This window comes from Cervus canadensis, chromosome 11, assembly GCF_019320065.1.
Source record: "Cervus canadensis isolate Bull #8, Minnesota chromosome 11, ASM1932006v1, whole genome shotgun sequence".
In the NCBI taxonomy this organism is placed as follows: Eukaryota; Metazoa; Chordata; class Mammalia; order Artiodactyla; family Cervidae; genus Cervus; species Cervus canadensis.
Genome location: NC_057396.1, coordinates 72102503 through 72246681, shown reverse-complemented (window position 1 = coordinate 72246681; position 144179 = coordinate 72102503). Strand labels below are relative to the sequence as shown.

The 144179-nt window shown below is 38.8% G+C and overlaps 6 protein-coding genes and 7 pseudogenes across 8 annotated transcripts in view; 7 read left to right on the top strand and 6 right to left on the bottom strand.

Annotated features, from left to right (window-relative positions):
- The window catches only part of LOC122449821, a 5865-nt pseudogene extending 2912 nt beyond the window's left edge, over window positions 1-2953 (bottom strand).
- Window positions 2954-6872: 3919 nt separating this feature from the next.
- On the bottom strand, window positions 6873-7802 carry LOC122449820 (olfactory receptor 4A47-like). The gene has a single exon (XM_043481862.1). It carries the CDS (start codon window positions 7800-7802, stop codon window positions 6873-6875), a length of 930 nt encoding a protein of 309 aa, XP_043337797.1.
- Window positions 7803-16971: 9169 nt separating this feature from the next.
- Window positions 16972-17934, bottom strand: LOC122449343 (olfactory receptor 4A47). Its single transcript, XM_043480859.1, has one exon. The coding sequence runs from the start codon at window positions 17932-17934 to the stop codon at window positions 16972-16974; it is 963 nt and encodes a 320-aa protein (XP_043336794.1).
- Window positions 17935-35464: 17530 nt separating this feature from the next.
- Window positions 35465-36403, top strand: LOC122450008 (olfactory receptor 4C46-like). The gene has a single exon (XM_043482145.1). It carries the CDS (start codon window positions 35465-35467, stop codon window positions 36401-36403), a length of 939 nt encoding a protein of 312 aa, XP_043338080.1.
- An 11165-nt stretch (window positions 36404-47568) lies between these two features.
- LOC122449448 lies at window positions 47569-48505 on the bottom strand (annotated as a pseudogene).
- A 10099-nt stretch (window positions 48506-58604) lies between these two features.
- LOC122449342 lies at window positions 58605-61948 on the top strand (annotated as a pseudogene).
- Window positions 61949-73043: 11095 nt separating this feature from the next.
- LOC122450012 (olfactory receptor 4C46-like) lies at window positions 73044-73974 on the top strand. Its single transcript, XM_043482148.1, has one exon. The coding sequence runs from the start codon at window positions 73045-73047 to the stop codon at window positions 73972-73974; it is 930 nt and encodes a 309-aa protein (XP_043338083.1). The 5' UTR covers window position 73044.
- A 4767-nt stretch (window positions 73975-78741) lies between these two features.
- On the bottom strand, window positions 78742-79667 carry LOC122449437 (annotated as a pseudogene).
- Window positions 79668-89135: 9468 nt separating this feature from the next.
- Window positions 89136-98328, top strand: LOC122449936 (olfactory receptor 4C46-like). Of its 3 annotated transcripts, none has more exons than XM_043482061.1 (2): window positions 89136-89149; window positions 97413-98328. In XM_043482061.1, exons 1-2 carry the CDS (start codon window positions 89136-89138, stop codon window positions 98326-98328), a joined length of 930 nt encoding a protein of 309 aa, XP_043337996.1. The 3 variants fall into 3 exon arrangements, with proteins under 3 accessions (XP_043337996.1, XP_043337994.1, XP_043337993.1); XM_043482059.1 differs by lacking the exon at window positions 89136-89149 and adding an exon at window positions 92076-92089; XM_043482058.1 differs by lacking the exon at window positions 89136-89149 and having other exon boundaries at window positions 97393-98328.
- A 6028-nt stretch (window positions 98329-104356) lies between these two features.
- LOC122450337 lies at window positions 104357-105281 on the bottom strand (annotated as a pseudogene).
- A 24293-nt stretch (window positions 105282-129574) lies between these two features.
- LOC122449341 lies at window positions 129575-130580 on the top strand (annotated as a pseudogene).
- Window positions 130581-136994: 6414 nt separating this feature from the next.
- Window positions 136995-140212, top strand: LOC122450079 (annotated as a pseudogene).
- Window positions 137002-144179, top strand: part of LOC122450080 (olfactory receptor 4C3-like) — a 10134-nt gene continuing 2956 nt past the window's right edge. The window contains exon 1 of the mRNA XM_043482223.1: window positions 137002-137078. The gene's annotated coding sequence lies outside the window, so the exon portion shown is untranslated. The remainder of the gene's footprint in view (window positions 137079-144179) is intronic.

Sequence of the window (144179 nt, the reverse complement as noted above, 5' to 3'; positions counted from 1 at the left end):
ATCTTATTCTGATGACATCATTCCAATGCTCAAAACTCCTACCGTTTATTCCAATCACGAACTCATGGTTTAATGTAACACAGTCAATACTTACAATAACAAGAACTGTAATCCTCATTTCATATTGAAGAAACTGAAGTTCAGAACATCTAATTTACTGTTCCATTCACATGTTTTTAAGTGCTATACCTATAATTGAATCTAAGTTTGATTGATTTCAAGGTAATTAAATGTCTTACCCAATAAACACAGTCCCACGACTGTAAGTCTGGTTCCCACTATTTACAGTTAGTCTTACCTTGTGGAGTCTTGTTCAGAATCTGAAGGATGACTTTAAGTTACTCATAAACACTTGGAATCATTTTTCATCCAGTTTGACAACTGAGGGTAGAAAGCTGCCTTATTACCTGAGGATATTCATGTAATTTGGCTATCTGTCCACTTTTTCCATGAAGTCTTCTGATTACTCAGGTCATTTTTATGTGCGCTGCTGGTTATTTGAAAGGAATTCCAGGGTTCACACAGGAAAACAAAAGCTTATCACTTTAGGAAATGTATCAAAATGACCAGCACATCTTATAAGTACATAGAAGATAGCAACTAGCCATTTGCCAGGGAGGTTTTCCAAGTAACTACTTTCTTACTGACATCAAATAGAAAAGTCCCATTTGATGGTTTAGTTCTTCTCACTCTGTCATGTTAACATAGCCAGACTAGTTGACTTGCAGTTTTGAAAGACATCCCCCTAATTTTTTAAGCCATGCATTAAGTCTAAGAAAGGACCTCCTGAAAAATTTACATCACTCACTAAATGGATAGCATCTTCTCCCTGTTAATGGTGAAGATCAGGGGATATTTCATTCCTTCTAGCTGCATTTATCATTGAGCCTTGAAACTGGAATGTGTCCAAGACTGATTCTTGCTTAATTAATTCACTGACATTTTCCACAAAGTTTTTAAAGAACATCTATATGTAAAGATATTACTATAGCAAATCACATAATTAATGTCAGAAAGGTGCAACATACAAAGAAAGTAGCTTTAGAATCATATAAGATGATTGTCCATCAAATATAAAATATTGACCCAGTTGTGTTGTTTCAGAGAACTTGTTATGCATTTCCCCCCCGTCATGGGAAGAGTTTCTTTTCTTTTATTTAATATTCAATTTAATCACATTATATTTTGGTTAATAAATAAAATTTATATCAAAAATATAATTAAATGTATCAAAATTTTGGATATAATAACTAATGAATTGTCCAATTATATATATATTTTTTAAGTTAGGTAACTTCTGTTATACCAGCAACTGTGCTATGAGTAAGGACACAGATTAATAAAACCAGGGGGAAAATCACGTAAAAGGTTTTTTCATGCCTGGATCTTATTTTCTTCTAATAGAGTCAAACAATAAAAGAGACATCTAATAAAGTAGCTATTAAATGTCTTTTAATATTAAAGTAGTTATTAAATAAAGGAAACAATAAAGTAGCCATGGCTTGCGATATAAGTAAATAAAGTTTAGCTACCAACTGGGCAATACATAAATCTAAATACAGTTTTTATAATGGTAAAAATTCCCTACCTGGGCCGCTCCTCTGAGTACCTATAGGTAAAACTCAACATATTTTTGATAAGTAGTGTTCAGTGGACCCTGAACCATAAAACTGTATTTTCTCTTCTCCGTTTAGGAGACAAACTCATTGCTATGATTATTTCCCAAAGTCACTATTTCATCCCACAACTTCCTCATAGCATTTTCTCCTCTAAATTTGAGGCTGTGTTCCCAGGTGGTGCTTGTGGTAAAGACCCTGCTTGGCAGTACAGGAGACATAAGATATGGGAGTTTGATCCCTGGGTTGGGAAGATCCCCTGGAGGAGGGAATGGCAGCCAACTCCAGTATTCCTGCCTGGAAAGTTCCATGGACAGAGGAGCCTGGCAGGCTACAGTCCACAGGGTCCCAAAGAATGAGACACGACCGAAGCAGCTTAGCACGCACAGAAAGCATGTTTAAGAAGTTTAGCCAGGAGTTAACGATGATATAAAATGTAGCCTTGGGTTGGCTGCAAATATACGGGGCACAAAAACAAATGAGTAGGGCACAACTAAGATGACAATCGTGATGTGAGATACACAGGTGGAGAGGACTAGGCACCTCCGCTCCAAATCATAAGTCTTTAGGGAGCACAAGATGTCCACGTAGGACACCATCAAGGGAAAATATTTGGGGTTTTTTTTTTTTTTTTTGCATTTAAACCATCACTTTTTATTTTTAGTTTTTGCTTAACAACTATGTGAGAAAGACTTTGACAATTTCTGACCCTCATTAGGGTGTTCTTTAAACTGTAAATTCAAAAACTGTACTTCTTTATAAAAGTTGAAAACAATATCACTTTGAACTAAAGAAAGATATTGTAGTTATTAATCATAGCTTTTGTCGTACACACGGCAATTCTGAGGCTTGACACATTCTATAATCTGTTTTCATTTTAATATTTTTTTTTTACATTTTTTTAATTGGAGGCTAATTACTTTACAATATTCTCATGGTTTTTGCCATACATTCACATGAATCAGCCATGGGTGTACATGTGTTCTGCATCCTGACCCTCTCTACCCCCTCCCTCCCCATCCCATCCCTCTGGGTCATCCCAGTGCACCAGCCCTGAGCACCCTGTCTCATTCATTGAGCCTGGACTGGCGATCTATTTCACATATGATAATATGCATATTTCAATGCTATTCTCTCAGATCATCCCACCCTCACCTTCTCCCACAGAGTCCAACAGTCTGTTCTTTACACCAGTGTCTCTTTTGCTGTCTCACATATAGGGTCATCGTTACCATCTTTCTAAATTCCATATATATGCATTAATATACTGTATTGGTGTTTTTCTTTATGACTTACTTTGCTCTGTATAATAGGCTCCAGTTTCATCCACCTCATTAGAACTGATTCAAATGCATTCTTTTTAATAGCTGAGTAATATTCCATTGTGTATATGTACCACAGCTTTCTTATCCATTCGTCTGCTGATGGACATCTAGGTTGCTTCCATGTCCTGGCTATTATAAACAGTGCTGCGATGAACACTGGGGTGCACGTGTCTCTCAGATCTGGTTTCCTCAGTGTATATGCCCAGCAGTGGGATTGCTGGGTCATATGGCAGCTCTATTTACAGTTTTTAAGGAATCCCACACTGTTCTGTGGCTGTACTAGTCTGCATTCCCACCAACAGTGTAAGAGGGTTCCTTTTTCTCCTCACCCTCTCCAGCATTTATTGTTTGCAGACTTTTTGATAGCAGCCATTCTGACCGGCGTGAGATGGTACCTCATTGTGGTTTTGGTTTGCATTTCTCTGATAAAGAAGATGTTGACCATCTTTTCATGTGTTTGTTAGCCATCTGTATGTCTTCTTTGGAGAAATGTCTGTTTAGTTCTTTGGTCCATTTTTTGATTGAGTCGCTTATTTTTCTGGAATTGAGCTGCAGGAGTTGCTTGTATATTTTTGAGATTAATTCTTTGTCAGTTGCTTCATTTCTATTATTTTCTCCCATTCTGAAGGAAATGTTTTAATGGGTAAATGAAGCCACAGTTGGAAGCAACAGAGTCCAGTGGTGTGAGTGTCCATGCAGACAGGTTTCAACAAAGGGTGTTAGGCACACAGGAATGGTCTATGACATTGGAGTTAGACAGGCAGTCACGCTGTGAAGAGAATCCAGTGTTGCAAGGACAAACCCTCTAGCCTGTGATGCTTGAAAGAAACCACATCCCTGTCACTCACGATGGTTTCACAGGGCAGGGTTTTGCAGATGGCCACATAGAGCTCTGGCAACTGCTATGGGCAGGAAGATCTCAGCAGCAAAAGATACTCAGGAAAGAGTTGAGTTCTGGACTTCCTGAAAGAGATGATTTTTTTTCTTACAGCAAGTGTCAGCTGGCATTTTAGGTGTCATAGATAAAAACCTGCAGCTATCTACAAGGGATAAGAAACACAGACAGGAACCGTAAGCTCTACCCAACTTACAATAGGTGATTTATTAACTGAAGACACCTATTCTTACCTGGATAACAGTTCTTTTTATACTCTAAATATATAAACTAACTTAAACTAACCTCTTAAACTAACCTTCTTGAAGTGAATTTTGTTAAAAATAATAACAACATTGTTTTGTGACTAAACCATTTTAAACTTATTTTAACTTAATTTTAAACTACATTATTTATCTTATTTATATTCAATTTATTATTTAGTTGTAATAATTTTGAATTATAAATATACCACCCTAGGCATACTTCTGAAAGATAATGGTAATAAGGGACAGTTAGTCTCTCACATATTGAAATATGTTATATATCATAGCAGTTATGTGTCAACTTGCACATAAATGAAGAGATTAGTGAAAAACAATAGTCTCAAATTGGTTCCAAATTGGGACTTCAGGATATAATAGTCATAGTCAGAATTTCAAATCAATGGCAATAAGATAATTTTGTGAATATTTTTCTAAAAATTCTAAAATTTAGAGAAACAATTAAGACTTCATCACTATTTAATTCCTATAACAAAGTTAATTCAAGATGAATCAGGAGTTTTAATATAATAAACAAAATATCACAACACTTTAAAAATTAAATCCTAAAAATGAATTGAAGAACGTTTGGTACAACTGAACTGGGAAAGTTCTTCCTAAAGAAGATACAAAAAAATCTAAAAATTGAATGTAAAGCATAAAATAAATTACAAGGAAAAAGCATTCTACATAGGATAAAATGTTAAAAGCATATAACCAGAAAATATTAAATATATATATATATAATGTAAAAGATACCAATTTTTAGTATGTCATTATCTCATAAAAATAAAAACAAAAAATAGGTTATACATATATATATAATCCAGAGGAAATTAAATACAGATAAATTAAGTATGTGGAAAGATGCCCAAATTCAATTATATGAAAAGGGTGGTGGTTAAAATATAAAAATAATGTTAACCAGATGTCATAAATACCTTTCAGGAATTGGTCACTGACAATGTGGTCAAAAGAATTCTCACAGAATGTGGACAGGACTATAGCTGTTACACTGACCTCAAGAATGGTAGTTTAGCAATAACTATCAGTATCAACATTTTAAATGAATATACTTGAATGTTGGTTCAAATATCATATCAAAAATTCTATGCCTAGGAACTCATAACTGCACAATTCAAAAGCATATTTATTGGAAAATTACTTCTCATAGAGAAGTTTAGGTACCAAATGAAGAGGAATGGACATGTCAATTTTAGTATAAATTTATACAGAGTGTTGTGTAGCTTAAGAATAGTTAAGAGATATTATGGATTGATAATAGAAATATTTCTCATATGTCAGATACCAAAAGCAAGTGTTATATATATAGAAAGAAGCAAATATACATTTGGCTAATATATTGTGTTTCAAAGATTGTTGGTGGTAGTGGTTTAGTCGCTAAGTCTTACCTGACTCTGTGCAACCCCATGAACTATAACCCACCAGGTTCCTCTGTCCATGTGATTTCCCAAGCAAGAATACTGGGGTGGGTTGCCATTTGCTTCTCCAGGAGATCTTCTTGAATCAGGGATCGAAACCGGGTCTCCTACATTGCAGGCAGGTTCTTTATTGACTGAACCACCAATTAAGCCATCAATTAAGAAACAAATTTAGGGCTAAATTCTGAGCATGAGGACTAGAAAATTCTGAGATAAAAATAGGAAATTTATTTGACATTGCATCCCAATTTATTTGGTTTTTCTTTATACTATTTATTAATATCTTTTTTGATTTCAATGTTTCTTATAAAGTTAAAGCATTAAGTTAAACATTTTGTGAATAATGCAAATTAAATATAGTGAAGAAAGCAACTTATATATAATTAAATATGTAAAATTGTATACATAAAAATGTTCCAATTAAATGACATGAATCTAAACAAAAAGTATCCTGTCTCTGAAAGAGAGTAAAAAAGATAAATAAATGAATTGATTAAATTTCAGGGTAACTATATAATAGTTAAAATTCTATATAAAAAGTTTAAAAGTTAACTATATATAAAGCTAAAAATCAGTGAAACTCATAATAATTTCTTGATTATTTTAAATTACTGTTCTTGATATTTAGTCATATCCAACTCTTTGTGAACCCATGGACTGCAGTGCACCAAGCTTCCTTGTCCTTCACTGTCTCCCAGACTTCGCTCAAATTCATGGCCATTGAGTTGGTGATGCCATCCAACCATTTCACCCTCTGTCACCCCCTTCTCCACCTGTGCTCAATCTTTCCCAGCACCAGAGATTTTTCCAATGAGTCAATTCTTCCCATCAGGTGGCCAAAATATTGGAGCTTCAGCTTTAGCATCAGTCTTTCCAATGAGTAGTCAGGGTTGACTTCTCTTAGGATTGACTAGTATGAACTCCTGGCATTTCAAAGGACTCTCAAGAGTCTTCTGCAGCACCACAGTTTAAAAGCATCAATTCTTCGGTGTTCAGCCTTCTGTATGGTCCACATCTCACGTCCATATATGACTATTGGAAAAACTATGCATTGACCTATGGACTTTTATTGGCAAATTGAATCTCTATTTTTTAATATATATTACTAATTCCTAGATATATAGGCATTACCTCTTTCTAGGTACAGTAATAAACCAGTAATTATAGACCTTATATTCTAGTAGGTAGGTAAACTGTTATTAATAACATAGCTGTATTAATTGCAAACATTCATGTAATTATCATAAAGTTTCTGAAGAAAGAGAAGTCAGAATCAAATTTTAAAATGACTTTTGCATTCTAAGCAAATGAACCCTGATGTCAAATGACTCCCTTCATGTTGGGTGATGCACTTAATTACTATGAGATACAATGTTCCTTTTCCAGAGCTTCTTCATAGCATTAGTCAACTCAGAATTTCTTAGACTGTAGATTAATGGGTTCAGCATGGGGGTTATGATTGTATAGAACACACTCACAGATTTGTCAATGGGGAAGGTCTTAGCAGGTCTTGCATTTATGAAAATACAGGGAACAAAGAAGCAGACAACCACAGTGATGTGGGAACCACAGGTCTGGAGGGCTTTCCACCTCCCTTCCTGACTCAGGTTCTTCAGAGAGTGCAGGATGACTACATAGGAGACGAGTAAGAGCAGAAACACAATAGTGCAGATCAGCCCCCCATTGGATGCAACTAAGAGGTCAGTGACATAGGTGTCGGTACAGACAAGCTTCAATAAAGGGTACATGTCACACATGTAGTGATCAGTGACATTCGGGCCACAGAATGGGAGCCCGTAAACAGTGCTGAGTTGAATAATTGAGTGGAGAAAACCTCCAACCCAGGACACCACCAGCAGCACAATGCAAATCCTCTGCCTCATGATCACCAGATAATGCAAGGGCTTACAGATGGCCACATAGCGGTCATAGGCCATCACCAGCAGAAGGAAGACCCCGGATCCAGCAAAAAGGTGCTCTGCAAACAGCTGAGTCATGCAAGATTCAAAGGATATGTTTTTTTCCCCAAAGAACAAGTCTGAAATCAATCTGGGGGTAATAGAAGAAGAAGAAGTGACATCCATAAATGATAAGCTAGCAAGAAAAAAGTACATTGGTGAGTTCAAAGTCTTACTAATAGTTACAGTAATGATAATGAGAAAGTTGCCCAGTACAGTCAAAATGTAAAAGACCAAGAACATAACAAAAAGGACTTTTTGCTCCTTTGGATTCTTTGTGAGGCCCAAGAGGACAAAGTAAGATATATTGTTCCTTGGTTCCATCCAGTTCTTACAAGAGCTGAGTTTGTGTATTAGAAGCAGTTTACCTATAAAACAAGGGGAGAAAGAATTAAATGTTTAATTTTTTATTTATCCATTCATTAGAAGAATGTGAACGGCATACATTTTGGGTCCAATGTGTTAAGGACATTCTAATTATCAGCTTGAAAAAGCCATAGAACCCTACCCTCAGTGATGTGACACATGATAAGGAATCAGGCAACTGCAGCCATCACATGAATATTCATACAGCATAGGTGTACATCAAACCAGAATCAGAGAAGACCTCCCAAAGGAGTCTGTGCTTCAGCTGAGTTTTGTTTTGCTTTGTTTTAATGAGAGAATAAAAAAGATGGGAAGAGAATTCCATGAAAGGAGCACCATTTATGAAGTCACAAATGTGTAACACCTGTGACTCTCTTAAGGTAATTTACATAATCAATGTGAATAGACTAACTATGAATAGAAGATCCCTGTCTTGAATTGTCTTAGACCTCATTGATACATCTTAGGTCTTCAGGGGAATATTTACCTTTTCCTGACCAATAAATGCTGCAGCAGTCTAATTTTGTGTCTCCAGCCCCACTCTCTCCCTTAATTTTCAAATTTATATATGCAACATCTCTGATTTTTGACATCCAGTTGATTGGCAATTTAGTATTTATAAAACTAGCTTTTAAATTTTCCATGAAAAACATAAGCAGTTCCTATACAAAATTTAAAGAAGTGTTCCCTATTTATCTCATTAAATACTATCATTTTCCATGCTATTGTCCTGACAAAAAATTTTTTCATTCCCTTCTTAATTTCTTCCTGATCTGCTGCGGTACCCTCCTACCAAGTTTTTTTGTGTTTATTATCCAAAAATTGGTTCTCCTAAAGCAGCTCAAATTGTCTTTTTCAGTTTTACTCTGATGATATCACTCTATTGCTCAGAACTGCTACAGTATATTCCAATCATGCACTCATAGTCTAGTGTATCATATTTAATATTTACAATAACAAGAAATGCAATTGCCATTTTATAATTGAAGAATCTAATACTCAAGATATATCATTTATTTTCCCAAAATCACACACTTCTAAGTGATATATCTAGAATTGAATCTACATTTATTTGACTTCAAAGTAATTTAGTTTCTTACATAGAGAAAATCATACAACTGTGAGCCTGGTTCTCATTATTTTCTGTTAGTCTTACCTTGTGGAGGTTTGTTCAGAATCTAAGGATGATTTGAAGTTATTCATAAACACTTGAAATTGTTTTTCATCCAGTTTGATGACAGAGGCCAAATGCTGCCTTATTAATTGAGTTTATTTCATTTGGCAGTCTGTCCTTTTTCTCCACTGAGTCTTCTGATTATTCAGAAGTTCATTTTTATATAAAATACAGATTATTTGAAAGGAGTTCCATGGCACACAGAAAAAAATAGTTTATCACATCAGGAAATGTATCAAAATGACCAGCAAATCCTCCATATTCATAGAAAACATAGATATCAACCAGCCATTTCCTAGGGAATTTTTTCACAACTTATTTCCTACTAACATTAAAATGAAAAATAGCATTTTAATGTTTAACTCTTCTCACACTCACGTTAACATGGGCAGACTAGTTGACTTCAGATTTCGAAAGACTTTGCTGTGATTTTTTTGTCATGCTTTAAGTGTAAGAAATGACCTTCTGAAAAATATATTACAGTCACTGAGTGGATAGCATCTTCTCCCTGTTAAGGGTGAGATTATGGAATATTTCATCCCTTCCAGCTGAATTTATCATGGAGTCTTGGAACTGGAATGTGTCCAAGACTGATTCTTGCTTTAATTAATACACTGGAATTTTCCACAAAGTTGTTAAAGAACATCTATAGGTAAAGATATCATTAGACCAAAGTTCATATTAAATATCATAATGGTGCAACATGGAAAAATAACTTTAGAATCATTATGAGACTACTGCCAATCCAGAATAAAATCAACCCAATCATTTTGTCCCAATGAACTTGTTATATATTTCCCACACCTGGCATAGGAAGATTTTCCATTCTTTTATTTACTATTCAATATCCACAGTTTGGCAATAAGTAGTTCATGATCTGAGCCACAGTAAGCTCCCAGTCTTGCTTTCGCTGACTGTATAGAGAAAAAAAAAAAAAAATCTTAAATTTTAAATTTAAATTAAATTTTTATTTTTATCTTAAAAATTTCTTAAATAGAAGAAGGTAGGGAAAACCACAGGATCATTCAGTTATGACCTAAATCAAATCCCTTATGATTATACAGTGGAAGTTACAAATAGATTCAAAGGGTTAGATCTGATAGACTGCATGAAGAATTATGGACAGAGGTTCATGACATTGTACAGGAGGCAGTTATCAAGACCATCCCCAAGAAAAAGAAATGCAAAAAGAAGGCAAAATGGTTGTCTAAGGAAGCCTTACAAATAACTGAGTAAAGAAGAGAAGCTAAAGGAAAAGGAGAAAGGGAAATATATACCCGTTTGAATGCAGAGTTCCAAATGATAGCAAGGAGAGATAAGAAAGCCTTCATCAGCGATCAATGCAAATAAATAGAGGAAAACAATAGAATGGGAAAGACTAGAGATCTCTTCAAGAAAATTAGAGATACCAAGGGAGTATTTCATGCAAAGATGGGCACAATAAAGGACAGAAATGGTATGGACCTAACAGAGTCAGAAGATATAAAGAATAGATAGCAAGAATACACAGAAGAACTATACAAAGACAATCTTCATGACCCAGATAACCACAATGGTGCGATCATTCACCTAGAGCCAGACATCCTGGAATGCGAAGTCAAGAGGGCCTTAGGAAGCATCACTACGAACAAAGCTAGTGGAGGTGATGGAATTCCAGCTGAGCTATTTCAAATCCAAAAAGATGACTCTGTTAAAGTGCTGCACTCATATGCCAGCTATTTGGACAACTCAGCAGTTGCCACAGGACTGGAAAAATGTCAGTTTTCATTCAAATCCCAAGGAAAGGCAATGCCAAAGAATATTCAAACTACTGCCCAATCTCACTCATCTCACATGCTAGCAAAGTCATGCCCAAAATTCTCCAGGCCAGGCTTCAACAGTATGTGAAATGAGAACTTCCAGATGTTCAAACTGGATTTAGGAAAGGCAGAGGAGCAAGAGATCAAATTGCCAACATGGGTTGAATCATCGAAAAAGCAAGAGAATCCCAGAAAAACATCTACTTCTGCTTTATTGACCACGCCAAAGCCTTTGACTGTGTGGATCACAACAAACTGTGGAAAATTCTTAACAGATGGGAATACCAGACCACCTTACGTGTCTCCTGAGAAATCTGTATGCAGGTCAAGAAGTAACAGTTGGAACCAGACATGGAACAATGGACTAGGTCAAATTGCAAAAGGAGTGAGTCAAGGTTGTATATTGTCACTGTTTATTTAACTTAAATGCAGAGTACATCATGTGAAATGCTGGGCTGGATGAAGCACAAGCTGGAATCAAGATTGTCGGAAGAAATATCAATAACCTCAGATATGCAGATGACACCACCCTTATGGCAGAGAGTGAAGAGGAACTAAAAAGCCTCTTGATGATAGGGAAAGAGAAAAGGGAAAAAGCTGGCTATAGCTCAACATTCAAAAAACAAAGTTCATGGCATTCGGTCCCATCACTTCATGGCAAATATATTGGGAAACAATGGAAACAGTGACAGACTTTATTTTCTTAGGCTCCAAAATCACTGCACATGGTGACTGCAGCCATGACATCAAAAGACACTTGTTCCTTGGAAGAAAAACTATGACAAACCTAGACAGCATATTAAAAAACAAAGACATTACTTTGCAGACAAAGGCCCATCTAGTCAAAGCTATGGTTTTTCCAGTAGTCATGTATGGATGTGAGAGTCGGACTATAAAGAAAGCTGAGCGCTGAAGAATTGATGCCTTTGAACTGTGGTGTTGGAGAAGACTCTTGAGAGTCCCTTGGACTGCAAGGAGATCCAACCAGTCCATCCTAAAGGAAGTGAGTCCTGAATATTCATTGGAAGGACTGATGCTGAAGCTCCAATACTTTGGCCACCTAATGTGAAGAACTGACTCATTTGAAATGACCCTGATGCTGGGAAATATTGAAGGCGGGAGGAGAAGGGGACAACAGAGGATGAGATGGTTGGATGGCATCACCGACTTGATGGACATGAATTTGAGTGAGCTATGGGATATGTTGATGGACAAGGAAGGCTGGATTGCTACAGTCATGGGGTGGCAATGAGTTGGACTTGACTAAATGACTGAACTGAACTTATTCTCAGCTTAAAATTTTGTTAGAGATATAAAATTATATCGGAAAACACAACTAAATATGTTAGCATTTTAGAGATAACAGCTAATTATTTATCCAATTAATTTTTAAAAGGTCAGGACACCTGTGTTATGCAGTTATGCCAGCAATTGTACATTGGGTGAGGGCCCAGCAATTTCTAAAATCGGTTGGAAAATCATGCAATATTTTTCTCCTGCATGGATGTTACTTATGATTCAGGCAATAAAGAAAAAAAAAAAACAGCTTAATAAAGTAGTTTTATTCTTTTCACTACTTATAAGTTAAGAAATAAGGTAGTGTGACAGAAAATAAGAAGGAAAATTCTACTATGGATAATGTAAGGAGAGATGATTTTTCTTAAAAGGATATGTTTAAGATGAGATTGAAAGGATAGAAAATGAATACCATCAGAAGCACTGTTACAGAAATGATACCAATGAACAAAGCAGAACAGATTCGGAGACTCAGAGAACACACTTATGGTTGTCAGTGGAGAAGAATGTGGGAGAGAGTTAGGAAGACTGAGATCTACACGTTCAAACCATCATTTAAAGTGGATTGTCAGGAAGCATTTAACAAGAGGCTTCCTGTGTGCTGTTTTGGATCTGTCAGGAACCCTCTGGCCCTTATTGATTTCCTGAATATTCAGGAAATAAGAGGAGAGGCACGCCTTTCCCGGGGCTGAGGAATCCAGCCATTCCTCATTACAGTGATAAGTACCCTCTTCCTTTTTATGAGCCACACGGTAAAAGGTGATTGTTTGCAACTCTCTCTCTCTTTGATAGGGATCGTATTACGTTTTGTAAGTCTGGAATTTTAATCTTTGTCTTTGCTGAGAATAACCACCTTGTAAGACAGTATATATGCCCACGCCATGTTGATTAAAACACCTTTGCTCCATCAGAGCTTTGGTCCCCGTGTCTTTCTCTCTCTCTCTCTCTCTATTTCTGGCTAATTCCTTGGAGCGCGGAGGCCCGCTGAGCTCACTTTCTTGCCTGGGCTTCTAAGCCCCTCTAGAGAAGGCGCACTGTGCCTTCACCCACTCGAGAGGGCGCCTGGTGCCCACGTGCAGCAGCGCGTGCCCTAAGAACAGGACTATTGGCTTTCCTCGTAAACCAGGGGATACCAGCCTCTTTCTCTCTCTTACTCTCCGGACCACCAGGTTCCAGTCCATTAAAGGACCAACAAGCGCTATCAGCCTCTTTCTCCCTCTTACTTTCTTATCGTCGACTCCGGACCACCAGGTTCCGGTCCACTAAAGGACCAACAGTGGATAACCAACAAGGCCCCACTGTACAGAACAGGAATCTCTGTTCAGTGTTATGTGGCAGCCGGAATGGGAAGGGAGTTTGGGGAGAATGGATACGTGTGTCCTTTGCTCTCCACCTGAAACTATCACTACATTGTTAATGACCGTGCCTTCATTTTCAGTCACTCAGTCATGTCTAGCTCCTTGAGAACCATGGACTATAGCCCACCAGGCTCCTCTGTCCACAGCATTATCCAGGGAAGAATACTAGAGTGGGTTGCCATATCCTCAGGGAACCATCCTAACCCAGGAATTGAACCCTTGTCTTCTGAGTCTCCTGCATTGCAGGTGGATTCTTTACCACTGAGCCACTGGTGACACTCATTAGTTGGCTATACTCTGATATAAAATAAAAAGTTTTTAAGTAAAGAAACTCTATTACAGAAAGTAAAACTAAATTTTAAAAATGAGATAATTAATAAAATTATCTCACTTTCAGAGTTGACAGGAGCTATACTTAGAAAATTCTAAAATTTTCATAAGAATTTTTATGGCAATACTATGTTAAAAAGGGTTTGTGAGAGTGTGCCCTCTTCATCCATATTTTAATGGGGAAGTTTTCAATATTTCAAAGTTGAGGATGATGTTAGCTGTGATCTGTAAATATATGAACTTTATTATGTCAAGGTACACTATTTCTACTTCCAATTTGTTGAGATTTTATGTGAAATGGTGTTGAATTTCTATACCATTGTGAATAACCCAGGAGAAACAAAGAAAATAATTCCACCTACAAGCACATCATAAAGAATAAAATAGTTAACAAAAAACATAACTAAAGAGACAAAAATCTTGTAAACTGAAAACTGCAAAATGTTACTCAGAGAATACACACCCATATATGGAAAGAAATTTATGAATTGGGTTATTTAATAGCACTAAGATGTTAATATGACTGTAAGTGACCTACAGATTCAGTGCAATCCTTATCAAAACCCCAAAAACATTTTTGGCAGAAATAGAAAAATTCATGCCAAGACTCATATGGAATCTCAAGGACTCCAATTTTTTCCAAGACAATCTTGAAAAGGAAAGAGAAAGTGGTCGGTCTAATATTTCCTGATTCTACAACATTACACAAAACAATGGTAGTCACAGCGCCAGTTTTGGAATAAAGACAGACAACAAACTAATGGAATAAAGAGAGTCTAGAAATAAACCTTTTGTAAGTGCTTAGATAATTTTCAACAAGGGTGCCAACAGCATTTAATCGGGAAAGGATATTACACTGAGTGAAAAAAGGCAATCAAAAGAATTAATAAATGATCCCACTTTACACGAGGCACTTAACGTAGTCAGGTTCACAGAAAGAATGGTGATTGCCTGGGGCTCACTGAGTGGAAGTGGGAAACTTTATTTAATAGCTGTGGAATTTCAGTTTGGGAAGCTGGAAATGTTCTGCCAATAATAGACAGTGGTATTGTTTGCATAACAGGGTGAATTAATGCCACTTTAATATGGTTAAAATTTAAAATTTTGTTATGCATATTTGACCACGATTTTTAAAACAAGTGTAAGAACTAAGGTAATAGGAGCTTTCCTGGTGGCTCAGTGATAAAGAATCTGCCTGAAATGCAGGAGACTCAGGAGACATGGGTTCAGTTTCTGGGTTGGGAAGATCCCCTGGCGGAGGGCATGGCAACCCACTTCAGTATTCTTGCCTGGAGAATCCCATGGGCAGAAGAGTCTGGTGGGCAACTGTCCACAGGGCCACAAAGAGTTGGACTAGACTGAAGAGACTTGGCATGAACACACACCACTTTTGAAGAGCCTGGAGCAAAAAGCAGAGAGTCTGGAGAAAAGCAGGGCACTGTGCCTGTCCCTGCACACGATACCACCTAAGGGGTCGTTTGTCCTTCTACCCCCTGCTGCAGCAGGGGCCCCAATAAAGCCTTGCCTGAATTTCTTGTATGGTCTCTAATCAATTTCTATTGATTAAGGAGATCAAGAACCATGGGTAGTAACAAGGACAGCAGCCCAGAACCCTCTGGGACCTGCAACCACTCAGACAACCCAAGTTCTGGGGCCCCTGACCCCGCAGCCAGGGACCCTGGGACTCGGCTCCACCACCAATGGGCTAGCCCTAGCCCCAGGTCCTGGTCTCACCCACCAGTGGGCAAGCACCAGCCCCAGGGCCCACTGGGCCAAAGCCCCACCCACCAGACTGTGGCCCTGATGCCAGCCCAGTCTATCCCAGCCCACTCACCAGCAGGCCAGCACCACCCAGGACAGCCTGGCCTGACCATTCTGCCAACCAGCAAAACAACACCAGCTCCAGGACATCTTGTTTGGTGACTAGCCAGAAAGATATCAATTTGTGTACAATAGCAAAAAGTGTCATTTCTTTATTAGACAATTATTTCATAAAAATCAGCATGGAAAGGATCAACAATTAAATGAATAGATAAAAGAGATTAACAGACTATTCTAGGGAAAAAATACAAATTATATCAAACAAGTGAAAAGATGTCCAAACCCGTATCAAAAGGATTTGTGGTAAATTATAAAACAAAGTTTAAAACAAATTTAATCTGATTATCATATGCCATCAGTATTTATCAGGGTTGATTTTGAGAATGTGGACAAAAATATTCTCACAAACTGTGAACAGGAGTGTAGCTGTTTGTACAACTTCAAAGATGGCAATAGCTATGACCATTAATATTTTAAATGCACATATTACCTGAGCATTGATTCAAACACAACACATATATCAACAACTTCACTTCCAGAAGCTCATACTTGCACACATTCAAAAATATATTTTCATTGCAAACATAGAAAACATTTAGGAACAACATGAAAAAGAATGGAAACATTAATTTCAGTATGTCTCTATAAAGGAGTATGATGTAGTATGAGAAAAATTAAGGTTTAGCTCTAAATGGACTGCTAGGAAAATACTTCACAGATGTTCCTACAAAAGCAAAGTTTACCTACACAGAAAAAAAATACATGTATTTAAATACAATTGCTTTTATATAGATTATTACCAGATGGATCTTAAGAAATAGAGTGCCCCTGCAGAAGTGGACTAGAAAATATATTGAAAGATAAATAGGAAATGTATTCTACACTTTCTCCCATTTTGTATGATTTGAATTTTTACTATTTATTATTATCTATTTCACTTCAGCTACTCAAAAAAAATTAGGATTACATGAAAAGTTTTGTGTATAATGCAACTGAAATTTTATAAAGAACACTGAGTATATAGCATTAAGAATAACTTGGAAAAAATTAAAACAGAAAAAAATGCATAAATTGATTAAAAATCAGTGTAACTATATAAAATTTCCTTCACTAATCTGTTACATGATATTGGCTCCTTCAACCTTTCTTTCATCTTTCTAGATACAGTGAGAAGGAAAATATTACAGACCTTGCATTCTACCATGGAGAGGGACTATCCATGTTATTAACAGCACAGTTGCATAGTTATAGTACAACTTTTTATATTATAATTATAAATTCCTAGAAGAAAAAGAAACCAGCATCAGATTTGAGAAAGCTACTGAATTCCAAGGAAGTGGTCTCTGATGTCAAATGACCCCCTTCATGGTGGATGATGCACTTTTTTTACCATAAAATACCATGTTCCTTCTCCAAAGCTTACTCATGGCATTTGTCATCTCTGAGTTTCTCAGAGTGTAGATTAATGGGTTCAGCATGGGGGTTATGACTGTATAAAACACACTTAAAGATTTGTCAATAGGGAAGGTCTTAGCAGGTCTCACATACATGAAAATGCAGGGGACAAAGAAGCAGACAACCACAGTGATGTGGGAACCACAGGTCTGGAGGGCTTTCCGCCTCCCTTCCTGACTCAGGTTCTTCAGAGAGTGCAGGATGACTCCGTAGGAGACGAGCAAGAGCAGAAACACAACAGTGCAGATCAGTCCTCCATTTGCTGCTACTAAGAGGCCAATGATATAGGTGTCAGTACACACCAGTTTCAACAGAGGGTACATGTCACAGAAAAAATGATCAATGATATTGGGGCCACAGAACGGGAGCCCGAAAATAGTGCTAAGCTGAATAATGGAGTGCAGAAAACCTCCAACCCAGGACAGCACCAGCAACACAACACACACCCATTGCCTCATGATCACCAGATAATGCAACGGCTTACAGATGGCCACATAGCGGTCATAGGCCATCACCAGCAGAAGGAAGACCTCTGATCCACCAAAAAAGTGCTCTGTAAACAGCTGGGTCATACAGGATTGGAAGGATATGGTATTTTTCCCTAAGAACAAGCTTGAAATCAATTTGGGAGAAATAGATGAGGAATAAATGACATCCATAAATGATAAACTAGCAAGAAAAAAGTACATCGGCGAATTCAGGATCTTACTAAATGTTACAGTCACCACAATTAGCATGTTGCCCAACATGGTCAAGATGTAGAAGAACAAGAACATAACAAAAAGGACTTTCTGCTCCTTTGGATTCTGAGTGAGGCCCAGGAGGACAAAGTGAGTCACATTGCTTCTTGGTTCCATCTATTCCTTACAGGTGCTGACTTCACATATGAGGAACAGTTTACCTATGAATCAAATCAAAAAATTAAAAACACCTTTACATGGATTATAAGCTTAATGTACTTTATTCACCCAATGTGTTAAACCTGACATTAGGATCCTAAAGTCAAATAAGAATGTTTCCCTATTCTCAGTGATTCGATGTATAATGAGGGGTCAGACCATAACAACCAATTTTATAAGCATCACTATAAATAGGTTCATATGGATAAGGGTTAACATTTCCAGAATGTCTATAATCAACTCTGGATCTGGGAAGGTTTCTCAAAGAAAACAATAGTTCAGCTGAGTTTTATAGGAAAAGTGAAATAATAAGAGTGGATAAATAGGGAATTCCATTTAAAGATGAACCAAGTATAAAATCACAAAAGTGAAATATTTAAGTAAAGAATCATTTAAGGTAACTTACACATTCAAAGTGGGGAGAACAAATTTAGGAATAAATATGTGTATGCAACTATCTAATTGACATATCCAAACAGATATCAATTTAATATTTATTAAAATAAATTTTAATCATATTTATTAAATTTATTAAATACATTTTCAATGTTCCACAATTAACCTATTCCTTCCTAAATGTTCTCCATCTCATTTTGTGGTAGAGAATAGTTGAATAAAAGGAAATATTAACATTGTAAGAATATCTATCATTTTTATGCCAAACTATATGTTAGATGTTATCTCTGCTTGGACTTCTCAGATGGCTCAGTGATAAAGAATCTCCATCCAAGCAGGAGACAGGGGTTCAACTCCTGGGTTGGGAAGATCCCTTGGAGAAGGAAAGGGCAACCCACCCCAATATTCTTGCCTGGGAAATCCAACGGACAGAGGAGCCTGGTGGGCTACAGTCCGTGGGGTGGCAAAGATTTGGATATGACTTAGGGATAAACAAATCTCCATGCTTACACTGATGTTTTATACCTCCGTATGTATATGTGTAAGTACATGTACTCTGTGCACTTATAAAATCACATTTAATGTATAAAATTTAGTCTTCACTGTAAGAAATATTGTTAACTTCATTTTTTAAAGAAACAGGCTTATAATATTTAATTTTCTAAAATCATACATTTTTCAGTGAGAGAAATTGAATTTTAAACTAGCTCACTTCAAAAATCTTGTGATTTCAGGAAGGGGTTTCCAAATTTTCAATTCTTATAAATCCAAGTTTGCAATTTCCTACATAGTAAATAAATCTACACAACTGAAAAATTCAGCATCTACTATTAACTGTTATAAATTTACCTTTTGGATTCCAGTTCACAGTCAGCAAGAAGCCTTTTCAACTATCTCGTAAAGACATAGAAATGTCTTCAATCCAGTGTGAACACCAAGGACAAAAACCTGCATTATTCCTAAAAATATATTTGATTTCACATTACTATGTCAGCCCCTTTACTTCATAGAATTTTCTAAATATTTCAGAAAATTGTTATTACTCACCTTGTAGAAACGTTTTTAAAAAATTCCCCCAAAATTCCATATTACAAACAGAAAAAATACTTTTTCCAGCTTAAGGTAATTAAAACAGCCGACAAATCTATGTCATATAAGTTAACAACTATTTTGAAAAGGAAATTGCTCTAGTAACTAAACTGTTTTCCAGTAACTTCAATAAAGAAAATATACTATGCAGCTTTTTTCCCCTACCTCTTTCTATTGTGTTAGTATAGCAAAAGAAACTACTGAGATTTTGAGAGCTCATTATGGAAATAGTTATTGCAACTCCTGAAAAAGGTATAATAGTTCTAGAGAGGATAGCATCATCCCCCTGACAGAGGCAAAGATCATGGTATCTTATACCTTCTAACCAGATTTATCAAGTCATGAATTTGGAGTGTATCCAAGACTGCTGCTGCTGCTGCTAAGTCGCTTCAGTCGTGTCCGACTCTGTGCGACCGCATAGACGGCCGCCCAACAGGCTCCCCCTGGGATTCTCCAGGCAAGAGTACTGGAGTGGGTTGCCATTGCCTTCTCCTATTCAAGACAGACTCTTGCTTAATTATATTCCATGTGATTTTCCACCAAATCTTAACAGAACATCTCTTTATAAAGATACTGTTAGACCAATGACATAACTGGGGTCAAGAGGATGTAACAAGGAGAAAAACATAGCTTCAGAACCATTATGGAACTTTTGCCAGTAGAGAATAAAATATTAGACCTGTCATTTTGCTGCAAGACAAATGAATTTATCACTTATTTCCCCATTTATCCATAGGAAGATTTTCTTTCTTTTTATCTAATTCTTAATGTTTTCTGCCTGTAAGTGTGGGGCTTGGTATAATAAAATTTTATCTCCAGTTTAGATGCAATACCCTGGTGGCTCAGATGGTAAAAGCATCTGCCTACAATGCGGGAGACCTGGGTTCAATCCCTGGGTTGGGAAGATCCCCTGGAGAAGGAAATGGCAACCCACTCCAGCATTCTTGCCTGGAAAATCCCATGGATGGAGGAGCCTGGCAGGCTACAATTCATGGGGTCACAAAGAGTTGGAAACGACTGAGCAACTTCACTAGATGCAATAACATTACTTATCCAATCTATTTTTTTAAGTTTTATTGAGGGCCTACTTTGTGGCAGGCTTTATCCTGTGAGCCAGAGAATGAAGCATCAGTAAAGAGGGGGAAAAAATCAGGATAAAAGTGCTACTGCATTCACCTTGTATATAATACAGCCAGTCATTTAAAAACTGAACAACTTCCCAGGTGGTGCTAGTGGTAAAGATCACACCTGCCAATGCAGGAGACTTAAGAGACCTGGATTCAATCCCTGGGTCGGGAAGATCCCCTGAAGAAGGAAATGGCAACCCACTCCAGTATTCTTGCCTGGAGAATCCAACAGCTAGAGGAGCCTGACGGGCTACGTCCATAGGGTCACAAACAGTCAGACATGACTGAAGTGACTTTGTACACACACAATAAGGTAATGATGATCTGTGATCCACGCTAATAAAACAAAACACAGGGAACTTTGACAGAAAGTAAGAGGGAGAGTGTACAGCGGACAATAATAAAAGGTCTTTAGAAAGGGTAATAATTTTAGCTGGAATCCAACAGATGAGAAGCAACTACAATAACAGTTTCACATGTCCTAAGCTCCGATGTTGGAAGTTACCTAGAGAGTTGAAGACCCTGAAATGTCATTGTGCCTGAAGTGAAATAGAGAAGGAGCGGACAGAACAGACTGAGTCTGAAGAGGGAGACAGGACAAGAACCCTGAAGAGCAGCACAGGTCTTGGTTAGGAATTTGGATTTAGCTTAATGTTTCTTTAAAATTAAAGTGAGCTTCCTGGTGGCTCAGGCAGTAAAAATCTGCCTGCAATGCAAGAGACCTGGGTCCGATCCCTGGGTCAGATAGATTCCCTGGAGAAGAGAATAGCTACCCACTCCAGCGTTACTGCCTGAAGAATTCATGGACAGATAAGTCTGGTGAGCTCCAGTCCATGGGGTCGCAAAGAGTCAGACACGACTGACTAAGCACACGTTCAAAGTAAGATAAGCAATTTTTTAGTTAAGGAAAGCATCCATCTCATAAATATCTGAAAAATTAAAGAGGCAGAGCCTCTTGAGAAGTGCTACCAAATGCTATGCTACAGTACGATAGTGCCAGGATATACACATAAAGAACTATTCTACCCATTTGTGCTTCTGAAGTGAAGACTAAAGTGTTAGTCACTCTCTGGTGTCTGATTCTTTGTAACCCCATGGAACCCACCAGGCTTCTCTGTCTATGGCATTTCCCAGGCAAGATTACTGGAGTCGGTAGCCATTCCCTTCTCCAGGGGACCTTCCCCACCCATGGAGCAAACCCGGGTCCCTCATATCTCGTGCATTGGCAGGCAGGTTCTTTACCACTAGCGCCACCTGGGAAGCCCAAACACAGTTACTACAGAGGACATGAGTTTCAGCAAGCTCCAGGAAACGGTGAAGGGCATGGAAGCATGGTCCATGGGGTCGCAAAGAGTCTGACACGGCTGGACAACAACAAAGCAGGAATTCAGTTAAGAAAAGAAAGAAAGAAAGAAAGAAGAAATGACTATAGTAGTCTAATATTTTTTCTCTAGATTCCTTTTGGTCCTCTGTTTCTGCTTTTCTTTCTGCCTGTAAGGTAGAGACACAAACATCTGAATTTTTCTAGGAAAGAACAACTTTCTATGAGATAAATGAAGCCCATTTTATGAGACCCCATCCCCCAACTGTAGTGAACACTGGGAGTGTGTGATTACCCAAAACTCTCTTCAGGACAACATGCATAAGTTGCTAGTTTCCAAAGTGTAAACCCATTTTCCCTACCTAAAATCCAAGGAGCTACATTCCCATGTCCTCCTGCAAACTGGATGAAAATATTTGACTTAGAATCTGACAACCAGGAGCATTTGTGCAAGGCTTTGGGTGGATACTAGTTATCTGGGCTAAGCAATTCTGAGAATCATATTGATTCTGAGGTCAAGAGAGTGGTGGCACTTTTGCAGTTTAGCCAGTGATAGCATGATTGGCATCAATAGGATGGCATCTCCCTACGCATCCCTGTCCAGTCCAGATGTGCTTCTGCAAGTTGTTAATTTTCACTCAGATTGGAATCTATGGCCCAAGTCCTTCTAGAGATCTTTAAGCCATTTATTTGCATATACTAAATACTAAATTGTTTTGTTTTAGATGTTAAACCCTGTCCAACTCTTTTGCAACCCCAGGGACTGCAGCCCACCAGCCTCCTCTGTCCATGGGATTTTCCAGGCAAGAACACTGGAGTGGGTTTCCATTTCCTTCACCTTCTCAGAGGATCTTCCAGACTCAGGGATAGAACCCACATCTCCTGTATTGGCAGGCACATTCTTTACCACTATGCCACCTGTGTTAGTCCCTCAGTCATGTCCAACTCTTTGCGACCTCATGAACTGTAGCCCACCGGGCTCCTCTGTCCATGGAATTCTCCAGGCCAGAAGACTGGAGTGGGTAGCCTTTCCCTTCTCCAGGGGATCTTCCCAGCCCAAGGATCGAGCCCAGGTCTCCTGCATTGCAGGCAGATTCTTTACCATCTGAGCCACCACAGAAGCACTGAGCCACATGGGAAGCCTGTATATATAAGTGTATATATACATGCATCCATATATATATAAACATGCACATATATATATGCTGGTGTTGGAGAAGACTCTTGAGAGTCTCTTTGACTGTGAGGAGATTAAACCAGTCAATCCTAAAAGAAATCAACCTTGAACTTTTATTGGAAGGACTGACACTAAAGCTGAAGCTCCAATACTTTGGCCACCTAATGCAAAGAGCCAACTCTTTGGCAAAAAAGTCAACCCTTTGGAAAATACCCTAATACTGGGAAAGGTTGAGGGCAGACAGAGAAGGGAGCAACAGAGGATGAGATGGTTGAATGGTATCTCAGACTCAATGGACATGAATTTGAGCAAACTCTGGGAGATAGTGAAGAACAGAGAAACCTGGGGTGCTACAGTCCATGGGGTCGCAAAAAGTCAGATCCAACTTAGCGACTGACCAACACAACATAGTTAAGATTATAATAGCAGTGAATTTTTATTTTAATAATACAGTAATAATAGATGGCAAACTTTTTTCTTTTTCAGGGAGGTATAGAAAAAATAGAGAATCAGAAAAGATGAGCCAGCATATTAGAAAGTTGTGGAAAGAGAAACTGGAAAATAAATACTCTAGGATTCCTATTTTCCCCAAATGCTTTCTTTTGTTTTGAAATTTCATGGGCAGTGAACAGCTGCATTTTAACAAGAAACCAAACTGGTTCTGACAGTACTCCAACATGTGACCAACAAATGGGTGATAAATATATCTAAAATGAATATTTTTGTAACGATGAGTTCCTATTAGGGCCTCTCTTCAGATTTCCGAATGTCAACATCAGTATACTTCTGACAAACAGTGTTCCCTTGGTCCTAAAAATAGAAATTATCTTTAATTCTTCACCATTTCTGTAAATATAGAGTTCACTTATTTTACTGTAGAGCACGGGGATCTCTGCTCAGTGTTACGTGGCATCCTGGATGGGAGGGGAGTTTGGGGGAGAATGGATACATGTGTATGCATGGCTGAGTCCCTTTGCTGTCCAACATCATTGATCAGCTATACTCCAATATAAAATAAAAAGTTTAAAAATATATTTATTTATTTGACTGCACCAGGTATTAGTTGTAGCATGTGGGGTCTTTATTTAGTTGCAGCGTGGGAACTCTTAGTTGCTGTATGTGGGATTTAGTTTCCTGATCAGGAATTGAACCCGGCACCCTGCATTGGAAGCGCAAGTCTTAGTCACTAGACCACCAGGGAAATCCAACTCTTTATTCTGCACCCTCAGAAATGCAAAGGTAAACAATGCTGTGAGGTAGTTCCGAATCAAAAGATGACTTCCAAGGGGAAATTATGAAAACAACACAAAATAACCCTAACACTTACATGATAAAAAGTTAAAATTATTTTATGCTGTTTTCATTACTTCCCCTCTGAAGTCATCTTTTGACTCAGAACTTCTTCACAGCAGTGTTTACCTCTGCATTTTTGAAGATGTAGGATAAAGAATATAAGGTAAGAGTTAGTATAAAATATGGACATGGCTTCATTGATAGAAAAGGTCATAGTCTGAGGCAGATATGCAAATATGCAGGGCACGAAGAATAAAATAACCAGAGAGATGTGAGAGACTCAGATGGAGGGGGCTTTGCACCTGCCATTCAAGCTGTGAGATTTCACAGTGTGTAGGGCCACAACACAAGAGTCATCAAAAGGCATTCAGTTTAACAGGCAGATAAACTCTCAGTTGGCAGCAATAAAGTGTATAAGTATTCAGGTAAACACCTTTCGACAGAGTTCATGATACACATGAATTCTATGTCCCTGGGGCCAAAAAACGGCAGCCAGGCTGTAAAGATCCGCAGTGTTGCATGAATACATCTTTCAATCTAGGAAACTCCCAGATACGGCCACACCTATATACACTTAGATGGTGAGGTAGTACAGATGGATGCATAGTAGTCATAGGCCAGACCCATCAGTAGAATGATCTCAGCCACATCAATTGATGGTCAGCAAAGTTTTAAGTCATGGATTTCCTAAAAGAGATGGTTTTTCTTGCAGCAATAATGTCAGCTGACATTTAAGAGATCAGGCAGTAAGAACAGCAGCTATCTATAAGGGATTAAAAAACACAGAATATGTAAAGCTCTAACAAAGAGGATAAAAAAGACAATGAAAACACCTACCCTCTTCATGGACAGGCGTTCTCAAATCTCTAAAGATAGGAACCCTTCCTAAATTATTCTTTGTAAGTCAAAAATTGACACAGAATTTCTGTGACTGGCCCTTTATTATAAATTTAATTTGACAACATACATATGTAGGAACAGACATAATTCTGAAAAAGAAGAGTAATGAAGGAGTTCTGGGCCTATTGGATTTCCAAATGTTCTATGGATGAATTGTTGTATCATGCATTAAATAGTACATGACTGAAAAAAATCAGTGGAACAAAATAAAGTCCAGAATTGCATCCACATAGATGCGGAACTTTAGAACACAGTATATTTAGGATTTCAAATCAGTGATGAAAGATAATTATGCAACTACTAAAAATGTTCATTTAGAAAACAATAAAATACAATTCTTATTTAACTCCTTATAATCAAAATAAATATCTGACGGATAATACATTTCATATAAAATACAAAACCACAAAAGTGCTAAAACATTAATGTCTAAAAAATAAGGAATAATATTATATTTAGGGAGAAATGAGCAAAACTTTTAATGATGAAACAAAAAACACATAAAGTATTCATAAATCTGACCAAGTATATAACCAAAAATATCTACATAGCAAAACAAATTCAAAATCAAATAACAAGTCAGAAAATTAAGTACATACATAAAGATTTTTTGAAAAGATTATTTCCTTAGTATATAATTGCTCATAGAAGTATGACAAAGAAAATAATCAAAAATATTAATAGACAATTTAAAGATAAATACAGCCCTTCACTTTTAGTCTGTATGTGTACCTTGTTTTGAGGTGGGTCTCTTGTAGACAGCATATATAGGGGTCTTGTTTTTGTATCCATTCAGCCAGTCTTTGTCTTTTGGTTGGGGCATTCAACCCATTTACATTTAAGGTAATTATTGATAGGTATGGTCCCATTGCCATTTACTTTGTTGTCTTGGGTTCACATTTATACAACCTTTCTGTGTTTCCTGTCTGGAGAAGATCCTTTAGCATTTTTAAACATGTGAAAGATGCTTAAATCAATTATATTTAAAGAATTTCAATTAAAGTACACAAATGAACTATAAATTCTTTAATGAATGAACCATATTGTCACATCCCCAAAAACTGATCACTGGTTGTTAAGAAGGTAAACAGGATATTCTCAGACTGTGGGCAGAAGTGTAGGTATAACCTCATGAATCATTTTGAAAATAACTGTGAATATCAACATTTTAAACATATATTCCTTGTGACCCAAAATCACTACTTCTGGAAACTAACATTTCTAAGAACACATAATCAAGAAGTTACATATTTATCGCAGAATTACACATCACAGGAAAAGATTGGAAATGACGTGAAAAGTACTGGATACACTAATTCAGGAATCTTATAAAGGAAAATCACATATTATAAGAATAACTGAGAATGAGATATATATAGACTGTTATGGAAAGATCCTTACTGTGTTTAATAATAAAATGTAAATATTTATTGCAGACATTTGTACACATAAACATAGATAAATATGCCTTTTTTTTAAAATGCTTGAATAATCTTAAGAAACAGACTTATGACTACTCTGGGGAAGAACACTAGGAAACACTGAAAAGGATGGATAGGTGGTTTGGTTTTACAGGTCATTTTACTAAGCTTTCAAGGAACAAATCATTCCAACTGTACATGAATACTTCTTATGAAGGCAAAGAAATAGAGGAAAACAATAGAATGGGAAAGCCTAGAGATCTCTTCAAGAAAATTAGAAATACCAAGGGAACATTTCTTGCAAAGATGGACTCAATAAAGGACAGAAATGGTACAGACCTAACAGAAGAAGATTTTAAGAAGAGGTGGCAAGCACACACAGAAGAACTGCATAAAAAAGATTTTCACAACCCAGATCATCATGATGGTGTGATCACTCACACTCACATAGAGCCAGACATCCTGGAATGTGAAGTCAAGTGGGCCATAGGAAGCATCACTGCAAACAAAGCTAGTAGAGGTGATGGAATTCCAGTTGAGCTATTTCAAATCCAAAAAGATGATGCTGTGAAAGTGCTGCACTCAATATGCCAGCAAATTTGGAAAACTCAGCAGTCGCCACAGGACTGGAAAAGGTCAGTTTTCATTTCAATCCCAAAGAAAGACAATGCCAAAGAATGTTCAAACAAATGTGCTCAAAAGCACAATTGCATTCCTCTCACACGCTAGTAAAGTAATGCTCAAAATTCCCCAAGCCAGGCTTCAGCAATACATGAATGATGAACTTCCAGATGTTCAAGCTGGCTTTAGAAAAGGCAGAGGAACCAGAGATCAAATTGCTAACATCTGCTGGATCATTGAAAAGGCAATGTAGTTCCAGAAAAACATCTATTTCTGCTTTATTGACTACACCAAAGCCTTCGACGGTGTGGATCACAATAAACTGTGGAAAATTCTGAAGGAGATGGGAATACCAGACCAACTGACCTGCCTCTTGAGAAACCTGGATGCAGGTCAGGAAGCAACAGTTAGAACTGGACATGGAACAACAGACTGGTTCCAAAGAGGAAAAGGAGTGCGTCAAGGCTGTATATTGTCACCCTGCTTATTTAACTTATATGCAGAGGACATCATGAGAAACGCTGGGCTGGAGGAAGCACAAGCTGGAATCAAGACTGCCGGGAGAAATATCAATAGCCTCAGATATGCATATGACACCACCTTTATGGCAGAAAGTGAAGAACTAAAGAGCCTCTTGATGAAACTGAAAGCAGAGAGTGAAAAAGTTGGCTTAAAGCTCAACATTCAGAAAACTAAGATCATGGCATCTGGTCCCATCATTTCATGGCAAATAGATGGGGAAACAGTGGCTAACTTTATTTTTCTGGGTTCCCAAATCACTACAGATGGTCATTGCAGCCATGAAATTAAAAGATGCTTACTCCTTGGAAGGAAAGTTATGACCAACCTAGACAGCATATTAAAAAGCAGACATTACTTTGTCCACAAAGGTCAGTCTAGTCAAGGCTATGGTTTTTCCATTGGTCAGGTACGGATGTGAGAATTGGACTATAAAGAAAGCTGAGCACTGAAGAATTGATGCTTTTGAACTGTGGTGTTGGAGAAGACTCTTGAGAGTCCCTTGGACTGCAAGGAGATCCTACCAGTCCATCCTAAAGGAGAGTAGTCCTGGGTGTTCATTGGAAGGACAGATGTTGAAGCTGAAACTCCAATACTTTGGCCACCTGATGGGAAGAGCTGACTCATCAGAAAAGACCCTGATCCTGGGAAAGGTTGAGGGCCGGAGGAGAAGGGGATGACAGAGGATGAGATGGTTGGATGGCATCACTGACTCAATGGACATGGGTTTGGGTGGACTCCAGGAGCTGGTGATGGTAGGGAGGCCTGGCATGCTGCTGTTTATAGTGTCACAAAAAGTCGGACACAACTGAGCAACTGAACTGAACTGATATATATATGTATATATTTTATATGTGTATTATATAATTTTAAAACTATTTTTAAATGTGCAAAGGACATGAACAGCAATATCACAAAAGAAAATATATAAATGGTAAGTAAGAACATGAAAAACAGTGCTCTACAAAATTAGCAACAGAGAAGCAAGAAATTAAAGCCACAATAAAGTACCAAGATCCAAAGGAAAATAACTACAAATGAAAAGAATGTAGAACAATTGGAACTCTCTTGTGTTTAGACTTATGTTCTCATTTTTACTGCTAATATTTCACACTGACAAACTCATACATACAAAGAAAGAAAAGTACTGTAAGATGGAGCCTTCTGGGTTTTGTGGCTACTTAGCCCTCTGAGAAGTGAACAACAGCATTTGCACAAAAACTCATACAGGTCACACACACACAAACACACACACACACACATACATATATATATCCCAAGTTACTTTGAGTAAGAAGAATAGAACTGTAGACCAACCAATTCCTGATTTCTAAATCAGGAATAAGCCATCCACATACATAGTCAACTGAACTTTCACAAGGGTGTCCAGAAAAAGAATGATTTCTTCAGTAATGGCTTGTGTACTCTGGATAACCACATGCAGAAGAAGAAAATCAGATCCTTATCTCAGAGTATACAAAAAATAAAACTCAAGATGGATTAGACTTAAATACGAGACAGGAAACAAACAAACAAACAAAAATTACTTGAAGACAACACAGAGAAAATCTTGACATTGGTCTAGGTAATGATTTTTCAAATATGACACCAAAAGTAAAAGTAGAAAAGTGGGGCTGCATTAAAAAAAAAAAACCTGCACAGCAAAGGAAGCATCTGGAATAAAAAGGCAACCAGTGAATTGCAAAATATTTGCAGCCACAGCCACATGTCTGATACTGGGTTAATATCCCGTATACATAAGGAACTTGCATAAATCAATAGTGAAAAAACAATTAACCTAATTTTAAAATGGGCACAGGAAATTTCTCAAAAGAATACTTACAATGGCCAATAGGTAAATGAAAAAGTGTTAAATGTCACTAGTCATCAGGAAAATGCAAATCAAAACATCAGTGAGGTGTCACAGTTACATGGTAATTATAAAAAACACAAAAATAACAAGTGTTGGTAAAGATGTGAAAAAAAGGAAACCCTTGTAAACTGACAAAGCAATTATAGAACATAGAATGGAGATTTCTCCAAAAATTAAAACTAGAACTACTTCTGACTCAGCACTCTCACTTCTGGGTATATACACAAAGGAATTAAAATCAATTACGCTGAAGAGATATCTGGACTCATGCTCATACACAATAACTGGAATACGGAAATAATACATATGTCAGATATATGGGTAGATCATGTGGCGGGTGTGTGTGTTTAATCGCTATGTCGTGTCAGCTCTTTTGTGACCTCATGGACTGTAGCCCACTCGGCTCTTCTGTCCATGGGATTTCTGAGGCAAGAATACTGGAGTGGGTTGCCTTTTCCTTCTCCAGGATACGAAGCACATATATATAATAGAATATTATAGTTTTTTCCTTAAAAGGAAACTTCATTTGCAAGAGCATGAAATGAATCTGGAGAGCATTACGGTAAGTACAGTAAGCCATGTAGACAAGGGAAATGCTACATGATATTACTTATATGTGTGTGTGCCTGCTGTCACTTCAGTTGTGTCCAACTCTTTGCAACCTTATGGAATGTAGCCTGCCAGGCTCCTCTGTCCATGGGATTCTCCAAGCAAGAATCCTGGAGTGGGTTGTCATGACTTCCTTCAGGGCATCTTCCCTACCCAGGGATCAAACCCCTGTCTCTCACATCACCTGCATTGGCAGGTGGGTTCTTTATCACTAACACCATCTGGGAAGCTCCATTACTTATATATGGAATCTTAAATAGTCAAACCTATAGACGCAAAGAGTAGAATGCCAGGGAGGGAGAAATGAGCAGAGATTGAAAAAGGGGAAACAAATTTCAGTTATGTAAGGATGAATAATTTCTGGAAGTATGCTATACAGTGATGTGATTATAGTTAACAATATTGCATTGTACACCCAGATTTTGCTAAGAGGATGGATCGTGTTATCACCACAAAAAATGGTAACAACATGATTGATAAATATGTCAATAGTTTGATTGTGGTGATTATTTCACAATGTATACTTATATCTAAATGCTGTTATACACCTTAAAAACAAAATTTTATTTGTCTGTGATACATCAATAAATCTGGAGGAGGAGGTGGAAGGGAGAAAGAAAAACAGCTTTTAGACTCAAGAACTTTCAAAAGGCTGCCATTAATTGTGTGTCTTCAGTGATCTAGCTCTCAAGCAATCAATAATGGTTTCCAAAAAAGTTTTAATAATTGATAAGAAAATACAAACTCTCCTATGACAGGAGTCAACGGGGATTCTACATCACATGTCACACACAGGAATTATGCCACTTTGCTATTGACAAGACATTCAGTTTTCTTAACAATCCAGGTGATGATAGAAAAGAGGGACTCTCACAGATTTAGGTTCCAGGTGAAGGGAATACTGAGCTTCTCCACTGGCTCAGCTCATAAAGAACCTGCCTGCAGATGCAGGAGACACAAGAGACGTGGGTTTGATCCCTGGGTCAGGAAGAGCCCCTGGAGAAGGAAATGGCAACCCACGCATGTAATCTCATCTGGAAAATTCCATAGACAGAGAAGCCTGGCAGGCTCCATGGGATCACAGTCGAACACATCTGAACTCCCAAGCACACGTAGAGGAAAAACTATTCCCCACTTTACAGTGAGTGTTTCTCCACACTGTCATTCCAGAATACTTGCTTCTAAACAGAGCCTTTCCATCAAATGAGATAATTAATTCCTAGGAGAGAAAGCAGCATCTATAAGACATGGTCCCTGGACCTTATCAAAGCCTCTTTGAATACCTATGAGTATCCAAGATTTCTTTTTGTGTCCACAGCAGGTGGGTGTGTTCATACATAATCACTCAACTATTGATCTATGAAGTGGATATTATTATTCTAACTTTATAGTTGATAAAACAAGAATGTAAGGTACCAAAGAAGTGTACTTCAGATGAAAGAATTTGCAATTGGAAGAGCCAGGATTCAAACTGGGTCTTTTCTGACCCAGTTTTGTGTTGCTGTTCACCTTTCTAGAACAAGATTCATCATGGGCAGAAAGAACCATTTGAATATGCTTCCTTCACACTCTGTTTCTTGTGCTGCAGAACCACTGACATTTATTCAAAATCAGTTCTCCATAGTATTTCCAATGAACCCATTCTCAATTCAAAATCAGAAAGCAAGTTTTCTGTGAAGAACATTTGAGGCTTTAGAAGCTAGATGGAAAGATTTAGACTTCTAAGAGCCCTTTCATCTTTTAAAACAGGTTTTATGAGATATAATTGATATACTAAGAACTTATACATGTTCACTGTATAAAATTTCTTAACAACTGTTCATTTCAGAGTTAACAAGCTCTTCTCAAGTGTTGCACCTTTTATACTGAAAGTTACTTGCTATAAGTTAGTTTGAACATGGAACTTCTCCTGAACACATTCAAACATCACTAAAATCATGTGAAAAGCTAAGGTAAGTTTTTCAATAATGCTAATGCTTATTTTAATTTGTTACTTCATGTGTATAACTCATTATTTTTCAACACTTTTCAAATATAGTAAAAGATTATTTTATCTGAGTTTCAATTTTTCAAAAGATATTCATAAATATTAACTTAATTTGAGACTTGAAGAGGTTAAGGAAATTGAGGAACCCAGCTCTATGACAGCAGGCACCATGCTTGGCCATGAAATATCTTCTTTAATGATCAGGACTAATAATGAGGATAAAAACAAAATTTAATTATACTTCACATACATGAAAGAGAAAATTACAAATATCAGTAGCATAAATCACCAGTAGTCTCATCAAGTACAAATATGGAGACCCTTTCTGGGGAAACCCGCTATGGACAATAACAGCCTCTGTTGTTTCTTTGAGAGTAAAATTAGTAGCAGTTCTTCTGGAGCTTGAAGCATGGTTAAACAGTTCTCTGTATTACTGCTCCAAATGTTAATTCTCCACAGCTGTATACGCAGTCACAAAAGTAACTAAAAGTTCTTTTTGTGTCCACAGCAGGTGGGTGTGTTCATACATAATCACTCAACTATTGATCTATGAAGTGGATATTATTATTCTAACTTTATAGCTGATAAAACAAGAATGTAAGGTACCAAAGAAGTGTACTTCAGATGAAAGAATTCACAATTGGAAGAACCAGGATTCAAACTGGGTCTTTTCTGATTCTCAAACCAAACCATTTAACCAGCAGCATAGACCTTCTCAACATTTTGCAGAAAAATCTGGGGTCCTATTCTTTGAAGTGATATCAGAGAAGGGAGAGTTAGGTCTGAGGAAGAAGTCAAAACAAAAGGGCTATTCAATGAATTCAGTACCACAGTTTCCTTACTACTTGGGAGTTCAGAGATATCAATGTGTGTGTGTGTGTGTATGTGTGTGTGAGTACATGAAATTTATCAGTATAAATTTGCTTCTCAAGTAGAATTAAAGTAATCAAAAGTATAATAATTATGGTCATTTCAAAAGGAGGTTACTAGTTCTCCATTGTTTATTATAACATGACAGTATAGAGCATGGATTAAGATTTGGAGCAAAAAATAAAGATGCATAATCTGAACTAATCTTAGCCCTGCCTAAATTTTTAGCTGCTTGGCCTTGAACAGAATCCTTAATTTCCCTATGCTTCTATTTCCTAATGTGTAAAATAAGCATAAAAATGATGATAGTAACCATCTTGTAAGTTTGTATCAAGTATTAAAACCAAATGTCTGCATAACACTTAGAGCACACTCAGTGTGCAGTTTTAGTTAATATTAGCATTTTTATTAAACTATTAACATTAGTCTATGGGATTGTTTCCTCATGTGCAAAATGAATGATACAATACCAACCATGCAAATTGTTATTGCTGGGAAAAGAAAGCATGTGATAGTATACTATGAACATAGCAAAAAATCATTGGAATGTACATGCTATACCTATTGCAAAGTAATTAGGTTTAGTCAACATGCATTATGAATACTTTTAATTAGCTCTTGTACCCATTCTTGGGCTTTCCTGGTGACTCAGTGGTAAAGAATCCACCTGCCAATGCAGGAGACATGGGTTCAATCCCTAGGTCAGGAAGATCCCCATGGAGAAGGAAATAGAAACCTGCTCCCGTATTTTTGCCTGAAAAATCCCATGAACAGAGGAGTGTGGAGCGGCTATAGTCCATGGGGGTCACAGAAGAGTCGGACATGACTTAGCAACTAAACAACAAAAGCAACCTGTTGGGAAGAACCTGGAGGAGGGCATGGCAACCTACTCCAGTGTTCTTGCCTGGAGAATCCCATGGAGGGAGGAGCCTGGTGGGCTAGAGTCCATGGGGCCGCAAAGAGATGGACAGGACTGAAGCAGCTTAGCAGATGCACACTGCAGTGTTACTCCTGTTTCAACTATTCTAAGTGCTTTGCTACTGTGGTTTCTCTCTCCATCTTCCACCCGTTCACTGAAACCTGCCAACTTCATCCAAGACACACAAAATCTTTAGTAGAGTAACATCCAAGATTCTCTCTTCATCAGATTTCTTTCATCCTTCCACTCATATTTTCAATGACCTTCCATGGTCCCCCATTTCTTAGAGAGTAAACGGAAAATTCCTAAGCTTTACATCCATCCTTTACCTCTTTTCACACTTAATTGCCATTATCTGGGAAATACACGACTTCAAGTTAGACTCTGAACCATTTCAGATGATTAAAGTCTCCGGCCCATGGGTTTACAGAAGTTCCTCACATCTACATTATTAAAAGAATTTTCTCCTAGGAGGTAATTGGAATAATCTTAAGAACTCAGAATTGTTTCTTCATTAAAAAAAAAAAAAAAACAAGAAAGAATTCACACTCGGTAAAGTCTGGGTATTTATTACTTATTAGAATGAAGAAGTTTAATAAGCTTAAGAATGCATAAATTAAAATTATGTTTTCTTTTGATAGCTTTGGACAGTGAATGATGGATTTGTGATCTCCAAAGAAGAGGTTTAGCTTCAGAATCAGGGACCACGCTTGATCACTCAGAGCCTTTGTGTGGCAGAAGTCTTATTACAATGAAAAGGACAGAGAAAAGCTTCTAACATAGACATCAGAAGGGGGACTGAGAGGGCCTCTTATCAAGTCTTATCAAGGCCTTATATACTTTTACCAGACCCACTCCCAAAACATACATCTTAAATTCAAAAGATTAGAACTGACAATAGAAAGGTCTTACCAGACCCACTCCCACAACATACGTCTTAACAAGATTAGTCAGAAGGTTCCCTTAAGAAGGAGAAACATGTCCTTGAGCAAGAGCCATTGTTGTTACATAATCATTAGTACAGAGCTTAATGAAAAACCTACCCTTGAGCAAGATGAGTTGTCTTGTTGTGTAATCATTAGTTCTGGGCTTAAAGAAAGTTCATTTTAAAAGTTATTGTCATGAAAACTCAGTTTAAGAAAAAAAACATGGGCTTAAAGAAAGTTAATTTTAAAGATTATTGTCATAAAACCTCAGTTTAAGAAAGAACATTTTATGTGACTAAGACAAAGCAATGTAGAAAAAGATGTTTATATCTTTCTCCTCCTCCAGAGCCCTGGACCATTTCTCTTTGAGGGCCCTAGACTCCTTATCAACCTACCTAAGAATTAACTCTCTCACTTTTAGGTCAGGAATAAACCATTTCATGAAACACATGGAGAACAGGAACAATGTGACAGAGTTTGTTCTACTGGGGCTCACAGAGAATCCAAAGATGCAGAAAATTGTATTTGCTGTGTTCTTTGTCATCTACATCATCACTGTGGTAGGAAATGTGCTTATCATGGTCACCATCACTGCAAGCCCATCTTTGGGGTCCCCCATGTACTTTTTCCTGGCCTATCTTTCCTTTATTGATGCCTGCTACTCCTCTGTGTGTGCCCCTAAGATGATTGTAGATTCACTCCATGAAAAGAAAACCATCTTATTTAATGGATGTATGACCCAAATCTTTGGGGAACATTTCTTTGGAGGTGCTGAAGTCATCCTGCTCACTGTGATGGCCTATGACCGCTATGTGGCCATCTGCAAGCCCTTGCACTATACAAGCATCATGAACTGGCGGGTATGTGGGCTGCTAGTGGGAGTGTCATGGGTGGGAGGCTTTCTTCATGGATTCATACAGATCCTCTTCATCTTCCACTTACCCTTCTGTGGCCCTAACGTCGTAGACCACTTTATGTGTGACCTGAACCCTTTGCTCAGTCTTGCCTGCACTGATACCCACACTCTCGGGCTCTTCATTGCTGCCAACAGTGGCTTCATCTGTCTGCTAAACTTCCTTCTCCTGCTGGTCTCCTATGTGGTCATCTTGCGTTCCCTAAGGGCCTACAGCTTGGAAGCAAGACGAAAAGCCCTCTCCACCTGCATCTCCCACATCACAGTGGTCATTTTATACTTTGTGCCCTGCATATTTGTGTACATGAGACCTGCAGCTACCTTACCTATTGATAAAGCAGTTGCTGTATTTTATACTGTGATAACTCCCATGTTAAATCCCTTAATCTATACCTTGAGAAATGCCCAGATGGAAAATGCCATTAGGAAATTGTGTAGTAGGAAAGTTACTTCAGGTGTCTTATAAATGTGCTTTAGAGCCAAACATTAATTCGTCTGATACAAAGGTCAAAGTGTATTTTGGATGATTTCAACAAGGAGTATGTAAAGAATAAAGAAGTAAATTATTCACTGCAAATTATACATTCTGCACTGAGGGGAACAGAAATAAGTTCTCAGAAAAAGAGAAAAACATGTATCAAAACCATTCTTTCCATCTTTAGAAAATTCTCCCAAATTGAGGTTTATTTTTACTAGTTTCAACTTTGTATGTGGATTCATAGATTTTTCATCTAATAAAATGAAAGAAGTACTAAGTAGATTAGTATTTACCAGTAATCTCTCTAACAACACAAAGAGATTGTTACAATGTTGCTATTATTCCAATTTTACAAGTGGTGGAATTGAAGGAAAAGGGATGGTGTCGAAGCACATACACCAGTCAGTGATCAGAGTCAGACCCCTTTCCCTGACCGAAGTCCTGAGTGCCTTCATAGATAGCCAAGAAATGATAGAAAGGGAAGATAATTACTAACTACCTTTTATTGAGACAGAGACTATGCTGGACACATTATGTATAGTACATTTCATTTTGCTACTATAACTAAAAATCCAACAACTTTTCATTGCCAACTGTTCACTTTATATATTATAGTTGATCGTGATTTGTTGGCTGTAACATGCAACTATTTTACTGTTATAAAACCCAACACAATAGTGGGTTTTGATGAACACATTAGAACAATTATCCTCCAATTAAACATAAATATATTTAATAATAAAATTGTCCATTGAACATTTATAATAGTTGAATCGAGATTGCATGATTTTTTTAAAATTTCCTAGTAGGTTTCATAGCACTTACCATTGTTCATGTCACCATCTTAGGTTGGAAAACCATCCATAAGTGTGATGACTCAAATAAAAGAAACTCTTGATGTCAGATAGGAATTTCTATCTATTAAATATGCAGTCATAGTCCGTAAAGAACTTGCCTGGCATATTATGATAGTTTCTTCAGAGTAGCACAATTTCTGTTTAGTAATACACATTGAATGAATAAATAAAAGGTGAAAGCAAAATAAAATCTCAAAAAAATAAAGAGGAAAAAAAGGCACTGTATTTGAGAGAATTTTTTCCTACCTTTTATTTAACTTTATTTAATTCAGATTCTGAGAATTCTAGGTGAACTGTTTAGGGAATTCACAATTTCTTTTATTCTTTTTTTTTGAGAGAAAGAAAGGAAAACTGAAATTATCAGCAATATGAGCAAATAATTTACCTTGATGTTTTTCCTGTCTCAGCAAGATTTCATTATCTTATATATATATGAGCTATTCATATTATATTTCTCTGTTAATCTTTACCTTTTGGCAACATTTCATTATTAAAAACTTTTTTAATCTGTGACTATATCTACATACAAAGCAATTTCATAATAAATGTTTTCCATTATTCCTCTGTCCTTCATTCATTTATCAGTAAATATTTTTGAGCTCAAATAATGAATCAGACAAATGGACATTTGTTGGGTCTTCAGTGACTAATAAAAACAGATTTAGGTCCTGCCTTCTCAGAGTGTAGGACCCATAAAATTATACTCTAGAGCTCTTGTGACTACAGGCTGAATTCAGAATCTAGTTTAGACTACATCCTTTCTTCTCCTACCACAATAGCTTCATTAAATCCCTTCTCCTTCCATAAAATCCCATCTCAGGATTTGCATCCAGGGAAATCCATCTAACATGAAGAGAGAGAGTCAAAGAAATATTTGCAAATTATAGACAAAAGAACTTAATAGAAACTTGGTGAATAACATTGTGGAATGGCCTTTTGAAAACAATTACATGACCAGATAGGTGACAGTTTACAGTAAGACCTGGGACAAAGTGCTCCTGAAAGCTGACATGCTCTATGTCAGAAACAAATATATGCCAAGGTTTCTCCTATAATGAAGACATACTTAATGGTGAAAGGTTGAACGCTCACCTCATAAAATCAGAACATGTTCACTTTCATCACTTCTATTTAATATTTTCCTGAAGAGTAATGTCAGAAAAGTTAGACTAGAAACAGAAATAAAAGGTATACAAATTGGAAAGGAAGAAGTAAAACTATACTAACGAATGACATTATCTTATGTAGAAAAAAAATCTAAATAATCCACACACACAAGAAAATTATTAGAATCAATACAAAACTAGCTATATTTCAATATACTAGGAATTAACAATTTAAAAAATTTTTTTAAATAGTTATGTAGGCAGAACTATCAGAAAGAATAAAATGCTTATGAAGAAATTTTACCAAAGTGGTGGATAAACTGTACACTAAAAACTGAAAACATCACTAAAAGAAGTTAAAGAAGACCTAGGTAAGTAGAAGGGCTTTCCGCATGGCTCAGTGGTAAAGAATCTGAGTGGGTCCCATCCTTGGGTTGGGAAGATTCCCCAGGAGGAGGGCATGGCAACCCACTCCAGTATTCTTGCCTGGGAAATCCCAAGGACAGAGGAGACTGGAGGGCTGCAGTCCATGGGGTCACAGAAGAGTCAGACGCGAGTTAGGGACTAAACAACAACACAACAGCATACTTACTGAGCCATGAAAACTCAGAGTTAAAAATTTAAATAACAAAGATGCTTAAATCTGTTCTATTATACCACCTCCAAGTGATTGTTCATCTCTGCCTGTGTTCTTCAGTGAAGAATTAATGAGGTACCAGAGCATAACCAATAGTGAAATTATATGAAATTATAAATCTTCCAACAAATTAGATGCTTGCTTATTTTTAAGTTTTACAATAAAAAAAATTATTACCAACAAAAAAGGGAAGTCTTACTTAAAGCTGTATAATAAGCAAAAAGTATGTAGGATAAAGAGTCATATCCCAGTATATATCTCAGTTCTGACTTTAACTTAAGGCTTGGTCATATTACACCATATATTTGAGCGTCAGTGTATAGAAAATGGGTTCAAAGAATTAAGGATAAAATTCTTATGCCACTTATCAATTAATTGCCTCTGAGCTACATATAAACCCATTATTACCGACTCCATATTAATGAAAATGGATCCTGTAAGCATTTCTCGCTGTCCTTGACCTGACATGATGTTAAGCTTGATCAGGAGACGTGTTCCAAGAGGCATCTCCTTCTGGATTAAGTATGTTTCTTTTTCATCTTGTTCTGGCTCTGTAGCTTTCAACACTGTGTGTGTTACAATCGCGGGAGGCAGGAGGGGTGGCACCCACTGGTGCTTCCTCCGCTTTTACTGACACGTCCACGGACACTTTCCCCTTGGGTCGCAGTGGCCCGTCTACAGGGGGATTCCAATCAACTGCACAGGCACCCCAGTCATCAATCTTCCAACTCAGCCTAGATGTACTGTGTGCGTGTGTTAGTCACTCAGCCGTGTCCAACTCTTTGTGACCCCATGGACTGTAGCCCGCCAGGCTCCTCTGTCCATAGAATTCTCCAGGCAAGAATGCTGAATACATTTCCTTCTCCAGGGGATCTTCCCCACCCGGGGATCAAACCTGGGTCTCCTGCATCATAGACAGATACTTTACCGTCTGTGCTATCAGAGGGGTGTTTTCTGCCAGGCTTTCTCCACCTGCACCCAAAATGGGTTTTTCCTGCTTGTCCCTCAAGGCCTTAATTCCTTGTTCATGACTTTCAGTCAACCATCGCTGCAGTGAAGGCTCCTGTCTTGCCAGTTCCAGAGACATTTCATGCCTGCCAACCTCTTCAGCGATCAAGAAATAGTTCTGGACCAAGGCAACCCTGTCAAACTTTTCCACCATTCAATGGATAGCAGCTACACCTTCTCCATGAGACTGGAATCACAAGTTTGGGGAGGATGCTCACATTCTAAATGTATTCCTAAAAAAAAAATAAAAAATAAAAAAATAAATGTATTCCTTTGGATACTCATCTCTCAGTGGAAGTCCTTCTTTGTAGAACTCATTACCTTCCTCCCTTTAAAAATAGATTTATTTAATTATTTTGTCTGTGCTGGGCCTCTGGTGCTGCACATGGGCTTTCTCCTCTTGCAGCCAGCTGGGGCTGCTCTCTGCTGCGGTACATGGGCTTCTCATTGCAGTGGCTTCTCTTGTTGTGGAGCACAGGCTCTAGGGCACGCAGGCTTCAGTAGTTGCAGTGGGCTCAGTAGTTGTGATTCCCAGGTTCAAGAGCACAGGCTCAGAAGGTGTGGCACGTGGGCTGAGGTGCTCCATGGCATGTGGGATCTTCCTGCACCAGGGATCAATCAATGTCCCCTGCATCACATGGCAGATTTTTAACCATTAAACCACCAGGGAAGACCTTATTACCCTTTTATAGATAATACCCTGCTATAATTAATAACTGCATGTGAACTTTTTCTGTCCAAGTTGCACTGTGGACTGTCTCCGGGCTGGACCCTGGCTGAGACTGATACGATATGGAAAATACCAAAAAGAGTGCCATCCATAGGGGCAATGAGAAACAATATTTCTTTTCACTGTACAACCAAGATGCAATAATCAGGAAAATTCCATAAAAGAATCTATATTGAGTCCAAAATAAATAAATATTAAACATGCTATTTTCAATAATAAGCAGTAACCAAGATCTCAGTGTTATATAATAAGACAATTTAATAGCAATTTTATATTCTAGATTCTTACCTTTTTGCCTCTGATGACATTTGAGATAAACAGATTATGTAGTTACAGTTCGATCACTCAGTCATGTCAGACTCTTTGCCACCCCATGGACTGCAGCAGGCCAGGCTTCCCTGTCCATCATCAGCTCCCAGAGTTTACTCAAGCTCATGTCCATCGAGTAGGTGATGCTATCCAGCCATCTCATCTTCTGTTGTCCCCTTCTCCTCCCGCCTTCAATCTTTCCCAGCATTATGGTCTTTTCAAATGAGTCAGCTCTGTGCATCAGGTGGCCAAAGTATTGGAGTTTCAGCTTCAGCATCAGTCCTTCCAATGAACACCCAGGACCCATCTCCTTTAGGATGGACTGGTTGGATCTCCTTGCAGTCCAAGGGACTCTCAAGAGTCTTCTCCAACACCACAGTACAAAAGCATCAATTCTTCAGTGCTCAGCTTTCTTTATAGTCCAACTCTCACATCCATACATGACCACTGGAAAAACCATAGCCTTGACTAGACAGACATTTGTTGGCAAAGTAATGTCTATGCTTCTTAATATGCTGTCTAGGTTGGTCATAACTTTTCTTCCAAGGAGTAAACATCTTTTAACTTCATGGCTGCAGTCTGTAGTGATTTTGGAGCCCAGAAAAATAAAGTCAGCCACTATTTCCACTGTTTCCCCATCTATTTGCCATGAAGTGATGGTAACGGATGCCATGATCTTAGTTTTCTGAATGTTAAGCTTTAAGCCAACTTTTTCACTCTCCTCTTTCACTTTCATAAAGAGGCTTTTTAGTTCTTCTTCACTTTCTGCCTTAAGGATGGTGTCATCTGCATATCTGAGGTTACTGATATTTCTCCTGGCAATCTTGATTCCAGCTTGTGCTTCCTCCAACCCAGCGTTTCTCAAGATGTATTCTGCATATAAGTTAAATAAGCAGGGCGACAATATGCAGCCTTGATGTACTCCTTTTCCTATTTGGAACCAGTCTATTGTTTCATGTCCAGTTCTAACTGTTGCTGCTTGACCTGCATACAGATTTCTCAGGAAACTGGTCAGGTGGTCTGGTGTTCCTATCTTTTTAAGAATTTTCCACAGTTTGTTGTGATTCACACAAAGGCTTTGGCATAGTTGATAAAGCAGAAGTAGATGTTTTTCTGGAACTCTCGTGTTTTTTCAATGATCCAACAGATGTTGGCATTTTCATCTCTGGTTTCTGTGCCTTTTCTAAATCCAGCTTTAACATCTGGAAGTTCAAGGTTCATGTACAGCTGAAGCCTGGCTTGGAGAATTTTGAGCATTACTTTGCTAGCATATGAGATGAGTGCAACTATACGGTAGTCTGAGCATTCTTTGACATTGTCTTTCTTTGGGATTGGCATGAAAACTGACCTTTTCCAGTCCTGGACATATCTGAAAGGTTTGACCCATAACTAAGACTCATACTTAATGGTGAAAAGCTGAAAGCTTACCTCATAAAATCAGAACATTCTCCCTTTCATCACTTCTATTTAATATTTTCCTGAAGATTAATGTCAGAAAAACTAGACTAGAAATAGAAATAAAAGGCATACAAATTGGAAAGGAAGAAGTAAAACTATACTAACAAATGACATGATCTTATTATGAAGAAAAAAAAATCTGAGGGATCCTCACACACACGAAGAAACTATAAGCTTTAATACAAAATAAGCTATATTTTGATATACTAGGAATTAATAGTCTAAAAACAAAATTAAGAAAATAAGTATGTTGACAGTACCATCAGAAACAATAAAATACTTAGGAATAAATTTGCCAAAGTGGGGGAAGAATTGTACACTAAAAACTAAAAAAATCACTAAAAGAAATTAAAGAAGACATAGGGTGACTCAGTGGGTAAAGAATCTGCCTGCAATGCAGGAGACTCAGGAGACACAGCTTTGATACCTGGGTCAGGAAAATTCCCTGGAGGAGGAAATGGCAACCCACTCCAGTATTCTTGCCTGGAGAATCCCCTGGACAAAGGAGCCTGGTGGGCTACAGGCTACGGGGCTGCATAGAGTCAGACACGAATGAAGCGACTAAGCACAGGTAAATACAAACGTACCCTGTATTCATAGCCTTGTAGACTTAATATAATTAAGATAACAATATCCCCTAGAGTGCATATTTAATGCAATCTTTATCAAAAGCCATTTTATGCAAAAATGGAAATGCAAATACTAAAATTTGTGTGAAATTGTAGAGAAGTTTCATATGGAATTGCAAGAAATCCCAAATAATCAAAACAAAACAAAAAAAATCTGAAAAGTGAAGAATAAAGTTGGAGGATTCATACTTTCAATCTCAAAACTTAATGCAAAGGTATAGTTCTTATGAGAACTATAAGGATTTGTAGAAACGTGTGCCTCCAAGTTAGGCTAATGAAAAAATAAATATTATACATGTATCTCCACATATAAAAAAATTATTTTCATTTTAAAATGTTAGAAGAAAATTATGATTAAATTGTTATATAATATAATGTCTATACTTAGAGTACCAGTGTTTGTGACTTTTATCTTCATAAATCCAAACCGTTCATAAAAATCATGAACATGAATGACATTATCTCTGACTGTTGATGGCAATGATTAGCAATATGACAAAGTACAAAAACCATGCAGAAATGAGTTGATGATGGAAACAGGATGGCCTGAGCAACATGGATGCTTAGATGCAAAGGGAGATGAGATGTATCTGATAAAATAACAGCTTTTTATGTTTTTCATGAGAATTAAAATTTCCCTGTGAAATAAGAAATGGAATTACGAAGAAAAAACGTTCAACATAGGCAACGAAGTGTTTTAACAAAAGCAACGAAGCGTGGCGTGGCTGTTGTGATTCCTGTTGCTCAGCCGCTAAGCTGTGTCCAGCTCTCTGCCACCCCGTGGACGGCAGCACGCCAGTCTCCTCCGCCCTCCACACCTCCCGGAGTCTGCTCACACTCGCGTCCATTGAGTCAGCTGAGCAGAGACACCATTTGTTAAGGCTGCTTAACTAACCCCTGGGCCCATCTGATCATGCTCAGTGGGAATCTACGTGAAGGTTTAAAACCAATAACACCAGTTTCACTGACCTTGTCCCTGTACCAACTGGCATTATTATTAATTTCCTTACAATTATAGAATGAGTTGGAAAACACCACAGAGTTCCGCACCATAAAATTCTCCAAGTTCTAGTTTTTTCCCACTGCTCTTAAGCATCTTGTGTGGCTTGGTGTCTGTTATCTATCTTGTTGACTTATGTATGATTTTGCCTTTCTGCCATGTTGAAATTTCATTCACCTTTGGATATCATTTCCGGTTTTGTCCCTGGATACTATCTACTTCAAATTTTTCCAAAGCTTCGCCTTCTCTAGATATGCTTGCCCCTATCCTGGTGCCAAACTCTGACTCTATAAGCTCTTTGACGATGGAGAAAAGACTAGACCCTTCATTTATACTTTGAAGAGTGTTACACTTCTTTCCAGGTGGCATTACTGGTAAAGAACCCACCCACAACGCAGGAGATGTAAAAGACATGGGTTTGATCCCTGGGTCAGGAAAATCCCCTGGAGAAGGAAATGGCGACTCACTTCAGCATTCTTGCCTGGAAAATTTGATGGACAGAAGAGCCTGATGGGCTACCACCCATAGGGTAGCAAAGAGTCATACACGACTGAAACAACTTAGCACGCACACATATTTACTGATCCATGACAATTCAGAGTTAAAAGCTTTTTGTGCCTGTATCAATTTTCATTTTATGTATACATTACAGCAATGTATAAAAGTTCAGTTAATTCACATCCTCAACGATATTTGGTAGAGTTAGTCTTTATCTTTTTTTTAATTATGAAAGTGTGATAGCACACTTACAAGAGACTTAGAAAATACAGAGCAAAATTACATATAGTTCCACTATAAATTACAATTATTTTTAAACAGATAAATTTAGATTTTTATTTTATTTTCTTTTTATCAAGCTCTCAAAAAATAATAGAATTAATAGGCAGAAAAGTAGGACAAAGTAGAAATGAAAAGCACTATTAACCAATTCAATATAATAAAGATTTATACAATTTTCACACAACAGTGAAATACAAATTCTATTCAAGTTCCCATAGACTATAAACCAGAAGACACTGGAAGATATCCAGAGGCATAAAACAAGGTGCAAGAATTTCATGGTATAAAAGAATTGAAATCATACTGAGTCTGTTCTCTTATAAGTGTTGAATTATGCTAGAAATCAATATTAAAAGATATTTGACAATAACCCACATAACTGCAAGTGCAATGTGACATTCACCAAGAGATCTTTGACTTAACCATTGAAAGCCTCAGGAAACTTGAAAGACTGAGAAAGTACAGGGAGTGATTGCAGAGAAGAAAGCATTTACACAAGAAATTAATATCAAAGTTTCTTTTAAAACCCCATGTTTCTGGAAACTGAATGTTCACCTTTAAATGATGGGGGGATCTAAGGAGTCGTTGTTGTTATTGTATAGTCTGTAAGTCGTGTCCGAGTCTTTTGTGACTCCATGGACCATACCCCACCAGGCTTCTCTGTTCATGGGATTTCTAGGCAAGAATGCTGAAATGAGTTGCCATTTACTTCTCCAGGACATCTTCCTGACCCAGGGATCGAACCTGGGTCTCCTGCATTGCAGGTGGATAATTTACTGATGAGCCATCTAAGAAGCCCATCTAAGAATCCATAAGAAGGAAAATTAGAAAATATTTCTAACAGAATAATTCACTAAAAATTTTGATAATAGTTTCATTTATTCTGCCATCTACTATTACTACTACAAGTCTAGAAAGTGTATTATCTTAGTGATTAAAAAAAATTAATGAGGCTTGAAACTTTTGATCCAATTCTGAGAAATACTATGCTGTAAAAAAAAAAAACAGGAAATTAACATGTGATACAGTATTATTAATTAAAGTACAGATTTTGTTCAAATTCCCAAAATTTTATGCTAGTTCCCATTAGTTGTTTTCATACCTTTAAAAATTTCATATTCTATTTAGTTGCATTGAGCAGCTTCAGCTGCATGCAACAGATTCTGATAAATTCTCTTTTCATTTTTTTTATTCTGTTACAGAGCTAAAAGTTTAAATAGCAAAGATGCTTAAATCTGTTCTAAAATAACTGCCTGCAAGTGATTGCTCATCTCAGTCTGTGCATCTTTACTGGAAGGATTAGTGAGATCAGTGATCACTCGGCTAGTTGGTCAGTGTTATCTGACTTTTCTGCAACCCCATGGGCTGTAGCCCACGAACTCCTCTGTCCATGGAATTATCCAGGCAAGAATACTGGAGTGGGTTGTGTTTTCTGCCAACCTGGCTCCACCTACACCCAAAATGGGTTTTTCTGCTCGCCACTCAAGGTCATAGTTCCTTGTTCATGAGCCCCAGCCAGCCAGCACTGCAGTGAAAGGCTCCATCTCGCCAGCCCCAGAAACATTTCATGCCTGCCAGCCTCTCTTCAGCCATCGTGAATTATTTCTTGCCCAAGGCAATCCAGTTAAATTTTTCCACCATTCAATGGGCAACAACTACACCTTCTCCATAAGACTAGAATCCCAACATTCTAAATATGTTACTTCCTTGCAAATTCATCTCTCAGCCCCAGGTCCTTCTTTAGAGAGCTCATTACACCCTGTTATAATTAATAGCTGTTTTCATTTAGTCACTAAGTAGTATCTGACTCTCTTGCAACTCCATGGATTGTAGTCCACCAGGCCACTCTGTCAATGGGATTTCCAAGCAAGTGTACTGGAGCGGGTTTTCATTTCCTTCTCCCGGGATCTTCCCAACCCAGGGGTCGAATCCATGTCTCTTGCACTGGGAAGAGAATTTTTACCACCCAGCCACCAAGGAAGCTCTTTGTAGTTAATACCCTGATACAATCATTTATTGTATGTGAAGTCTTTCTATTCAAACTGCACTGTGGTCTGTCTCCTGGCTGGACTTCAACTGATACCATATGTAAAATAACAAACACAATGCCAGCTTTATAAGCATTTGAGAAACACTATTTCTTTTCACTGCACAACAAAGATTCAACGAACAAGAAAATTCCACAAAAGAATTTATATTGAGTTCAAAACAAATGAATGTTTTTAACATTTTATTTTCAATAATCAGTAGTAACCACCATCTCCATGTTACATAAGACAATTTGAATACCAATCCAATATTCTAGGTTCTTAGCTTGTAGCTTCTGAAGACATTTGAGATAATCATATAAAAGATAAATATTGATTAAAAAGCATTAAGTTGTGATGAGGAGAGTCTGGGATGGGAGAAAGTAAACCTGGATTCCAGTCTAACCAAGGTATGTGCTTAAGTTGTTGTTCAGTCCCTAAGTCCAATACTTAGCAACTTCATGGACTGCAGCATGCCAGGCTATTCCATCATTCAGGGCTATCTGCAGTTATTATTCAGTCCCTTTTAGAGTCAATGTATTCATCTATAGATCAAGAGGATTGGATGAGATTATCTGTTTTACTTCTATCTATAAAGCTCAGTGAATCTCTTTAATCACTATCTGCAGTCACTTTCTTTCTCCAGAGTTTCTTCATAGCACGTTTAACCTCAGCATTTCTGAGAGTATAGATTAAAGGATTCAACATAGGGGCCACCATAGTGTAAAAGACAGCAACAGCTTTATCAATGGGCAGAGTGTCGACTGGGCGAAGATACACAACCACACAGGGCACAAAAGACAAAACAACCACCGTGATGTGAGAGACACATGCAGAAAGGGCTCTGCGTCTCCCCTCCACACTGTGAGCCCTTAGGGAGCGCAAGATGACCACATAGGAGACCAACAGGAGGAGGAGGTTTAACAGGCAGATGAACCCACTGTTGGCAGCAACAAAGAGACCAAGGATGTGGGTGTCCACGCAGACAAGCTTCAACAAAGGGTACAAGTCACACATGAAGTGGTCTATGACACTGGGGCCACAGAAGGCAGCCGGACTGTAAAGGGGATCTGAACGCTTCGTGGAGAAATCCTCCGGTCCAGGCCACCCCAGCAGGAGGAGGCACAGCCTGCGCTCACCATGGCATGTAGTGCAGAGGTCTGCAGATGGCCACGTAGCGCTCATCGGCCATCTCTGTCAGCAGGATGATCTCAGCAGCACCAAAAGTGTGTTCTGCATAGACTTGAGCCATACAGCCATTAAAGGAGATTGTCTTGATCTCATGAAGGGAGTCCACAATCAACTTAGGAGCTGAAGAAGAAGAGTAAATTGTGTCTATCAAGGAAAGGTGGGTCAGGAAGAAGTACATGGGGGAGTTCAGAGCCTGGCTGGTGGTGATGGTGACCACAATGAGCAGGTTGCCTGAGAGGGTTATCATGTACAAGACCAAAAACACCACAAACACTACTCTTTGCATTTGGGGGTTCTGTGTAAGACCTACTAGAATGAACACAGTCACATTCCTTTCATTCTCCATCTATGTGGTGTGGCTAATAAAAAACTCTGGCAAGGAGCACTTTACCTTTAAAAAAGAAAGAAAGAAAAAGGGAATATAAAAGAATGAATTACTACAAAATACTACCTTTTAACAGTACTCTGACAATATCACAAATGATTCCTTCTTTTCCCCAAACTGTCTAGTAACCCATGCACCAAAATTTCTCTTAATTGACTCTCTTAGATTTTTTTTTACATTTTTTAATAGTTTTCAAAATTCTGGAGCTTGCACTACTAATTTTAATTGGAAAATAAATATAACTTACATGTTATTTTTTTTTTTCCCTTGGAGGCCTTAGGTTGAAACAATGAATTTTTTTAATTAAATGGTATATGTATGGGAAAAGAAACATAGGAAGTTGTGTAGTGGCACATTGTGGGACCCCAAAATATATGATCTGAATATATTAATATTTGAGGAGGTTGCTTTAATGTGTTCATAAAGTTGTTGCTATCAGCTCACTAAATGAACGTAGAATGAGGGCCTCACTGACTCTAATAGCTTTAGAGGATCAGGGCAGGGGTAAGTCTGCCTGAGCTGCCCCATGGACCACTTTTAGTCATCCTAGATACTGTCTTCAGTCTACCATCTAAAAATTATTGATCACTAGTTTTAACATATGTCATTAATACTAACAGGTAATAAGCCTAGTCTCAGTCATCAACCAGATCACTTTAATGCAAAGTCTATTTCAATTTGCTTGATGAGGAATACATGTATTAGTCAAGTCAATAAGGTAATACATATAGTAATATATATATATAGTTAAGGTAATACATATAGTAATATATATATAGTTAAGGTAATATATATAACTAAGTGGGCTTCCCAGATGGCACTAGTGGTAAAGAACCTGCATGCCAATGCAGAAGACGTAAAAGACATCAAGACCCAGGTTTGATCCCTGGGTTGGGAAGATCCCCTGGAGAAGGGCATGGCAACCCACTCCAGAATGCTTGTCTGGAGAATCCCATGGACATAAGAGCCTGGTGGGCAACAGTCCATAGGGTCACAAAGAGCCGGACATGCCTGAAGTAACTTAACAACATGCATACAACTAAGTATTGTCATTATTAATCTTTTCATTTTACAATAACTAAGATTTCATTATTCTCTTTATATTTATCTATTTTTAAAGCAAAAAGGCAATGAAGGGTAAAATGAATTGCCTATGTTACAAGTGGGCAATGTACATAATGAGGTAACTCTTCCAATGAAGTTACTCAGTCTTGTCCGACTCTTTGTGATCCCATGGACTGTAGCCTACCCGGTTCCTCTGTCCATGGAATTTTCCTGGCAAGAGTACTGGAGTGGGTTGCCATTCCCTTCTCCATGGGATCTTCCATACCCAGGGATCAAACCCAGGACTCCCGCATCACAGATGCTTTACCATGTGAGCCACCAGGGAAGCCCCAGATTCTCTGCACCAGGGAACTCTTCCAGATGATCCCACAAAGTCTTCATTGAGAAGATAGCTTTAGAGTTCCAAGCCCCAGGGTAGTGGGCTCTCTTCTGGATAGCCCAGGGCATCAGAGAATCCTTCCAGGGACAAGAACACTTGAGAAGAAATTCTGTGTGCACTTCTAATTGCCAACTCTTCTCTAGAGAAGATGACAGCTGGGAGAACCAAGAACCAACTGGTATATTTTTATGCTTTCCCAATGGTCTGCACCAAAGGTTGGATTTCATGATCAAAATCAGACAGAAAATCCTGAACTTAACTCATTCGTTCTCATTATTTCACTTATTACCTCAGCTTCTTGCAAACTTTGAAGCAGTTAGTTTTAAAACAGTTCTCTTTTACAGTTTATATCAGCTCCTTTTATCCCACACAACACAATAACCAACTCACAAACAAAACAACCTGGCCTATGTCAAACTCAGTGCACATTTTTGATGTCCTCTGTTAATTGACAGACCCAAACACAGGATAATTTTCAGGGTGTTTTTTTTTTTTTTTTGTCTTAGTCCAGAGACCAATTCTGTTCCTATTTTCACTCGTATTCTCTAATACTCATAATTTTGGAAAAATGAGAAATGGACAAAAGTTATGGACAGCAAAATAATCTTGACCTTCAATAAAATGGCACCCAGACTGCAATTGAGAGGTAAGAACTTCAGCAGACAAACTACTTCTTAAGCAGGGAAATCTTTGTTACTTGCTTAAATTCAATATACTCAAACATTGGTTAATACACTTTAACTATAAGTCTGCTTTTTCTTAATCTTTATAGAATGCAGAGATTTATTTTTTACACCATGGCATTCCTATAATAACTGTTAGTTTTGCTGAGTTTCACAATGTACTAGGCATTATGCTATACTTTACATCTACGTGGTCTTCAAAATGATCCTTGTGAGGTTGGTGTACTGTTGTCTGTATTGTAAAAAAGAAACTGTGGTTACAGAAGATGAATGACTTGCCCAAAGTAATGATGATGGATAACCTAACAGAGAAGACTGCATTCAAATCCAGAATGCCTGTCTCTAGCTCTTCACTACTGAGTGCCTCTCCAGGAGGAATCCAGCTTACTTCTGGGAATCAGCAATGCCAGAGTTTAGACATGGCCACTGGTGACCACAGGAAATCCATGGCCGTTCTTTCGCTAACCTATGAAATACAGTGAAAGATGTTAATGGGATCCAGGGTCGATTGGACAAGACCTAAAATTTTGTGTACAAAAAATCTCCCAGTACTTTGCATTTTATCATATCATCAATTCAGTTCAGTTCAGTCCCTCAGTCATGTCTGACTCTTTAAGACCCCATGGACTGCATGCAGTGCGCCAGGCCTCCCTGTCTATCACCAACTCTGCAGCTTGCTCAAATTCATGTCCATCGAGTCGGTGATTCCATCCAACTATCTAATCCACTGTTGTCCCCTTCTCCTCCTGTCTTCAATCTTTCCCAGCATCAGCGTCTTTTCAAATGAGTCAGTTCTTTGCATCAGGTGGTCAAAGTGTTGGAGTTTCAGCTTCAGCATCAAATCATCAAATGAATATTCAGGACTTATTTCCTTTAGGATGGACTGGTTTGATCTCCTTGCTGTCCAAGGCACTCTCAAGAGTCTTCTCCAACACCACAGTTCAAAAGAGTCAATTCTTCTGCACTCAGCTTTCTTTATGTTCCAACTCTCTCTTTTTTTTTTCTTTTTTTTTTTTTTTACTTCATGCATATTATTTTTTTTTTCAGTCAATAAATAAAATTTAACTGGATCACAGCCATGCTTCTTCAGTTACATATTGTCTCTGGCTGGTTTGTTTGTTTTTTTTTTTTTAATTGGAGGCTGATTACTTTACAATATTGTGGTGGTTTTTGCCATACATTCACATGAATCAGCCATGGGTGTACATGTGTTCCCCATCCTGACCCTCCCTCCCCATCCCATCCCTCAGGGTCATCCCAGTGCACCAGCCCTGAGCACCCTGTCTCATGCATCGAACTTGGACTGACGATCCATTTCACATATGATAATATACATGTTTCGATGCTATTGTCTCAAATCATCCCACCCTCGCCTTCTCCCAGAGTCAAAAGTCTGTTCTTTACATCTGTGTCTCTTTTGCTATCTCGCATATAGGGCCATCATTACCATCTTTCTAAATTCCACATATATGTGTTAATATACTGTATTGTGTTTTTCTTTCTGACTTACTTCACTCTGTATAATACGCTCCAGTTTCATCCACCTCATTAGAGCTGATTCAAATGTATTCTTTTTAATAGCTGAGTAATATTCCATTGTGTATATGTACCACAGCTTTCTTATCCATTCATCTGCTAATGGACATCTAAGTTGCTTCCATGTCCTGGCTATTGTAAACAGTGCTGTGATATGTTCCAACTCTCACATCCATACATGACTACTGGAAAAACCATAGCTTGACTAGATGGACATTTGTTTGCAAAGTAGTGTCTCTACTTTTTAATATGCTGTCTAGGTTGGTCATTGTTTTTCTTCCAAGGAGCAAGCATCTTTTAATTTCATGGCTATAGTCACCATCTTCAGTGATTTGGAGCCCAAGAAAATAAAATCTGTCACTGTTTCCATTGGTTCCCCATCTATTTGTAATGACGTGATGGGACCAAATGTCCTGATCCTCTTTAAAGATGAGGAAACTGAGACCCAGAGAGAAACACAGCTAACTGATTAGTAGAACACAAGAATCCAAGTCTTCTAAAGCCCAAAACAGTACCTTTTTTCCCATAGCACCACATCTTACTCTGTTCAGACACCTTAAGGTGAGTGTATACAAGGAAAAAAAATCACCACAAGGTGACAACAAGAATTAGCTTTCATTTCTCATATTTAGCAATACCTGTTTTGACTCTATAAGAAAAAGATGTAAGTCTAAGGTCATGTGTGTGTGTGTGTTCAGCCATGTCCAAGTCTTTGTGACCCCATGGACTGCAGTCCACCAGGCTCCTCTGTCCATTGAATTTTCCAGGCAAGAACACTGGAGTGGGCTGCCATTTCCTACTTCAAAGGATCTCCCCAACCCAGGGATCAAACCTGCATCTCTTGCATCTCTTTCTTCGGCAAGTGGATTCTTTACCACTCAGCCACCAGGGAAGTCCAGTTCAGAGGAACAGAAATTCAATCATGCTACTGGGACCACATCCACTGAAGCAAAAATAAGATCTAACAAGATCCACCAAGTTTGAATAGAATTAGAATAAAATAGCCTTTGAGCTTGGAGTTTAATAAAGACTCCCAATCACAGCAGAGGGTACATTTTTAATGACATATTTTAATTCATTTTCTCTTTGGATCTCGGTTTTTTAACTAAGCTTTTTCTTCAATAACAGAATCCAAATGCTGTCCTTCTCTCTCCCATGGATTCTCCATGGGAATCCATAAATCATAAACCTATCCCTTATTAATTACAGTTAAACCCATAAACAGTAAGAATAATAAATATTTCTGTAAAATATCCTAAAACATCTAAAACCATCAATATCAGGAAGGAAAACTTTAATGATTTTGACTCTAAACACCTTAGAATAAAATGGAAATGTAAAAACCAGATTAAAAATCAACAGTGCTAGTTAACTTACTATGGTGGCCTCTGTCCTTAAGAAGAATGATCAGTGTATTCAGGAATAAGAAACAATCATTATTTGTAGCTGCTCAAGCATCATGTCATGTAATGGATGTTTCTCAAATCTTCCCACTGACTGGACAATTCTACAGGAAGCAGAGAATGTCAAGACGGCACAGATTTATTCAAACGGATTCAGCACACATTTGCAAAGCTCCAGTGCCTTGGAAATTCACATCAAAGGAAAATAAAATGCTATGATAAATTTGAAACCCAAACTTTCTAGGTGCTAAGGAGAATCTTTGGCTCTTTAGCACTTAGATTCATCATTCCACAACAAGAAATACAAATATTTCATTACTTAATAAACTCCTCTTATTCTGCTCTTAAAATAAGAAAATAGCCTCTTCTTGAATCTTAGTATTTAAAGATGATACTGAGAATGTTAAAGGACTGATTTTTCTATTAATATCTAAGGCTTTGTCCCCCTAGGAATTAATTATCTCATTTTTTTTTTTCTAACACTTGCCTTAGAAACAGATATTGGGGAGAATTTGTCCACAAACAATACATCTTCACCTGATTGGTTCTTTTCTGTGAACTTTTAACTAATGTAGTAACAGTTTTCATTCCTGGTTGGAAATTTGGGTGAGAAAGCAACTCTCATATAAGCCATTGGGTATCATGAACCGAGACATAAAAGATAGTTAACACTATGTGAACAACTCCATGGGTTTTCATTGAGGTTGCATACCTCTGAAAACATTTCCTCACTAACTAAGGTCACCAGAAGTGGGTAAGATTCTGAGTCAACGTCTCACTTGTACTATAAACACATCAAGACTAGTGCTATCTATAGGATCCTTGTGACTTGATATATTTTCTATCAGTGTGATATCTAGAGTTGGAGAACAAATGGAGGTTAAAATTCTACCAACACTTCTGGTGTAGAAATATAGAAAGATATCACCTTATGCCTTCTTGCTGACTATTTTAGACTTTTGGGAATTCTATTGGTCATTCAATAAAAGAAATCTACCTAGGCAAACAGGTTTTTTCAAATTTTGCTCACATGTATTATCTTCAGGACAGTGCAACACATATTTTTAGCAAATACTCTGAAGCCTAGAGGAGAGGGTTTAAGTCACATGTTATACAACTTGATACAGCTGTTATATTTAAATGTATGGCTATGCAGTGGATGGAGAACTGGGTAAAATAGTAATAATAGTATAATCATGTCAAGAAATTTTTCTGGATACAGCACTATGAAACTAGAAATCAACTATAGGGGGAAAAAAACTGACACTAAACAACCAATGAACCACTGAAAGAAGAAATTTTAAAATGCTTGAAGACAAATTAAGACAAAAATGAAATGACCTAGAATCTATGCATGCATGCTAAGTCACTTCAGTCATGTCTGACTCTATGTGACCCTATGGACCATAGCCTACCATCCTCTGCTCATGGAGATTCTCCAGGCAAGAAGACTGGAGCAGGGTGCCACGCCCTCCTCCAGGTATCTACAGGATGTAGCAGAAGCAGTTCTAAGAGGGAAGTTTAGAGCAATAGAAGCCTACAGCAGGAAAGAGGAGAAATCTCAAAGAACAATCTAACTATTCACCTAAAAGAAATAGAAAAAGAAAATAGACAAATCCCGAAGTTAATAGAAGGAAAGAAATCATAAAGATCAGAGTAGAAATATATGGAAAAAGAGACTAAATTTTTTTTTTTTTTTAAAATGAAACTAAGACCTGATTTTTTTAAAAAAAATAAGCAAAATTGACAAAACTTTAGCTAGACTCATCAAGGCCCAAATCAATAAAAACAAAAAAATTTTAAATAAGAAGTTACAAATAACCTCACAGAAAGCAAAAAAGATCATCAGTGATTACTACAAACAATTATACACCAATAAAATAAACAACTTAGAAGAAATGGATAAATTTCTAGACATGCACAATCCTATAAGACTGAACCAGTAAAAACAGGAAATATGATCATATAAATTAAAAGTAATTAAATTAAATCCATAATTTAGAAAAAAATAAAGCTACTGTGGCAGATGGTAAAGAATCTGCCTGCAGTAGAGGCAGTTTGATTACCAAGTTGGGAAGATCCCCTGGAGGAGAAAATGGCAACCCACTCCAGTATTCTTGCCTGGAGAATTCCATGGACAGAGGAGCCTGGAAGTCTACAGTTCACAGGGTCACAAAGAGTTATACATGACTGAGCAACTAACACACAGTTTAAATTTGGGGGGGAAAAAGTCCAGGACCAGATTTCTTCACAGGTAAGTTCTACCAAACATTTAGTGAATAGTTAACACCTGTCTTTCTGAAACTATTTCAAAAAATTTACAGAGAAAGGGATGGTTCTGAACTCATGCTGTGAGGCCTGCATCACCCCAAACCAGACAAAGAGATCACAAAAGAAGGGAAAATTATAGTCCAATATCCCGATGAACCTAGTTGGAAAATTCTTCAACAAAATATTAGCAACTAAATTCAATATAAGTTGAAAGGATAATACATCATGATCAAATATTATTGATCCCAGAGATATAAGGATAGTTCAGTATCAATAAAGCAATCAATGTGATATACCATGCTAACAAATTGAGGAATAAAAATTATTTAATCATCTTAGTATAGGCGAAAAAAGCTTTTGACAAAACTCTTCACCCATTTGTGACAAAAACTCTTCAGAAAGTAGGCAGAGAGAAAACATATCTCAATGTAATAAAGGCCATTCATGATAATCTCACAGTTAACATTATACTCAGTGTATAATGTTATATACTATGTATACTCAGAAAGTATTTCCTCTAAGATAAGGAAAAGAGACAAGGATGTTCATTCTTGCCACAGTTATTATTTGTTGGAAGTTCTAGCCATAGAAATCAGAGAAAAGAAATAAAAGAAATCCAAATTAGAAAGGAAGAAGTAAAACTGTCACTGAAGCTGAAAATACAAAATATATAGAAAATCTTTGAAAAGCTACTAGAGCTCATCATTGAATTTGTAAAGTTTCAGAATACAAAATTAATATACAGAAATCTGTTGCGTTTCTTCAACACACTAGCAACAAACCATCAGAAATAGAAATTAAGAGAGCAATCCAATTTACAATCACATGATAAAGAGTATAATACCGAGGAATAAATCTAATTAAGGAGGTAAAGATCTGGACTTGATAAGCTATAATAAATTGATGAAAAAAATTGAAGACTATACAAACACTTGGAAATATATATCATGTTCATGAATTGGAAGAATTAATATTATTAAAATCACAATATTATTCAAGGCAATCTACAGTTTCAATGAAATCTCTGCCAAAATACCAATGCTATTTTTAACAGAACTAGAACAAAAAGTTCTAAAATTTATATGAAAATATAAATACCCTGAATAGCCAGAGCAGTCTTGAGCAAGAGCAAAGTGGAAGTAGCACACTCCTGATTTCAAACTTTACTACAAAGCTATAGTAATCAAGCAGTATGATACAAACATAAAAACAGATACAATGATGTTAGAAGATACAAACTACTATATATAAAATAGATGAAAACAAGGTCCTACTGTATTGCTCAGGGAAATATATTTAATATCCTGTAATAAATCATAATGGAAAATAATATGATATAACTGAATCACTTTGCTTACATCAGAAATTAACAGGATGTCATAAATCAACTATACATCAACTTTAAAACAGGAAAATGGTGTGTGTGTGTGTGAATTTGTCACTCAGTTGTATCTGACTCTTTGCGACCCCATGAACTATAGCCCACTGGGCTTCTCTGTCCATGGAATTCTCCAGGCAAGAATACTGGAGTGGGTAGCCATTCCCTTCTCCAGGGCATCTTCCCAACCTAGGAATCACACCCAGGTCTCCTGCATTGGCAGGCAGATCCTTTTACCATCTGAGTTAATATACAGTGAGGAGAACAAATATTTCTGTAAAATATCCTAAACCATATAAAAAGTAACCTCCCATAAATTGTCAGAAAATAAAGCTTTAATGATTTTAATTGCAAACCCTTGAAGAACATGGAAATGTGAAAATTGGTTTATAAATCAGCATTTCTAGTTCACCTCCTGTAGTTGCCTACATAGTTAAGGAGAATGCCCAAGGTATTCAGGAATAAGAAATAACCAACGCATGCAACGTCACAGCATGTATATTTCTCAAGTTCCCACTGATTGGACAGTTCAACAGGATGCAGAGAATGTCAAGATGACACAAATTTATTCAAATAGATTCAGTAAGCATTTCAAAACTCCAATGCCTTGGAAAGTCAAGTCAAAGGAAAAGGAAATACTATGTTGAATTTGAAGCCCAAAGTCTTATGAACTAAGAGAAATCTTCTGATATTGAGCTCCTAGTCTATGGCTACAGAACAAGAAACACAAATATTTCTGATAATTAATAAGCTCCTCTTATTCTGTTCTTAAAATGAAAAAACAGCTTCTTCCTCAGCCTTAATATTTAGAGAGGATTATGAGAATATCAAAGGATAAACCTTTCCATCTAAGGTTTTATCCTCCCAGGAATTAATTATCTTAATTAACTATTTTTTAAAAAATTTATCCTATAAGCAAATACTTGGAAGAAGCCATTCGTGAATAACACATCTTCACCCGATTGGTTCTTTCTCTTGCACTTTAAGATATTAGCAGACTACATTCCTAATAAGAAAATAGGAACTCTTCCATGACTTGATTCGATGGTGAAACTACATCACAGGTCCACACACTGGAATTATGCCACCTTACTATTCATATGATATTCAGTTTTCTTAACAATCTAGGTTCATGTAAAGAGGACTCCCACATGCTAAGTTTCCAAGTATAGAGAACTTAATTGCCCATTCAAGAATGGATGATTCGAAAACATGTTTCTCCAGAATATCTGCTCCAGGACAAAGTCTTTCCATTAAACAGGGATGATTAACTCCTGGGAGAGAAACAGCAGCTGCAAGACAAGGTCCCTGGACTCCGTGGAAACCTCTTTAAATAGTAATAAAGGACAAGGTGGAAATGGTCGGTCTTGTAATTCACTTCTCCAAAGTAAGATTCATCATGAGCAGAGCGAACCATTTGAATATACTTCCTCCTCACTCTCTGCCTCTTGCCCTGTGGAATCAGAGACCTTTATTTAAGATAATTTCTCTTTTGTGCTGCAAGTGAACCCATTCTAAATTCAAACAAGAATAGAGGTTACAAACAGGTTTTCTGTGAAGAATTTTTGAGACTTTATACTAGGTGGAAAGATTTAGATTTCTAAGGCTTTCTTTATTAACAGGTTTTCTGAGATGTAATCAATTTACCCAAAACAAGTGCACATGTTCAATGTAAAAATTTTGTTAGCAACTCTTCATTTGACAGCTAGCTATATGATTAAGCTCTTACCAAGTGTGACATTTTTCATACTGAAAGTTACTTAAAATAAGAATTGGTCATTTTGAATATGAGATTGTTTTTTGAATATGAGAAGTTTCTCCCCAAACATCACTAAGATCATTTAACAGAGCTAAGGTAAGTTTAACAATAGTGATGATGCTTATTATAGATTGTCACTTTCCATATATAGTGCTCATATTTTCAACACTTTTCAGATAAAATATTAATAATAAAATATCCCACCTTCATTCTAATTTTCCAAAAAATAATATCATCCACTTAACTTGAAAGTTGACAATTTTGAGGCTTAAGGAATTTAAGCAAACTGTAAGAGCTCACTTCTCTGATACCAAGAACAATGCTTTGCCATAGACACCTCCTTTAGTAATAAAACTATCAACGACAATTAAAGAAAAATTTAAATATACTTCACATACACAAAATGGGAAATTACAAGCATTAATGACATAAATCATCAGTCTTTCCATCAAGCACAAATATGAGGACTCTATCTGAGAAAAACCGTTATGGATAAAATGGGTCTCTCTTGCTTCTTTGAGAGTAAAATTGGTGATGATGATTCTGGAGCTTATTGCATGATTAAATGGTTCTCTGTATTGCTGCTCCAACTGTTAATTCTTCCTATCCCATAGTGTATACAGTCACAAAAACAATTGGAAGTTCTTTTGTGTAGTACATATTTCCTCTATCAATTATTGTGATGATCTATTAAATGGATATTATTATTATAATTTTATAACTGAGAAAAAAAAGGATATAAGATGCCAAACAAGGACATAAGTTGCCAGAAAATTTGGAAAACTCAGCAGTGGCCACAGGACTGGAAAATGTCAGATTTCATTCCAATCCCAACAAAAGGCAATGCCAAAGAATGTTCAAGCTACCACACAATTGCACTCATCTCACATGCTAGCAAAGTAATGCTCAAAATTCTCCAAACTAGGCTTCAACAGTATGTGAACTGAGAACTTCCAGATGTTCAAGCTGGATTTAGAAAAGGCAGAAAAAACAGAGATCAAATTGCCAACAACCGCTGGATCATTGAAAAAGCAAGAGAGTTCCAGAAGAACATCTATTTGTGCTTCTTTGACTATGCTAAAACCTTTGACTTTGTGAATCACAACAAACTGGAAAATTCTTCAAGTGATAGGAATACCAGAGCACCTCACCTGCATCCTGAGAAATCTGTATGCAGGTCATGAAGCAACAGTTACAACTGGACATAGAACAAGGGGCTGGTTCCAAATTGGGAAAGGAGTATGTCAAGGTTATATATTGTCACCCTGCTTATTTAACTTATATGCAGAATATATCACATCATGCAAAATACTGGACTGGATGAAGCACAAGCTGGAATCAAGATTGCCAGAAGAAATATCAATAACCTCAGATATGCAGATGACACCACCCTTACGGCAGAAAGTGAAGAGGAACTAAAGAGCCTCTTGATGAAAGTGAAAGAGGACAGTGAAAAAGCTGGCTTAAGACTCAACATTCAAAAAATGAAAATCATGGCATCTGGTCCCATCATTTCATTACAAATAGATGTGGAACCAATGGGAACAGTGACAGACTTTATTTTGGGGGGCTCAATCACTGCAGATGTTGACTGCAGCCATGAAATTAAAAGACACTTACTCCTTGGAAGAAAATTTATGACCAAACTAGACAGCATATTAAAAAGCAGAGACATTACTTTGCAAACAAATGTCCATCTACTCAAGGCTATGGTTTTTCCAGTAGTCATGTATGGATGTGAGAGTTGGACTATAAAGAAAGCTGAACACAGAAGAATTGATGCTTTGAACTGTGGTGCTGGAGAAGACTTTTGAGAGTCTCTTGAGCTGCAAGGAGATCCAACCAGTCACACTAAAGGAAATCAGTCCTGAATATTCATTGAAAGGACTGATGTTGAAGCCTAAACTCCCAATACTTTGGTCATCTGACGTGAAGAACTGACCTGTTTGAAAAGACCCTGATGCTGGGAAAGATTGAAGGCGGGAGGAGAAGGGGACGACAGAGGATGATATGGTTGGATGGCATCACCGACTCAATGGACATGAGTTTGAATAAACTCCAGGAGTTGGTGAAGGACAGGGAGGCCTAGTGTGCTGCAATCCATGGGGTCGCAAAAAGTTGGACATGGCTGAGCAACTGAACTGAGCTGAACTGAACTTAGAACTATGATAGCTAATGGGCTCATGATATCCATCAAGGCAAGCCCATCCTGGGGTCCCCTATGTGCTCTTTCCTGGCCCATCTCTCCTTTGCTGATGCCTGCTACTCTTCTGTAGGTACCCCCCAAATTGATTGTAGACTCACTGTATGAAAAGAAGATTATCCTATTCAATGGGTGTATGACTCAAATCTTTGGGGAACATTTCTTTGGAGATGCTGAGATAATCCTGCTCATTGTGATGGCTTCTGACTGCTATGTGGCCATCTGCAAGCCCTTGCACTATACAACCAACATGAACAGGTGAGTGTGTGGCTGCTAGTAGGAGTGGCTTGGGCGGGAGGCTTTCTTCATGGATTCATACAGATCCTTTTCATCTTCCAATTACCCTTCTGTGGCCCTAATGTCATAGATCACTTTATGTGTGACCTGAACCCTTTGCTCAGTCTTGTCTGCCCTGATACCCACACTTTAGGACTCTGCTGCTGACAACAGTGGTTTAGTCTGTCTGTCAAACTTCCTTCTTTTGCTAGTCTCCTGTTTGGCCATCCTTTGGTCTCTAAGAAGCTTCAGTTTCGCTGCAAGATGCATAGCCCTCTTCACCTGTGTCTCCCACATCACAGTGGTTGTCTTATTCTTTGCACCTTGCACATTTGTGTACATGAGACCTGCCGCTACGTTACCTATGGATAAAGCAGTTGCTGTATTATATACTATCATAGCACCCATGTTAAATCCCTTAATCTATACCTTGAGAAATGCCATTAGGAAATTTATGCAGTAGGAAAGTTATTCCAGCTGACAAATGAATACACCTGGAACCCAATATTGATTCAATTGACATAAATGTCAAAAGGACACTTTGGATGAGCTAAGCAAGTACCAATTAAGGGGTAAAAAAATAAACTGTTAAAAATTGTAGATTCTACATTGAGGGGAGGAGAAAAGCTGCAAGAAAAGAGGAAAAAGTTAACCCAACATCACTCTTTCCATAGTTAGAAAATTCTACCCAGATTGGGGTTTAATTTTAGTAGCATCAACCACAAATATGGGTTCACAGACTTTCCTTCTAATAAAAGGCAGAAATGGTAAATATTAATTGATTGGTATTAAGCAGTAATCTCTGTAACAATCTAAAGAGATAGGCATTGCTGCTATCCCAAGGGAAGAAATTGACAGAAAGAGGAAGGTATCAAAACAGATACATTAATAAGTCAGTAATCATACACACCAAGGAAACCAGAATTGAAAGAGACACAGGTACCCCAAAGTTCATTGTAGCACTGTCTCCAATAGCTAGGAAACGGAAGCAACCTAGATGTCCATCGGCAGATGAATGGATAAGGAAGTTGTGGTACATATACACAATGGAATATTACTCAGCTATAGAAAAGAACACATTTGAATCAGTTCCAATGAGGAGGGTGAAACTTCCCTTCTTCTACAAAGGGAAGTATGTCAGAAAGAGAAACACCAATACAGTATATTAGTGCATGTATATGTGTGTGTGTGTGTGTGTGTGTGTGTGTGTGTGTGTATGTGTGTGTGTGTGTGTTGAAATATAGAATGATGGTAACAACGACCCTATATGCAAGACAGCAGAAGAGACACAGATGTAAAGAACAGACTTCTGGACTATGTGGGAGACGGCAAAGGTGGAACGATTTGAGAGAATAGCATTGAAACATGCATATTACCGTATGTAAAATAGATGACCAGTGCAAGTTCGATGCATGAAGCAGGGCACCCAAAGCCAGTGCTCTGGAACAACCCAGAGGGGTGGGGTGGGGAGGGAGGTGAGAGGGGGTTCAGCATGGGGGGACATATGTGCATCCATGGCTGATTCATGCTGATGTAGCAAAAAACACCACAATATTGTACAGTAATTAGCCTTCAATGAAAATAATTAATTCTTTAAAAAAATCAATAATCAGAATTTGACTGATTTCTCAGACCATAACCTTAACTGCAAAGCAATGATCATAAAAAGGTATGCTAATTGCTAGCTAGTATTTACTGAGCCAGGAGCTGTGATTGACAGCTGATTAACTAAATTCAGTAAATTTTTGTTAATACTCTGATCGTTTTGATATGTCATAGTTGATAGTAACATGTTCCCTATAACATGAGTGTAACCATTTTAAAGCTCCAAAACTAATGGGCCATTGAACTTCTGAAGCAACGTAATAAAGATTGCATCATATTCCTAATTTCCTTGTGGACTTCTGAATATTTAGTATTGCTCATGCTCTCATCTTATGCTAAAAAATATCAGAGAAGGTGGTGACTCAAATAAAAAAAATCTTAATATCAGACAGGTTCAATAAATTTCTATTTATTAAATATTTGCAGTCATACCCCATAAATCACTTGCCTGCCATATAATATATTTTCTATAAGGTAGCACAATTTCTGGCCACAGTGAATACTGAATGAATAAATAAAAGCATAAAGTAAAGTAAAATGTCAATAAAATGCAGGGGAAAAAGTACTGAAGTCTAGAGAACTCTTTCCTATCTTATTGAAAATCTAAGAAAAATTCTAGTAAAAAATTTTAGGAAAATCGTGTGTTTTTATTTTTTTCTTTAAACTAAGAGGATGAGGAAAAAATCAGAACTAAGACTATCAGCATTTGAGCAAATAGTTTATCTTGATGTTCTCCACATCTCAGCAAGATTTAATTATCCTATACATAAAAGCTATTTACATTTCTCTGGTTGTCAGTTTAATTTTCAGTAACATTTTATTATTAAAACTGCTTTTCAGCTTTTACTCTTAACAGTGAACAACTGGAAATAACATGAATACACATTAACAGGTAAATAGGTAAATCAATTATAGCACATTCATACTATAGAATATTACTCCACATAAAAATGAACCAATTACAAACAATAACGTGGATCTCTTTAAAAAATGTTATACTGAATAATATGAAGTCAGATGCAAAAGATAATATACTGAATTATTACATTTATATAAAGCTCTAGAAAGGCAAAGCTAATCTGTAGGTGACAGAAAGTAAATCAGTGATTACTTGGTGCATCAGTGGGTTGAGAATGAACTACAAAGTTAATAGATATGTTCTTATACTGTGTAATCGGTGGTATAATGGATGTATTCACTTGTTAAAATTTGTCAAACTGTGTACTTAAAATGGGTGCATTGCATGTGAATTGCATATCAATAAAAACTATATAAAAAGAAAAAAATTAAATAAAAACTGCTTTTTAAAAATATCTCATCTATACACAAAGCAATTTCAGGATATTCTCTGTTCATTCTTTCTGATTCATTAATCAGTAAATAATTTTGAACACAAAGTATCAGAAAACATTGATAGTTGAAGGTTCAGTGGTGAATAAAAACAGATAAGAGCCCTGTGTTCTCAGAGCTTAGGATTGACTGAAAAACTCTCAAAAAAGAACAGAAAATTACAACACCAGCTGATCCTCTTGCCTCAAGATAGAACCAGTTCAGTAGTCCCATGACTACAGGCTGAAACCAGACTCTAGTTTAGACCACACCCTTTCCTCCCCTACCATAGTCACTTCACTCAATCCCTTCTTATAAATCACTTCCATAAAATTTCCATTTTAGGATCTACATTTAGGAAACCCTGCCCATTGATAGCATGGGAGGTTAGAATTCAAGAATTATTTGCAAGTTATAAACAGCAAAGAAAAACTTGACAGCATTCTAGAAACAACTGGATTAATAAAATTGTGGGATGGCCTTTTGAAGACATTTTCATGCCCAGATAGGTGACAACACCTTAGAGAGCTACAGCTAGGGTTTCCAGAACACCAATATGCCCTCAATCAGCATCAAATGTACAGTCTGTTTATACCATAGCTGTGATTCATGGGTCTAGTAATCAGGTGGTGATAAATGGGAGTTCAAACTACCACATAATGGCACTCATCTCACATGCTAGCAAAGTAATGCTCAAAATTCTCCGAGCCAGGCTTCAACAGTACATGAACTGTGAACTTCCAAATGTTCCACCTGGATTTAGAAAAGGCAGAGGAACCAGAGATCAAATTGCCAACATCCGTTGGTTATCGAAAAAGCAAGAGAGTTCCAGAAAAACATCTACTTCTGCTTTATGGACTATGCCAAAGCCTTGGACTCTGTGGATCACCACAAACTGGAAAATTCTGAAAGAGATGGGGATACCAGACCGCCTGACCTGCCTCTTGAAAATCTGTATGCAGGTCAGGAAACAACAGTTAGAACTGGACAAGGAACAACACACTGGTTCCAAATAGGGAAAGGAGTATGTCAAGGCTGTATATCACCCTTGCTTATTTAACTTATATGCAGAGTACATCATGAGAAACTCTGGGCTGGATGAAGCACAAGCTGGAATCAAGAATGTCAGGAGAAATATCAATAACTTCAGATATGAAGATGACACCACCCTTATGGCAGAAAGCAAAGAACTAAATGAAAGTGAAAGAGGAGAGTGAAAAAGTTGGCTTAAAGCTCATCATTCAGAAAACTAAGATCATGGCATCCAGTCCCATCACTTCATGGCAAATAGATGGGGAAACAATGGGAACAGTGAGAGACTTTATTTTCTTGGACTCCAAAATCACTGCAGATGGTGATTGCAGCCATGAAATTAAAAGATGGTTGCTCCTTGGAAGCAAAGCTATGACAAACCTAGACAGCATATTAAAAATCAGAGACATTACTTTGCCAAAAAAGTCCATCTAGTCAAAGCTATGGTTTTTCCAGTAATCATGTATGGATGTGAGAGTTGGACCATAAAGAAAGCTGAGAGCTGAAGAATTGATGCTTTTGAACTGTGGTGTTGAGAGTCTCTAGGACTGCAAGGAGAGCAAACTAGTCAATCCTACAGGAAATCAATCCTGAATATTCATTGGAAGGACTGATGCTGGAGCTGAAACTCCAGTACTTTGGTCACCTGATGCAAAGAACTGACTCACTGGTAAAGATCCTGATGCTGGGAAAGAGTGGCGGCAGGAGGAGATGGCAGAGGATGAGATGGCTGGATGGCATCACTGGCTCGATGGACATGAGTTTGAGTAAACTCCGGGAGTTGGTGATGGACAGGGAGGCCTAGCATGCTGTAGTTCATGGGTCACAAAGAGTCAGATACGACTGAGCGGCTGAACTGAACTGAATCAGTAGATTGAGTAAAGCAGGTTATCCTCCTCTCTAATGTGGGTGGATCTCATCAAGTGCCTAAATAACACAAGAAGACTAATAAAGATCAAATTCTTTGTTTGTCTGACTTCCTTTGAGTTGAGACATTGAGATTTTTCCCTGCCTTCAGATTTGAACTAAACATTAGCTCTTCTTGAGTCTCACCCTGCCAGCATTCATATGGGAATTGTACCATCAGGTCTCCTGGGTCTCTAGCTTGCCAGTTGCCAGTCTTGCAATGTGTTAGACTTCGTAATCACATGAGCCATTTTCTTATACTAAATCATATATGTGTGTATGCATGTGCATGAGTGTATTCCACTGGTTCTGTTTCTCTGAAGACCACTGACTACCACAGGACCTTAAGAACACGGCAGAGTTTCTTTCTTTAAGGTAGAAAAGCAAATCCAGTTATCAAGATAGCAGTTGAGTAATGTTCCCTGCATGAGAAATCTTCCAAAGCCAATTCTTCCAAGCTTTCATTCAGAGCACCTATGCTCAGAGCGGAGCTGTATGTTCTGGTCTGTGGGACTCCTCTTGCTCTCCACTCACTTCACTAGAACCCCAGTGTAGCCACAGAGGGTGCTGGGGAGAAGCACTGCGTTTGTAATTTGCTCCCCAAGAAATCCTCACAGCCTTGCCTTCTCAGCTCCTTTCGTTCTCACAACATAGATGAGTTTTTCCCAAGTGCATTAACCAGCGCTGTTTATTTCCTCAAGGGAAAAGTGATTTATTTTAGTAGGCTTTCCCAAAATGGCAATTAAATGGTTCTACCTTTTTTCTACTATCCCTGTGATCAGAGAATGAGAAGGGTTAGAATTCATCTATGTGACGTGGATAATCTTGAAGCTATAATCAGAACCTCAATTCTTTTTTTAACAGTGTTCATTGAACATCTAAAAGTACCAGGCCAATTTTACTTACCACTTGGGAACTCAATGTTATTGTGTCTGTGTGTGTAACCGTGTGTGTGTGTGAGCTGATGAATTTTTTTCAATAAAGCCTGTCTCTGAAGTGGTATTAAGTAGAATTATTATGATCATTTCATAAGGAGATTACTAGTTCAACATTATTTATCATAACATAACAATGTTGGGTTTAGGTTAAGAATTGCGGGGGAAAGTATTTAAATAAGAATAACCTGAGACCTAACTTGGCCTTGCTCTTTATTAGCTGCTTGGTCTTGGACAGAATTCTTAACTTCTCCAAGCTTCTATTTCCTAATGTATAAAATAAGTATAAAAATGATAGCAGTAACCAGTTAGTAGATTTGCTGAGGATTAAATACCAACTGTCTGCACAAAGACTAAATACACTACGTGTTCAGTTTTAGCGAATATTATCATTGTTATTACAACCATTACCTGTTTCCTGAAGATGTGAAGCAACAGCAACTCATATACTGCTAATGGAAATGCAGCAACCACTTTGGAAGACAGTTTGCTGATTTCTGCCTTTATCATATCATCTACAATATAATATCCAAACTGTTTTTAAAAATGAAATGTGAGGATTAACTTTTGAAATATTCAACACCTGTTTATGAAGGCCAAAAAAACATTGTTGAGAGAAATTAAATGCACAAATCATTGAGATATATCATAGATTAGAAACTCATTATTTTTACCATACCAATGCTAAAAATTTCACGAAATTCCAATCAAAATTTCAACAGAATTTTTGGAGAAACTGACAAGATTATTGTAAAATATGTATAAAGATATAGAGATTTAAAAGAATCTAGTAAAACAAATCACTTGCAAAAAATGAATTGAAGTAATTACTTAATATAAAAACTTATATAAAGCTACAGAAATTAAGAGTGTGCTGCACTGGCACAAGAATAAACATGCAGACCTGTAAAATGCAAGAGAATGCACAGATACAGGACCAAATATATAAATTTTTACATAGATATCAAAGTAATTCAATAGGGAAAACAAGCACTTTTCAACAAACTATGTTGAACACAGTTTCAACAAACTATGTTGAATCATTTGGACACCTAGAAGGAATAAAATAAACCTCACCCTTACTTCACACCATACACAAAAATTAACACATAATGAATGAGAGGTCAATGCATCAAAGGTAATGAAAATAATAAAAATTCTAATGTGACCTTGGGGTAAACTAATGTCTCTTAGGTATGACACAATAAGCCTGAACCATAAGATAAATGAAAAGTTAAACTTAGTCAAAATTGTAAAATTTTGACTCATCAGATGATACCATTCTTAAAAGTGAAAATGCAACCCACAAATTTGGAGAAAATTTCACATGTATGTTATATATGTATGTGACTAAGGATCTGTGTCTACAGTATATAAAGAACAATTACAACTCAGCAATAAAAAAACCCAGAGCTCCTATTTTTAGCATTTACAAAGAACTTGAAAAGAATCTTCACAAAATAAGATATATTAATACAAAAAGCCAATAAAGAAGGGAATTAATGATTCCCTCCATTAATGATCATGGAGATAAAAATTAAAACTATACTAATTGATGTCTACATGTCCTCATATAAGGGCTAAAAGGAAAGCAACACTACCAAATAATGGGGATACAGAAACACTGTCTTATTTTCTTATTTATTTTTTGAAAACAAATGTATTATGTATTTATTAATAAATACATTTATTATTTATTATTACATTATTTTCTGAAAATAATGTCTAATTTTCTGAGAGATGGGAGGGACAGGGAAGGCTGGCGTGCTGCAGTCCATGGGGTCGCAAAGAGTCAGACACTTCCTGGCGGCTGGATAACAACAAATAGCTGCTTTCCTGCGTTGTGCTGTTTTTACAGCAAAGTGAACCAGACACACGTAGACATATACCCCTCTTTTCGGGTTTCTTCCCTATTGGGTCATCACAGAGCATGGAGTAGGGCCCCCCAAGCTGTATAGCGGGGTTTCATGCTAGTTATGTGGGGCTAGTGGTAAAGGACCTGCCTGCCAGTGCAGGAGTTGCCAAATACAGATGTGAGCCTTGGGCTGGGAAGGTCCCCTGGAGTAGGAAATGGCACCCCACACCATTATTCTTGCCTGGAAAACTCCATGGACAGAGGAGACTGGCAGGCCGCAGCCTATGATGTTGCAAAGAGTCGGATATAACGGGGTGCATGCACACACACGCACACACAACAGTAATGTCAATCCCAACCTCCCAGTTCATCCCACGCCCCTTTCCCTTGCTGGGTATTTTCTTCTTATGTTTCAGATATTTTGCCACATTTTTAACGCTGCCTAGTATTTCATAATGACCGCTCATGAATCTCAGAGGTAATTGTGATCTGAGTTTCTGACCCAGAAATAGATAAATGTCCACCATTAATTTTATGCCCTTGCTGATATACCTTTCAAGCATTCAATAGAGGTTTTCCAGAAAAGTTTTAATATTGATAGGAAAATAGAAGCTCTTTTTGTGATACAAGTCAGTGGGGAAACTACATCACATTTCCAGATACTGGAGATTTGCCACCTTGATATTCACATCACATTCAAGTTTCCTAACAGTCCAGATAGGGAAAGGGGATTCCCACATGCTTAGGTTCCAAGTGTAGGAAATAATTTCCCCATTCAAGAATGAGTAATTCTCAAACATGTCTCACCAGAAAACCTGCTTGTAAGACAAAGCCTTTTCCTCAAAAGAGATAATTAATTCCTGGGAGAGAAAACAGCAGCTATGAGACAAGGTCACTGAACCTTATGGAAACCTCTTTAAATACATGTAGCAAGGAGAAGGCAAAAATTATTTTTGTCTTAGAGGTATCCACCTCTCTAGGGCAAGCTTCGTCATGGATAGACTGCCATTTGACCTCTGCACTCTGCCTCGCCCTGAAGAACCAGAGTCCTTTATTTAAGGTCACTCCTCCATAGCATTTCAAGAGAACCCACTCTAAAGTCAAAACTAGAAAACATATTTAAACAGGATTTATGTGAAGAAATTTTGAAGTTTAAGGATAGATGTAAAGATTTAGTCTTATAAGACCACTTCCTTTTTTAACAATTTTATTGATGTATACTTGACATACAAAAAAAATAGAACATGTTCAATGTATACAGTTGTTCATTTGATAGTGAATTACCTGAATAATATCTCCCTATATATGACATCTCAGATGTTACATATATTTTATACTGAGAATTACTTATTACAGGAAGCAGTCAGTCTGGAAATAAGATTGTTTCTGAACACCCCAAAACATCATTAAGACCATCTCAGACAACTAAGGTAAGTTTTTAAACAGTGCTGCTGCTTATTAAAGATTGTTACTTACCATGTATTGTACTCATTATTTCTCAGCACTTTTCAGATACAGTAATAAAGTATTTCATCCTTATCCCAATTATTGAAGAGATGGTTTATAGTTATCCTTAACCTAACTTGATGGTTGAAAAATTTGAGACTCATAGAAATCAAGCAAATTGTAGGACCCAGCTCCCTAATACTAGGCACAAAACTTTTGGCATTAGATATCTCCTTTAATAAGGAATACTAATCATAAATGAGAACAAATTAGACTACCTTTTACACACATGGAAGACATTCATGAATATTAAACGACATAAATCATCAGCTGTTAGTTCCAGCACAAGCATAGAGAACCTCTCCAGGGATCAACTATTATGAATAATATGAGTTTGGGGGGATTCCTTGAGGGTAAAATTGGTAATGATTCTTCCTGAGATCACTGCATAGTTAAGTCATATCATTACTCAAGCTGTCAATACTTTCTATCTCCTAGTTGTACACACAATGATAAAATTAATAGAAGTGCTATGTATATTCCAAACACCATGATGAGCGTGTCATATGTGTCACCTCAAATAATTCTTATAACAGCCTGTGAGCTGGATATCATTCTCAGGTCACAGATAAAGAAACAGAATATAACGTGTTAAAATAATGTACTCAGGTTAGGAAAGGGAAGAGAGAAGGACCAGGAACTAATCTGATTTTTCTAATTCTCAAACAAAAACACTTAACCACTGAGATAATCACTTTAGATATTTTTCAGAAGAGTCTGTGAGCCCATATTTTTTTTTCCATTTATTTTTTTTTTTTTAATTTTTTTATTAGTTGGAGGCTAATTACTTCACAACATTTCAGTGGGTTTTGTCATACATTGACATGAATCAGGCATGGAGTTACATGTATTCCCCATCCTGATCCCCCCTCCCACCTCCCTCTCTACCCGATTCCTCTGGGTCTTCCCAGTGCACCAGGCCCGAGCACTTGTCTCATGCATCCAACACATTTCTCCAAAGAAGAGCCCATATTTTGTAAGGAGATAAACGAGGAAATATTTGGGGCTAAGAGAGAGGCCAAGATAAAAGGGCTGTTCAATGAAAGCAGCACCACATTTTTCTTAACATTTGGGGGTTCCAGTATGTTATTATGTTGTGTGTGTATGTGTGTGTGTGTGTGTGTGTGTGTGTGAACTGATTAAACTGCTCCATATAAACCTGCCTCTGAAATATTACAGTAGTATTAATGTGATTATAATTATTACAATCATCTCAGAAAAAAGATTACTAGTTCAACATTGTTTATTTTAACATAGTGAAACAGAGCATGGGTTAAGAATTTGGAGAGAGAAAAAAATTAACAAGTATAGTCTGATCTAACCTTGGTCCTCCCCTTTATTAACGCTTGGTCCTAAGCAGAATCCTTAACTTTTTATGCTTTTATTTCCTAATGTATAAAAATAGGTATAGAATGATAGCAGTAACCACCTTTAAGTTTGCACTAAGGCTTAAAATATCAAACGTTTGCAAAATCATTTAGCACACACCAAGTGTTCAATAGGTTTTAGTTAATATTATCCTTGTTATTACAACTACTAACACTAGTCTCTGAGATTGCATCCTCAGCTGCAAAGTGGATGATATTTTACCAACCACACAGGCCGTTATCACATGAAAAGGGATATGTACAAAACAATGGCTACTATATTGGGCATACAGCAATCAATTATTTTAAAGTATGCATTATTAGCTGTTGTAAAGTTATTGGACTTAGGAAGCATGCATTACGACTACTTCTAAGTACCTCTTGTATCCATTCCTTAGATTCCCATCACCAATGTTCTGTTGCTCCTTATGCAATAATGATCAGCAGTCTATTAATACAACTTGGGTTCTTGTGTCTGCCTTCCACCCCCTTACTTAATTGCAGGCCATTTCATCCAAGACAAGCAAAGATCTTTACTAGAATAACATCCAAGATTCTGCTTCATATTCCTGTTCACCAATTCACCCATAGTCTCAGTTTTCATGATTCCCCATTTCCAAAAGACTAAAATGAAAATTTTATAGCTTTTCACTTATAGACTTTACACCAAACTTCTACCTCCTTTTCAGGATTTATTGCTACTATGTACGTGATGTCCTGTGTCAAACTCTTAGTAATCTGGAATTAGAAAGTGTACACAGCAGGTCTCCTGCCTGTATGTTTACAAAAGTTATTCATTTCTATAATCTTAACAAAGACTTCACCTGGGAGGCAATGAGATTATTCATGAAGAACTCACAATCTTTTCAATGCAAGCACACACACACAAATCAAAAGAATTCAATACTTGATACAATTTTCTAAAATCATTATGTATTAGAATGAGAAGTTTCATAAACCCAAGGGTGCATTAATAAAATATGTTTTCTTTTCAGGTAATGCAATTACCCATCACAGGAAATACATGGAGAACAGGAACAATGTGACAGAGTTTGTTCTACTGGGGCTCACACCGAATCCAAAGATGCAGAAAGTCATATTTGCTGCTTTTTTGGTCATCTATATCATCACTGTGGTAGGAAATATGCTCATCGTGGTCACCGTTACTACCAGTTCATTACTGGAATCTCCCATGTACTTTTTCCTAGCTTCTCTCTCCTTTATTGATGCCTCTTATTCCTCCGTCAATACTCCCAAGTTGATCGTAGATTCACTCCATGAAAGTAAAACTATCCTATTCAATGGATGCATGACCCAAATCTTTGGGGAACATTTCTTTGGAGGAGCTGAGGGCATCCTTCTTACTGTGATGGCCTATGACCGTTTTGTGGCCATCTGCAAGCCCTTGCACTATACAACCATCATGAATCGGCAAGTGTGTGGACTTCTAGTGGGAGTGGTGTGGGTGGGAGGCTTTCTTCACGCTACCATACAGATCCTCTTCATCTTCCGCTTACCCTTCTGTGGCCCTAACGTCATAGACCACTTTATGTGTGACCTGAACCCTTTGCTCAGTCTTGCCTGCACTGATACCCACACTCTAGGGCTCTTTGTCGCTGCCAACAGTGGCTTCATCTGCCTGTTAAACTTCCTCCTTTTGATGGTCTCCTATGTGGTCATCTTGCACTCCCTAAGGACCCATAGCTTAGAGGCAAGGCGCAAGGCTCTGTCCACCTGTGTCTCCCACATCACAGTGGTCATCTTATTCTTTGTGCCTTGTGTATTTGTGTACATGAGACCTGCCGCTACTTTAGCAATTGATAAAGCAGTTGCTTTATTCTACACTATCATCACTCCCATGTTAAATCCCTTAATCTATACTTTGAGAAATGCCCAGATGAAAAATGCCATTAGGAAATTGTGTAGTAGGAAAGAAATTTTGGGTGATAAATAAATGTGCTTGGAACACAACATTGATTCAATAGAGGCAATGGTCAGAAGGACATCATTGATGATCTCAGCAAGGAATACTTATGGGATAAAGAAAAAAACTTAACTGCTACAAATCACAGATTCTGCATTGAGTAGATCAGAAATGAGTGCAAGAAAAGAGAGAAAAATGACCCATAACTGCTTTTTCCGTATGCATGAAATTCTACCAGATTCAGGTTTAGTTTTACAGCTTCAACCAGTTACATGAATTCACAGGTTTTTCTTCTAATAACAAATTAAAGAAATAATGGAATTTATTGCCATCAAGTAATAATTTCTATAATTCATCACAACCTCAGATATACGGATGATACCACTCTAGTGACAGAAAGCAAAGAGAAGCTAAATACCCTCTTGATGAGGAAGAGATAAATAGCCTCTTGATGAAGAAAGAGAGTGAAAGAGCCAGCTTAAAACTAAATATTAAAAAAACTAAGATGATAACATCCGGCCCCATTACTGCATGGCAAGTATAAGGGGGAAAAGGTGGAAATAGTAACAGATTTCATCTTTGTGGGCTCCAAAATCACTGCAGATGGTGACTGCAGCCATGAAATCATGCTTCTTGGCAGGAAGGCAATGACAAACCTTGCCAGTATGCTGAAAAGCAGAGACATTATTTTGCCAACAAAGGTCCAGATAGTCAAGGCTATGGTCTTCCCAGTGGTCACGTACCGTTGTGACAGCTGGCCCGCAAAGAAGGCAGAATACCAAAGAATTAATGCCTTCAAATTGTGGTGCTGGAGAAGACTCCAGACTCCTCAAAGTCCCTTAGACAGCAGGGAGATCAAACTGGTCAATCTTAAGGGAGATCAACCTTGAATATTCACTGAAAGGACTGATGCTGAAGCTGAAGTTCCAGGCAACTCATTGGAAAAGTCCCTGGTGCTGGGAAAGATTGAGGGCAGAAGGAGAAGAGGGCATCAGAGGATGTGATGGCTGGATGGCATCACTGATGCAATAAACATGAACTTGGGAAAACTCTAGGAGATAATGAGGGACAGGGAGGCATGGCATGCTGCAGTCCATGGCATCACAAAGAGTCGGACACAACTAGGTGACTGAACAATAACAACTAGTCTCTATAATAAACCAAGAAGGTATGCAGAAAGATATGTGTGCATACACGCATGCTCAATCCTGTCCAATTCTCTGTGACCCCATGGACTGTAGGCCCCTCTCTGTCCTTGTGATTCCCAGACAAGAACAGTGGAGTGGGTTGCCATTCCTACTCCAGGGGAATCTTCCCGACCCGGGGATTGAAACTGTGTTTCTTGACTCGTCTGCATTGGCAAGTGGATTCTTTACCACTGGCACCACCTGGGAAGCAGAAAAAGGAAAGTATCAAAAAGTGTCCTAAAGAGAAAAGCATCAAAGCAGATGTATTGGAAGGCCAGTAACCAAGACTGACTAATTTCCCAGGTCAGGCACTGAACTTCAATGAACTTCCAGGCAGTGATGACACAATGTTTAGATAATTATACTGCTAACCATTTACTGAGCCAGGACCTGTGCTTAACAGAATATATGTTGGATCATTATCACTAAAAATCTAATAATTTTTCATTAATAACTGTGTTTATTTTTATATATCACAATTGATAGTCACATGGTACCTGCAATATTATAGTATGTAACTATTTAACACTATAAACACACTGGCCCTGTCTACCTCTGAGGGGTAGATAATGAATATTACACCATTTCCAAATTTCTTTGTAGCTTTCAGCACCCTTTAGTATTGCTCATATAACCCATGCTCTGCTGGTAACACATCAGAAAAAGTAAAGACTCAAATAAAAGAACAATTTTGATGTCAGAAAAGAATTTCTATTTTTGACATATACAGTCACACTCTGTAAAGTACATGCCTGCTATATAGCAATAGTTTCTACAAGATAGCACAATACCATATGCATGATAAATATTGAATGTGTGGGTGAATATATAAAGGAAAATAATTAAATTCACTAAAATGAAGTCCAAAAAGTAGTACTAAAGGCTAGGGAATTCATTTCTACTTTAAGTTGACTCAACTTCAAGGAAAAGTCTGGCTTGACCTCAGAGGGAACTACAATTTGCTTTTATTCCTGTTTAAACTGAGGATGAGAAAGAAATTTAAACTACACCTCTCAGCATATGAGCTAATAGTTTACCTTAATATTCTCCCTGCTCAGCAGGATTTTTTATCTTATTAATATGAGACTTTAAGCTATATTCTTCAGTTAATCTATTTACTTTTCAGTAATATTTCATTGTTAAAAGCTGTTTTTAAAAATGCATGGCTCTGTCTACACACAAAGCAATTTCAAGATAAATGCACTCCTTTTATTATTTTTTGTGTTAATTCACTAACAGCATTTTGAGCACACTGTATCAGATGTTCATAATCGCTGGGGTTGCAATGGTAAAAAAAAGAGAGAGAGAGAGACCTGGATTCTGTCTTCAAAAAGCTTAAGATCCATTGAAAAATTCTCAGGAGGACGTAAAAAATTACAACAAGGTGTTATAAATTACAAAATAGTGGAAGGACAAGGTACCATGAAATGTGTAGGGAATAGGAATTTGTACAGCCACTATGAAAAACAGTATGAAGTTCCTTAAAAAACTAATATGAAAAAAAAAAAAAAAACTAATATGATTCAGTGATCCAACTCCTAGGAATATATCCAGAGAAAAGCACAATTTGAAGGGACGAATGCACCCCAATGTTCATTACAGCACTATTTATGATAGCCAGAACATAGAAGCAACCTAAATGTCCATCAACACAGAGTAAATAAAGAATATGTGGTACATATATACAATGGAATATAATCAGCCATAAAAAATGAAACAGTGCCATTCACGGAGATGCGGATGAACCTAGAGACTCTCATACAGAGTGAAGTAAGTCAGAAAGAGAAAAACAAACATTGAATAACATCACTTACATGTGGAATCTAAAAAAAACGGTAGAGATGAACTTATTCGCAAAGCAAAAATAGAGTCACACATATAGAGAACAAACACGGTTACCAAGTGGGGAACGGGGAGTGGAAAGAGCTGGGAGATTGGGACTGACATATACACTCTACTATGCATGAAACAAATAAACAATAAGAACCCACAGTATAGCACAGAGAACTCTCTTCAGTGGTGACCTAAATGGACAGGAAATCCAAACAGGAGGGGACATACGTATGTGCATGACTGATTCACTTTGCTGTAAAGCAAAAAACTAATGCAACATTGTAGAGCGCCTATACCCTGATTAAAATTAATTTTAAAAAAGAACTATGAGGATCTGTAGAAATGTGTGTGCCCAGTTTAATTTTTAAATATGAATAAAATAAAGTGTTATATAGGTTTCCTCACATATGAAAAAGCTTTTATTTTAAAAATTAGAAGCCGAATTATATGATGCAATTATTATATAATATGCTGTTGGTACCTTAACATAAAGATACCAATGTTTTCAATTATTATTTTCATAAATCAAAACTGTTCATAAAAATTATAAATGTGAGTGTAGTTTGGCATAACTGCAACTGCTGACAGCAGTGATTAGCAACAGAAAAGCACAAAAACATATGGGAATGAGTTGGTGGTGGCAGCAGGCTGGTCTAGGAACATGGGTACATGGATGCAAAGGAAGAGAGAAGTAGAACTGATAAAAGAACAGTATTTTAACTGCTTTAAGGATAATTAAAATTGTCTTGTGATATAAGTACCAGAACTTCAAGGGAAAAAAGTTAAAGTAGCATAAGCAATAAAGTGCAATGTGAGTAGAGATCACTGTTACAGCTGATGAACTAATGATCATCTCTGGGACCATCGGATCATTCTCAATGGGAAACTATGTGAAGATTTTTTAATAAATATCACCAGTTTCATTACCTCATTTCTGTCCAAACTGCCTGGAAACACACACTAGAGTTGTGTTTAATGAGTAAAAAGTATGTGAACAAAGAGTATGTATCAGGATGTATCTCAGTTCTACCACTAACTTGAAGTTTGGTCAAACATGCCATCCCTCATCCACGGGCAAAATCTATACTCTCTCCAAAAGACTGAAATCCGGGCCTGGGAAGGAAGTCCACATTCTAAATGAATTCCTTCTTTGGATGCTCATTTCTCAGTCAAAGGGCTTTTTTTGCAGAGCTCATTACCCTTTTTATAGTTAGAGCCCTGACATAATTATTGATTGCATGTGAACCTTTCGGTTCAAATCACTCTGTTCTGTTCCCTGACTGGACCCCACCTAATACAATATGGAAAATACATAATACAATGCTTGTCTTATAAGCATATCATAAATAGTATTCCTTTTACTGTACAATCAAGATTTAATGAACAAGAAAATTCACACAAAAAATTCTATATTGAGGCCAGAGTCCAAAGTAAAGGAGTATCATTAGGCATGTTTTAATAATCAGTAGTAACCGACACATCTCCATGCTACATAATAAGACCAATTCAAAATTCTCGATTTGTACTTTTTAGCTTCTGAAGATGTTTCCAGATTTCCTGTTAATAGATAAGTATTTATTGATTAAGGTGCATTAAGTTGTGATAAGGAGAGTGAGATGGGAGACAGTAAGTCTGGATTCCAACCCAAGCTTTAGTTCTTGTGCTTAAGTGGCAAGCAGCAAGTGTTATTCATTCCCTTGCTAGATTCGATATATCATCAAGAGGCTTGGACTAGAGTACCTCTATTACTTCTATCCATGACATTTAATGATTCTGTTTAACTATTACCTGAAGTCACTTTTTTCTTCCAGAGTTTCTTCATAGCACATTTAACCTCAGCATTTCTGAGAGTATAGATTAAAGGATTTAACATAGGGGCCACCATAGTGTAAAAGACAGCAACAGCTTTATCAATGGGCAGAGTGGCGACTGGGCGAAGATACACAACCACGCAGGACACGAAGAATAACACAACCACCGTGATGTGAGAGACACATGTAGAAAGGGCTCTGCGTCTCCCCTCCAAACTGTGAGCCCTTAGGGAGCGCAAGATGACCACATAGGAGACCAACAGGAGGAGGAGGTTTAACAGGCAGATGAACCCACTGTTGGCAGCAACAAAGAGACCAAGGATGTGGGTGTCCACGCAGACAAGCTTCAACAAAGGGTACAAGTCACACATGAAGTGGTCTATGACATCGGGGCCACAGAGGGCAGCCGGACTGTAAAGGGGATCTGAACGCTTCGTGGAGAAATCCTCCGGTCCAGGCCACCCCAGCAGAAGGAGGCACAGCCTGCGCTCACGGTGGCCGTGTAGTGCAGAGGTCTGCAGATGGCCATGTAGCGCTCATAGGCCATCTCTGTCAGCAGGATGATCTCAGCAGCACCGAAAATGTGTTCTGCATAGACTTGAGCCATACAGCCATTAAAGGAGATTGTCTTGATCTCATGAAGGGAGTCCACAATCAACTTAGGAGCTGAAGAAGAAGAGTAAATTGTGTCTATCAAGGAAAGGTGGGTCAGGAAGAAGTACATGGGGGAGTTCAGAGCCTGGCTGGTGGTGATGGTGACCACAATGAGCAGGTTGCCTGAGAGGGTTACCATGTACAAGACCAAAAACACTACAAACACTACGTTTTGCATTTGGGGGTTCTGTGTAAGACCTACTAGAATGAACACAGTCACATTCCTTTCATTCCGCATCTATGTGGTGTGGGTAATGTAAACACTGGCAAGGAACACTTTATTTTTAAGAAAAAAAAGAAAAGGGAATATAAAAGAATGAATTATTACAAAATACTACCTTTTAACAGTACTCTGACAATATCACAAATGATTCCTTCTGTTCCCCAAACTGTCCAGGAACCTATGCACCAAAATTTCTCTTAGTTGACTCTTTTATATTTTTTTTTACATTTTTTAGTATTTTCCAAAATTCTGGAGCTTACATTACTAATTTTAATCAGAAAATAAATATAACTTACATGTTTTTCTCTTGGAGGCCTTAGGTTGAAACAATGAATTTTTTAATTGAATGGTATATGTATGGGAAAAGAAACATAGGAAGTTGTGTACTGGTATATTGTGGGACCCCAAAAATATATGATCTGAATATATTAATATTTGAGGAGATCGCTTTAATGTGCTCATAAAGTTACTGCTATCAGTTCACTAAATGAGCATAGAATGAGGGCCTCGCTGACTCTAACAGCTTTAGAGGATCAAGGCAGGGGGTGAGTCTGCCCTAGCTGCCCCAGGGACCACTTTTAATCATCCTAGATGCTGTCTTTAGTCTACCATCTAAAAATTATTGATCACTAGTTTTAACATATGCCATTAATACTGACAAGTAATAAGCCTAGTCTCAGTCATCAACCAGATCACTGTAATGCAAAGTCTATTTCAATTTACTTGATGAGGAATACATGTATTAGTCAAGTCAACTTTAAGGTAATATATATAGCTAAGCGGGCTTCCCAGATGGCACTAGTGGTAAAGAACTTGTGTGCCAATGCAGAAGACATAAGAGATGTGGGTTTGATCCCTGGGTTGGGAAGATCCCCTGGAGGAGGGCATGGCAACCCACTCCAGAATGCTTGTCTGGAGAACCCCATGGACATAAGAGCCTGGTAGGCTACAGTCCCTAGGGTTGCAAAGAGTCAGACATAACTGAAATGACTTAGCACACACACATACAACTAAGTATTGCCATTATTAATCTTTTCATTTTACAATAACTAAGATTTCATTATTCTCTTTATATTTATGTATTTTAAAAGCAAATAGGCAGTGAAGGGTAAAATGAATTACCTATGTTACAAGTGGGCAAGGTAACTCTTCCAGTGAAGTTGCTCAGTCTTGTCCAACTCTTTGTGGTCCCATGGACTGTAGCCTACCAGGCTCCTCTGTCCATGGAATTTTCCTGGCAAGAGTACTGGAGTGGGTTGCCATTCCCTTCTCCATGGGACCTTCCAGACCCAGGGATTGAACCCAGGACTCCCGCATCGCAGGCAGATGCTTTACCATCTGAGCCACCAGGGAAGCCCCAGATTCTCTGCACCAGGGAACTCTTCCAGATGATCCCACAAACTCTTTGTTGAGAAGCTATCTTTAGAGTTTCAAGCCCCCATAGTGGGCTCCCTTCTGGATAGCCCAGGGCATCAGAGGATCCTTCCAGGGACAAGTACACTTGAGAAGAAATTCTGTGTGCATTTCTAATTGCCAACTCTTCTCTAGAGAAGATGGCACCTGGGAGAACCAAGAACCAACTGATATATTTTTATACTTTCCCAATGGTCTGTAGTAAAGGTTGGATTTCATGATCAAAATCAGACAGAAAATCCCAAACTTAACCCATTCATCCTCATTATTTCACTTATTACTTCAGTATCTTGCAAACTTTGAAGCAGTTAGTTTTAAAACAGATCTGTTTTACAATTTATATCAGCTCCTTTTATCCCACACAACACAATAACCAACTCACAAACAAAACAGCTCAGTGGACATTTTTGATGTCCTCTCTTCATTGATAGACCCAAATACAGGATAATATTCAGGTTTTTGGGTTTTTTGTCTTAGTCCAAAGACCAATTCTGTTCCTATTTCCACTCGTATTCTCTAATACTCATAATTTTGGAAAACTGAGAAATGGACAAAAGTTATAATATAGCAAAATAATCTTGACCGTCCATAAAATGGCACCCAGACTGCAATTGAGAGGTAAGAACTTCAGCAGACACATTACTTCTTAAGCAGGGAAATCTTTGTTACTTGATTACATTCAGTATACTCAAATATTGGGAAATGCACTTTTCCTATAAGTCTGTTTTTCTCAATCTTTATAGAATGCAGAGATTTATTTTTGACACCATGGCATTTCTATAATAACTATCAACTTTGTTGAGTTTCACAATGTGCTAGGCATTATGCTAAATACTTTACATGTAAGTGGTCTGGGTGGTCTTTCAAACGATTCTTGTGAGGTTGGTGTACTGTTGTCTGTATTTTAAAGGAAAAGAAACTGTGCTTACAAGAAGATAAATGACTTGCCCAAAGCAATGATGATGAAAAACCTAACAGAGAAGACTGCATTCAAATCCAGGACGCCTGTCTCTAGCTCTTTACCACCGAGTGCCTCTCCAGAAGGAATCCAGCTTACTTCTGGGAATCAGCAATGCCAGAGTTTAGACATGGCCACCGGTGACCACAGGAAATCCATGGCCTTTATTTTGCTAACCTACGAAATATAGTAAAAGATGTTAATGGGATCCAGGGTTGATTGGACAAGACCTAGAATTTTGTAAACAAAAAATCTCCCAGTACTTTGCATTTTATCATCTCATCAGTTTAGTTCATTTCAGTTGCTCAGTCATGTCCGACTCTTTGAGAACCCCATGGACTGCAGCACGCCAGGCCTCCCTGTCCATCACCAAATCCAGAGCTTGTTCAAATTCTTGTCCATTGAGTCAGTGATTCCATCCAACCATATAATCCACTGTTGTCCCCTTCTGCCACTCCTGGGCATACACACGGAGGAAACCAGATCTGAAAGAAACATGTGTACCCCAGTGTTCATTGCAGCACTGTTTATAATAGCCAGGGCATGGAAGCAACCTAGATGCCCATCAGCAGACGAATGGATAAGGAAGCTGTGATACATATACACCATGGAATATTACTCAGTCATTAAAAAGAATTCATTGGAATCAGTTCTAATGAGATGGATGAAACTGGAGCCCATTATACAGAGCGAAGTAAGCCAGAAAGATAAAGACCAATACAGTATACTATCGCATATATATGGAATTTAGAAAGATGGTAACAATAACCCTACATGCAAAACAGAAAAAGAGACAGATTTACAGAACAGATTTTTGGACTCTGTGGGAGAAGGCGAGGGTGGGATGTTCTGAGAGAACAGCATTGAAACAAGTATACTATCAAGGGTGAAGCAGATCACCAGCCCAGGTTGGATGCATGAGACAAGTGCTCGGGGCTGGTGCACTGGGAAGACCCAGAGGGATGGGATGGAGAGGGAGGCAGGAGGGAGGATTGGGTTGGGAAACACATGTAAATCCATGGTTGATTCATGTCAATGTATGGCAAAAACCACTACAATATTGTAAAGTAATTAGCCTCCAACTAATAAAAGTAAATGGAAAAAAAAAAAAAAAGAATAAAGATGAGTGAACACTGGATTAAAAAAAAGACTGATTTTTCTATTAATATCTAAGGCTTTGCCCTCCTAGGAATTAATTATCTCTGTTTTGTTTTTGTTTAAAGATTTTGCCTTAGAAACAAATATTTGGGAGAATTTGTCTACAAATAGTACATCTTCACCTGGTTGGTTCTTCTCCGTGAACTTTAAACTAATGTAGTAACAGTTTCCATTCCTGGTTGGAAATTTGTGTGAGAAAGCAATCCTCGTGTAAGCCCTAGGGTATCATGAACTGAGACATAAAGGACAGTAAACACTATGTGAACAATTCCATGGGGTTTCATCGAGGTTGCATATCCCTGAGAGCATCTCCTCACTAGCTAAGGTCACCAGACGAGGGTGAGATTCTGAGTCAAGCTCTCAGCTGTACTATAAACACATCGGGACATACGCTATCTACAAGAACCTTGGGACTTGCCATATTCTCAGGAAGTGTGATATCCAGAGTTGGGGAACAAATGCGGCTAAAATTCTAGTACCAACACTTCTGGTGTAGAAATATAGAAACATATAATCATATGCCTTCTCACTGACTATTTTAGACTTTTGGGAATTCCACTGGTCATTCAATAAAAGAAGTCTGCCTAGGCAATGAGATTTCTTTTCAAATTTTCTTCACATGCATTATCCTCAGGACAGTGCAACACATATAGTTAGTAAATACTCTGCAGCCTAGAGGAGAGGGTTTAAGTCACATGTTGTACCACTTGATACAGCTATTACATTTAAATATTATGGCCAGGCAGAAGATGGAGAACTGGGGGAAATAGTAATAATAGTATAACCATATCAAGAAATTTATTTTTTGGGCATAACACTACAAAACTAGATTTCAACAATAGGGGGGAAAAAAACTGAAAAAGCAAGTGGAGGCTAAGCAATACAAAACTAAACAACCATTGAATCACTGAAAGAAAGAAGAAATTTTAAAATGGGTGAAGACCAATTAAAACAAAAACAAACAAAAAACCAAAATGACCTAGAATCTACGTGTGCTAGTTGCTTCAGTTGTGTCCCACTCTGGGTGACTCTGTGGATTGTAGTCCACCAGGCTCCTCTGTTCATGGGGATTCTCCAGGCAAGAAGACTGGAGCAGGGTGCCATGCCCTCCTCCAGGAGTCTATAGGATGCAGCAGAAGCAGTTCTAAGAGGGAAGCTTAGAGCAATAGAAGCCTACATCAGGAAAGAGGAGAAATCTCAACTAACAATCTAACTATTCACCTAAAAGAAATAGAAAATAAACAAGTCCCAAAGTTAGTAGAAGGAAAGAAATCATAATGATCAGAATAGAAATATATGGGAAAAGAGACTAACAATAATAATAATAATAATGAAAACTAAGACCTGGTTCATTGAAAAGATAAGCAAAATTGACAAAACTTTAGCCAGACTCAAGGCCCAAATCAATAAAAACAAAAATTTTAAAAAGACAAGTTACAAATAATCCCATGGAAAGCAAAAAGAATCATAAGAGATTACTGCAAACAATTTTATGCCAATAAAATAAGCAACTTAGAAGAAATGGACAAATTCCTAGTAATGCACAATCCTGCAAGACTGAACTAGGAAAAAACAGGGAATATGAACATATCAATTACCAGTAATTAAATTAAATAATTTTATAAAAAATTAAAGTTATGGTGGCTCAGATGGTAAAGAGTCCACCTGCAATGCAGGAGACCAGGGTTCAACTACTGGGTTGGGAAGATCCCCTGGAAAAGAAAATGGCAACCCACTCCAGTATTCTTGCCTGGAGAATTCCACAGACAGAGGAACCTTGAAGGCTACCGTTCATAGGGTCACAAAGAGTCAGACACGACTGAGCAACTAACACACACTTTCAATTAAAAATAAAAAAGTCCAGGACCAGATTACTTCACAGGTAAGTTCTACCAAACATTTAGTGAAGACTTAGCACCTGTCTTTCTGAAACTACTTCAAAAAATTTACAGAGAAAGGGATGGTTCTGAACTCACTCTATGAGGCCTGCATCACCCAAAACCAGACAAAAATATCGCAAAAAGAGAGAAAATTACAGGCCAATATACTGATGAACCTAGATGCAAAATTCTTCAACAAAATATTAGCAACTAAATTCAATATAAGTTGAAAGGATCATACACCATGATCAAATAGGATCTATCCCAGAGATATAAGGATAGTTCAATATCAACAAAGCAATCAATGTGATATACCAGGTTAGCAAATTGAGGACTAAAAATCACTTAATCATCTTAATATAGGCAAAGAAAGCTTTTGATAAATCTCTTCACCCATTTGTGACAAAAACTCTTCAGAAAGTGGGAATAGAGGAAACAAATCTCAATGTAATAAAGGCCATTCATGATAATCCAAGGGAAAGAGCAGAGGCTGTGCTCTTCTGGAGCAGCTGTGAAGAGATACCCCACGTCCAAGGCAAGAGAAACCCAAGTAAGACGGTAGGCGCTGAAAGAGGGCATCACCGGGCAGACACACTGCAACCACAATCACGGACAACTAACCAATCTGATCACAGGACCACAGCGCGTCTAACTCAATGAAACTGAGCCATGCTGTGTGGGGCCACCCAAGACGGTCGGGTCATGGTGGAGAGGTCTGATAGAGTGTGGTCCACTGAAGAAGGGAATGGCAAACCACTTCAGTATTGTTGTCTTGAGAACCCCATGAGCAGTATGAAAAGGCAAAATGATAGGATACTGAAAGACAAACTCCCCAGGTCGGTAGGTGCCCAATATGCTACTGGAGATCAGTGGAGAAATAACTGCAAAAAAGAATGAAACCAAAGCAAAAACAACACCCAATTGTGGATGTGACTGGTGATAGAAGCAAGATCTGATACTGTAAAGAGCAATACTGTATAGGAACCTGGAATGTTAGGTCCTGGAACCAAGGCAAATTGGAAATGGTCAAACAGGAGATGGCAAGAGTGAACATCGACATTCGAGGAATCAGCGAACTAAGATGGACTGGAACGGGTGACTTTAACTCAGATGACCATTATATCTACTACTGTTGGCAGGAATCCCTTAGAAGAAATGGAGTAGCCATCATAGTCAACGAGAGTCCGAAATGCAGTACTTGGATGCAATCTCAAAAACGATAGAATGATCTCTGTTTGTTTCCAAAGCAAACCATTCAGTATTATGGTAATCCAAGTCTATGCCCCGACCAGTAATGTTGAAGAAGCTGAAGTTGAATGGTACTATGAAGACCCACAAGACCTTTTAGAATTAACACCCAAAAAAGATGTCCTTTCATTATAGGGGACTGGAATGCACAAGTAGGAAGTCAAGAAACACCTGGAGTAACAGGCAAATTTGGCCTTGGAGTACAGAATGAAGCAGGGCAAAGGCTAATAGAGTTTTGCCAAGAGACTGCACTGGTCATAGCAAACACCCTCTTCCAACAACCCAAGAGAAGACTCTACACATGGACATCACCAAATGGTCAACACCAAAATCAGATTGATTATATTCTTTGCAGCCAAAGATGGAGAAGCTCTATACAGTCAGCAAAAACAAGACCAGGAAATGACTGTAGCTCAGATCATGAACTCCTTATTGCCACATTCAGACTTAAATTGAAGAAAGTGGGGAAAACCACTAGACCATGTAGGTATGACCTAAATCAAATCCCTTATGACTATACAGTTGAAGTGAGAAATAGATTTAAGGCACTAGATCTGATAGAGTGCCTGATGAACCATGGATGGACGTTCATGACATTGTACAGGAGACAGGGATCAGGATCATAATTATCATATGTGAAACGAGTCGCCAATCCAGATTCAATGCATGATACAGGATGCTGGGGTCTGGTGCACTGGGGTGACCCAGAGGGATGGGATGGGGAAGGAGTTGGGAGGGGGGTTCAGGATGGGGAACACATGTACACGCATGGCAGATTCAAGTCAATATATGGCAAAACCAATACAATGTTGTAAAGTAAAATAAATAAGTAATTTTTTAAAAAAGATCATTCCCAAGAAAAAGAAATGCAAAAAGGCAAAATGATTGTCTGAGGAGGCTTTACAAAGAGCTGTGAAAAGAAAAGAAGTGAAAAGCAGAGAAAAGGAAAGATATACCCATTTGAATGCAGAGTTTCAAAGAATAGCAAGGAGAGATAAGAAAACCTTCTTCAGCAACTGATGCAAAGAAATAGAGGAAAACAATAGAATGGGAAAGACTAGCGATCTCTTCAAGAAAATTAGAAATACCAAGGGAAAATTTCATGCAAAGATGGACTCAATAAAGGACAGAAATTGTACGGACATAACAGAAGCAGAAGATATTAAGAAGAGGTGGCAAGAATACACAGAAGAACTGTACAAAAAAGATCTTCATGACTCAGATAATCACGATGGTGTGATCATTCACCTAGAGCCAGACATCCTGGAATGTAAAGTCAAGTGGGTCTTAGGAAGCATCACTGTGAACAAAGCTGGAATTCCAGAATTCATTCCAGTCGAGCTATTTCTTTTTGTTGTTGTTTATTTGTTTGTTTGTTTCAGTTGAGCTATTTCAAATCCTGAAAGATGATGCTGTGAAAGTGCTGCACTCAATATGCCAGCAAATTTGGAAAACTCAGCAGTGGCCACAGGACTGGTCAAGGTGAGTGTTCAGTCCAATCCCAAAGAAAGGCAATGCCAAAGAAAGCTCAAACTACTGCACAGTTGCACTCATCTCACACGCTAGTAAAGTAATGCTAAAAATTCTCCAAGCCAGGCTTCAGCAATACATGAACCATGAACTTACAAATGTTCAAGCTGGTTTTAGAAAAGACAGAGGAACCAGAGATCAAATTGCCAATATCTGCCAGAACACCGAAAAAGCAAGAGAGTTCTAAAAAAACATCTATTTCTGCTTTATTGACTATACCAAAGCCTTTGACTGTGTGGATCACAGTAAACTGTGGAAAATTCTGAAAGAGATGGGCATACCAGACCACCTGACCTGCCTCTTGAGAAACCTGTATGCAGGTCAGGAAGCAACAGTTAGAACTGGACATGGAACACCAGACTGGTTTCAAATAGGAAAAGGAGTACATCAAGGCTGTATATTGTCACCCTGCTTATTTAACTTAGATGCAGAATACATCATGAAAAACACTTGGTTGAATGAAGCACAAGCTGGAAGAAAGATTACCGGGAGAAATATCAATAACCTCAGATATGCAGATGACCCCACCCTTATGGCAGAAAGTGAAGAACTAAAGAGCCTCTTGATGAAAGTGAAAGAGGAGAAAAAAGTGAAAAAGCTGGCTTGAAGCTCAACATTCAGAAAACTAAGATCATGGCATCCGGTCCAATCACTTCATGGCAAATAGATGGGAAAACAGTGGAAACAGTGACTGACTTTATTTTGGGGGGCTCCAAAACCACAGCAGATGGTGATTGCAGCCGTGAAATTAAAAGACGCTTGCTCCTTGGAAGGAAAGTTATGACCAACCTAGACAGCATATTAAAAAACAGAGACATTACTTTGCCAACAAATGTCTGTCTAGTCAAGGCTATGGTTTTTCCAGTAGTCATGTATGGATGTGAGAGTTGGACTGTGAAGAAAGCTGAGTGCCAAAGAATTGATGCTTTTGAACTCTGGTGTTGGAGAAGACTCTTGAGAGTCCCTTGGACTGCAAGGAGATCCAACCAGTCCATCCTAAAGGAGATTAGTCCTGGGTGTTCATTGGAAGGACTGATGTTGAAGCTGAAACTCCAATCCCTTGGCCACCTGATGCGAAGAACTGACTCATTGGAAAAGACCCTGATGCTGGGAAACATTGGGGGCAGGAGAAGAAGGGGATGACAGAGGATGAGATGGTTGGATGGCATCACCGACTCAATGGACATGAGTTTGGGTGGACTCTGAGAGTTGGTGATGGACAGGGAGGCCTGGCATGCTGCAGTTAATGGGGTCACAAAGAGTCGGACACGACTGAGTGACTGAACTGAACTCAACATGATAATCCCACAGCTAACATTATACTCAGTATATAATGTTATCCACAGAAAGTATTTCCTCTAAGATTAGGAAAAGAGACAAAGATGTTTACTCTTGCCACATTTATTATTTGTTGGAAATTCTACCCATAGCGATCAGAGAAAAGAAATAAAGAAATTCAAATTAGAAAGGAAGAACTAAAACTGTTACTGCAGCTGATAAAACAATATACATAGAAAATCTTTGAAAAGCGACTAGAGCTCATCAATGAATTTAGTAAAGTTTCAGAATACAAAATTTATATACAGAAATCTGTTGTATTTCTTCAACACACTAGCAAGAACCCATCAGAAATAGAAATGAAGAGAACAATCCAATTCACAATCACATGATAAAGAATAAAATACTGAGGAATAAATCTAATTAAGAAGGTAAAAGGTCTGGACTTGGTAAGCTGTAATAGACAGATGAAAAAAACTGAAGGTACAAATATATGTAAATATGCATCATGTTCATGAACTGGAAGGATTAATATCATTAAAATCTCAGGCAATCTACAGGTTAAATGAAATCTCTGCCAAAATACCAATGCTATTTTTCACAAAATTAGAACAAATAGTTCTAAATTTTATATGAAAATATAAATACCCTGAATAGCCAGAACAGTCTTGAGAAAGAGCAAAGTGGAAGTGGCACACTCCCTGATTTCAGATTACACTGTACACCTATAGTAATCAAACAGTATGACTTAAACAAAAACAGACACAGCGATCAATGAAGCAAAATAGAGAGCCCAAAAAAGGACCTACAGTTATATGATCAGTTAATCCATGACAAAGAAGGCAAAGGGGAAAGGACAGTCTCTTCAACAACCACTTGGAAAAATTGGAAAGCTATAAGATGGATCAAATTAACCACTCTCTCACACCATGCACAAAAATAAATTCAAAATGGATTAAATACTTGAATATAAGACCTGAAATGATAAAACTCCTAGAAGAAAATATAGACTGTACACTCTTTGGCATCTATCTTAGCAATAATTTTTGGATATGTTTCCTTTGGCAAAAGGAAAGATAAACAGTTGAGGATACATTAAAGTAAAAACCTTTTGCACAGTGAATGAAACGATCAACAAACCAAAAGGTCTACTAAGTGAGAGAATATATTTGTAAACAATATATTTGATAAGAGGTTAATATCCACAATATACAAAAAAAAACCTCATACAACTCATACATCAAGAAAACAAACATTCCAGTTTTTACAAAATGAGGAGAGTACCTGAACAGACATTTTTCCAAAGAAGACATATTCATTCATATTCAATTAAAAAAAGACATAAGCACTCTATGTTCATTGCAGAATTATTTATAAGAGCCAAGACATAGAATGATTCCAAGTACCCATAAATAGATGAATGGATAAAGAAGATGTGTTATGTAGAATCAACGGAATATTACTCGGTTATAAAAAAAAAAAAAAAAAGAATTAAATCTTGTCATTTGTGACAACACAAATGGACCTAGACGGTATTATGCTGAGTGAAATGTCAGAGACAAATACTGTATGGTTTCATGTATATGTTGAATCTAAAAAACAAAACCAATAATCAAACATAGCAAAACATAAACAGTCACAGAGAAATAGCAGCTATATACCAAAGGAGAAGGAATGGGGAGAGGGAAGAAATAGTTGAAGAAAATTAAGAGGAATAACTTCCAGCTGAAAAAAATAAATGAATCATGGTGATAAAATGTACAGTGTGGAAAATATAATCAAGAACTAAGTAATAGCTTTATGATACATATCATAATTAGACTTTTAGTGATCATTCTGAAATGTATAGGAAAAAGTCACTATGTTTTCTAACAGAAAATAACATAATGTTGTAAGTCAACTATACTTCAAAAACAAACTATAGACTTACAAACTCACTGAAGAAAAGAATACATTTGTGATTACCAGAGACGGTAGGAGAAGGGGGAAAAATGAAGAGAAGTCAAAAGTGAATACAAACTTCCAGTTATAAGATAAATAAGTACTAGGAATGTGATAAACTACATGATAAATATAATTAACACTGCTGTATGTGATATATAAAAGTTTTTAAGGGAATAAATCCTAAGAGTTCATCACACACACACACACAAAATTATTTAATTTTTATCTGCATCAGATGATGAATGTTCACTAAACTTATTGTGATAATCATTTCATGGTGTGTGTAATCACACACACATAATCACATCATTTCATGGTGTGTATAAATCAAATAATTATGATCTACATCTTAAACTTATACAGTGCTATACATCAATTACATATCAATAAACTGGAAGTAAAGCAAATTTTAAACAAAATGGGCAAAGGACCTGAATAGACATTTCTCAAAAAAAGACATTCAAATGATCACCAGTTGTATAAAAACATGTTCAACATCACTAATAATCAAGAAAATGTGAATTCAAACTACAATAAGGTTACACTTCACATTTTTAAGTATGATAATTATCAAAATGATAAAACATAAAAAGCAGTGGTAGGGATGTGGAGAAAGGGAACCCTTTTGTACTCTTGGTGGGAAATACTTTGGCATAACCATTATGGAAAACAGCACGGAGATTCCTCTAAAAATTAAAAATAGAACTACTTTTAATCCATCAATCCTATTTCTGGGTGTATATTCAAAGGAATTCAAATCAATTATAATATCTCAAAGAGATATCTGCACTCATGTTCATTGCAGATTATTCCCATTAACCAGGATATGGAAGCAATTTATGCACCCATTGATGGCTGAATACGTAGTGTGATGTATATTTAGAATATCATAAAATATCATGTAGACTTTATGAAAATGAAAAGCACTCTATGACACAAATAAACCTAGGGAATGTTATGCAAAGTAAAATGAGCAAGAGGGAGAAGAGAAATAATGCAAGATCTTACATATATATGGAATCTAAAAAGTCAAACTTATAGAACCAGAAAGTAGAATAGTGATTGCCAAAGACTGGAGAGCAAGAAATAGGGAGACACTGATTGGGGGAACAAAGTTTCAGTTACACAAGATGAAGATGGAGAATTTCTGGAAATCTCTTTTACAGCAATGTGATTATAGTTAGCAATACTGCATTGTACACTTGAAATTTCCTAGGTGAGTGGATCTTAAGCATTATCTCCAAACACCAAAAGAAGGGGAAAAAAAAGTAACAATGTAAGTCATGAGTATGTAAAATAGCTGATTGCAGCAATTATATTGTTGTGACGATGTATATTGTCGTTGCTGTTCAGTTGCTGAGTCCTGTCCAACTCTGCGACCCCATGGACCGCAGCACCCCAAGCTTCTCTGCCCTTCACTATCTCCTGGAGTTTGCTCAAACTCATGTCCATTAAGTTGATGATGCTATCCAACCATCTCATCCTCTCTCGCCCCCGTCTCGTCCTGCCCACAATCTTTCCCAGCATCAGGGTCTTTTCCAACACGTAGGCTCTTCACATCAGTTGGCCAAAGTATTGGAGCTTCAGCTTCAACATCAGTTCTTCCAATGAATATTTAGTGTTGATTTCCTTTAGGACTGACAGGTTTGATCTCCTTGCTGACCAAGGGACTCTTAAGAGTCTTCTCCAGCACCACACTTTGAATACTTATATCAAACTATCATTATATATCTTCACACACCCAATTTTATTTCTCCATTATATACACAATAAACTGGAAAATTCTGAAAGAGATGGGAATACCTGACCCCCTGACCTGCCTCTTGAGAAACCTGTATGCAGGTCAGGAAGCAACAGTTAGAACTGGACATGGAACAGCAGACTGGTTTCAAATAGGGAAAGGAGTACATCAAGGCTGTATATTGTCACCCTGCTTATTTAACTTATATGCAGAGTACATCATGAGAAATGCTGGGCTGGAGGAAGCACAAGCGGGAATCAAGACTGCAGGGAGAAATCAATAACCTCAGATATGCAGATGACACCACCCTTATGGAAGAAAGTGAAGAAGAACTAAAAAGCCTCTTGATGAAAGTGAAAGAGGAGAGTGAAAAAGTTGGCTTAAAGTTCAACATTCAGAAAACTAAGATCATGGCATCCAGTCCCATCACTTTATGGCAAATAGATGGGGAAACAGTGGAAACAGTGGCTGACTTTATTTTTCTGGGCTCCAAAATCACGGCAGATGGTGATTGCAGCCATGAAATTAAAAGATGCTTACTCCTTGGAAGGAAGGTTATGACCAACCTAGACAGCATATTAAAAAGCAGAGACATTATCTTGCCAACAAATGTCTGTCTAGTCAAGGCTATGGTTTTTCCAGTGGTCATGTATGGATGTGAGAGTTGGACTATAAAGAAAGCTGAGCACTGAAGAATTGATCCTTTTGAACTGTGATGTTGGGGAAAACTCTTGAGAGCCCCTTGGACTGCAAGGAGATCCAACCAGTCCATCCTAAAGGAGATTAGTCCTGGGTGTTCATTGGAAGGACTGATTTTGAAGCTGAAATTCCAATACTTTGGCCACCTCATGCGAAGAGTTGACTCATTTGAAAAGACCCTGATGCTGAGACAGATTGAGGGCAGGAGGAGAAGGGGATGCCAGAGGATGAGATGGTTGGATGCCATCACCGACTCAATGGACATGGACTCCGGGAGTTGCTGATGGACAGGGAGGCCTGGTATGCTGCAGTTCATGGGATCGCAAAGAGTCAGACACGACTGAGAGACTGAACTGAACTGAACTGATGATATTTCAATAAACGAGGCAGAGAGAAAAACAGTTTCAGAGACAAGAACTTCAAATGGTTCTCATTAATTTTGTGCCCTCACTGATCTGGCTCTCAAGTAATCAGCTATGGTTTCCAATAAGGATTTAACATTCATAACAAAACAGGAACTCTTCCATGACTTGATTCAATGGGGAAATTACATCACAGGTCCACACATTGGGATTGTGCCCCTTTGTTATTACATGACGCTCATTTTTCTTAACAATCCAGGTTCAGTTAAAAGGACTCCCATAAACTTAGTTTCAGTTGTAGAGAATTTAGTTGTTTGCTACAGAATGGGTGGATCTCTGATATGTCACTCTTGAATACCTGCTTCTAAGGCAAAACCTTTTCATTAAAGGAGGCAATTCCTTAGAGAGAAAGCAACAACTGCAGGACAAGGTCCCTGAACCTTATGGGAATCTCTGTAAACAGCAATAAAGGACAAGGTGAAAATGACCGGTCTTGTAGCTCACTTCTCCAAAGCAAGATTCATCATGAGCACAGTGAACCGTTTGAATATGCTTCCTCCACACTCTGTGCCCCTTGCCCTGTGGGACCAGAGAGATTTATTTAAGATCACTTCTCCATAGTGTTTCTAGTGAACCTGTTCTAAATTCAAACAAGAGAACAGATTTCAACAGGTCTTCTTGGAGAAATTTGGAGGCATTAAGCTAGGTGGAAAGATTTTGATTTCTAAGAAGGCTTTCTTTTTTTTTTTTAACAGATTTATTGAGGTAATCAATATTCCCAAAAGAGTACACATATTGAAGGCATACAATTTCTTAACAATTGCTCATTTCACAGTTAATTATGTGAATAAACTCTGCTCAAGTGAGACATTTTTCATACTGAAAGTAAGAATTGGTCGATTTGAATATAGGATTTTTTTCTGGACACCTCAAACATCACTAAAATCATCTAAGAGAGCTGAGGTAAGTTTCTCAATAGTACCAATATTTATTATAGATTATTACTTCCTATGCATAGCACTCATTATTTGTCAGCACTTTCCAGATATAGTCATAGAATATTTCATCTTCATTCCAATTCTTCAAAAGGTAATTTGTGATTTTATTAACTTAATTTGAAAGTTGGATATTTTGAGGCTCATAGAGGTTTAACAAATTGTAGACGCCCAGCTCTCTGACACCATGAACTAGGCTTTGTCATGAGACTTCTCTTTTAGTAAGCAAAACTATTGATGAGGATTAAAACAAAATGTAAATACATTTCACATATATAAAAGAGGAAATTACAAATATCAGTGACATAAATCATCAGTGGTTTCATCAAACACAAATATGGAAGCTCTCATGAAAAAAAACTGCTAAGAATAAGATGAAACTCCATTGCATCTTTGAGAGTGAAATTGGTGATGATTCTTCTGGAGCTCACTGCACAGTTAAACAGTTCTCTGCATTTCTGCTCCACTGTTAACTCTTCTATCCCACAGGTATATACACAGTCACAGAAGTAACCAAAAGCTCTTTTTTGCATCCATGGTACCATGGTCGATGTGTTCATACATATTCCTTCAATTATCATAATGATCTATGAGGTGGATATCATTATTATAAATTTCTAGCTGAGAAAACAAGGATATGAGGTGACAAAGAAATGTACCTTAGATGAAAGAGATTGCATTCAGAAGAACCAGGACTTGAATCAGGTCTTTCTGATACTCAAGCAGTATTTATTTTTTAACATTTTGCAGAGAAATCTGATGTCCCAGCAGTCTTTGGAGTGGTGTAAGAGAATGGAGAGATAGGCCTGAGGGAAAAGTCAAGATGGAAGGGCCATTCAATGAATGCAATACCACATTTTACTTACTACTTGAGATTTCAAAGACGTCATCATGTGTGTGTGCGTCTGTGTGTCTGTGTGTGTGAGAGAGAGAGCAGATGAAATTGTTCTGTATAAACTAGCTTCTGAAGTAGTATTAAAGTAATTTGAATTATTATCAAAATGAGATTACTAGTTCAACATTGTCTATCATAACTTAACAATGTTGGGCATAGGTTAAAATTTTGAAGGGAAAAGTAATAAATAAGATTAACCTGAGATTTAATGTTGGTCTGCCCATTATTAACCACTTGGTGGTGGACAAAATGCTAAATTTCTCTATGCTTCTCTTCCCTAATGTATAAGATCAGTATAAAAATGACAGCATCGGGGATCTTTTGGGTTTGGGCCGAGGGTCACATGTCTACATAAGCCCTTAAAGCCACAGTAAGTGCTCAGCTTTAGTGTGAGCATCGCTACTACAGCTGCTACCGTTAGTCTCTGACCTCGCTTCCTCACCTGCAGAATGGGTGATACGCTAGCAACTGCACGGGCTGTTATTGCTAAGAAAAGGAAGCGAGGGAATGAAACAGCACGCACCAGCCGTCATTCACTCCTGTTGCTGTTTAGTCACTAAATCCTGTCTGACCCTTTGCAGTCTCATGGACGGTAGCCTGCCAGTTTCCTCTGTCCAGGTGATCTTACAGGTAAGAATATGAGAGGGGGTTGCCATTTCCTTCCCCAGGAGATCTTCCCAAACCAGAGACTGAAGACAGCATTGTCTCCTTCATTAGCAGGGAGATTCTTTACCGCTAACCTACTAAAGTACCCAATCAATCATGGGGTCTCCTGGTGGCTCAGTGGTAAAGAATCTGCCTGCAGTGTAGGAGACCTGGGTTCAATATTTGGTTTGGGATGATTCCCCTGGAGAAGGAAATTGCAACCCACTCCAATATTCTTGCCTAGAGAATTTCAAGGACAGAGGAGCCTGGCAGGCTACAGTCCATGGGTTTGCAAAGAGTTGGACATGACTGAGAGACTACCTTATAAGACCTACATTATTGCTAAGTGATTAGATTTAGTCAACATGCATTAGAAATACTTTTAATTAGCTCTTGTATTTATTTTTTATATTCCCATCACCATCTTCCTGTTACTCCTTTTCCAACTCTTATAAGAAGGTTTCTGTCTCCGTCTTGCATCCCTTTAGTCAACCTCAGCCAGCTTCATCTAAGACACTTAAAGATCTTTACTAGAATAACATACAAGATTCCCTCTTGATCAAATTCCTTTCATCCCTCTACTCATATTAACAACCTTCCAAAATTCCCCATTTCTTAGGGAGTAAAAAGAAACTTCCTAAACTTTATATTCCTGGGTTTTATGTCCATCTTATAACTCCTTTCAGACATATCTGCCATTATTTGGGAAATCTACTACTTCAGTTTAGTAGTAACTTGAGATATCTCAGAAGATAAAGGTCTCCTGCATATGTGGTTACTAAAGTTTCTTGTGTTACTCTTAACAGAACTTTCTCTAGGCAGCAACAGGAGTAATCTTAAAAACTTAGAACATTTTATTTGTCAAATAAACTCAAAAGAATCCACACTCATTATATCCTGGGCATTTATCACTTATTGGAATGGAGTATAATAAATTCAAAGTTGCATGATTGAAAATTACGGGTTTCTTTCAGGTAATGAAATGAATCATTATATGAAACACATGGAGAACAGGAACGTGACAGAGTTTGTTCTACTGGGGCTCACAGAGAATCCAAAGATGCAGAAAATTGTATTTGCTGTGTTTCTGGTCATCTACCTCACCACTGTGGTAGGGAATGTGCTCATCGTGGTCATCATCAATGCCAGTTCATCACTGAGGTCTCCCATGTACTTTTTCCTGGCCCATCTCTCCTTTGTTGATGTCTGCTATTCCTCTGTAAGTACCCCCAAACTGATTGCAGATTCACTCTATGAAAAGAAGACTATCCTATTTAATGGTTGCATGACCCAAATCTTTGGGGAACATTTCTTCGGAGCTGCTGAGATAATCCTGCTCACTGTGATGGCTTATGACCGCTATGTGGCCATCTGCAAGCCCTTGCACTATACAACCATCATGAGCTGGCGGGTATGTGGGCTGCTAGCGGGAGCGGCTTGGGTGGGAGGCTTTCTTCATGTATTCATACAGGTCCTCTTTATTTTCCACTTACCCTTCTGTGGCCCTAACATCATAGACCACTTTATGTGTGACCTGAACCCTTTGCTCAGTCTTGTCTGCACTGACACCCACACTCTAGGGCTCTTTGTTGCTGCCAACAGTGGCTTCATCTGTCTGTTAAACTTCCTTCTCCTGCTGGTCTCCTATGTGGCCATCCTTCACTCCCTAAAGACCTACAGTTTGGAGGCAAGACACAAAGCCTTCTCCACCTGTGTTTCCCACATCACAGTGGTTGTCTTATTTTCTGTGCCCTGCACATTTGTGTACATGAGACCCGCAGCTACTTTACCTATTGATAAAGCAGTTGCTGTATTCTACACTATGATAACTCCCATGTTAAATCCCTTAATCTATACCTTGAGAAATGCCCAGATGAAAAATGCCATTAGGAAATTGTGCAGTAGGAAAGTTATTTCAGCAGACAGATAAATGTACCTAGAATTCAACATTGATTAGTGTTAGTCACTCAGTTGTGTCTGACTCTGCAATGCCACAGACTGTATGTAGCCCACCAGGCAAATGTCAAAATGACATTTTGGATGAGCTCAGTAACAACTACTTAAGGGATAAAGAAATTAGCTACAGAAAATTATAGTATTTCTCATTGAATGGAACAGAAATAGCTACGCAAAAGGAGAAAAACATAACCCAGTACTATTTCTTTCATACATAGAAGATTCTACCAATTTGATGTTAAGTTTTACAACAGCAACCATGTATGTGAATTCGTAGACTTTCCTTCTGATAAAATTTTTAAAATGCTAAGTAGTTTGGTTTTGAGCAGTAATCTTTACAGGAATCCTAAGAAGCAGGCACTGCTATCATCCCAATTTTGTAAGTGAGGAAATATTCAGAAAGGGGAGGATATTAAAACAGACATATTGAAGAGTCAGTAATCAGAATATGATTGATTCTCCAGACCATAATCTTAAATGCTCTGGTACACTCTCCTGCAATTATAATGGAAAAGTAATATAATTAATAGTTGCTCAGCTGGTAAAGAATCCACCTGCAATGTGGGAGACCTGGGTTCAATACCTGGGTTGGGAAGATCCCCTGGAGAAGGGAATGGCTATCCAATCCAGTATTCTGACCTGGAGAATTCCATGGACTACATAATCCATGAGGTCTCAAAGAGTTGGATACGACTGAGTGACTTTCACTTTCACTTCACCGTTTATTAAGCCAGGAGTCGGGCTTCCTGGTAGCTCAGTCGGTAAAGAATCTGCCTGCAGTGCAGAAGACGTGGGTCCAATACCTAGGCCTGGAAGATCCCCTGGAGAAGGAAATGGCTACCCACTCCAGTATCCTTGCTTGGAAAACCATGGACAAAGGAGTCTGGTGAGCTGCAGTCCATGGGGTCACAAAGAGTTGGGCACAAGTGAACTAGTACTTTCACTTATTTTTCATGCTTGACAGATTGCATATATTGTTTCATTACTATAAATAAAAATCCCATTAATTTTCACTAGTAACTCTATATATCATTGTTGACAGTTGTATGTTGACTGTCACATTATAGTATATAGTTATTGCACAGCTATAAAAGCAATGCGTCACTGAGCTTCTGTAACCATTGAATGAAGATTGCACACTTTTTTCCAGTTTTCTTGTAAGGTTTCAGAATACCTAGTACTGCTCAAGACACCATCTTAGGTTGAAAAATAATCATAAAAAGCGATGACTCAAAAAAATTTTAATATTAGACAGGAATTTTATTTATTATATGTGTAGTTATATTCCACAAAGTATTTGCGTGACATATAATAATCATCAAGATGTGAATACCAGACCACCTGACCTGCCTTCTGAGAAATCTGTATGCAGGTTGAGAAGCAACAGTTAGAACTGGACATGGAACAATGGACTGGTTCCAAATAGGAAAAGGAGTAGGTCAAGGCTGTATATTGTCACTCTGCTTATTTAACTTATATGCAGAGTACATCATGTGAAATGCTGGGCTAGAAGAAGCATAAGCTAGAATCAAGATTGCCGAGAGAAATATCAATAACCTCAGAAATGCAGATGATCCCACCCTTATGGCAGAAAGTGAGGAAGAACTGAAGATCCTCTTGATGAAAGTGAAAGAGGAGAGTGAAAAAGTTGACTTAAAACTCAACATTCAGAAAACGAAGATCATGGCATCTGGTCCCACCACTTCATGGCAAATAGATGGGGAAACAGTAGAAACAGTGACAGACTTTATTTTCTTGGGCTCCAAAATCACTGCAGTTGGTGACTCCAGCCATGAAATTAAAAGATACTTGCTTCTTGGAAGAAAAGCTATGACCAACCCAGACAGCATATTAAAAAGCAGAGACATTACTCTGCCAACAAAGGTCTGGATAGTCAAGGTTATGGTCTTCCCAGTGGTCGTGTACGATTATGAGATCTGGACCATAAAGAAGGCAGGATGCCAAAGAATTGATGCCTTCGAACCGTGATTCTGGAGAGAATCCAGACTCCTAAAACTCCCTTGGACAGCAAGGAGATCAAACCAGTCAGTCTTAAGGGAGATCAACCCTGAATATTCACTTGAAGTACTGATGCTGAAGCTGAAACTCCAGACAACTCATTGGAAAAGTCCCTGATGATGGGAAAGATTGAGGGCAGAAGGAGAAGAGGGCATCAGAGGATGTGATGGCTGGATGGCACCACTGATGCAATAAACATGAACTTGGGCAAACTCCGGGAGATGTTGAGAGAGAGGGAAGCCTGGCATGCTGCAGTCCATGGCATTGCAAAGAGTCAGACACAACTAGGTGACTGAACAATAACAACTAGTCTCTATAATAAACCAAGAGGGTATGCATAGAGATGTGTGCATACACACATGCTCAATCCTGTCCAATTCTCTGTGACCCCATGGACTGTAGACCCCTCTCTGTCCTTGTGATTCCCAGACAAGAATAGTGGAGTGGGTTGCCATTCCTACTCCAGGGGAATCTTCCCGACCTGGGGATTGAAACTGTGTTTCTTGACTCTCCTGCACTGGCAAGTGGATTCTTTATCACTGGCACCACCTGGGAAGCAGAAAAAGGAAAGTATCAAAAAGTGTCCTAAAGAGAAAAGCATCAAAGCAGATGTATTGGAAGGCCAGTAACCAAGACTGACTAATTTCCCAGGTCAGGCACTGAACTTCAATGAACTTCCAGGCAGTGATGACAGAATGTTTACAGATAATTGTACTGCTAACCATTTACTGAGCCAGGACCTGTGCTTAACAGTTTATATATTGGACCATTATCACTAAAAATCTAATAAATTTTCATTAATAACTGTGCTTGTTTTTATATATCACAATTGATAGTCACATGGTACATGTAATATTATAGTATGCAACTATTTAACACTATAAATGCACTGGCCCTATCTACCTCTGAGGGGTAGATAATAAATATTACACCATTTCCAAATTTCCTTGCAGCTTTCAGCACCATTTAGTATTGCTCATATAACCCATGCTCTGCTGGTAACACATCGGAAAGAATACTGTCTCAAATAAAAGAACATTTTGATGTCAGAAAAGAATTTCTATTTTTGCCATATACAGTCACACTCTGTAAAACTGTAAAGTACTTACCTGCTATATAGCAAGAGTTTCTACAAGATAGCACAATATCATATGCATGGTAAATATTGAACATGTGGGTGAATATATAAAGGAAAACAATTAAATTCACTAAAATGAAAAAAAGTAGTACTAGAGGCTAGGGAATTCCTTTCTCCTTTAAGTTGATTGAACTTCAAGGAAAAGTCTGGCTTGACCTCAGGGGGAACTAAAATTTGCTTTTATTCCTGTTTAAACTGAGAATGAGAAAGAAATTTAAACTACACCTCTCAGCATATGAGTGAATGTTTTACCTTAATATTCTCCCTGCTGTCAGCAAGAATTTTTTATCTTATTAATATGAGCTCTTTAAGCGATATTCTTCAGTTAACCTATTTACTTTTCAGTAACATTTCATTATTAAAAGCTGTTTTTAAAAATACATGGTTCTGTCTACATGTAAAGCAATTTCAAGATAAATGCACTCCTTTTATTCTTTTTCGTCTTAATTCATTAGCTAACAAACATTTGGAGCACACAGAATGTATCAGTCATGTTGATAGTTGCTGGGGTTGCAATGGTTAAAAAAGAAAGACAGACAGACAGAAACCTGGATTCTGCCTTCAAAAAGCTTAAGATCCATTGAAAAACTCCCAAGAGGAAGTAAAAAATTATAACAAGGTGTTATAAATTATAAAATAGTGGAAGGACAAGGTACCATGAAATGTGTAGGGAATAGAAATTTGTACAGCCACTATGGAAAACAGTATGGAGGTTCCTTAAAAAAACTGAAAATAGAAGTACCATATGATTCAGTGATCCAACTCCTAGGAATATATCCAGAGAAAACCACAATTTGAAGGGACGAATGCACCCCAATGTTCATTACAGCACCATTTACAATAGCCAGGACATAGAAGCAGCCTAAATGCCCATCAACAGAGGAATGGATAAAGAATATGTGGTACATATATACAATGGAATATAATCAGCCATAAAAAATGAAACAGTGCCATTCACGGAGATGTGGATGGACCTAGAGACTCTCATACAGAGAGAAGTCAGACAGAAAGAGAAAAACAAACATTGAATAATATCACTTACATGTGGAATCTAGAAAAACGATACAGATGAACTTATTTGCAAAGCAAAAATAGAGTCACACATATAGAGAACAAACAGGGTTACCAAGTGGGGAAGAGGGAGTGGAAAGAGCTGGGAGTTTGGGACTGACATATGCACTCTACTATGCACGAAACAAATAAACAATAAGAACCCACTGTATAACCGAGAACTCTATTCAGTGGTGACCTAAATGGACAGGAAATCCAAACAGGAGGGGACAGACGTATGTGCATGACTGATTCACTTTCCTGTAAAGCCAGAAACTAATGCAACATTGTAAAGCAACTATACTCTGATTAACATTAATTTTAAAAAAGATCTATGAGGATCTGTAGAAATGTGTGTGCCCAGTTTAATTTTTACATATGAATAAAGTGTTATATGGGTTTCCTCACATATGAAGAAGCTTTTATTTTAAAAATTAAAGGCCAAATTATATGATGTAATTATTATAATATGTTGTTTGTACCTTAACATAAAGATACAAATGTTTTCAATTATTATTTTCATAAATCAAAACTGTTCATAAAAATTATAAATGTGAGTGTAGTTGGCATAAGCGCAACTGCTGACAGCAGTGATTAGCAACAGAAAAGCACAAAAACATATGGGAATGAGTTGGTGGTGGCAGCAGGCTGGACTGAGGAACATGGGTACGTGGATGCAAAGGAAGAGAGAATTAGAACTGATAAAGAACAGTATTTTAACTGTTTTAATGAGAATTAAAACTGTCTTGTGATATAAGAACCAGAACTTCAAGAGAAAAAAGTAAAAGTGGCATAAGGAATGAAGTGCGATATGAGTAGAGATCACTGTTACAGCTGATGAACTAATGATCATCTCTGGGACCATCGGATCAGGCTCAATGGGAAGCTATGTGAAGTTTTTTTTAATAAATATCACCAGGTTCATTACTCATTTCTGTCCAAACTGCCTGGAAAGACACACTAGAGTTGTGTTTAATGAGTAAAAAGTATGTGGACAAAGAGTATGTATCAGGATGTATCTCAGTTCTACCACTAACTTGAAGTTTGGTCAAACATGCCATCCCTTCATCCATGGGCAAAATCTACACACTCTCCAAAAGACTGAAATCCCAGCCTGGGAAGGAAGTCCACATTCTAAATGAATTCCTTCTTTGGATACTCATTTCTCAGTCAAAGGGCTTTTTTTGGAGAGCTCATGACCCTTTTTATAGTTAGAGACCTGACGTAATTATTGATTGCATGTGAATTTTTTTGGTTCAAATCACTCTGTTCCAATTCCCTGACTGGACCCCACCTAATACAATATGGAAAATACCTAATACAATATGGAAAATATGTAATACAATGCTAGTCTTATAAGCATGTCATAAATAGTATTTCTTTTACTGTACAACCAAGATTTAATGAACAAGAAAATTCACAGAAAATATTGAGGCCAGAGTGCAAAGTAAAGGAGTATCATTAGGCATGTTTTAATAATCAGTAGTAACCGACACATCTCCACGCTACGTAATAAGACCAATTCAAAATTCTCGATTTGTACTTTTTAGCTTCTGAAGATATTTCCAGATTTCCTGTTAATAGATAAGTATTTATTGATTAAGGCACATTAAGTTGTGATAAGGAGAGTGAGATGGGAGACAGTAAGTCTGGGTTCCAACCCAAGCTTTAGTTCTTGTGCTTAAGTGGCAATCAGCAAGTGTTATTCATTCCCTTGCTAGATTCAATATATTCATCAAGAGGCTTGGACTAGAGTACCTCTATTACTTCTATCCATAACGTTTAATGATTCTGTTTAACTATTACCTGAAGTCACTTTTTTCTTCCAGAGTTTCTTCATAGCACGTTTAACCTCAGCATTTCTGAGAGTATAGATTAAAGGATTTAACATAGGGGCCACCATAGTGTAAAAGACAGCAACAGCTTTATCAATGGGCAGAGTGGCGACTGGGTGAAGATACACAACCACGCAGGGCACGAAGAAAAACACAGCTACCGTGATGTGAGAGACACATGTAGAAAGGGCTCTGCGTCTCCCCTCCACACTGTGAGCCCTTAGGGAGCGCAAGATGACCACATAGGAGACCAACAGGAGGAGGAGGTTTAACAGGCAGATGAGCCCACTGTTGGCAGCAACAAAGAGACCAAGGATGTGGGTGTCCACGCAGACAAGCTTCAACAAAGGGTACAAGTCACACATGAAGTGGTCTATGACATCGGGGCCACAGAGGGCAGCCGGACTGTAAAGGGGATCTGAACGCTTCGTGGAGAAATCCTCCGGTCCAGGCCACCCCAGCAGGAGGAGGCACAGCCTGCGCTCACGGTGGCGTGTAGTGCAGAGGTCTGCAGATGGCCACGTAGCGCTCATAGGCCATCTCTGTCAGCAGGATGATCTCAGCAGCACCGAAAATGTGTTCTGCATAGACTTGAGCCATACACCCATTAAAGGAGATTGTCTTGAGCTCATGAAGGGAGTCCACAATCAACTTAGGAGCCGAAGAAGAAGAGTAAATTGTGTCTATCAAGGAAAGGTGGGTCAGGAAGAAGTACATGGGGGAGTTCAGAGCCTGGCTGGTGGTGATGGTGACCACAATGAGCAGGTTGCCTGAGAGGGTTACCATGTACAAGACCAAAAACACCACAAACACTACGTTTTGCATTTGGGGGTTCTGTGTAAGACCTACTAGAATGAACACAGTCACATTCCTTTCATTCTCCATCTATGTGGTGTGAGTAATAAAAATTTCAGGAAAGAATGCTTTGCCTTAAGAAAAAAAGAAAAAAGAACCATGAAAAAAGTGACATACACCGAAACTCTGCCTTTTAACAGTACTCTGATGATGTCACAGATGAATCTTGCTTTTCCCAAAATGCTATAGGAATAGTATCTTAAAAGTTATTTTAGTTGACCTAGTCTTTTTTTATTCTAATCTCAAATTATTTCTATAAGACATAGAGTAACCAGAAGAAACAAATTCAATTTCCTTGGCCATAGTGTCTGAAATACTTTAATGGAACATCAATTTATTGGAATAATTTGGACATTAGTAGTAACAATTTTGGAGGATAATCTAAAAGTTTATGCACAAAATAACATGAATAAAAAAATCACAAAATAGTCTATTTTTACAAATTATGTAAAAATAGGGGAAAATTTAGTGAATATATTTATTGAATTAGCATTTAAAGATTACAGATTTTATATGCACCTTTTAAAAATAAAGTTCAAATTCAAAAATTTCACTTAGAAAATGTTATATACTTTTCTAATTTATGTTAAAACATATATATAGATTGGTAAGAAAAATAATTTAATACATTGAGGACATTTGCTCCTGGATGTGAGAATATGGTTTATATTTTATTTCCCATGTTTTTCAGTATTTTCCAAATTTCTACAGCTTATATAACTAATTCTATGATTAGAAATTAAATATAACCTTCATGTTTTGTCTTAGAGTTCTAAAGCGGAAACTATGTGGTTTTAAATTGACTGGAATATGCATGAGACAACAGACATAGGGAATTTTATTTTGACACATCTTGGGACCCCAAGAAATATCTGAATATAAGTAAAGTAACTGCTCTAATATACTCAATATTGTTATCAATTCACCAGCTAGACATAGATTAGGGGCAGGACTGGGTGCTCACTGCTTTGAGAAAATTACTGTGAGGAGTGAGGCTGCCATGACTGCCCCATGGGTCTCATAATTACCCTAAATCCCATCTTTATTCTACCACACAAAGATTATTGTCCTCTGCATTTAACTTATACCATTTATACTTGTAGCCAATAAGTCCTCTGAATAACCAAACCGATCAGTTTACTACAAAGTCTATTTCAACTTACTTGATGAGGAATACACATATTATTCAATTAAACATAAAAGTAGCATATAAAACTAAGTTTCATAGGACATTAATAATGAAATTATTAATGTTCACTTTTTCCTGTATCTCAGACTCCATTATTCTCTTTATATATTCTTAAAGCAAAAAAAGCAGTGAAGAGTAAAATGAGTTCTCCCACTTACACATGGTCAAGTTGAATAATGAGGTATGTGGAAAGGAAACCTCTTACAAATGATCCCATCAACTCTTCATTGAGAAGCTAGCCTTAGAGTTCCAAGCCCCAGGATTGTGGTCTCCCTTCTGGATAGGTCAGTGCATCAGAGAATCCTTCCATGGAAAAGAACACCTGAGGAACAAATTGCATGTACTTGTAATTGCCAGTTCTTCCCTGGAGAAGATGGCCCTTGGGAGAACCAAGAACCTAATAATACACTTTTATAATTTCCTGAAGGCCTGTACCAAAGATTGGATTTCATGATCAAAATCACATAGAAAATCTCAAATGTGACTCATTCATTTTTATTATTTCACTTATTGTTTCAGCTTCTTGCAAACCTTCAAGTAATCAGGACATAAGTTAAAAATAGTTCTATCTTATCAATGTCTTTGATATCCTCTGTTAACAGACAAACTCAAACACATGATCATTTTCTTCCTCTGTACCTTCGCTGTGTACCTGTAGTTCTGTACCTTAGCTGTGCCTATCAACATTCAAATCCTCTATAATACATATTTTTGGAGAAATGAGAAATAAAGTGTTCATCTCACAGAATGATTCTTTTCTCTCATAAGGGCATTCATACTGCAGTTGATAGGCAAGAACTTAGACAAACTTCCCTCCAAGAGGAGAAACCTTTATTACTTGTTTAAATTCCATATACTCACACATTATGAAATACAAACTCTTACTATAAATCTGCTGTTTTCTCATTCTTAATAGAATGCAGAGATTAATTTTCACCATATGATTCTTATAATAATCATTAAATGTTGTTGGGTTTTTGCTGTGTTCACACTATACTAAGTTTTACATTCACTATTCCATTTACAACACCTTCACAACAATCCTATGAGGTTGGTAAACTATTATCTACTTTAAAGATAAGGAAATGTGGTTAGAAGGTAAACAACTTGCCCGAGTCATGATACAAAAATAAAATAGAGCAGTCTGTATTAAAAAATCAGGATGTCTGCCTCTAGCTCTTTGGAATTTAGGTCTCCAGTATAGGTCTAGTTTACTTCTTGGAATCAGCAATGTCAGAGTTTGGACAAAACCACTACCTATGACCATGTGTAATCTATGGCAGTTATTTTGGCAAACTGTGTGATGTATAGTCAGATGTTAACGAGTTCAGGATCTATTTAACAAGTTCAGAAATTTTGTGCCCTAAAATTCTTCCAGTACCAAAGGATAGTTAGAGCGTTTGGGGTGGACGTGTACACACTGCTGGATTTAAAATGGATCAATACATGGAAGTGTATAGCACATGGAACTCTGCTCAATGTTACGTGGTACCCGGGAGGGGAGGGGAGTTGGGGGAGAATGGACATGTGTATATGTACAGCTGAGTCACCTGAAGCTATCACAGCATTGTTAATTGGCTATACCCCAATACAAATAAAAAGTTTAAAAGAAAATTCTTCCAGATCCTTGCATTTTATCAACTCATATGCTCTTTTAAAATAAGGAAGCTGAGGTCCAGAGAGGAAACATGGCTGATTAGTGGTAAATAAGAATCCAAGTCTTTTAATGCCCAACACAGTGATTTTTTTATCCCACCACACTTTACCTCCCATAAGATGACTTAAGTCTAGTGTATACATAGGGAAAAGAAAAATCACCTTAAGCTGACCAAGAAAATTAACTTTCATCTCTTATCTTCAGCAATATGTGCCTTGACTCTCTAAGAGAAAGGTCTAAGTCTTAGGTCAGGGATGCAAAAGTTCAGTTATATTGCAGGGACTATATCCACTTCAGCAGAAATAAGATCTTGCCTAGTTAGAAGATCCAAGAAAGTTTGAAAATAATTAGAATAAAAAGTGCCTCAGAACTTGGGGTTTAATGTGTATTCCCAACCACAGCAAAGGGTATGTTTTCCCTTGTAAATGCTATAAATTTATACATTCTCAATGTGGAATTCAATGTGAGCTGAAAAATTCCTTCAAAAAACATGATGTAAATGCTGACCTTCCCCTCAGTCCCATGCAGACTTAAAAATTTGTCTTCAGAATCCACAGATTGTAATCCTATTCTGGATAAATCATAGATAAATCCATATACAGGAAGGAGAACAAATATTTCTGCTAAAGATCCCAGGGTATCTAAAAGTAACCCCCCATAAAATATCAGAGAATCAATCTTTAATGATTTTCACTGTAAAAGTCCCTTGGAAAAAAAACAGAACTATTAAAAACTCAATAAAAAAATAGCAATTCTAGTTCACTTACCGTGGCTTCCCTGTAGTTAAGAAGAATGACCAAGGTATTTAGAAATACGAAATAACCATTACTTGTAATATCAAATCATGTGTGTTTGTCAAGTCCCCACTGCCTGGACAATTATACAGGAAGCATTTCTGTCAAGATGACACAAATTTATTTAAATGGATTCAGCATGCTCCAATGCCTTAGAAAATCAAGTCAAAAGAAAAGAAAATAGAAAATGCTATGTTGAATTTGAAACCCAAAGTCTTAGGTACTAAGAGGAATCTTCTGATCTTCAGAACCTAGTCTATGGATATAGAAGAAGAGACACAAATATTTCTGTTACCTAATAAGCCCTTCTTAGTCTTCTCTTAAAATGAGGAAACATCTTCTCCATGAATCTTAGTGTTTAGAGAGGATACTGAGAACATCAAAGAACCAATCTTTCTATCTCAGGCGTTATCCTCCCAGGAATTAATTATATGTTTTTGTTTTTGTTTTTTTTTTTTTTTAAGGTTTTGCCTAGAAGCAGGTATCTGGGAGAATTCATCCATGAACAACACATTTTCACCTAATTGGTTCTTTCTCTGCACTTTAACAGCCCGCATTCTTGGTCTGGAAAACTATGTGATAAAGTACTCTTCATGCAAGCCCTTGGGTATCAAGAGCTGAGGCATGAAGGACTCTAAATGATGGAACCATGGGGTTTCATCCAGGTGGAATATCCCTAAGAAAATTTACTCCCTGACTGAGGTCACCAGAGGAGGTTGAGATACATATAGGTTCATGATTATTATATCTTGAGTAACTGACTATTTAACCATTATAAAATGTCTTTCTTGGTCTATAGCAACAATTTATGGCCTAAAGTTTATTTTGTCCTATATTTGCCTTGTCTGTTCTTTCACCTCTCTTTTTGTTACTATTTCCGTAATATATATTTCTTGCCATTTTCACTTTCTACTTATCTGTGTCTTGGAATTATGAATCTTGTAGATAGAATATATATGAATCATGATTTTGTCCATTCTGCCAATCTCTGCCTATTAACTGTAGTGCCAAACCATTTCTATTTAATAAAATTACTGGTAATTCAGGGCTCCCTCAACAATGAGATGACTCCCGTATCTGTGGTAATCGACCTGACTCTTGACTACTGAGAGGGTAACAGGCAGGAAGGCAGGGGTCTCCAAGCGGAGGAAAGAGGCTGCAAGTGCCAGACATTTTTATCTCTCTTAAGTGGCAGGAGGAAACAAACTATCAATATTTTTTTTCCTTCTCTATACAAATTTAAAAGGAGGTTTCTCTTAAAATGCTGTGTTGCCATGACACCTGGTTTCACCTGAAGCTAACTATTCTCAAACCTTGAGTTAACCAATACATTTTTTTCTCATGGAAATGTTGTCTTAAGCTCTGTTAATGTGCCCCAGACTCTGTCTTCAAGTTGGTTCTGCCAAACGGCTCAACCTACTTGACAAACCCGTATGTTATACTCAGATATTGTTCCCCTAATCTATGTAAACAAAACTATGGTAATCTGCCCTTCTACAAGATTCAAGTCAATCGTTTTATGGCCTGGGATGAATTATCTGGTGCCATTCTGGGTTTTAAGACATTCTTTTCTTTTCATTAACAGACTGCTAGTGACCATGTAACATCCAGCCAAAGACTATCAGGGGGTGCTCTTTCTGCCCCCTTCTGATGCCCATGTCAGAAGCTTCCTCTATCTCCTTTATACTTTAATAAAACTTTATTACACAAAAGCTCTGAGAGATCCAGTCTTGTCTCTGGCCCCTGATTGAATTCGTCTCCTCCGGAGGCCAAGAATCCCAGCGTCTTATCGTTCAACAACAACCATGCACTACACAGTGTTTCTTGAGGGATAATGGAACAGGGGGAAGTTGATACTAACTAACTTTAGTTTTAACCTGTCACTTATACTATGTCAGCAAATGATAAGGCTGCTGCTTTCATTTGTGGATTATTAATTTATTCACTCCTCTATCATCTGACAACTCAACTTTCTCTTCTGCTCAGCTGAGCCCTTGAGTCTATATATAAAATTATGATATCTGTGAATAACGATGGTCTGATATTTTATTTTCCCATCTTTATACCTTTCATGTTATTTTCCTGTTGTATTATATTGGATGGGCTTCCCAGATGGTGCTAGTGGTAAAGAACCCACCTTGCAATGCAGGAGATCTAAGAGACGCAGCTTTGATCCCTGGGTCAAGAAGATCTCCTGGAGGAGGGCAAGGCAAGTCACACCAGTATTCCTGCCTGGAGAATCCCATGGAAAGAGGAGCCTGGTGGGCTACAGTCCGTAGTGTTGCAAGGAGTAGGACACGACTGAAGTGACTTAGCACATTATATTGGATAAGACCTCCAATACTATATTGAATATAGTATTTAATATATCCAATGCTATATTAAATTTCTGAGACTTTTCAGAAAACCATGCCCCAGAAATTCACAGATTCTATCCTCTGACTCCTGGTCAAGCCATTAAATTAAAATCACTCATAATTATTCATCTCCTGCATATATCATTTATAGAACAGAAAAAAACAGATGGACACCTGCCAAACTGCTAATACATGGTATCATCAAATGAGGTGCAGGCATTTTTAAAAGAAGCATTTCAGTTAACCAAATATTTCGCCACACCCTTGTTCATAAGGATGCACGAGTTTCATAACTGTTTTATCTCCTGCCGCCACTATAATTTAAACTTTATTAAAGGTATCAATACATTGATTATATAACAATTCATAGATTGTTAACTAACTCTAGTTCCTCCTCTAACAAATGAGTTTTCATTGAATGAATCTCATGGGGAGATTTTAAATTCAATTTCCTAACATGTTTGATCATCAATATCAGTATTGTTGTGAGGCGGTCACGGCTAACGCCATGGCAGGCAGCCTAGATTAGGAGTAGGCCTGGTTTCCCAGGGTAACATAATAATCAGGCCTCCTAGAGCCAGCCAATCAACATATGCCTAGCCAGAGAAAAGGGAACCTATCAGGGGAAAGCTGAAAGCCTCACGTTGGGCCAACAAAAATTACCTTGCAACTGTGTAACCTATCAGCTTGCGCCAACTACCCACTGTGTAACCAATCCAATTGCGCCAACTACCTGCTGCTTATTTTGACCTAATAAATACCTGAGAGAACTGGGGCTCGGGGCCTTTCGTCCTCACACACCTGGTGAGGGCGGGAGGCCCTGGCTCGAGTCAGTAATAAATTCCCCTATTGCGAGTTGCATTGTTTCGAGGAGTCTTCTTTCCCGACCGGGGACTCGGACTACGGGCAGAACATTTGGGGGCTTGTCCGGGATCCCTTGACCGGGGAAGAACGCTCTTTGGAACAAAGGGGAAAAAAAGATAGGGAATAGCACCGGTGCTCAGGCAGGTTTAGAAAACCTGAGTAGAAAAAGACCAGAGTAAAGCCGAGGCCCTGCTGTGAAGCGGGAAGGTGTCTGGCGCAGAAAAAGACCAGAGTAAAGCCGAGGCCCTGCTGTGAAGCGGGAAGGTGTCTGGCGCAGAAAAAGACCAGAGTAAAGCCGAGGCCCTTCTGTGAAGTGGGAAGGTGTCTGGCACAGAAAAAGACCAGAGTAAAGCCGGGGCCCTGCTGTGAAGCCGGAAGGTGTCTGGCGTTAGGGAAAGCTTTCCATGAGGGAACGGACTGGCCGTTCCGGCTGGCGTGAGGCCGCGGCCAGCGAGCACGCTGGGAGGCAGCCAGCTCTGCAGGAAGGAGACCTCCTCTCCTAAGCCCGAATCTGGGGAGCAGTGGACGCCATACGGTAAGGTGACCCTTGTTCCAGAGGATCTGTGTCGTCGGCCGATGTCTGTCTGTCTGTGTGTTTTTCTGTGTAACTGCCGGCATTGTCTCCTGTCTCGTTGTTCTCTGGTGTGTCGTTGTCTAGTTCCTATAAAGCCTTGGAGCCTCATTTCTGTTTCTGGGAGTTTCAGTGAACAGGCAGACAGTTGTCGGGGCAACTGACGAGTCCCGGCCAGGGCTACTCCCTGGCGGATTCTGAAGGCCTCCCAACAAGTCAGCCCCAGTAACGGGAGCCCGAGAGGGTGAAACTCCTTTCTTTTTTTCTCGTATTCTAAACCGAGAATCTGGCCAAATAAAAACCCATCTGTGTGGGCACGGGACAGGCACTTAAGAGCCAATAGGGCACCTGCCACTGGAAGACTCCCGTGAAAGGATAAGGGGGTCACGGAACGGGCTAGAAACCCTTAGGGTGCCCGCCCCCAGCAAGAAAACTTCCGTGCAACGACTAAGGCACTCAAATAGTTCCACGAAGCATACCACAAGCCCAACCTCCTGGCCGCCACCACTCCCGATAGGATTTATTGGTGGTAATTCTTGGTGACTTTCTTCTGACTCTCGCTATGGGGCAAGAAAATCTACCTCACTCTCTCTCATGACTGATCATTTCTCAGATGTCAGGGCTAGAGCGTATGATCTGTCACTAATGGTTACAAAGAGTAAATTAATAACCTTTTGCTCTGCAGAGTGGCCCGCCTTCCAGGTTGGATGGCCTTCAGAAGAAACTTTTCAACCTTCTATTATTCGGGCAGTGAAAAAGAAAAAGTTATGGCTCCTGATCCCTGGGGCCACCCGAGCCAAGTCCCATATGTTATGGTCTGGCAAGATCTAGTAAAAGATCCGCCCAAATGGTTAAAACCTTTTGTTCACAAACTCCCTGATTCTCCTAATGTACAGGCCCTGGTTATGAAAACTCCCACTGCCCCAGAGGAAGCCAAGAAGAATAAGGGCCCAAAACCGGTCTTGCAGGAATCCTCGGACCGGAACCTGATTGACTTGGAGACAGAAATTAGGCCCCCGCCATATGCCCCTCCTCCGTTGCAGGTTCCCCTGGGGGAAAGAGCCCCCCCGATGAATCAGAAGGGACAAGGAAACCCTGACCCCGGAGAAGGAATAGAGGAAATAGGGGTGAGCAAGATCATGGGGACCCAGAGTTACCTTCATCTACTGTACAGGCACTCCCCGTCCGGGTGGGACCAGCTAACCTGGACGGAAAGCGAACCTAGCAATACTGGCCCTTTTCCCATTTTGTTCACTCATAACCCCACCTGGGATGATTGCCAGCAGCTGTTGCAGGTGCTCTTCACCACGGAAGAACGGGAGCGAATCCTGGCAGAGGCGCGGAAACAGGTCCCGGGGGTCGATGGGAGACCAACCGCCCAGCCTCATCTCGTGGACGAGGGGTTTCCTCTGTTGCGGCCTAACTGGGATTTTGAGCGAGTGGAAGGTAGGGAGCATCTCCGAGTGTACCGCCAAACTCTAATGGCTGGCCTGCAGGCTGCAGCTAGGAAGCCGACAAATTTGGCAAAGGTAAATTTAGTAAGGCAAGAGCCCACTGAGAGCCCGTCAGCCTTCCTAGAGAGGCTAATGGAAGCCTTTAGGCAATATACACCCATGGACCCCCAGGCTGAGGAACCACGCGCTGCAATTCTACTAGTGTTTGTGAATCAGGCAGCCCCAGATATTAGGAGAAAATTATAAAAGATAGAGGGGTTAGGAGAACAGACAATACAAGACTTACTGAAAGCAGCTGAAAAGGTATTTAATAATAGGGAGACCCCAGAAGAAAGGGAGGAACGACTTCGTCGGGAGGAAAGGGAACTAGCTGAGAAGATCAGGAAAGAAGATAGGGAACACAGGGCAAAAGAAAACCGGAAGAACCAGAGAAAGCTAACCAAGATTCTTTTTGCGGGGATGAAGGCCGGAACAGAATTGAGGGAGCCTCGAGACCCCCAGACGGGAAAAACAGAGAGACCAAAAAGGCAGGCCCTAAAAAAGATCAGTGCGCTTATTGCAAAGAATGGGGGCACTGGAAAAATGAGTGCCCTAAGAGGGACCTGAAGAAAAGAACAACCCAGAGAGAGAATTTCCCCTAGAACTCGAGTTCTATATGCGGGGGAAGACAGTGACTAGGGGAGTCAAGACTCGACACCCCTCCCTAAGTCCTGGGTAACCATACATGTAGAGGGGAAACCCGTTGGCTTCATGGTGGACACTGGCGCCCAACACTCTGTTTTAAATAAAAAACTGGGACCAATGTCTAAGAAAACCAGCTTGGTGCAGGGAGCCACGGGGACAAAAAAATATTGTTGGACCACAGAACAGAAAGTAAATTTGGGGACCCATCAGGTGTCCCATTCGTTTTTGGTGATACCAGAATGCCCAGCCCCTCTACTTGGATGGGACTTGTTGACTAAAGATAATGCTCAGATCCATTTTGACCCTGGGGGAATGTCAGTCACGGAAGGACTTGGACAGCCGATACATGTCTTGTCTCTAGCTTTAAGAGATGAATACAGACTTTTTGTGCCTAAGCCCTCAGAAGTTATAGCACCAGATATACAACCATGGGTCCACAAATATCCGTTGGCATGGGCAGAAACAGCAGGAATGGGACTGGGTAAACAGAGACATCTGATCGTCATCGAATTAAAAGCCGAGGCGACTCCTGTGAGGGTGAAGCAATATCCTATGAGCCAGGAGGCTCGGCGGGGGATCACTCCCCACATTCGATGGCTCATGGATGCCGGAATTCTCAAGCGGTGTCAATCCCCTTGGAACACCCCTTACTACTGGTGAAGAAGCTGGGGAGTACGGATTACAGACCTGTCCAGGACCTACGAGAAGTCAACAAGTGGGTGAGTGACATACACCCTACTGTCCCCAACCCGTATACCCTCCTGAGCAGTCTGCTGCCTGAGTACACTTGATACACTGTGTTGGACTTGAAAGATGCTTTTTTCAGCCTACCCCTGGCGGCCCAGAGCCAGGAGATATTTGCCTTTGAGTGGACTGAGGGGGAAGGCCAACCTGTAGTGCAGCTAACTTGGACCCGCCTCCCACAAGGGCTCAAAAACTCCCCTACCTTGTTTAATGAGGCTTTGAGTGAAGACCTCTATGACTATCAGACTCGCCACCCAGAGGTCATCCTGCTGCAATATGTGGATGACCTTATGTTGGCTGGAACCACAGAGGAGGCATGCAGCCATGCCACCGGTGACCTCTTACAGACTCTAGGCACCTTGGGATATCATGCTAGCACAAAGAAGGTGCAAATATCCCGGCAAGAGGTCACCTATTTGGGGTATAAGATCAGGCAGGGGCAAAGGTGGCTAACTCAGGCCATGAAGGAAACAATATTGCAGATACCAGAGCCCAAGACCCCCCACCAGGTGAGAGAGTTTTTAGAGACTGTTGGATATTGTAGACTATGGATCATGGGGTTTGCTGAGAAGGCCCGGCCCTTATATGAGGAAAGTAAAGAGACCCCAAACTGGACTTGGACTGAGCCAATGAAACAGGCTTTCCAGACACTCAGACGGGCCCTACTAAAAGCAGCCAGCCGGGACTATGCCGCCCCCATATTAGCCATGGGACTTCCACCTCCTGGTACGGGGACTCTGCCTCCAGTCCCCGACTATTCCCTCCCTGACCTCATTTGGATCAACGAGGATACCACCCTCCAGAAGAATAACAAAGATGGATGGTACTGAGATCAAAACAACAGCCTGATATTGCCTGCCATCCTGGGTCGTCACCTATGTGAACACCTGCACACAACTACACACTTGGGAGAGAAAAAGACCTTGACTCTTCTCCAGACAGCCTGCCTGAGGTTCCCTCGACAAAATGCAACTGTACGAGAAATAATCCAGGCTTGCAAAGCGTGCCAGCTGATGAGGACAGGGAAAAGGCAGCACACTGGAACGAGGTACCGAGGGGAAGAGCCAGGGCAACACTGGGAGATAGATTTCACTGAGGTAAGACCAGGCAAGTACTGGTATCGCTATCTGTTGGTTCTGGTAGATACCTTCTCGGGGTGGGTAAAAGCCTTCCCCACTAAGGGAGAGACAGCAACAGTGGTTGCTAAAAAGATCTTAGAGGAGATAATGACTAGGTATGGGCTGCCAGTGACTATGGGCTCAGATAACAGACCTGCCTTTGTGAGCCAGATTGGACAAGGGCTGGCCCAAGCTCTGGGGACAAAATGGAAGTTACATTGTGAATATAATCCCCAGAGCTCAGGACAGGTTGAGAGAATGAATTGGACCCTAAAAGAAACTCTGACAAAGTTGACAATAGAGACTGGCGGGGACTGGGTGACCCTCCTTCCCTTCACGCTCTTTTGAGCGCGTAACACCCCTTATAAACTGAATCTTACCCCTTTTGAGATTCTGTATGGAAGACCCCCTCCTGTGTGTCCTATATTCGAGGGAAAATGCCTACCACACCCTACCTTGGGACAATTCCAGCAATCACTGATGGCATTAAGCAAGGTGCATAGCCATGTTTGGAAATTAATTCGAGAGATACACGAGGGAACAAGCAAGGGGACCATCCCCTCACATAATATTGGCCTGGGTGATTGGGTTTGGGTAAAACGACACCAATCTAAAGCATTAGAACCTAGATAAAAAGGCCCTTATGTTGTTCTCCTTACCACTCCTACTGCTGTTAAGGTCGATGGGATCGGGCCCTAGGTTCACTGCAATCACGTGCGGCAGGCCAGCACAGAAGAACAGGAGACGATGCAAGCAGAATGGGAGGCAAGACCTCACCCGTCAAATCTTTTGAAACTGAAACTCGTACGACGGGAGCCCTCTTAACTCTCCTGCTGATAACAGTTTTCATCAGCCCAGGAGCAACCAGCCACAACCCCCATCAGCCAGCTAACCTGACTTGGGTGATCTACAATCCTGAGACTGGAGAAGTGCTTAATTCGAGCTCCAACGTGGCCCCAAAGGGACATGGTGGCCAGTACTGACCTTTGATTTGTGTGTGCTGGTGGCTGACGGTAATGGGTTTGGTCCCCACCAACTGACCAAGTTCTTTGCCCATGGCTCTTTTGGTCTGTTCACCAGTAACTGTGAGCAAAAAGGCCCACAGTACTACGAACAGGTGCCTGTCTATGTCTGCCTGGGGGGGAAGAAGGGATCAGAACCAAAATGAAAAATGTGGGGAAATTGACTCTTTTTATTGCGCCTCTTGGGGTTGTGAAACCAAGGGAACAGTCCATTTCGCACCTCCAAAAATCCTTGAGCTCCTTGGCTGAAGTAATGTTACAGAATAGGAGAGGTTTAGATTTGCTGTTTCTGCAACAAGGAAGATTATGTGCAGCACTGAGAAAAGAATGCTGTTTCTATATCGACCATTCAGAGGTGGTGCAAAAATCTCTCTAAAAAGAGAGAGACTAGCCCAGTGGAAGAGAGAATGAGAAGCCCAACAAGGCTGGTTTAAATCTTGGTTTCAGCGCTCCCCCTGGTTGACCACTTTGATTTCCACCCTCCTGGGTCCACTCATAGTATTAATATTGTTACTGACCTTTGGTCCATGCATTTTAAACCGTCTGGTCTCATTTATTAGGGAGCGCCTAAATACCATCCAAATTATGGTATTGAGACAACAATATCAGTCAATTTCACAGAGTAAAGAGGAAGATTCCTCTACTTGAACAACAGACAGGGGGGAAATGTGAGGCTGTCACGGCTAACGCCATGGCAGGCAGCCTAGATTAGGAGTAGGCCTGGTTTCCCAGGGTAACATAATAATCAGGCCTCCTAGAGCCAGCCAATCAACATATGCCTAGCCAGAGAAAAGGGAACCTATCAGGGGAAAGCTGAAAGCCCCACGTTGGGCCAACAAAAATTACCTTGCAACTGTGTAACCTATCAGCTTGCGCCAACTACCCACTGTGTAACCAATCCAATTGCGCCAACTACCTGCTGCTTATTTTGACCTAATAAATACCCGAGAGAACTGGGGCTCGGGGCCTTTCGTCCTCACACACCTGGTGAGGGCGGGAGGCCCTGGCTCGAGTCAGTAATAAATTCCCCTATTGCAAGTTGCATTGTTTCGAGGAGTCTTCTTTCCCGACCGGGGACTCGGACTACGGGCAGAACATTGTCACAGATTTCATTTAAATCAAATTAATCCTACCAGTTATACCTGTATTAACCTAAAAAACAGGTACATTATGATTTATTTATTGGCTCCCTTTTTAGCAACAATTATGTTTCTATTATTTGAATTAATTTTCACTCAGATCTCCCCATTTGATATAATCCAGGGTTCCCCCTATCTTCCAGTTATCTAAGGCCCATTTTGCAGACTCTATTACGATTCCATTGGATACTTAGTAAGAATCAGTACAGTCCATCTGATGTCACTCCCATTATAATCCACTTCTCATTCCACAAGTGTTAGGGGAAGCACACTGATTGAAACCGCCCACCCTGGCCAGGCACCGTAGTAACCATTTGCATGAGTTGTTTTATGACAGGAGATCCTGATAAGGAACACAGAACTAATAAGCCACCACCAACCGGAAGAGTTTGGGAAAGGTCGAAAGGAGACACCGCGTGTCCGTCCACTTTCCAGAATCCCTCTTGCTAGCATCCATCTTGGCTGAGCGATGCGTGCGCCACCAGGAAAGACTGTGAATTAGAATGATTGGCCAAAGACCACCCGGAAACTAATCCCATCACCATAAAACCCAAGACTGCGAGCCACGCAGCAAAGCAGTTCTCCTGGGTTCCCTTACCCTCCTGCTGTCCACCCGGGTGTCCTTTCCCAATACAATCTCTTGCTTTGTCAGCACATGTGTCTCCTCGGACAATTCATTTCCGAGTGTTAGACAAGAGCCCAGTTTCGGGCCCTGGAAGGGGTCCCCCTTCCTGCAACAGAGGGAGCACCACTCTTAATTCTATTCATTGAGTAGATTTACATTTTCCTCTTCAGTGAATTGGTTTCTATGCTGCTGCTTTCCAGATTGAGAGATGGCTTTTCACTCTTGAGCCACCATTTGTAAATAATACTGATTCTTGGCATCCTCCAATAACTGATCATAGGGAGGGACTCCTTCAGCCATGAGGTTTACATATTCTTCAGGAGGATCTAATATAGGGCTTGAAGGCAAAGCAGCCATTGTTCATACATGCAATGATTGCCACATTCACATTTTCTTAAATTTGATTTCCTATTTGATAAAATAACTCTTCTGTTCATTTCCCGACATACTAGAATGATCATCTGACATAATTCAGGGTATTTTAGATTTCAATAATGTACGTCCTTCAGTAATAAAAAGCAGTTTCAGGTTAAGTTCAATTCAGTTCTGTTCAGTTCAGTCGCTCAGTCGTGTCCGACTCTTTGCGACCCCATGAATCGCAGCACGCCAGGCCTCCCTGTCCATCACCAACTCCCGGAGTCTACCCAAACCCATGCCCATCGAGTCGATGATGCCATCCAGCCATCTCATCCTCTGTCATCCCCTTCTCCTCCTGCCCCCAATCCCTCCCAGCATCAGGGTCTTTTCCAATGAGTCAACTCTTCGCATGAGGTGGCCAAAGTACTGGAGTTTCAGCTTCAGCATCAGTCCTTCCAATGAACGCCCAGGACTGATCTCCTTTAGGATGGACTGGTAGGACCTCCTTGCAGTTCAAGGGACTCTCAAGAGTCTTCTCCAACACCATAGTTCAAGAGCATCAATTTTTCGGTGCTCAGCTTTCTTCACAGTCCAACTCTCACACCCATGCATGACCACGGGAAAAACCATAGCCTTGACCAGATGGACTTTTTTGGCAAAATAATGTCTCTGCTTTTTAATATGCTATCTAGGTTGGTCATAACTTTCAATTACAAGCCAACAAATCATCTATTAGTGTGTTCTTTTTAGTGTTTCAAGTAACTGCTCAGTCCAAAATCCCACTGATTACTGACAAGTGGCAATTCTGGCATTCCCTTGTGAAAAAGCATTTTCCAGAAAAGAAAATAAACTGCTTCCATGACTCTTATTAGGAACAAAGAAGCATCACTCTGAAGTGCACCCACATTTGGAGAAAAGGGAACCCTCCTACAAAGTTGGTGAGAATGCATATTGGTGCAGCCACTATGGAAAAGAGGATGGAGGTTCCTGAAAGAAACAAAACTATCATTGCCACGTGACACAGCAATTGCACGTCTGAGCATTTACTCAGACAAACTAATTCATTTATTTTATTTTTTATTTTTTGCAGTTTTATGAAAACAGTTTATTTTTTTTTAATTAATTTATTTTTTCAGTGGGTTTTGTCATACACTGACATGAATCAGCAACAGATTTACACATATTCCCCATCCCGATCCCCCCTCCCACCTCCCTCTCCACCCGATTCCTCTGGGTCTTCCCAGTGCACCAGGCCCGAGCACTTGTCTCATGCATCCCACCTGGGCTGGTGATCTGTTTCACCATAGATAGTATACATGCTGTTCTTTTGAAATATCCCCCTCCTCACATTCTCCCACAGAGTTCAAAAGTCTGTTCTGTATTTCTGTGTCTCTTTTTCTGTTTTGCATATAGGGTTATTGTTACCATCTTTCTAAATTCCATATATATGTGTTAGTATACTGTAATGTTCTTTATCTTTCTGGCTTACTTCACTCTGTATAATGGGCTCCAGTTTCATCCATCTCATTAGAACTGGTTCAAATGAATTCTTTTTAATGGCTGAGTAATATTCCATGGTGTATATGTACCACAGCTTCCTTATCCATTCATCTGCTGATGGGCATCTAGGTTGCTTCCATGTCCTGGCTATTATAAACAGTGCTGCAATGAACATTGGGGTGCACGTGTCTCTTTCAGATCTGGTTTCCTCAGTGTGTATGCCCAGAAGTGGGATTGCTGGGTCATATGGCAGTTCTATTTCCAGTTTTTTAAGGAATCTCCACACTGTTTTCCATAGTGGCTGTACTAGTTTGCATTCCCACCAACAGTGTAAGAGGGTTCCCTTTTCTCCACACCCTCTCCAGCATGTATTGCTTGTAGACTTTTGGATAGCAGCCATCCTGACTGGCGTGTAATGGTACCTCATTGTGGTTTTGATTTGCATTTCTCTGATAATGAGTGATGTTGAGCATCTTTTCATGTGTTCAGACAAACTAATTCAAAAGATACAGGCATGCCTGCATTCACAGCAACACTGTTTACATAGCCAATACAAGGAAACAGCCTACATGTCCATAACAGAGGAACGGATAAAGAAAGATGCGGTACATATATGCAGCGGAATATTATCCAACCCTCAAAAAGAATGAAACAATGCCATCTGCAGCAACGTGGGTGGACCGAGAGATTATAATACTAAGAAAAGGAAGTCAGGAAGAGAAATATAAACACCTTATGACATCACTTATATGGGGAATCTAAAATATGACACCAAAAAATGAGTGGGTATATGTATAGGTATAATTGCTTCACTTTGCTATACACCTGAAACTAACATAACATTGCAAATCAGCCATACTCCAATAAACATTACAATAAATAAATAAAATATGACATAAATGAACATATCTACAAAACAGAAACAGATTCACAGACAGAGAGAAAAGAGTTGTGGTTGCCAAGGGGGAAGGTGAATAGGGGAGGGAAGGAATGGAATGGGATTTAGGATTAGCAGAAGCAAAGTGTTATATACAGGATGGATAAACAAGGTCTGATGATTTAGCACCAGGAGCCATATTCAATATCTTGTGACAAATCATAATGGAAAAGAATATAGACATATATATATACATACATACATATATATACACACATACATACATATATATGTGTGTGTATATATATATATTCTGAGTCACTTTGCTGTACAGAAGAAATTAACACAGTATTGTGAATCAACTGTATTTCAATAAAATGTTTTTGAAAAGAACACCCATAGTTTTTTCCTTAGCGAGAATTGTGTCACATGCCTATCCCTAAGTTTATCACTAGAAAGGAGAAAAACATAGTCATAGCTACTTAAACTAATTCAGATTCACACTATGAACTGGGGATGGACCAGTTTCTCCCAAACACATGGCACCTGGTACCAGAACAAATGGAGATTTGGTTGAGAGAAAGAAGCTGAGAAATAGCTCCTCTGTGGACAACTAACACTATCTGCATACATAATAAGCCTCTACTGACTGCTCCCTCCTCACGCCTATAGCTTTATCTCTCCTTCCCTGTCCTCTCCCATCTTCCTTCCCCTACGTCTTCCTCTTCTCTTCCTCTCTCCCAATTTCTCACCCTCCCTCATCTGCTCTTTTAGCTCTTCTCATCGGTATTTAGACATGACCAACTTTCTCCCATTTTGAAAAACAATCATCTTCAATCCCATATCCCAAGACAGTACCTAAGCACCTAATTTGATTCTATGAGGTACTATTATTATCTTTCTTTATAAACTAAAGGAAAGTGAGGCACAGAGAAGTTGAATAACTTACCCAAGATTGCACAGCTTAGCTAGGATTCAATAAATGATGATCAATAGTATTATAGTAGTGAAGAAATGCAATATTTTCTCTCAACTTATTTCAGGAAACATTTTTTATGCATAAAGCACTAATGGATAATTTTATGTGCTATTTTTTGGTGTTACTCCTAATAACCCCTATTTATTTAAGCTGCACTTAAGCTGTTTTACAGCTTCTGATAAGTTCAGTAACAAGCATAAAATCTTACAGTAAATAGGATTGATCATCAATACCCAGGTTTGTGTCTTTGGTATACTATTTCTCTAGGACTCCACCATGTCCCATTCATATAGAGGATACTCCTGGTCCTGGGTCTGAACATCTGGTCAGTCTTCCCTTCTACTCTGAAAGTATCTGGAAATTTCCAGAATGAAAACTCCCAACAGAGTGCTTAGGAAGATATCCCAGATGAGGGCCAAATGTGGAAATGAAGATGAGAAATGTCCTCTTTTCTCAATGGTCCTTTCTGGTCAATGCTACACAGGGGGTCTGTCTGCGGGATATGTCCTCCGTGCCACTGGTGGTAAGAGCAAGGCCTCTAGACAACGCACAGCTGGTCTGAATCAGCACCTCCTCCCCCACCTCCCCCACCTCATCCCAGCGCATGAATCACATCACGGAATCAATGTCCAGTGCCCTAAAATAACATAATTGTTAGAGCTCAAGCTTAGAAATTAGACCAGCTTGTATTTCAATCCAAGGTCTACTTATTAATTAAATCAAGGTCTACCTTTTAGATCTTGGTCAAAAGATGCTCACAGTAAGCATCAATTTTCATTTATATAAAGTAGGATTAATATATCCCACATGGAGATTATGTGAGAATTAGATGAAATACCACATGTAGGTAGCACAGTGATGCAAATACAGAGTGCTCATTATCTGTTAGTTCTCATTGCATCCACATTTCCTGTATCTCCTACAACCTTTCTAAGACTCAACTACACTGTCAGATTTTTTAGTGAGAGATGGCTGAACATCCATAGATTTCTGAACTATAATGACTTATGAATCAGTATTCAATACTTTAAAACTTAACCTTCCTTCTCTCTTAGTTTCTGTATTTGCCCAGATTCTACCAACCTTAAGAATAAAGAAGCCATGTATGTGAGTTAAGACAATTCTTTCCAGAAACTTGAATCAGTCGAGCCATGTGCTCTGGTTTCCTCTACAGAAAGTGACAACAGACACCGATGAGCTTTTGCTTTATGCCAAGCACCACTGTAAGCACTTCACACGTGCTAACTCGTAGAAACCCCACAATATCCCATGACAGGTACTCCTATCACCCTCGTCTTACAAGTGAGAGAACTCAGGTATAAAGAAAGAGGCTGAGGAGCTTGCCCAAGATCACATAGTTAGCCAACAGAAGAGGCAGCAAAACTCTTACAGTTAATCACAATTCACTATTCTGTTACTAAAAGCAGTTTCTCTAGCCTGGCAGTTGCTCAGTCGTGTCTGAGTCGTTGCAATCCCAAGGACTGTAGCTCCCTAGGCTCCTCTGTCCCTGGAATTCTCCAGGCGAGAACACTGGAATGGGTTGCCATTCCCTTCTCCAGGGCACCTTCTTGACCCAAGGACTAAACCCAGATGCCCTGCATTGCAGGCAAATTCTTTACAGTCTGAGCCAATCTAGCCTACACGCCTTTATCTCCAGGGCATTAGCAGTAGAATAGCAGTTCTACAGGGACTTAGATATTTCCACATGTTATCTTCCTCAATCCCTCCTGTAACTCTGTGAGACAGGTATTAACAAGGCTGTTTTATGAACACTAGGGAGCTCATGCATCCATTATCCCATGACTAGGACCTTCTGTGCCTTGGGTCCCAGAGTCCAAGATCATTTTATAAACACAGTCATAGAGCGGCTGCAAACCCAGCCCAGATGCCCCTCCTTCATCTCCTTGATCAAGATGCCATGGCCACAAGAGAGAATGGATAAACTGGTTTGGCTGCCATCCTGGTTGAAGCTGTTAGTTCTAACCCTCTGGGAGCTGAGAGAACAGAGACTCCCTAACTCCTTGCACTTGAGTAATACTTATTTAAATATTTCCCTGTAACCACACTTGAAAGTGTTGGTAAAGATGAACCCAGGAAGACCATATAAGCATAATCATCCCCGAATCACAGAAGCTGTGTGGTTTTGAGTCTTCAACACATTTGGATCCAGACTCCTAGGAACCAAATAAGATATCTATAGGCTTAGCACAGGCTTAGTAAGAAAAAGATTTGAAAGAGATAACTTCAGGGAATTGCTACCTCAAATCAACTTTTATTTGTTGCTGATTTTATGGTGCTTACAATTCTTAATTTTTCTACTTTAACAGTTTGCTATTTCCAGGGCTTTAAGTCAGGATAGATATCAAGTCAAGTGGCTCTTTTTAATACACTTCATCTGAGCAAAAGATAGACTGACAAATGTATAGTAAGACGGCATAAATGGAAATTTCCTCCAATGGTTAGGTTTTTTCCCATCACTTTCTTTCAAAGCCTAACACTTCGGAAGGTGTCAGACTAAAGAAATTTGTTATCTGAGCTGAGATGTGTGTACCTCACTCACATAATGGTATGAGCGAATAAAGTAAACCTAAAACACAGTCCATGAACTCAGCATTATTTAGGAATTCTCTTTCAGCAATCATTTTCAAATCATTAAGTAAGGAAAAGGAAATTTACAATTAAGATAAAAAGTGAATAAACCTTTGAAGCAGCAGTTGTTGATAGGTCAATGATCGCTACCCCCAAGCAAATTATGCTCTACAAGTAACACCTTGTTATGAAATGAGCACGTCACTTATTTCCCAAATGCACCCGGAGAGGTAAGCACAATCTGTGGCTGCTTTATCACGTTTTCCCAAGGGGATGCTTTGCTGTTGTTGCTCAATCGCCATGTCCACCTCTTTGCGACCCCGTGGACTGCAGCACGCCAGTCTTCTCTGTGCTTCCTCATCTCCCAGAGACTGCCCAAGTTCATGTCCATTGAATCGGTGATGCCAACCATCTCATACTAGGGTATTCAAATTACAGGTGAGTTAGGTTTAGACACCTATTTCTGCTGTCACAGATTTTTATGAATAATAAGCAAAGGAGTCACACAGAATACTATCTCTTTTATTAAATTATTTTTCTTATTATAAAGGTAATATATTCTCTTTGTAGGAAATTCAGATCAGAAAATTTTAAAAAGAATAAAAAATTTATCTTAAATCCATAATCCAAATAAGCATTACTAGACTTTAGAGCATTTCTTTCAGGTGCTTTTCTATGTTTATATGTCATTTTGGACCATTTAGATCATAATAAAGAAGCTGTTTAATATCTTGTGTTTTCCACTCAATATTATGTTGGACGAATTTTTTCACACCACATTAATTTTTCCTGTAAATAGCCCCAATGGTCACTTGATATTTTATAATTATAATTTGCTTAATTGTTCCTCTTTATGTAGACATTTGAATTGTTTTCACTTTTTTATTATCATACAAAATATAAAATATAGCTTGTGTGCAGTTTTTGTCCATAATCTTTATACAGAATAGATTCTGAAGGATAAGGAGTACTGGATCAAGGGGTATGACCAATTTTAAAGCCCTTACTATACAAAGTCAAACTTCTTTCCAGAATATTTTATATTAACACAATACTAATAAAACTATCATAATTTTTTGCTCATTTTCTAATGTAAAGTATTTCACTGTTTTTAAATTGTATTTCCTTGATGGCTTATGAAATAGGGATTTTTTTAAGGCATCTAATGTTTTTTCTAAGAATTTTCTTTTTATTAAAAAGTTTTGTTAATTTTTATAATTGTGTAGGTAGAACATTTTTTTTGTAAAAACTATGTCTATGATAATAGTTATCTATCAGACTTGTTGCAAATAGTTTCCCAATGTGTTCTATACCTTTATGTAGTTAAATCTGTTAGCTTTGTCCTAGTTTTTATACCACTGGATTTTGCTTAAAATGCTCTTCCCCACCTAGAGATTAGATATATATTTGTTCATTTGATTTTCTGTTTTTGAAGATATCTGTTTTATTAAAAGTCTTTAATGCATGCTACCTTTTTTTTCTCTCTTTTCCTTTTTATTTTATTTGGTGATGGCATAAAAGATATTTGAAAAATGTATATTCAGTTGTTAAAAAATCTTTTATGAACTACACATAATATTTCTTCAAATTTTCTTTAAAAATAATGGCCTTTTACAGTTTGACCATACTTGCCTCTTATTGAGCTTATCTGCTCATTTATTTCATTCATATTTTTAAAACTCTAAAAAACATTTGAATTCCTTTATAGTCTACTAGTTTTCTATTATTTAATATGTTGATTTCTGCATTCAACTTTTTCTGAATATATTTAGTTGCTTTTCTAACCTCTTGAGTTGATTAATTAATTCACTTATTTTCTCTCTTTGTGTTCTTTCTAGATACCAACTATAATAATCAAGTATTTCAAAGATAAGAATAATGATAGGTCTGTTTGTTCACCTTTATACTCATCAAAAATTTGGAGTATGTGGCAAGTTATGCATTTTACTTTTAGTACAACATTTTGATCTATATAATAATAATATTCTTCAATTCCTCCATACCATCTGTTATTTTTCTTTATTTGTACATGAGAAAGTTTAGGTACAGTAAGACTAAGGTCATCACATAGCTTCTAACCAGTGAAAACAGAATTTAGAAATACCTTACTGCACAGAACACACGCTGCTAAACAAATTATAATGCTTGAGTTTCCTTACCTTAAAAGTACCTGTTTTCTAAAGAGATCTAGAGTATTTTTCATAGTCTTCCGTAAAGCGAGCTTGATTTACAAAATTCCTCTGAAACCTAAACATGATAAAAATTCTCCAAGTAGTGAATCATAATGTTTCAAATAAATCTGGGGGATATTGCATTCAGTTCAGTTCAGTCGCTCAGTCGTGTCTGACTCTTTGCGACCCCATGAATTGCAGCACACCAGGCCTCCCTGTCCATCACCAGCTCCCGGAGTTTCCTCAAACTCACGTCCATCGAGTCGGTTACACCATCCAGCCATCTCATCCTCTGTCGTCCCCTTCTCCTCCTGCCCCCAATCCCTCCCAGCATCAGGGTCTTTTCCAATGAGTCAACTCTTTGCATGAGGTGGCCAAAGTATTGGAGTTTCAGCTTCAAAATCAGTCCTACAAAAGAACACCCAGGACTGATCTCCTTTAGGATGGACTGGTTGGATCTCCTTGCAGTCCAAGGGACTCTCAAGAGTCTTCTCCAACACCACAGTTCAAAAGCATCAATTCTTCGGCGCTCAGCTTTCTTCACAGTCCAACTCTCACATCCATACATGACTACTGGAAAAACCATAGCCTTGACTAGATGGACCTTTGTTGGCAAAGTAATGTCTCTGCTTTTTAATATGATATTTAGGTTCCTTTCAAGGAGTAAGCGTCTTTTAATTTCATGGCTGCAATCACCATCTGCAGTGATTTTGGAGATATTGCATTACATCATGCTATTTTATCCTCCTCAAAATATTCTTTTTTCTTCTTGTGTGGTGGTATTCTTAGAAAGTTTTATTTGAATGTAATATAAATTCACAAATATAACTGCCAGTTATACCTCAAAAGTGAAAGCACAAAAAGTGAAGTTGCTCAGCCATGTCCGACTCTTTGTGACCCCCATGGACTGTAGCCCACCAGGTTCCTCTATCCATGGGATTCTCCAGGCAGGAATACTGGAGTGTGTTGCCATTTCTTTCTCCAGGGGATCTTCCCTAGCAAGGGATTGGGCCAGGGTCTCCTGCACTGCAGGTGAATTCTTTACCACCTAAGCCACCAGGGACGCCCTCAGTGATACCTCGTTAAGAAGTATACCTTAAGTAAAGAAGTTGTACCTTACTGGGGCCTTAAGCATTCATTCCATTCAGTTTTTTCTGAGGTGTAACTACATTATCCCTAATTTTGAGTTGAGTTTACCTGATGTTTTATATTCACCCTGAAACTAGGTAAAAGTGATAATAGTAAATTCTGCAGCACCTCATCAGCCAAGTGAGTAGAGAAGGGACACAGGGAGTAAATTCTCAGGAACTCAAGCCTCTGCTCCTTCGTGTGGGTCCTCTTTTTATTCCTCTTCCTACAGGAGAAAATACATGAGCATTTGGGGGGGAATACCCATCAATGTACACTTGTAGGAAGATGACTGGAATGTCAACAGTGATAAAACTGCATTTGTGTACATGAATGTGTATGTGCATGTGTGGGTGAGTGGGGGTGTGTGTGTGAGAGAGAAGACAGTTATGTGTTCATTTTGTGGCTAATAATAATGTGGCCCAACTTTAAGTCTTGGGTTTATCTGCCTAATGTTTTTCTTACAAAAAATAATTCTGAGAAAATATACTGGGATTGGTCTAAATTGATCCTCACAATTGTGATCCCTGTGCTATTCTCAGGGAAATCAGTTATCTGAACGCCAGACTGGACTCCGGGAACAAGTGAACAATGTGACGGAATTCATCCTGCTTGGCCTGACACAGAGCCCAGAGGTACAGAAGTTCCTGTTCGCTCTGTTTACCCTCCTCTGCTTTCTCACTGTGGCAGGCGACCTACTCATCACTGTGACAGTCGCCACTAGCAGAGCCTTAGGTTCCCCCATGTATTTTTTCCTGTCTTCTTGTCCTTCATAGACTGCTGCTGCTCTTCTACCATGGCCCCCAAAATGATATTTGACTTACTTGCTCAAAAGAAAGCCATCTCCCTCAGTGGGTGTATGACTCAGCTCTTTGCAGAGCGTTTCTTTGGAGGAGTTGAGATCCTCTTGCTCATGGTGAGGGCCTGTGACCGCTACGTGGCCTCTGCAAGCCCCTGCAGTGCGCCATCACAGTGAACAGGCGCGTGTGTGGCCTCCTGGCGGCCATGGCCTGGGCCGGAGGGTTTCTTCACTCTCTGTTTCAAATTATTTTTATAGGCTAGTTGTCCTTCTGTGGCCCCAGCGTCATTGACCATTTCATCTGTGACCTTTTCCCCCTGCTGAACTCTCCTGCACTGCCACTCACGTCTTTGGTCTTTTTGTTGCTGCCAACAGGGGGCTGATGAGTATGCTCATCTTTTCTATTCTTATCACCTCCTGTGTTCTCATCCTCTGCTCTCTAAGAACACACAGCACTGCAGAACAGCAGAAAGCTCCCTCCACTTGCGCTCCCCATGTTGCTGTAGCGGTCCTGTTCTCTGTAGCCTGTATGTTTGTGTACCTTCGGCCCATGATCACCTTCCCTACTGAAAAAGCGCTGGCTGTGCTTTATACCATGGTAACACCCATGTTAGACACTTTAATCTACACCCTCAGAAACTCAGAGGTGAAAATGCCATGAAGACACTCTGGAGCCAAAGAGTAACCTTGGGTAATAATTTTTGTGAGTAGAGAAGATAAAATCTATTCATACTTAAGGACAAGAGTGACTAATAGAAAGGAAAATGATTCTGAAGTTAACATATGTGACTTTAAGTATATTATTCACCCCCTTGCTTTCTGGAATCTTTAATGGTTCATCTTTAATAAAATATCAAGATTTGATTAAATGATGACTAAAGCTCTTCAATTAGAAACTTATTTGCTTCTATAAATTACTACTAATCAAGGGATGTTGTTTTTAAAAAAAATACTTTTTAATCTTCCTTTTTCAGGGTTTTTTGTTTTTTTTTGCTACACTGAGTCTTCGTTGCAGCATGCGGGCTTTCTCTTGTAGCAGTGAGCAAGGGCATCTCTCTAGTTGACGTGCTCAGGCTTCTCATCACAGCTGCTTCTTAATTTCAGAGCACGGGCTCTAGGTGTCAGGGCTTCAGCAGTCGTGGTGCGTGGGCTTCTGCAGTTGTGGCTCACAGGTTTAGTTGCTTCTCAGCATGTGGGATCTTCCCGGGTCAGAGACTGAACCGTATCCCCTGCAATGGCAGGTGGATTCTTCACTGGACCACCAGGGAAGCCCTCAAAGGGGCATTGTTAATCAACTTAAAGAATCACAGAGGCTGGAAAAACTTTGAGTTACTGTTTTCAGTAGAATGATTCTCTGTAAAGCTTCAGATATACAGTATATAACCAATAGGCCAAATAATTAAAATAAGTCCTAACAACCACAGTATTTAAATAAACAATAAGTCCAAACAACCACATATTTTTTTTTTAAAATGAATAGTTTTAGTACTGTAGGCAAGGTAGGGTTATTATTGTGAGAGATGATGACCAGTGAGAAATGAATGAGTTTTGAGAAATGAGAGTGACATAAAGGCAGGACTCATTCCAAAATTAGTACCAAGTGCTGCACAATTCCAGGGGCACCCTTTACAGTGTAATCTGGGCTCTTATCAAAATGAATTATTATCTATGTCTAAAGCCAAGAAGGGATATAAAATTCTTCCAGGCACAACTGTAGAGCTATCTTGCACACAATTTCCCAGGCAGAGTTTTGTGGAGCGCTGTTTTTGTAAAAGATATCCAAATAGTTTTAGGGGGACAGATTTGTGCTTTAGCTAATGGATAGAAAAGTATCCTGTACAAACAAAAATTAAGTTGGTGAGAGGTAAATAATCAAGTGAGAAAGCATGCACATTCAAATTTGAATGGAAAATTTTAGACCAATTGTAAACCAATGAGATGGAAAATAATTTGAGATATAGACACAGTGCAAGTTTAAAGGAAATAATCCCAATAAAAGAAAGGGATGCAAATTGGGGCCAGGACTCAAGTTTTGGAAATCCATCAAAGTTACATCTACCTTCAGAAGGACTTGAATTAACCCAAATGACTCCATAGGAATACCTAAGGTGTTCATTGCATATACATTAATCTTCAGTGGTTTAGTAAGTAATTTATTCTAAATGGGAGACACTCAGTCATGTCTGACTCTGACTCCATGAACTGCAGTCCGCCAGACTCCTCTGTCCATGGGATTTTCCAGTCTAGAATACTGGAGTGGGTTGCCATTCCCTTCCCCAGGGGATATTCCTGACCTAGTGATTGAACCCACGTCTCTCTGTCTCCTGCATTGGCAGGTGGACTCTTTACCACGGCACCATCTGGGAAACCCCTGAAATGGGAGATTGTTTTTTTTTTTTTTTTCGAGTGTTACCAATCCATTTGCTGATCACTAAGAATCCATATGTTACTACGATATTTTCCAGCCCCTTTGTTTTTAAACAGGAAGTAATATGTGTCACAGTTAGGCTAAAACATTGAGAAGTCAGTATGTTCCTCGCCAGGACTATTTCCATTTCTTTTTCCCTGCTACAGCAAGCCTGGAAGACACACACTGAGATGGCAGGGTGACCCAGTGAAGCAAGCTGTGTCAACCCATAGCTATCTGGAAAAGCTGTCCTAGAGAAGCAACTATCTCTCCGTGAATTAGGCCTGAACACAACATGAAAGTTGAAGTGTTAAGCCACTGAGAATTCAGGATTCATTTGTTGCCACAGCAAAATGATCCTTCCTGACCAGTTACCTTGACTCCTTTCATCTTTTAAAAGACTTATAAATATCAAGGAGAGAAAAGGTTTCCATCACTTTTGCAGTTATCTTCATTCTCAAAACACAGAATGAGTAAATGGCAATCTTTACAAAAACAAGTCCAAATAGAGCATTTTTGCTTCATTGGTCATGTATGGATGTGAGAGTTGGACTATCAAGAAAGCTGAGCACCGAAGAATTGATGCTTTTGAACTGTGGTGTTGGAGAAGACTCTTGAGAGTCCCTTGGACTGCAAGGAGATCCAACCAGTCCATCCTAAAGGAGATCAGTCCTGGGTGTTCATTGGAAGGACTGATGTTGAAGCTGAAACTCCAATATTTTGGTCACCTCATGAGAAGAGCTGACTCATTTGAAAAGACCCTCATGTTGGGAAAGATTGAGGGCAGGAGAAGAAGGGGATGACTGACAGAGGATGAGATGGCTGGATGGCATCACCGGCTCAATGGACATGAGTTTGGTTGGACTCCGGGAGCTGGTGATGGACAGGGAGGCCTGGCGTGCTGCAGTTCATGGGGTCACAAAGAGTCGGACATGCCTGAGCGACTGAACTGAACTGAACTAAATGCACTACAGTAACTGAAGTATCTAAACCACATGTTCATACACAATCATGTCTTTCCCTCCACCTGAGATATAAGGTAATCTTGAAGAAAATTATTAACTAGCTATTGCTGCTCAGTCAGTCAGTCATGTCTGACTATATGTGACCCCATGGGCTGACTGTAGCCCTCCAGGCTCCTCTGTCAGTGGGATTTTCCAGGCAAGAATACTTAAGTGGATGACCATGTCTTCCTCCAGGGGATCTTCCCTACCCAGGGATCTAACCTGAGTCTCCTGAAGCTCCTGCATTGGCAGGCAGATTCTCTACCACTGAGCTACCTGGGGAGCCCATTATTAACTAGGAGTGACAACAAAAATTTCAACTCTAATGTGAACTACATCTTCAAAACTTCTTAAGCACATGTTCTGGCTGTTCCAAACAGTTCCTTCTTCCCACACATTCTTTTTAGTATATGTTCTAAATTTTCACTGATCTCCTATAAACTTTATCCCCACAAAATTTCCATGTATCTCAGGAGGATGCTATGCTCCCTACTTCTCAGGAAAAACTGGGACCAAAACAGAATCTTGCTCTTAATCTCAAGCCTCCTCATGAATAATTGTATCCATATCACATTTTTGCCCTCTATTGCGAGCTATTAATAGATATGCAAGGGTTCCAATTTAGTTTTAATGTAGCTATGTGTGTTCTGCATGCAACTGCCTTCTCTCCTCTTAGAAATCTTAGTTGCTAACTATTAAAATTTTAACCTTTGTTCATTAATCTTTATGCTCTAACTGAACCCCCATTCACACGCAAGCTGGGGTCAAAACAAGGAAACAGTACCTTAGGCTCCAATCTATGCGATCACTTAAGTCCCTCCTCAGTTATTCCTAACCTCAACCCTGCTCTTCCCTCTCCCACCCAATTCTCATTGTTAGCTTGTTTCCCTTTCCAATACATCCTTCCTTCTATAAATTAGGAGACCAGCTCTTCCTATTGAATTAGCAATCTCTTTGCATGATTTCACCGTTCTGTCAACTATCAGATCACACTCAAATGTCCTTGTTGTTGTTCAGTCACGAAGTCATGCCCCCCTCTTTGAGACCCCATGGACTGACTTGAAGTACGCCTGGCCTCCCTGTCCCTCACTATCTCTCAGAGTGTCTCTGGGTCTTGATAAATCTAAGGGATTGTGTTCCAGAAGAAAAAAAAAAAAAAAGGGATGATTACAAAAGCAGTTTCCTTCTTGTCTTCTCGAAATCAATGATCAATCAGAATTGCAATTATTTTGGGTCATTGCTAAGGAGGTCCCACTATGGGTCAGTCATCCTGTGTCTGCTGGCATCCTCCTCCCAGGACAAAACCCCAACCAACCAGTCAAGCTGATGGAATCGATGTTCTACTTATGTGAATAAGTGTTTCTCTAAATTCCCAAGGACTCTGACATTTTCCTCAAAGACAGCCTCTCAATAGGGCATTGTTCTGTGGGTAGGGAGCATAACCATTCCTACTCCTGATCCATTCCTTAGGTAGAGAAACATCCTGAACTCAAAATGCCCAGTGAATTACATCACTCCAGATGACTGGTGGCAAGGTTGCAATTAACTCCACATCAGAGTCTGAAAAAGAGGAAACAGAAGCAAAGCTCTCCTACTTACAGTGTTTTTCTTCATTTTCATACAGGGGTATTCTACAAAGAAGTTTGGTTGAGTGTGATTTTCTCAGTCACTTCTGCACATAAGCATAATCCTTTATGTCCTCAAGATTCCCCATCATAGAGTAGGAAGCAAACCTCTATTCTCCCAAACAGATTATGATATATGGACACCTAGACCCTCATGGGAGATGGCAATGGCACCCCACTCCAATACACTTGCCTGGAAAATCCCATGGATGGAGGAGCCTGGTAAGCTGCAGTCCATGGGGTTGCTAAGAGTCGTTCACCACTGAGTGACTTCACTTTCACTTTTGACTTTCATGCATTGGAGAAGGAAATGGCAACCCACTCCAGTGTTCTTGCCTGGAGAATCCCAGGGATGGGGGAGCCTGGTGGGCTGCCGTCTATGGGCTCCCACAGAGTCGGACACGACTGAAGTGACTTAGCAGCAGTAGCAGACCCTCATGAAAAAAAAGTTGTATAATGATGTCTAGGACGTGAGGGGAGGGAGGAATGATAAATAATTATTTAATGAATATGGAGTTTCAGTCTGAGAAGGTGAAACATTATGAAGATGGTTGGTGAGGTGTTTGCACAACAATGTGGAGGTATTTAATGCCACTCAAGTGTGTATTTAAAATGGTAAATTTCATCTTATATGTGTTTTATGACAATTAAAAAAAAAAATCAGGGGAGTGGGACAGACTGAGTGAGGGTGGCCACTAACAGAAGCAGCATCGTTAACTGTTGAGAACAGAACTGAAAGCATTGCTTCTCTCTCTGTTCTGAGCTCCAGGAATGCATCAGTTTGGTTTAAAGTTAAAGGTAGGTGAGACATGTAAATCTATGGCTGATTCATGTCAATGTATGGCAAAAACCACTACATTATTGTAAAGTAATTAGCCTCCAACTAATAAAAATAAATGGGAAAAAAATTAAAAATAAAACAGAATGCTTTCTGTAGTGTTTGTATTCTTTCCCTCTGGATGTCTTTATACACACATGCTTGGCTGAGCATGACTTTTTTCAAAGGCTACTCCAAGAAAGCATAGAGTGCAGTAAAATCACTATACATTCCTGTGGTTCTCTCTGTGTGTGGCAGAGCTACAAGCTCTATAACACACCATGAGACTCTGTCACCTAAGTACTCATCCCAGAGATAGTTTAAATGTTCATGACTTTTAAATTACTCGAAAGGATGCTCCACTGCAGTCTTCTCTCCCTCAGCTTTGAGGTGATGAAGAGCTGGCTGGAACTCTGCACAGAATCATGTTTCTTTCTCACCTGCCTTTAACTTTAAACCAAACTGATGCATTCCTGGAGTTCAGAACAGAGAGAGAAGCAATGCTTTCAGTTCTGTTCTCAACAGTTAACGATGCTGCTTCTGTTAGTGGCCACCCTCACTCTCAGTCTGTCCCACTGTCCTGATTTTTTTTTTTTTTTAATTGGGAGCTGGGAACCTGCTATTTAAGTCTCCTCGGTCAGTCACTAATAAACATGTCACAATGTCCAAAGGTAATCTGGCCCAGACTGGCATTTCTACTCTGAGGTTAACCATATTGTACCAAACACTCATGTTTTCAGAGAGAAATCCATCCTCTGAACTCTGACCTATGCCTAAAATCACCCCATATATCCTTTGGCAAGGTCACCAACATCAAAATGAGCAACAAAATCCTAATACCAAGCTTTGCACTTACCTTACCTAAGTTTCCTCCTAAACTACAGCCAGAAGTGTGTGTGACTCAGTCATGTCCAGGCAAGAACACTGGAGTGGATAGCCATTCCCTTCTCTGGGGGACCTTCCCAACCCAGGGATCAACAACGTCTCCTGCATTGCAGGCAGATTCTTCACCACCTGAGCCAGCAGGGAAGCCCATGGCCAGAAGTATATTTTTAACCAAAGCTCAACAGCATTTCTAAAGCTCGTCTCTAATGTTGTTTGTGCAAGTCAAACAGGAGCAAAAAAAAAGTCCTTGGCTGATGCTTTAGCAAAGATTCCAACAGAGCCAATTACTAATCCTCTGAGGACTTGGGAGGTCAATGTATTACCAAGCCCTGAGCTGTTTTGAAATTCTATTTAAACATTTCTCTAGAGTCAGTGAAGAAAGAATTACAAACAAGGACCTTGAAGTAAATAACAGCCACAGAGCCATTCATCAACAAGGTGAAGGTCTGTTCGGGAGACCCTGCTCCCAAGGTCAGTATGAGTTAGAAGAAGGGCTTAAATCAGGAATAAAGGAGCTCGATCCATGGAGTCAGGAAGACCCCCTGGAGGAGGAAATGGCAACCCACTCCAGTATTCTTGTCTGGAGAATTCCACAGATAGAGGAGCCTGGTGGGCTACAATCCATGGGGTCACAAAGAGTTGAACACAACTAAGCGACTAATACTTTCACTTTCACATACATTCTACAATTTCATATACAAGTTTTTTCTTACTTTGAAGAATCAAATTTGAATAATTTGATGTATACATTTGAATAATATATGTTTTGAAGGTGCATTTATAATCTCATAATAAGCCCAGAAAGTGAGTTAAAATTAAATCTGAAAGCTATCAAAGTTTCCTAACTAAAGCAGCTTGTTTTCTGAGTAAATCCAGAAAATGGGAGAGTTGTCTAGAGACAGAAGAATTCCACTGTCCTCCTCCTTAGTTTACAGTCTATCTACAGCTGTGGGGCAAATGCCTGGTGGGAAGAAAGCGATGTCCGGGTTTAATCTAGAAACTGAGGAATCCACAACCAAATGATCCAAGTTAGTGATAACTAATTCTTTTCCCCAAAATTTAAGAAGGTTAACTTAGCCAATTTCATTTCACTGAAATAATATTTGTAGTTAGATTCTGTAAATTGAAACTTAGCCTTTCTCTCTAAAAATGAATTTGGACACAATGACTTGAAAATGTCAATAGGAAATATTGTCTGGAATGTTCCCAAGCAAGATGATGTTGAGAACCACTAAAGCCACTTGTACAAGATTGGGATTAACATTTATGCCTCACTAAGTAGACTGATCCTGAAGATCTCTGTAATTATTAAAAATTCTTTCCTCTTTTCATGACTTCCATGCTACCACATTGAAGTCAGGATTTGTGAGTTAAATCTTTAAAGAATGATTGGCCATAGTCACCATCATTGGAGTCATGGAGAGAGAAAAACAGCTCAGGCATAAACTTTCCTGAAAACTCTAAACTATCTTACCTCATCTTTACTGAAACCTGAGAGATCATGATGCTGACTTCTGTGCCCAGAAATTTTTGAGGAAAAAATATGTGGTTATGGTTTTGGCAAGGATTGGGGAAAGAAGAGAAGAAGAAAGATAATGAATAAAATAACTTATAATCTTGGTTTCAACAATGTGTAGTCTATCTTGAAAACCTATATACAGGCTCACTCCCCAAGAAAAAGAATGCATTCTTATATATATTCAATATTTTTACATTAGTAATGAAAATTTCAAGTTCATCTTAATTGATAAAACTTATTCCAGAAGGGGAAATTGTATTATTTCAGGTGGTCCTAACATTTTTGTCTGGTCAATAGGAAACTCAGGAAAACTTGTTGACTTATATCACTTCATAACAAGATGTGAGTAGGGTAATATAACTAACCCAGAGCATTATTCTATGTGCGATGAAAGAACAATTGCACAGAAAGTTCATTTCAGAAATATTGAGAACGTTTCAGGGAACTTTGCATCACTTACATGTTCACATTCAAAGATGTGGAAAGAGTGAGCATAACTGTCTTATTGAGCCAGACACAACATCCGGGGCTGTTGAGTGAATTTGCATTTTGAGGGACAAAAACTCCATCTGCAGCTCTGCCTCTGCGTGTGCATGTGCATTAATGTGAAAAAAAGGAATAATGGGTCACAGAACACAGCTGGTATGAGTAAGGTTTGATTGGTACTTTTCATGTCTGATACAAAGTTAATTTTTAAAATATTGTGTCCATATACCTATGAATATTCATTCTAATAGACAAGCATTAATATAATTTTACAAAGAATTGTCAATGAAATTTGTCCCCCAGAGCAAAAGAAAGCTATCTGTGAGACATTCAGAGCTAAAAAGAAAATTTAGAAGTTAACTGCATGTCAATATTCATTAAAAAAATCTTGCTTTTATTGTGGTATTTATAAGGTATTGTCACAATATATTTAAATTATATGAATCAGGAGAGATTCAAACTCCTCCCATTCTTCTTTCCAGCTAGTTGTAAAATATCAGAGGTAAGTGAAAGGAGTAGCTCCACCAGTCTCAGGGACTTGGGCTAAAGAGACGATGAAATATTTTCTATCAAATTTAAAATACCATCACTCAGAAATACTGTGATCTTTTCAGATCAACCATGTGCTAATAACAACTCAAGATGAATTGATGGAGAGGATGAGCAATGTAACAGAATTCATCCTCCTGGGCCTGACCCAGAATCCAGGACTGCAGACACTCTTATTTGCTGTGTTTTTAATCATCTACTTGATCACATTGGCAGGTAACCTGCTCATCTCAGTCACCATCTTCACCAGCCCAGCCCTCGGTTCTCCTATGTACTATTTTCTGTCCTATTTGTCCATGATAGACGGCTTCTACTCTTCCTCCATAGCACCCAAGCTGATCTTTGACTTGGTCTCTGGAAAGAACACCATTTCCTTCAGTGGCTGCATGACTCAGGTCTTTGCTGAACACTTCTTTGCTGGAGCTGATTGTCTTGTTGACTGTCATGGCCTACGGCCGCTGTGCAGCCATCGGTAAGCCCCTGCACCACATGACCGTCACGAGTCGGCCTGTGTGTGCTTCCCTGGCTGGAATGGCTGGGGCTTCAGGCTTTCTCCATGGAGGGATCCAGATTTTGTTCCTGGTTCAGTTACCATTCTGTGGCCCCCATGTCACTGACCATTTCATGTGTGATTTAATACCTCTCCTGGAGCTAGCCTGCACAGACACGCACACTCTGGGGCCCCTGCTTTCTGCCAACAGTGGGTCACTGTGTTTGCTGACTTTCTCAATGCTGGTGGCTTCCTACGCTGTCATCCTGCGCTCCCTGAGAACCCACAGCTCTGAAGGGCGTCGCGAGGCCCTGTCCCCCTGTGCCTCTCACGTCACAGTCGTCGTCTTATTCTTTGTTCCTTGTTCATTCCTCTTCCTCAGACCCACGACCGCCTTCCACTGACAAAGCTGTGACTGTGTTTTGCACCATAGTAACTCCTATGCTGAACCCTTTAATCTACACCCTGAGAAATGCAGAAGTGAAAAACGTCATGAAGAAGCTCTGGGGACAAATAATGAAAACTGGTGATGAATAAACCTTGTGTGGAGTATTTAGGCAAAAAAAGAAAAATCTAGTGATGTTTTACAGAAATTTTCTCCCCTTCTTAATTGATTGAACTGGGAAGATTCTCCTGTCTGGATCAGTCATCTCCAGGGGCTCACGCATTGTAAGCCAGGGTTGGTATTCAGAGGCCATAGTAGAGACAGTGCCAAGAGCCCATGATAGTCTTACGAGGCCATGAAGTGTTTTCATTTCTTTTACAACAGAAAGAAAGAAATTCATATAATCCAAATGCAGCTTAGATTATAGTCATCTATATAGCAATGCAGTCAGAAAAGATAATTTTTCACATTTTGATGGAGGAGAAGACCCAAGAAGATAAAAGTACCAAGGGTCCACAAAAGTCATAATGTTGCCCTGACTGTGGGTATGAGACAGATCAACAGCAATATTCTTGAACACTCATTATACCCAGCACCATAGCTAGAGTGAAGTTTTATTTTAAAAGAGGGAAAACAACTACGCATGAAAAAGGGACAGAACAGTAGTAAATAAATTTTCAAAAAGTACATTTATACGCTTTTCCTGATCTTTCCAGGTTTGAGAGGTTTATAAATAAAATAAACACAGCAATAAAAAGAAATTCTTACTCATCACAATCCCACAAAGATAACATTTGCACACAAAAGTACTTTTTGAAAATTACATTTCATCATTCCCTGTAGTATACAAGAGTTTACAAAAAGAATTAGAAACAGAATTGGATGGCATAAAATAAACATAATTAATAAAGTCCATAGAGCTAAGGCAGAAAATATCTATACATTAAAGTCTGGTTTTAGACACAGACAAAGGAAAAGAAGATTCTGAAGACAAAACAGTGGTTATAGGAAATTTCCAGTGATTTAAGAACAAGTCATGGAGCTGTCATGGAACAGCACAAAATCACAAATCTGAGCTTGAGTAAAGAATCCATACCATGTACATAATGAAATTCTAAGAGATTCTACAATAGTCAGAGATTAAGTGCTTTGGACCAAATAGGCTTAATTTCTCTTATTGTCTCCAGCATTAATTATTCCAGTAAATGTTAGCAAATTGTTTCACCTTTCTATTTTTTTCATCTTTAATAAGAAGAAAATAGAATTTCCCAGGTGGCTCAGTAGTAAAGAATGCCTGCCAAGCAGGAGACATAGGTTCGATCCCTGGGTTGGGAAGATCCCCTGGGGAGGGAGGACTTGGCAACTCACTCCAGTGTTCTTGCCTGAGAAATCCCACGGACCGTTGGTGGGCTACAGTCCGTGGGGCTGCAAAGAGTCAGGCACAACATCTCAGCTAAGCAACAACAACAAATAGGAAAATAACATTACATGCTTCCTTAAATTGTGCAGATTAAATGACTTCAAGTGGAAAACTGAGTCAGCTAAAATGAACAAAAATTGCTTGGATCACCAGCACAGGTTGGATGCATGAGACAAGTGCTCAGGGCTGGTGCACTGGGATGACCCAGAGGGATGATGGGGAGGCAGGTGGGCGGGGGGATCAGGATGGGGAACACATGTAAATCCATGGCTGATTCATGTCAATGGATGGCAAAAACCACTACAATATTGTAAAGTAATTAGCCTCCAACTAATAAAAATAAATGAGAAAAAAAAATTGCTCAGACTTCATTTCAACTTTCAGAGATTCCACAAGAGCATAAACTATGCTGGGAACAGTGGTTCCTACCAGAGGAGCCCAAGAGCACCGCTACTGTTATTCACTAACCAGGATGGTAGGGAGACCAAACGTCCATCCCAGCCTCACTTCACTCCAAAATGTGTCATCTCAGCCAATAAAAAGTTCTCTGAATGTTGAGAGCGAGTGCCTCACCAACTCCCTATTCTGGGATTAAACTGCACTTAAATATCTCTGTAGTGACAAATGGGAGAGTCGGTGGGATCAACTATGAGATGTTTGAAAGTGAAAGTCACTCAGTCACGTCTGACTCTTTGCGACCCCATTGACTATACAGTTCATGGAATTCTCCAGGCCAGAATACTGGAATGGGTAGCCAGTACCCTCCTCCAGGGGATCTTCCCAATCCAGCGATCAAACCCATGTGTCCCACATTTCAGGTGGCTTCTTTATTGGCTGAACCACCAGGGAAGCCCAAGAATACCAGAGTGGGGGGCCTATCCATTCTCCAGTGGGTCTTTCCAACCCAGGAATCAAACCAGGGTCTTCTGCGTTGCAGGCGGGTTCTTTACCAGCTGAGCTACCAGGGAAGCTTGAGCAGCACTTATTTCAGAAGCTCTCACTGGTAATGAATCCTTTTATCCTGTTTCCATCCTCTGGAAGAAAGAGAAAAAGGGAGAGCTCAGTTGGAGAGACCAAGAGATCCATCTCTGCACAGAGTTTGTGATTTATGGAGAAGACTTCAGAAACTTGTTTTCAGGAGAGTTCCCAACCAGGAATTTGAACATAAGCTGATGCCAGCATTGCATTTCTAGTGTTCTTAAGCTGTTATTATCAGGTTAGCTCTCGCTGTATTTATAAAGGCTTTAAACAATAGATATTTTGCCATAATGAGTGATTATTTTGAAAACAATATATATATAAGCAACTGTGTATTTAAAAACTCAAAATTATCTTTTAAGCATCTAGTTGTAGTTCCCAAGAAACATGGAATGTCACAGAATGATGTAGGAAAAAAGGTGGTGAGGGTGACGATGATACTGGTAACGCTGACGACAACAGCTGTTTACTAAGCCCTTTCTGTGAATAAAGTCTTGACCTGAGCACTCATTCTATGTGTTTGGGAGGCAACAGATTTCTGACCTTAATTTATGACTTTCTTTAAGCCTCAAGCTGAGAAAACCTCTGTCTAAAATATTTCTTTATTTGAACATAATGGTGAACCTACCCTTAGGATGGGGTAAACATCAAAAAATCAATGCTAGTGTAAAAAAGATAATTATGACAGTTTTTCTTATTTGTGTGTTTACTCTGTGCAAAGAGCTTTTCTTTTGCTATTTAATTCTTATTAAAGCCCAGTAAGTACAGTAATGTTCATATTTATTTAACATTGTTTTGTGTAATATATGGCCTCCCCGGTGGCTCAGCAGTAAGGAGTCACATGCAATGCAGGAGACCTGGGTTCGATCCCTGGGTTGGGGAAATCCCCTGGAGAAGGAAATGGCAAACCACTCCAGTATTCCTGCCTGGAGAATTCCATGGACAGAGGAGCCTGTGGATTACAGTCCGTGGGGTCGCAAAGAGTCAGACACAACTTAGGGAGTAAACGACAAAGGATACTATATGTGAAAGCGCCTAGGACCTGCACTTAGAACTCGAAGATGATCAGTAAATGCTATTAATTTTTGTACTTGCTGTCCAGTCAGCAATTTTCCTAAAGACACGAACCCTCCAATATCTGTTCCTGAAATATCCTAACTCCCTTTTCCTCCTGACAACTTGTGGACTCTCTCTAGACACTAGAAGGACACTGGGCACTTTTAGGAAGTAAGGTGAAAGTCTCTTCCTTGTGAGACCAAAACTGCATTCAAAGGGATTAATTAACGATGGCACCACATTGTGTTCTAACCTGTGAATGAGGCAAAACCAAGCCCCAGAACTGTTTCAGCAAGTGATGCTGCGGGGAGAGCATTAGTCTTCAGAGAAACCTAGCAGTGATAATCACCGTGTTATCACACCCACCTTATAAGTCACCTTTTTCAGTGGCAAGAGAAAGTGTTTCTGAGACCATGTTGACGAGCATTGTTAGTAGAAAGCAGGGACGACAAGCCAGCTATTTTGTTTCAAGGCTTTTCTCCCTAACGTGAGCCACAGCATGGCTTGTCAATGATAGAGAAAGTAGATATTGGAAGCGGGTGGTGATGTTGGAAAGCACAGAGCCTGGAGTGTCGAGTGACCTGGGTTCCAGCTGCACCTCCACCACGAACCATCAGTTCAACTTCGGACAGTCTGCACCGCATCTTTCTGAGTCTTAAATCCACTACCTTTAAAACAGAGCCAACTGG

Bases quoted from the DNA above. Each gene is read 5' to 3' on its own strand.
- LOC122449820 (XM_043481862.1), bottom strand. From the start codon at position 7,802: ATGGAACCAAGGAACAATATATCTTACTTTGTCCTCTTGGGCCTCACA.
- LOC122449343 (XM_043480859.1), bottom strand. From the start codon at position 17,934: ATGGAACCAAGAAGCAATGTGACTCACTTTGTCCTCCTGGGCCTCACT.
- LOC122450008 (XM_043482145.1), top strand. From the start codon at position 35,465: ATGAAACACATGGAGAACAGGAACAATGTGACAGAGTTTGTTCTACTG.
- LOC122450012 (XM_043482148.1), top strand. From the start codon at position 73,045: ATGGAGAACAGGAACAATGTGACAGAGTTTGTTCTACTGGGGCTCACA.
- LOC122449936 (XM_043482058.1), top strand. From the start codon at position 97,393: ATGAAACACATGGAGAACAGGAACGTGACAGAGTTTGTTCTACTGGGG.